This window comes from Artemia sp. Qi Xiang Cuo, chromosome 5 (assembly GCF_049724085.1).
Source record: "Artemia sp. Qi Xiang Cuo chromosome 5, ASM4972408v1, whole genome shotgun sequence".
NCBI classification, from domain to species: Eukaryota; Metazoa; Arthropoda; class Branchiopoda; order Anostraca; family Artemiidae; genus Artemia; species Artemia sp. Qi Xiang Cuo.
The window spans coordinates 49,714,368-49,858,546 of NC_142798.1; the positions used below are offsets into that span (position 1 = coordinate 49,714,368).

The 144,179-nt window shown below is 34.9% G+C and overlaps 2 protein-coding genes across 3 annotated transcripts; one reads left to right on the plus strand and one right to left on the minus strand.

Moving 5' to 3' along the window:
• Positions 1 to 6,546: 6,546 nt before the first annotated feature.
• LOC148952224 (heterogeneous nuclear ribonucleoprotein L-like) lies at positions 6,547 to 7,323 on the minus strand. The gene has a single exon (XM_089089156.1). It carries the CDS (start codon positions 7,321 to 7,323, stop codon positions 6,547 to 6,549), a length of 777 nt encoding a protein of 258 aa, XP_088945282.1.
• A 14,615-nt stretch (positions 7,324 to 21,938) lies between these two features.
• Positions 21,939 to 82,117, plus strand: LOC148952225 (uncharacterized). 2 transcript variants are annotated; one of them, XM_089088881.1, is made up of 5 exons: positions 21,939 to 22,018; positions 57,166 to 57,347; positions 61,686 to 61,767; positions 77,136 to 77,311; positions 81,949 to 82,117. In XM_089088881.1, the coding sequence occupies exons 1-5, from the start codon at positions 21,950 to 21,952 to the stop codon at positions 81,968 to 81,970; spliced, it is 531 nt and encodes a 176-aa protein (XP_088945007.1). In that variant the 5' UTR covers positions 21,939 to 21,949; the 3' UTR covers positions 81,971 to 82,117. The 2 variants fall into 2 exon arrangements, with proteins under 2 accessions (XP_088945007.1, XP_088945006.1); XM_089088880.1 differs by lacking the exon at positions 81,949 to 82,117 and adding an exon at positions 80,550 to 80,899.
• Positions 82,118 to 144,179: the final 62,062 nt, after the last annotated feature.

Genomic DNA, 144,179 nt, shown 5'->3' on the forward strand with positions numbered 1-144,179 from the left:
AGAAAAAAGTAAAGAACTCCATTAAACAAAAAATTAACAAAAATAGAATAAAATGATCTACCAAGCATACAACTACCACAAATCATCAATAAATAAATGAAACCCAAAACAAACAGAAATTAGAATAAATAACAGAGTCAAATTCAAAACAAGCAGAAATGAATATGAGTAGGGTTGTAAAACCCTATGCCTTCTAAAAGCCAGAATATAATTTATACTTTACTAAAAAAAATACTTTTAAATGTTTTCATTTTTATAACTTTAAGAAATCAAGAATTAGTTAAGATTTTAAGGAATAAATGTCAATATATGTATATAAAACTGACATTGCACATGTATTTGTCGGTAAATTCATTTGAATTTTTTTCAGTAAAGTACAAATTATATTCTGGCTTCTTTAAAAGCATAGGGTTCTAGAGCCCTACTTATATTAATTTCTGCTCGTTTTGAGTTTCACTCTGTTATTTATTTTAATTTTTGTTTGTTTTGGCTAGTTTAACATCCCTCACAATAAGCCCTGTTAGTTTCAACTTCACACCCCAAACTGTTCCTAAGATATTGTTATTACACCCTTTTGACAACCTGCATACAGAGGGCATGTTCTGATTCAGTTCATCTTCCCCCACAAAATTTCTTGAAAATTTTGCCTTCATACCCTTAGGCATGGTTGTAACAGGAGTCACATTAGTAGTATTGATATTACTATTAATTATTAAAAAAAAACTTTTTCCACAAAATAAGTTTTTCAAAGAAAAGTAAAGATGTCCATTAAACCAAAAATGAACCAAAATAAAATCAAATAATCTACCAAGCATGAAACTACCACAAATCAGCATCGATAAATAAATGAAACCCAAAACGAACAGAAATTACAATAAAAAACCAAGTCTTTTAATTCAAGAATTTAACATGAGTAGGTAACAAAACCCGTATGCCTTCCAAAGGCCAGAACATAATTTGCACTTTACTAAAAAAATATGAATGTGTTTACTTTTATAACCTTAACAAATCAAATAATATTAACATTTTGATTACTAAATATCAGTTTATATATATATATATATATATATATATATATATATATATATATATATATATATATATATATATATATATATATATATATAACTGACAATGCACATTCATTTGCATTTTTTTTTTCTGTAAAGTACAAATTATGTTCTGGCCTTGGGAAGGCATAGGGGTTTTGAGACCTACTTATGTTAATTTATTAAAACAATATAAATGTTTTTATTTTTATAACTTTAATTAATCAAATAATATTAACATTTTGATATATATATATATATATATATATATATATATATATATATATATATATATATATATATATATATATATATATATATATATATATATATATATATATATATATATATATATATATATATATATATATATATATATATATATATATATATATATATATATATATATATATATATATATATATATATATATATATATATATATATATATATATATATATATATATATATATATATATATATATATATATATATATATATATATGAATATTCAATGAATATTGACATGAATATGAATATTCATATATAGAACTGACAATGAATATTCATTTGCATTTTTTTTCAGTAAAGTTTAAATTATGTTCTGGACTTGGGAAGACATAGGGGTTTTGAGACCTACTCATGTTAATTTCTGCTCGTTTTGAGTTTGACTCGGTTATTTATTGTAATTTCTTTTCGTTTTTGGTTTCATTTATTTATTGATGCTGATTTGTGGTAGTTCCACGCTTGGTAGATTATTTTATTTTATTTTTGCTCATTTTTGGTTTAATGGAGTTCTTTACTTTTCTTCTAAAAACTTATTTTGTGGAAAATTTTTTTTAAAAATTAATTTTTGTTCGTTTTATATTTACATAGTCTTTTCATGGAAAAAGAAAATAATATTTTAAATCTTTTCGTTTTTCTTAAGACTTTATAGTTTGGCCTGCTATTTGTATGCTGGAGAAAAATTTTCAGGAATTTTTAACAACATACACCCTTTTATAAATCTGGACACAAATAGTAGTGTTTAATTTAGTTTCATACCTCCTCTAGTTGACCTGAAATAGAAAACGATACGATTCCCCAAAAAATCTGTTTACTTTCTTTGATAGCTTGGATACACTTACGCTATTTTGATTTGGTTAAATTTTAAGAGCAGAAGTAGCCCCGAAAGTTTGAACATAATGCCCTCAGTCGTCCCTGGGATACTGCTGAGATGCCTTATTGAGAATTACCATTCACACAGTGCATTTTGATTTAATCTTAAGGCAACATTTGGTTTTCAAACACAATGGGCAAATGGGAGGGTCGGCGTGGGAGGGGGACTAGTTGCCCTCCAATCACTTTCGAAAATTAAAAAGGGTATTAGCCTTTCTTGTTTCAATCGAATTAGCCCTTTTCGAAGTTCCTACGACAACTCCTTCGATACAAAGTACCCTGGTCTAAAAAAAAAAAAATAATACATTTAACCCACATCGATCTTTACTATAAAAATGTTAAGCCTTCCCATCACTTTCGACTATTAAAAAGGGTACTAGCCATTTCAATTTCGAATCAAATGAGCCCGTTTTGAAGTTTCTACGACAACGCTTTCTATAAAAACCTTTTATACCCCCAGGGCATAACTTACGACCCTTGCCTTGAGGGCTATGTGGGGTGGTCATCCCCAAAGACCTAATTTCCAGAACTTTCAACTACGTTGAACAAAATAGCAATATCAAAATTTTGATTGGATGTGTTTGGGGAAAAGGTGGGCGTGGAAGGGGTGTTAGTTGCCTTCCAATCACTTCCAACTATTAAAAAGGGCACAAGCCACTCCAGTTTTCAATCGAATGAGCCCTTTTTGAAGTTTCTACGACAACTCCTTCGATACGAAGTGTCCTGATCCAATGGAAAAATAAAAATAAATAAAAAATACATTGTGCCAACATCGTTCTTTACTTAGACAGCGCGATTGCGCTGCCTATGATAGTATTGAATAGCGATAGCAACACTAGCAGCAGTAGTACTAACCTATTGCCTTTTGGACAGTTGAACATCCATCTCAGTCAAGTCCGGGAAGTTTCAACTAAATACAATTAGCCATTGCTATGGCACTGTTGACATATACTTTTGATAACCTGTATATTTATATACTTCTTTTAATTTTGATCTCTATGATCTTAGCCCTACAAGTAGTTGCAATAGAAGTAGTAGAAGTAGTAGTAGTAGTAGTAAATGTAGCAGTAGTATTAGTAGTAGTGTCCACATGTATTACAGTCTTTGGGGATGTAGTACATGTTAGCACAATGTATTATTGTTTTTTTGGTTTTACTCCAGGGCACTTCGTATCGAAGGAGTTGTCGTACAAATTTTAAAAAGGGCTCATTGGATTGGAAATTTGAAGGGCTTGTGCCCTTTTTAAAAGCCGAAAGTGATTGCAAGGTAACTAATACCCCTTTCAAGCCCACCATTTCCCCAAACACATCCAATCAAAATTTTGATACAGCCATTTTGTTCAAAGTAGTTTAAAGATCTGGAAATTATGTCTTTGAGGAGGACACTCCCCCACAGCCCCAGGGCAAGGGTTGTAAGTTATGCCGTGGGGGCATATAAGGTTCTTAGAGAAAGCGTTGTCGTAAAAACTTCAGAAAGGGCTCATTCGCTTTGAAATTCAAAGGGCTAGTGCCCTTTTTAAGAGTCAAAAGTGATTAGAGGGCAACTAAGCTCCCTCTCACGCCCACCATTTCCCAAAACACAACCAATCAAAATTTTGAGATAGCCATTTTTTAAACGTAGTTGAAATTTCTCGAAATTAGGTCTTTGAAGTTGACAACCCCCCCCCCACTCACAACCCTCAGAGTGAGGGCTGTAAGTTATACGATGGGGACATACAATCTTTTTATAGAAAGTGTTGTCAAACAAAACTTCAAAAAGGGCTCATTTGATTGGAAATTGAAAAGGGCTAATGCCCTTTTTAATAGTCGAAAGTGATTGGAGCAACTAACCTCCCTCTCACGCCCACCATTTCCCCAAACATACCCAATCAAAATTAGAGATAGCCATTTTTTAAACGTAGGTGAAATTTTTGGAAATTAGGTCTTTGAAGTTGACAACCCCCCCCCCCGGGGATGGGGGGTGGTGGGGGGGGTTGTCAACTTCAAAGACCTAATTTCCAGAAATCCCTCACTCTGAGGGCTAGTGCCCTTTTTAACAGTCGAAAGTGATTGAAGCAAAAAACCCCCCTTTCACGCCCACCATTTCCCCAAACATACCCAATCAAAATTTGAGATTTTGTTCAACGTGGTTGAAAGTTCAGAAAATTAGGTCTTTGAGGATGACAACCCCTCCACAGCCCCCAGGGTAAGGGTTGTAAGTTATGCCCTGGGGGCATATGAGGTTCTTTTAGAAAGGGTTGTCGTAGAAACTTAAAAAAGGGCTCATTCGGTTAGAAATTGAAAGGGCTAGTGCACTTTTTAATAGTAGAAAATGATTGGAGGGCAATTAACCTCCCTTTCACGCCCACGATTTCGCCAAACACATCCAATCTAAATTTTGAGATTGCCATTTTGTTCAATGTAGTTTAAAGTTCTGGAAATTAGGTCTGTGAGGATGACACCCCCCTCTGTCACAACCCTCAGGGCAAGGGTTGTAAATTTTTTTCTGGGGGCATATAAGTGTTGTCGTAGAAACTTCAAAAAGGGCTCATTTGATTGGAAATTGAAAGGGCTAGTGCCCTTTTTAACAGTCAGAAGTAACTGGAGGGCAACTAACTTCCCTCTCACGCCCACCATTTCCCCAAACACATCCAATCAAAATTCTGAGATAGCCATTTTTTTCAACGTAGTTGAAAGTTCTGGAAATTATGGCTTTCAGGATGACAAACCCACCACACCCCTCAGGACAGGGGTTTTAAGTTACGCCCTGAGCCCCGTTTAAGCCCCCTCTCACGTCCAATTTTTCCCCAAACACATCCAATCAAAATTTCGAGATTGCAATTTTGTTCAACGTAGTTTAATGTTCTGGAAATTTAGTCTTTGAGAATAAGCCCCTCCCCCCCACAACCCATTAGCTTGGGGTTGCAAGTTATGCCATGGGGGCATATAAGGTTTTTATAGAAATTTTTGTCGTAAAAACTTCAAAAAGGGCTCATTCGATTGGAAATTCAAAGGGTTAGTGGCCTTTTTAATAGGCTAGTCGAAAGTGATTGGAGGGCAACTAACCCTCTCTCACGCCCACCATTTCCCCGAACACATTCAATCAAAATTTTGAGATAGCCATTTTGTTCAACGTAGTTGAAAGGACCGGACATTATGATTTTGAGGATGACGAACCCCCTACACCCCCCAGGGCAAAGGTTGTGAGTTATGCCCTGGGGGCATATTAGGTTTTTATAGAAAGCGTTGTCGTAGAAATTTCAAGAAGGGCTCTTTCAATTGGAAATTGAGAGGGCTAGTGCTCTTTAATATTCAAAGGTGATCGGTGGGCCAATGCCCCCCTCCACGCCCATCATTTCCCCAAACGCTTCCAATCAATATTTTAAAATGACCATTTTGTTGAATATAGTTGAAGGGTCTGGAAATTATGTATTTGAGTATAACACCCCCCCCCCCTACAATCCTCCGGGCTAAGGTTGCAAGTTATGCCCTTGGAGCATATAAGGTTTTTATAGAAAGTATTGTTGTAAAAACTTCATAAAGAAAATAAGTTATGCCCTTGGGGCAAACAAGGTTTTTATAAAAAGTTTTGTCGTAGAAGCTTCAAAAAGGTACATTCGATTGGAAATTGAGAGGACCAGTGCCTTTTTTATTAGTCGAAAGTAATCAGAGGGCAAATACCCCCCACCACGCCCATCTTTTCACCAAACACTTCCAATCAAAATTTTGAGATAGCCATTTTGTTCAACGTATTTGAAAGGTCTGGAAATTATGTCTTTGAGTATAACAAATCCCCGAGCCCTCAGGGCAAGGGTTGTAAGTTATGCCCTGGGGCGTAAAATGTTTTTTATAGAAATCATGGTCTTATAAACTTTGGAGGGGGCTCATTGAATTGGTAATCGGACGCTTTACTGCTCTTTTTAAGAGTCAAAGTGATCGGAGGGCAGCTACCCGCACCCCGCACACACACACACACGCGGTATTGTCCTGAAATGCATCTAATTCATTGTCCTGAAATGCGTCCTTAAACATATTTGCGTTCTCATTTTGATTTTCTTCGACAAAATTTTCGATTTACACTTCTCCTTTTACTAGTTCGTGTCTCCCTAGGGAGGTGGCACAATCCAGTCTGGAAAAGGCTGCATTAAGATGCAGTAATGTCACTTTTACTATGCAGCTCAGTATGATGACTCACCCTTCCCCGTTCAGACGAAGAAAGTCATAAGCGATTCGTCGTGCTTCATTTTCGTTCACCATTATATCAGACATTTTTTCCATACCCTTTGCTTTAACTCTTCAGATTCATTCATCACTTTTTACTATGCAGCTCGGAATGATCAGTAACTTTTCCCCGTCTTTTCTTAAGTGTAGTTTTCGACGGCCAGCAATTGTATAGAGGGAAGGCTCCACTTTCCAATATAAGGCTTTAATTCAATATTAGATTCGATAGCACTTGGTGGAGGTTTTTTTGCTTGCCAGTTAGGGGATTCTCGAAAGCTTCTAGATGCAAAGTCAAGTTTTAGGCGAAAAATGCCAAGTGTGGTGTCAAATAGAGGTATATTGTTCAAAATTGCAATACCTTCTAGAGCCTCCTTCTCCGATTTCATGCCAATATATCCAGCCATAACATTTGTCGTTGTTGAACTGGGAAAATGCACAAAATCTGGCCGAGGCAGATTTGTAAATTTGAACGTATTCCTTATCATCGGTGCCGTAACAAAACCAGGGACACTATGGATTAATATTGTGTCTGTAACTACGCTTTGCCTGGACCTTTTTCTGAAAATAGATGAAGTAAATGCTTTCTTCTTCCCTCTAAGATGATCAGAAAAAGAATCGCTAAACAGAAATTGGTCATTCATAATTGAAATTTCCAGGCTCTTACTAAAGAATCGCTCTGCATTCAGAGAAGTGGCAGCATTTATAGCACCTTGCTCATCAGCCATCTCCACAACCGCTTTGCCACAATCTTCAACAATCCAAACACGCTTAACATGGCCATAGAGGCTGAACACGTTAAATAAATGGTCGTTATTTATTCGTAAATCCAAACCTTGTATCCATAAACATGCTGATCTCGGCAAAGATTTTCTGATTGAAGCTAGAATTGATTCTGATTTTAGTAATTTTTTAAACATGCATGAACTTGTATTATACTAAACAGAAATTGGTCATTCATAATTGAAATTTCCAGGCTCTTACTAAAGAACCGCTCTGCATTCAGAGAAGTGGCAGCATTTATAGCACCTTGCTCATCAGCCATTTCCACAACCGCTTTGCCACAATCTTCAACAATCCAAACACGCTTAACATGGCCATAGAGGCTGAACACGTTAAATAAATGGTCGTTATTTATTCGTAAATCCAAACCTTGTATCCATAAACATGCTGATATCGGCAAAGATTTTCTGATTGAAGCTAGAATTGATTCTGATTTTAGAAGCCCTTTACGAATCTTCTTTTTCTTGTCCGTCTCATTATACAGTGATTTTTTGTATATCTGATTTTTTACTCAGGTTCCTTTCTGCTTTTCTTGTATTTACTTTCATTTTTTCTTTTTATATAACTTAACAACTATGACCACTTGCTTTGAAAATTTTTTAAACATGCATGAACTTGTATTATTTATGTTCAGCTTATATTAATCCAAAAACATCATAACTTTTAAATACTTCGGCTTTGGTGTCTAAGACTTCCGTTTGTCAAAAACAATGTATGGCAGAATATTTATGCAACTGGCGTTTTACTTCTATGGACAAAGAATATGTAAAATAAGATGAAAATACCATTCAAAGTGTGCAATGTATGTAGAGTTCAAGTGTCGTCATTAAAAGAAGAAAAAAAGAGTGCGTTTTGACCTGTGTTTTATTATAGCATAGAAAACATGTCCAAATACCAGTTGAACTTCCATCCACTAAAATCCAACATATGCTTATTTATTCATTTGTCTTTTCAGAGATTTTAAAATTAATGCAAAAAACATGAAATTGTAACCGAATATTTTCGAGACCAAGAAAACCATGATCTCACAACAAAGTTTGGATTTAAAAAAAGAACATAAAAACTGGAAATGTTACGTTAGGATGAGAATGGCATTTGAATGAATAATTCCCTGTTTCTAAACTATTTTCAAAAGATAGCACTATAGCCTATCGATGTTTCAAAGGAATAAGATTGTAAAGTTTTGTTTTATGAAAGCTAATATATTAGGATGTAGTAAAGTCAGTAGATGTGTTTGTGTGTCCGCAGGGGCCGAAAATATAGATAGACTAATCAGTTATATGTAAGCAATGGGGAACGAAAGAATTCATAACACATCCATCAAAATGACATAATCTATTTGCAATATATGACGTGATCATTTTAAAAAAGGATGGAAACCCGGTATTTGAACCCTACAGTGAAGAAAGGCTCATTTGTAAGGACTGAGGGCGTCACAATTGCATATACACTAGACTAAAGTTACCGCTTGAACAAAACGGAGACTATTATCAAGGGCCGGAGGCCCTACCTGCTTGTGATCTTGCCTAAATAGAGCAAGGACCCTTAGAAGCCCATAACGGATGCTCTTTACGCTAAAAAATGTAGGCTATATGGTATTCATATATTTAATCTCTTTAACTGAGGAAGTATGTGTTTTATCTGTGTATTTTTTTTCTCGACAACGGCTAGATAACTTTCTCTGAAAACTAGCACACTGACATTTTCTGACTTAAAAAAAACAACAACAAACAAACAAAACAATCTAGAAAAGTGAAAACTTTGGGATAATTCCCTTAGAGTCTTAGGTTTAGAAACATATTTCTTGTGTGAATGACGTCACATTTATCATAGGCAGCGCAATCGCGCTGCCTAAGTAAAGAACGATGTTGGCACAATGTAATATTTTTTTTTTCACATACCAGGGTACTTCGTATCGAAGGAGTTATCGTAGAAACTTCGAACAGGGCTCATTCGATTGGAAATTGGAATGGTTAGTGCCCTTTTTAATAGTCAAAAGTAATTGTAGGGCAAATAGCCCCCCCATGCCCATCATTTCCCCAAACACATCCAATCAAAATTTTGAGATAGCGATTTTGTTCAGCGTAGTTGATTTCCAGATAGGAAATATATTTTTGCAGAGAACACTCCCCCACAACCCTCAGGGCAAAGGTTTTAAGTTATGCCCTGGAAGCATATAAGAACGATGTTGGCACAATGTATTATATATTATTTTTTTGTTTAGAGCAGGGCACTTTGTATCGAAGAAGTTGTCTTAAAACTTCAAAAAGGACTCATTCAATTGGAAATCGGAGTGGCTTGTGCCCTTTTTAATAGTCGAAAGTGATTGGAAGGCAAATAACACCCCTTCCACGCCCACCATTTCCCGAAACACATCCAATCAACAGTTTGAGATAGCCATTTTGTTCAGCGTAGATGATTTCCAAATAGAGATTATATTTTTGAGGAGGACACTCCCCCACAGTCTTCAGGGCAAGGGTTGTAAGTTATGCCGTGGGGGCATATAAGGTTTTTATAAAAGTCGTTGTCGTAGAAGCTTCAAAGAAGGCTCATTCGATTGGAAATTCAAAAGGCTAGTGCCATTTTTAATAGTCTAAAGTGATTGGAGGGCAACTAACCCCCCTTTCTCGCCCACTTTTTCCCCAAACACCTCCAATCAAAATTTTGAGATAGCCATTTTATTCAACGTAGTTTTAAGTTCTAGAAATTCGGTCTTTGAGGATGACGACCGCCCCCCCCCCACAGCCTTCAGGGTAAGGGTTGTAAGTTATGGCCTGGGGGCATATAAGGTTTTTATAGAACGCGTTGTCGTAGAAACTTTAGAATTTTTTTTTTTTAATTTGCACTTTACTGAAAAAAAATGCAAATGAATGTGTACTTTCAGTTTAATATACATATACTGATATTAAGTAATCAAAATGTTAATATTATTTGGTTTATTAAAGTTATAAAAGTAAAAACATTTATGTTTTTTCAGGAAAGTGCAAATTTTGTTCTGGCCTTGGGAAGGCATAAGAGTTTTGAGCCCAACTTATGTTAATTTCTGCTCGTTTTGAGTTTGACTCGGTTATTTATTGTAATTACTGTTCGTTTTGGGTTTCATTTCTTTATTGATGCTGATTTGTTGTAGTTTCACGCTTGGTAGATTATTTGATTTTATTTTTGCTCATTTTTTGTTTAATGGAGTTCTTTACTTTTCTTTGAAAAACTTGTTTTGTGGAAAAAGTTTTTTTAAAATTAATTTGTATTTGAAGAGCAAATAATGCATGATAGTATTGCAGTGACTTCATATTCTAATATTAGTTAAGAAAAACTTTCCGAAACAGAAGTTTTCTAAAGAAAAATAAAGACCATATTAAATTTAAGATCAAAAGAAATAGTAACCTACAATAACTCAAGTCAAGAAGAAATCTTTGAGGAGGCCCAGTGTGACAAGGGCGCCAATGATCAAAATCTTGAGGGGGGGGGGGAGGCCAATGTAACAAAGGTGCCAATTATTGACCAAATCGACAAATTCATTCTTAAAAAAGAGTAATTAAAATAAAAGAAGCAAGGAATCAAGGTGTCAGAAATTTTTTTGGGGGGATCCCGGGGTACCCCCGGTCCCCCTGGATCTGCCACTGAGCTCCCATAATTTGTGGAATGGAATATCGTCAGTCAATTTTTACGGGGGGGGGGGGCTGGTCATGCAGGAAGGGCCAGGGGTCAGCTCCCATGATTCATCATTGATCTTTTTTCGGGGGGGGGGGAGGGTTTTAAGGCCATGGAGGACCAGGGATCAGATCCCAGAAGTTCTGGAATAAAATATCGTTGATAAGTTGTTTTCTTTTTACGGGGGGGAGGGGTCGAGCCACGGAGGGCCGGGGGTTAGCTCCTAAAGTTTTGGAATAAAATATCGTTAATAAGGTTTCTTAGGAGGGGGAGGGGGTATGGCCATGCAGGGAGGGCCAGGGGTCATATCCCTCAAATCTTAAGAATAAAATATCGTCGATAAGTATTTTGAGGGTGGGGGGTGGGGGTGGGGTTCGAGATTATCTGATCTTTGAACTATTTTAAAAACTCTCGCATAAATACCCTATATGCCCCCAGGGCATAACATACAACACTTGTCCGCTGGTTCTGGGGGGTTATATTGACCCTCGAGTTCTTGTTGTATGATCTTTTGACTTATTTTAAGAAAATGGATATCTCAACAATTTAATCGGATGGATTTGAAGTAAAGAGGGTAGGGGAGATAGTTGCCCTGCGATCCCATTTGACTCTTAAAAAGGGAACTAGAACTTTCAATTTACAATAGAATGAGCCCCCTCCGAATTTCATATGACTATTTCTCCAATAAAAACCTTATAAGCCCCTGGAGCATAATTTACAACACTTGCCCCCTGCTTCTGGGGGGCTGTGTTATCCCTGGAGTTTTTGTTTAGGATGTTTGGTCTATTTTGGACAAAATAAATATCTTAAAGTTAGATCGGACGTAATTAGCGAAACGAGGTTTGGTGGGGGGGGGGGGCTAGTTGCCAACATATAACTTTTGACTCTTAAAAAGGTAATTAAAAGTTTGTATTTCTAGTCATTTGAGTCTTCTCCAAAGTTTACCTCTTTCATAAAACCCTTATATGCACCCCGGGTGTAAGCCACAACCCTTCCCCTGGGCTCTAGGGGGGGGAGGGTGTTGACCCGAAAATGTTGCTATGTGATCGTTGGACTATTTCAAAGAAAATGGTTATCTCAAATTGATTGGATGCAATTAAGGAAAAGAGGGCGTGGGGGGATAGATACCCTCCCGTCACTTTTGACTCTCAAAAGGTAACTAGAACTTTTAATTTCAAATCGAATAAGCTACCTCTGAAGTTTATACGACCATCCTTTACATAAAAACCTTATTTACCCCAGGAGGTTAACTTATAACACTTGCCTCTGGACTCTAAGGGGGGGGGGATGTATCTCCTCTGAATTTTTTGTTATCTGATGTTTGATCTATTTTTAGCAAAATGGCTATCTCAAAATTTTTATCGAATAGGTTTTAGGAAAACAGGGCGTCGGGGGAGGGGGGGGCTAGTGGCCTTCCGGTCTATTTTGACTCTTAAGAAATGAACTAGAACTTTGAATTTCCAATCAAATGAGCCCTCTCTGAAGTTTATACGAGCACCTCTTCCAAAAGAACCAAAAATGCTCCAGGGCATAATTTACAACGCCTACCCCTGGGCCCTGGGGGGCTGTCTCAACCCCAGAATTTTCGTTATCTAATCTTTGAATTGGCTAAATCTTTGAGGAGGCCCAATGTGATAAGGGTGCCAATGATCAAAATCTTGAGGGGGAGGGGCAGTGTAAAAAAGGTGCCAATTATTGACCGAATTGACAAATTCATTCTAAAAAAAAGAGTAATTAAAAAAAAAAACAAGAAATGAAGGTGCCAGAAAAAATCTTTTGGGGGATCCCGGGATCCCCCCGTTCCCCCTGGATCTGCCACTGAGCTCCCAGAATTTTTATGGGATCATCCCTTACATAAAAACCTTATTTACCGCAGGAGCTTAACATATAACACTTGCCGCAGGACTCTAAGGGGGGTGTCTCCCCTGGGGTTTTTGTTATATGATGTTTGAACGATTTTTAACAAAATTGCCATCTCAAAATTTTATCGGATAGATTTTAGGAGAACAGGGCGTCGGGAGGGGAGGGATAGTGGCCATTTGATCTATTTTGACTGCTAAGAAAGGAACTAGAACTTTAATTTCCAATCAAATGAACCCTCTCTGAAATTTATACGAGCACCTCTTCCAAAAGAACCATAAACGCCCTAGGGCATAACTTACAACGCCTGTGCCTGGGCCCTGGTTGGGGGGCTGTGTCAAACCCAGAATTTTTGTTATCTGATCTTTGAATTGTTAAAAAAAAATTATTGGATGCATTTTGGAAAAAAGGGTATGGGGGGCTAGTTGCCCTCCGATCCCTTTTGACTCTTAATAGGGCACTATAACTTCGGATTTCAAATCAAATGAGCCCACTCCAAAGTTTATACGACCATCTTTTCCATATGAAATACCTCTGGGGAAAAATAATAATAAAAAATTTGGAACCTTATGGCCTTAGGGTTGGTAGGGGGAGGGTAGTTGCCATCAGATCACTTTTGACTCTTAAAAAAGAAACTAGAACTTCCTATTTTTAATCATTTGAGTCCCCTCAAATTTTACACGACCACCTCTTTCATAAGAACCTTAGTTACCCCCGGGACATAAGTGACAACCCTTCCCTCAGGCTCTGGGGAGGTGGCTATGTTGACCCCCAAGTTTTTGTCATCTGATACGTGATACGTGGACTATTTCCAACCAAATGGCTATCTCAAAATTTTGATCGGATGCATTTGTGTCAAAGGGGGTTGTGGGGGGGGGGGGTTAGATGCCCTCCGGTTACTTTTGATGACTATTGAAAAGGTAACTAGAACTTTCAATTATCAATCAAATGAGCAACCCCTGAATTTTATATGACCACCTCTTACATTAAACCTTATATTCCCCCCGGGGCATAAATTATAACACTTGCCCCCTGTCTCTGGGGGGTTATATCGACCCCAAAGTTTTTTTTATTTGATCTTTAAACCATTTTTAACAAAATGACTATCTTAAATTTTGACCAGATGTATTTGTGGAAAAAGAGCCCTGGGGCGGGGGGGGGGGTGGTTTCTCTCCGATCACTTTTGACTCACTTGGACTATCTGTCTTGGCTTTTCTCTGTCTACAATTAGCCATGTCTTGATGCAACCTATGCAACCTATGCAACCTACCGCAAAATACTTGATAACTTCAAGTCAAAATTGAAAGTTCTCGTTACCTTTTCAACAGTCATCAAAAGTAATGGGCACGAGAAATTCTGATTTACAATTGAATGAACCCCCTTCAAAGTTTATGCGACCATCCCTTCCATAAAAACCTTAAATGCCCCTGGGGTATAATTTACAACATTTGACCCCGGGCTCTGGAGGGGGGGGGCCGTGTTATCCCTGAAGTTTTTATATGATCTTTATCTATTTTGAATAAAATGGCTATATAAAAATTTCGATCGGACGAATCTGGGGAAAATTGGGTTGGGAGGGGGGTGTAGTTGGGGGGGGGGGGTGTAGTTGCCATCGGATCTTTTTTTAATCCTAAAAAGAGAATTAGAACTTTCAGTTTCTAATTATTTGAGTCCCCTGTGAAGTTTACACAACCACCTCTTGCATAAAAACCTTATATGTCCACAGGGCACAAGTTAAAAACCTTTCCCTGGGCTTGGAAGAGGGGGGGGTAATGTTGACCCCGAAGTTTTCCAAACAAACTGGCTATCTCAAAATTTTTATTGGAAGCATTAGGGGAAAAGAGGGTGGGGGGGGGTAGATGCCCTCCGAACATTTTTGAATCATAAAACGGTAAGTAGAAATTTCAATTTTCAATCAAGTGAGCCATATCTGAAGGTGGCTCTAACCTTCTCTGAAGATGACACCCCTTGCATGAAAACCCTTAAGAGTTAAAAGTAAACGGAGGGCAACTAAATTCCCCACCCCACGCCATTATTCCCCAAATGCATCCGATAAACATTTTGAGATAGCCGTTTTGTTGAAAATAGTCAAGAGGTCAAATAAATTTGCCTCCGGGTTGACAAAACCCTCCACAACCTCCGGGGTTGTAAGTTATGCAAGTAACCCATTGTTAACATATAAAGTTTTTATAGAAGGGGTGGTCGTAAAAATTTCGGAGGAGGCTGATTCAATTTGAAAGTTTTACTTCCCTTTTAAGAGTCAAAAGGGACCAGATGGCAACCAGCCCTCTCATGCCTTTTTCCCCAAATCTTTCCAATGAAAACTTTTAGATAGCCATTTTGTCCGAAAGAGCCTGAAATGCCTAATAAGAAAATTAAATTATCATAGAAATTTATTTCTGCTCATCTTAATTTTAATGTAGCCTTTACTTTTCTTTGAAAAACTTCTTTTTCGGATTTTTTTTTGATTAATTGCTTGAAATACGGTCAGTCGAACGGGTAGCCTCGGTAACGGGTAACTTTAAATCAGAGGCAACACTACAGCGTTGACTATAGTAAAGACCATACGGCGCCAATGCTTTATTGTTTATTTATTTATTTTTTTCCCAAAGGCACTTCGTATGGAAGGGGTCGTCGTGTAAACTTCAAAGGGGGCTCATTTGAATGGAAATCGAGAGTTCTAGTGCCCTTTTTAAGGGTCAGGAGTGATTGAAAGGCAACTAGCACCCCTTCCACGCCTCCCATTTCCCCAAACTCATCCAATCAAAATTTTGAGATAGCCATTTTGTTCAACGTAGTTGAAAATTCTGGAAATTAGATCTTAGGGGATGACAACCTCCCCACAGCCCTCAGAGTAAGGGGTGTAAGTTATGCCCTGGGGGCATATAAGGTATTTATAGAAAGTGTTGTCGTAGAAACTTCAAAAAGGGCTTAATCGACTGGAAATTGGAATGACTAGTGTCCTTTTTAGAAGTCAAAACTTATCCGGGGGCAACTAATACCCCTTCCAAGCCCACTATTTACCCAAACATATGCAATCGGATCTTAAAGATGGCTGTTCTGTTCATCATAGTTGAAAGTTCCGAAAAATATGTCTTTGAGAATGACACTCCCCTATAGTCTTCAGCGCAAGGGTTATAAGTTATGCCCTGGGGGCATATATGGTTCTTATGGAAGGAATGCTTGTATAAACTTTAGAGAGGGCTTATTTGATTGGAAATCAAAAGTTCTAGTTCACTTTTTAAGCGTCAAAAGATATCGGAGGGTAACCACCCCTCCAAGCCCTTTTCTCCCAAACGCATCCGAAAAAAAAACTTGGGACAGCTTTTCTGTTAAAAATAGTTCAAAGATCATATAACAAAAACTCCGGTGTCAGAACAACCCCCCAGGGCCCGAGGGCAGGCGTTGAAAGTTATGCCCTGGGGGTATATATGGTTCTTATGGAAAGAATGCTCGTATAAACTTCAAAGAGGGCTGATTGGAAATTGAAAGCATTAGTTCACTTTTTATGAGTCAAAAGAGATTAGAAGGCACCTAACCCCCCCTCCCCTCCATGCCCTTTTTTCTCAAACCCATTTGATAAGAACTTTGATATAGCCATTTTTTAAAAAAATAGTTCAAAGACAATATAACAAAAACTCCAGGGCCAACACAGGCCCCCAGGGCCCGAGGGCAGGCGTTGTAAGTTATACCCTGGGGGAATATATAGTTCTTATTGAAGAGATGCTGGAAAAACTTCAGAGACGGCTCATTTGATTGGAAATTGAAAATTCTAGTTCAGTTTTTGAGAGTCATTATAAATTGGAGGGCAACTAGCGGCCCCCCCCCCCTCCCACGGCCCTTTTTCCCAAATGCATCCGATAAAAATTTGAGATAGAAATTAAGTTAAAAATTGTTCAAAAGTCAGATAACAAAAACTCAGGTGTCGCCAAGATCCCCCAGGGCCCAGGGGCAGACGTTGTAAGTTGTGCCCTGGGGCATATATGGTTCTTATAAAAGGGATGCTCGTATAAAATTCAGAGAGGGCTTATATGATTGGAAATTGAAAGTTCAAGTTCACTTTTTAATAGTAAAAAAAGATTCGAGGACAACTAGCCCCCCCCCACGCCTTCTTTTTCCAAACCCATCTGATTAAAATTTTGAGAGAGACATTTTGTAAAAAAAATAGTTCAAAGCTCAGAAAAGAAAAAACTCCGGTGTCAATACAACCACCCAGGGCCCGGGGGGAGGCGTTCTAAGTTATTACCTAAAGGCATGTATGGTTCTTATGAAAGGGAAGCTCGTATAAACTTCATTGAGGGCTCATTTGATTGAAAATTGAAAGTTCTAGTTCACTTTTTAAGAGTCAAAAGATATCCGAGGGCTTTTTTGCTTATCTTATTAAACCTTTGCCCCTTCGACAAAGGATTCCCAACCCAGAGTGTCAACCACTTCGCCAGGACCACCAATGTGACAAGAGAACAACAATTATTTGAAAAAAGAAAATATTGAAAACAACTCAAGTCACAGTTGCTGCTATTTTCTTTACTGTTCCATAAACAATATATTTTATTTAGACAAATTAATTTCAAGACAGGTATCAACAAAACTCCATCAGGGATTGTATTTACTTAAGATACAATCAAACACTGTGAATGCTTACCTTTGTGATATTCTAGTCTTGAAGTAACAAAAAAAAAGGAAATTTGTAGTTTTTATTTGTTTTCCACCAGCTTATTTAAGCAAAATCATTTTTCGCAGCAATATTTCCATGGTTTGCTTAGAACCTCACTAAAATTCCTTTAAACAGAAGAAATTTTAAAAACAATTATATTGATCATCAAGAGGAATATTAACATAACTGGTACGTGTTTAGAATCCAGAAAACATGAGCGATCTGATCTTTGCAATTGTATTGCAAAGATCAGATAGGTATTACCTGGTACTTATATGAGATGCTGCATAAACAAAGGGTTTCTCACTCTGGGAACCATGGGTGCCCATAGGCTTTATTTTAGGGGGGCCTTACTCGGTCTAATCGGCACTTTTTTTTGAGTTTATAGGTATATCAAACTGACAATCCACAATCATTTGTTTTTTTTGTGTTTTTTTTCAGTAAACCCCAAGTTATGTTCTGGTCTTGAGAAGGCATGGTGGTTGTCAGCCCTAGTAATATTAATTTTTGCTCGTTTTGGGTTTGACTTGACTATTTATTATAATTTCTGTTCGTTTTGAGTTTATTTAATTGTTGATAGGGATTTTTGGTAGTTTTACGCTTGGAAGATTATTTGACTTTATTTCGGCCCATTTTGACTTAAAAGAGCTCTACTTTTCTTTGAAAACTTATTCTGTGGATAAAGTTTTTTTAATTAATACAAATATATTACACCGTCATTCAACCAGGGGGGGGGGCTGGCACCCCTCTTGGCCCCCCCCCCCTTATGGGTGCCTATGCTGCGAACTATATTTAAACTTTAGTTTTTTTTTTGGGTTAAGGGGAATAAAATTTACCTAAGGTTGTTTTCGCTGTCCTTAGTACTTTGATAGTAACAGTACGTCTCAGTAACAGTGATATTTTGTTCTCACTGTCCTTGTTACTTTAACAGTAACAGTACACTACCAGTAACAGTAAGATTTTGTTTCAGCTGTCCTTGGTACTTTAATAGTGACAGTAAATTTTAGTAACAGTACAGTAACAGTGATATTTCGTTCTCACTGTCCTTCTTACTTTAACAGTACACTAACAGTAACAGTAAGATTTCGTTTCTGCTGTCCTTGGTACTTTAATAGTAACAGTACATTTCAGTAACAGCACAGTAACAATGATATTTTGTTTTCACTGTCCTTGTTACTTTAACAGTAACAGTGCTCTAACAGTAACAGTAAGATTTAATTTTTGCTGTCCTTGGTACTTTAATTGTAACAGTACATTTCAGTAACAGTGCAGTAACAGTGATATTTCGTTCTCACTGTCCTTGTTACTTTAACAGTAACAGTACACCAACAGTAAGATTTTGTTTTCGGTGTCCTTAGTGTTTTTAAAGTAACAGTACATTTCAGTAACAGTACAGTAACAGTGAGATTTCGTTCTCACTGTCCTTGTTACTTTAAGAGTAACAGTACATTAACAGTAACAGTAAGATTTCGTTTTTTCTGTCCTTGATATATAATAAAAAAAAAAATAAAACTCAAATTTTTTAGCTGCGAAGTTTCAACCCCATGTTTTCCTCGAGAACCCGCTTTGTGAAAATGCTTGATGCACTACACGAGAACAACCCGTGTTCGAACCCGCTGAGCCTGAAAACGAGGCTTACATTGTAAGCCTCGTTTTTATTTGGGAATAATTTAAGTAACGGTCATTATGTGTGGGTTTTCTATAGACACCAAACTCGAAATATGTATCATTTTGGTGGACCAGAACATCTAAGAAAGGAAGACGCCTCTCTACCTCTGATTCCTGAGTAAATTTAAGTTTTGGATCCAAGAAGTTGAGCAAGTGAAGAAAAGAACCCAGAGACTCGTCACCATGCTCCCACAAATAAAAAATATCATCTTTAAAACGAACCCAAAATTAAGGTTTACAAAAACTTTGCAAAATAGCCCTTTCTTCAAGGTCATCCATGAAGATATCAGCCTATATTGGAGAAAGGGGGCATCCATTGAAAGCCCATATTCCTATCTATAAAAAATGCCTCTATAATGAAAGTAAAAAGAAGTTCTGTTACAAAGGGCTGTAAGTGAAAGAAGTGTCTGATTCGAAAGAGTAGATTTTTCTGATATAGATGGGTTAGAATTAAGTTTATGCTCCAAAATCAGTTTGGCCTTTTTAGGATCACAATTGGTATACATTGAATCTGCATCAAAACTGCCAATTCTGGTATTTGGTTTAACCGAAACTGGCTTTACCTTGGAAACGAAATCAGCGGAATTTTTTATATATAGGATTTTTGAGCTTGAATTAGTGGGCGAAATACACCTGATAAGAATTTCCCTATTTTTGCTGTAGGAGAAAAAAAGAAGAAACAATGGGTAGAAGTGGATTACCGGGCTTATTAACTTTAGGAAGACCATAAAAGCGAGGGGACGTGCACCCACGTGGGTAAAACTTTTTGTACAATTGATCTGTGATTTCACCTTTTCCTTTTAGATATGAAAGCTCTTTTTGGACTTCCTGGACAAATTTTTCTGTGGGATCGGTAGCTAATTGTTCATATGTGGTAGAATCATTTAAAATTTCTCTGACTTTTTTGTCGTAATCATCTGAATTTAATACACCAACAGTATTGCCTTTATCGGCTTTCGTAATAATCCTGGAATGATCTTTATGTAGTGCGTGTATGACCAAGTGTCCATTTTTACAATTTTTTTTTAAAATTTGGATTATTAACAGAAGGCGAATCCAACAAGGTTTCAACAAATTGTGCTCTAACCTCAGCAATCTCTCCAATCTCCGCACGAGAGTCATGAAATGCCCCATCTGTGTTCTCGATAATTGCACTGTAAGGTATTTTTGAAGGGGCTATCGAAAATTTCAATCCTTTCGACAGAATCTGATTTTGTTCTGTTGTAAGGGGCGTGGAGCTGAAATTTATCACAGCAGGACCAGGATACACTTTTGGGACAAAAGGTGGTTTATTAGAGATTTTTTCTAATATTAAACGGTATAATTTCTCAGAAAGTCTTTGTCTAGAAATCCTAAAATCATGCTGAAAAGAATTTTCAGCAATAGCCTTACTTTGATGAAAATCAGCATAAGAAAGTGTACATAATATTTCTCACTCTAGCATGAAAATATCCTGATTTAACCGGTAGCGCCTGCTTTTGCAATCGCTAATAACATGATTTAAAATACCAAACCCTATACGTTCTGTAAATTGCCGTTCGTTACGTTTCTTTAAGTGAAGTGAAGGTCGCATTGACTTGGGTAAAATACGGTTCATTTTACAATTATGAAGAAAATACTGTTGATTAATCAAATTAGCTTTTTTTCTCACAAGAGATATGAACGTAGTAACAACATTGGTAGAATGCTCTCCATAAACATGACGAAGATAATTTCTTAAGCCACATTGGCTGGACAAAACATAAAGAAAGAAAACGAGCAAAAATGCTGTTTTTAAAGGCCAAATGAAAATACTGAAAAATCACAACAAAGCGAATATTTCGAGAGGACAAACGCCTCTCTTTTTCAACGCGAAACGAAATAATTTATCCAAGGAAAGTGCCTAAGAAAAAAACAACAAAAAACAAACGCTGAAAATCAATGTGAAAAGAACCAAAAAAAAAACAAAGAAAAAAACCAAAAACTTAAAAAGATGAATAAAATTCAATAAAAGCCAAAAATTATAAGAATTAAAAACAAATACCTAACAACCATAAAAGTGAGTTATTCGCCAATATCTGCGATTTGCACGAAATCCAGAAATTATGAACTGCCTTCGACAGTTACTAGCGAACAACTGAGAAATAAAAGAAAAGAAAACAATTCATTCACTCGAAAACAAAACGAACCAGCAACTAAATAAGTTGGAGAAGTATCTCATCTGAAATTCTGAATTTGGATTTTTTAGTAATCCCTGAAATAAACCTTGAACCCCTTTCCCAGTCATATAATCAAACACGTGAACAACACCTTAGGTCTCAAAGGGTGTCTGCAAGAAATGTAATAATTAAAATGTTGTTTTTCAGTATTTTCATTTGGCCGTTAAAAACCTCATTTTTGCTCATTTTTCTTTCTTTATGTTATGTCAGGCCAATGTGGTTTAAGAAAATATCATGGTACTAAACTTGACTATAATGCAGTCAGATATCGTTCACGATTATTTTTTGGATCTCCTATATTCCTTTTAAAATATTCGGATTAAATGGACACAAAACTTTAACTAAACATTGAAGGCAGTCAACAATAATTCAGTGAAAGATCCAATAAATCAAAATAAACAGCTGCAAATTTCAAGTAGAGTATTTTAACCTAAAAATTAATTTTTAAGCTAAAAAAATGATAATCAATATCTAACTTATTACTTAGAGCTTGATCTCTTAACTTTATTTTAAATATATTGGAAAAATTGAAAGATAATATGTTTATTGTTCGAAAGACAACTTGAAATTATGTGTAAATAGCGTAAAAGTGGTCAGAACAGTGAAAGGGGCTGCGTACGCGGCGGTAGCCGCGCGCGCGCAAATTGTTTGACTTGCACACGCTTTTTGGCCTTCATTTGCACTCTTTTTTGACGTCAGCAGTTGGCAGCCCTGGTTTACAACGCAGTCAAAATGAATGTTGATAAGGAATATGAGAGAAAATATAAAACTCTCAAGAAAAAGCTAAAATATCTCATATACGTAAGGTTAAAAATTTGAAAAATTAGCCTAAGATAAAATTCCAGATGGGGCTTTTTGCAAGGATATCTTGGAATGTTAGGCCAGTATAGGTGAATGAAAGCTCTCAGGAATGCAGAGCCTAAACTATGCCCTAGGCCTATGAAGGGTTTTGAAATGTCTAACTGGTATCAATTCAGGGTAAATTTCTACGAAATCATATTATTGAGTTAGGACTAAAGTGAATACACCATTCGATGCCTTTTTTTATGCTGATTACGAATATAATAGGGCCTAAGCATTTATTTTGGAAATGAATTTCAGCCCCTCCCCTATATAGGCCAATTCAGGGTTAGGTTGGGTTAGGCTAGATATAGCCTATATAGGGGGGGGGGCTGAAATTTATTTCCGATAGAAATGCTTATTATATTCATAATCAGCATAAAAAAGGCAGTAAAGTTCTACAAAATCATATTAGGGTAAGACACCCAGTAGTCGGACACTTTAATCACTTTGAAAACTTTTTGACGTTTAAACTACTCTAATTACTGTATTATACCACCTAGAAACTTAATTTTTGTATAAAAAAATTTCTGAAGAATTTCTGAACAAGTAGGTTACTAATTCAAATAGTTTCACTTGTACAGCGCCTCCTATTTTTGAATTTACTAACAAGTGACAATTCTGCCTAAACTTGGACATACAAACAGCTCATTGTAAATAGTGATTAAAATAGTATAGGCCTAAAAGATGATGTCCGAGAATAGGCAGGTGGCTGACTACTGGGTGTCTTACCCTATTGAGTTAGGACTAAAGTGAATACACCATTCGATGCCTTTTTTATGCTGATTATGAATATAATAAGCATTTCTATCGGAAATGAATTTCAGCCCCCCTATATAGGCCAATTCAGGGTTAGGTATAGCCTATATAGGGGGGGCTGAAATTCATTTCCGATAGAAATGCTTATTATATTCGTAATCAGCATAAAAAAAGGCATCAAATGTTGCATTCACTTTTGTCCTAACTCAATAATATGATTTTGTAGAACTTTACCAAAAAGGCATCAAATGGTGTATTCACTTTAGTCCTAACTCAATAATATGATTTTGTAGAACTTTACCCTATACCTAACCCTGAATTGGCCTATATAGGGGGGGGGGCTGAAATACATTTCCGATAGAAATGCTTATTATATTTGTTATCAGCATAAAAAAGGCATCAAATGGTGTATTCACTTTAGTCCTAACTCAATAGGCTAATATGATTTCATATAAATTCTACCAAATCATATTATTGAGTTATGACTAAAGTGAATACACCATTCAATGCCTTTTTTTATGCTGATTATAAATATAAAAATCATTTCTATTAGAAATGAATTTCAGCCCCCCCCCCCTATATATGCCAATACAGGGTTAGGTTAGGTTAGGTATATATAGGGGGGGGGCTTAAATTTATTTCTGATAGAAATGCTTATTATGTTTGTTATCAGCATTAAAAAAGGCATCGAATGGTGTATTCACTTTATTCCTAACTCAATAATATGATTTGGTAGAACTTTACCCAATTTAGTAGGTCCTCTCCACATAAGAAAACTTGAAAAAAAAATTTTACTTCATAATATACCTATAAACAAGTAATTAATCATTTTCATACAACTCTGGGAAAGTTAGGCCTATTGCCAGCTTTGCCTCTCACATAGACTATATGGTAAATTTTTACCAAATCATATTATTGACTTATGAATAAAGTGAATATAGGCCTACCACTGAATGCCTTCTTTTATGATCTTTATAAATATAATAATCACTTCTATTGGAAATTTTTGAGCTCTTGAGACCTTTTTGAGCTGTTGAAAATGGCAAAAATACATAGATATATAGGGTGTAAAAAGGCTTAAAACATCTGTTTTAAACTTACGGTTTCATAATAAATCCTTTTTTTAATCCACAAGCACTGACTCTCCACAATTAAATTGGATAAAAGAAAGTTATAAAATAAATTTTGCAATATTATACTATTTTCTTCTTCCTTAACACCAAATATTCAAGAATGTGTTTTTGACAAAACATCAAAAATAATAAAGCAAGTTCATGTTGTCAAGGTTACAAAATCAAGTTGTTTGAGGCTGCAATTAAATTTCTGCATAAGGCTGATGACTACTGATTTTTTCAGGTACATTTTTTTTTATTTCTTTGTTCACTAAGTTAGAATGATTCAATTGATTATTATAATTGTAAACATTAATTATGCTAATTATTATAATATATATATATATATATATATATATATATATATATATATATATATATATATATATATATGTATGTATACATAATGAAGGACATCAAATTCAAATTCATTTAATTCAAAAACAAGTCATAGCTCTCGTGGGCAAAGCCCAAATATGATGTCTCTTAGTCATAATTAGCAAAATAAAGTTGTCTGATAAAACTTCATCAATAAATAAACTAAAGGATAAAAACACTTGAGATTGAGAATAAAATTATCTGATAAAACTTCGTCAGGATAAAATAAACTAAACAATAAAAACACTAGAGATCATTATAATATTTGACAAAGCTTGGCACAAAGCTTTTACTGTAGCGCATGGTGTTACAGTGGACTGGGGTTAGTTTTGGAACTTTCTCAGCCACTTCCCTGGGGGGACAAGATCTTATAGGGACAAAAGGTGGGGGAAGGACTGCTCGGTAGATGGGATGTTGAAGGAGGGAGGAGCCAAATCTTTGGCATAATTTTCCTCGGCAGGAAGAAAGGGATTCAAGATTAAATTCCTTGAGGTAAAAGGAGTAAGGTAGAGGGGATCCGCCATAATTGGTTTGCAGTGATATCTTCTGAACTTGTTCTATTTTATCAATTTCATCCTGGGTAAGGGCAAAGTGCCGAACCGGACAAGCATATTCAACTAAGGGGTGGATGAAAGTGTGAAAGATTAGTTTCAGCTTGTCCTTAGGAATTCAAAAATTTTTCAGTGTTTTTAGCATTTGGATTGCGCTGTTAGCTTTTTTTTACAATTGTCTTTGTATTCTCACACCATGAGAGGTCAGAAGAAATCACCACACCAAGTAAAGTTATTTTATGGCTTATTAGCTCGGAAGCGATAGGAGGTTCGAAAGACGGTTGAGTATTCTGAAGAAAAGAAAATGTCGTGACCAAGCATTTGTCTTTATTCATGACCATGTTTAGTTCAGCCACCTCTGAGGTAACTTGGTCGATGAAACCAGCAGCATTGCTCTTCAAATCCTTAGATACAATTTCCGTTAAGGACAAGTTGTCAACATATTTCCATCTGCCCTCCAGCTCAGCAGCAATTTCATTTATCATGAAGAGGAAGCCCAGTGGCCTGATCACAGTTCCTTGTGGAATTCCACAAAAAACTGGCAGAGAAGTGGAAAATTGGTCTTTATACTTCACAGTTTGCTCTCTATTTGTTAAGAAGCTCTTGATGATTTTAATAATAATGCTGGGTATATTTTTTTCCGCCATTTTTTCTAAAAGGATTTTGTGATCAACAAGGTCAAATGCTTTTTTGAAATCAATTGCAATTAAATTTATCCATTTTCCAGGTTCATCCAGGTGTTTTAAAATAAAATCAATTAAATTAATGAGGTAATGAACTGTCGAACACTTAGGGATGTTACCACTTAGGGATGCACATCTTGGTGTATATATATGTATATATATATATATATATATATATATATATATATTCTAAGAGGTTAGAATGGCCCTGGCATCACCCTATTTCAAGAAGGACAAAGAAATACTAGAAATAATACAATAAAGAGCAACCAAAATGGTCAAAGGCCTCAAACAAATGCCATATGAAGAGTTTTTACATCACTTGAAGCTTCCTACTCTCACATACTGGAGGAAACATGGGTGCATGATTATGGCCCACAAAATTATTTCCAAAAATATTCTCTGTGGTGTCCTTGCCCCCCCCCCCCCCTCATAACGTTCTGTGACAAGAGGGCATTCCAAGAAAATCTTCAAGAGACACCTCAATCCATGAAAGAAGCCATTTCTTCAGCCAGCAAGTTACAAACTTGTGGAATCAATTCTTTGAAGATACAGTGGCTGCTGATTCAATACATGCATTCAAGCAAAATTTTGACAAATAATGGCTACAGCAAGAGTTCCTGCACAACTGGGAAGCTGTTGAGTCCTAAATCCAAATGTAGCAAGCAACTGCATCAAATAACCTACAGAAGTCATAACAGAGCATTACATAGATGGAAAATCTGTAGATTTACTCCAAGCTGTGATTTAAGATATTTAAGGTATGTATGTGCCTTGCCAGGCAATTACATACTGCAGAAGTGTTTACAATTCAGGAACAGAAACTAATACCATTACTAACAACTTACTGCAGCATCAAACCACTTGAGGCCAACACAGCTGTATATTCTCCTCCTCTATCCTGTCTGTTCAAAGCTTCCCTTGCTACACATTAAAAAACTTTCCAATTTCCTACAACCTCTTCCCATCCCATTTTGACTAACCTGCTATTTTTTGGCACTAGATGCATGGCCAAAAAGGATAATCTTTGGCAATCTGCAGAACATGTCCTGACCATCTCAACCTTTCTCTCTGTATAGCCTTTAGAAAGTAGGATGGAACTACTTTTTTGTATAGATTACCGTTTGAAATATTTTCAGTCAAATGAATGCCCAAAACCAACTTTGGGCATTGGTTTAACTTTCTGGAGAGAGTAAAATGGAATGAAAGGTGTTTTACATAGAAAAAACAACTGTCATTAATTTTACTGAGCTAAGCTTGGTCCCCTAGGGCTTGTTAATAAAACTAAACTGTATACTTTTTGCCTGCCAAGAAAAGCAAAGTAGCTTGAAAGGACTAGTAAGGTTACTGAAATGCAGTTACTCAACACACTCATACCAAACTGATCAAATACTAGAAATTAGCCCAAAAAGACAAGATTAAAACAAGAAATAAAATAAAAGTGAAAAAAAAGGAGTCTGCACTCTTTTCAAACATGCTGCAAAATTATTTGCCCTGGTTCAGCATTACAGTAATTACTAATTACACCTGATTATGGATTTATTTTATTGCAGGCTGGACATGTTTACAACTATATTAGAAACATGAGTTCCACTCCCCCTGAATCTGTCCAACAGATGCTAAACCTATGATAGATAGCCAACTATCTATTTGTAAATCTGGTGATGCCTATGGAAAAAAAGGTCTGCTGGTGCATATACTGTAAAGCAGTGTAGAAAAGCATTGGAATAACCTACTGCCACAAACAGTGTCAAGACCACTATAGAGTTACAGTTTCTGGGAGAACACACTAACAAAAAAAAACTGTCTCCACAAAAAAGCAAGAATGTGAACTTAATAATTATCTTCAGAAGTACCAAGTGCTCAAGCATGGCTTAGCACCTAAAGATATAAGAAAATTAGCATACGAGGGGGCTAAGTTACTATATTTAGACTTGTGCCAAAGTTGGCTATAAGATGAGCTTCTTAAGCAAAATAGTGAATTATCAATCCATAACCCTGATTATTCTTGCAATGTTTGAGCAGCTGGCTTCAATCCAAGTAAAGTAGACCAGTTCTTCTCCAACCTAAAGTCACTATATGGACAGTTTTGTTCCCATCTTCATCATATCTTTAACTCTGATGCAAATGGTATTTTAACTGTCATACAGGCTCCCAAGGTAGTTGCAAAGAAAGACTAAAAGCAGGTTTCTCAGGTGATGCTTGCTGAGAATCAAGAAAATACAAGAATGTTGGGATTTGGATCAGCTATAGGTCATGCAATGCCACCAGTCTACATCTTTCCAAGGATAATGGTCAGTGATAAGATGTTTTTTGGAAATCTGCCTGTTTGTATAGGATTTTCACACCAAAGTGGTTGGACAACCTCTCCCAACTTTGTATTTTCCATCCAGCAGGTGAAACCTTCAAAGGATGGTCCCATATTGATACCCTTTTACAATCATGAGAGTCACATGTTACTTCAGCCTTTGAAACTCTATAGAAACAAAGTTATCAATATTTAGACCTTCTCTCCACACCACCTCTAGCCACTCAATGTTTCAGTGTACTAGCCATCTAAAAGTGCAGTTAGAGAAAGGATAGATTTGTGACTTCAGCTTTACTATAGTGTGCAAAATTCTATTTATGAGAGAGCTCTGCTTTGCAAAGAGTCATTTTTCAACAAGCTGAATCCAGGAAATATAAGAGTTGGGTTCAGAAAATCAAGGATTTGGCTATTCAACAGAAATAGTTTTACAGAGTCTTATTTTTTAACAGCCCATGTGAATGACACACAATATCAAAGTGAACCCTTTTCTGAAATTAGCCTAACAGAGTACCCTCTCACTCTTCTTTGCCCTAATCTAGTGCAAAAACAGCAGAGAGGATTGGCTGGATTTCTGGAGCAGTAAAGGGATATCCCAAGGCAGATTTCACCCATTTGCAAGGAATCTCCAAGAAGCAGGGAAATACTAGATTACTCACTGATATGCCAGAAAAAGAAGCTCTGGAGCTACTGCACAAGCTAAGAAAGGAAAGTAAAACATAAAGAAAAAGGCAAGTAAACCACCACCAAAAAAAAAACAAAAAAAAAAACATTGAATAGTGGCAGCATTTCATCCCAAATAAAAATGAAATTGAAGACACATCTGAGCTTCAGTCTGAAGATTTGTGTTGGTACAGTTTGAGTACATGAAAAAACAAGCCCACTTACACTATATTGGAGAAATCATGAAAATTTCCTGCAAGCAAGTTTCAAATGTCAGTTTTTCATTGAACTACTCAGGGATGTTTCTATTCTTTTATTTTCCAGATATTGTAGGAATAGATTTGGAGGTTGTTGACATTGAACTGACATTTCTGCCAATTACTTGGGGTACAGACTAATTATTTTAAGGACTAACTTTTAGTTGTAATTAATTAACAAAAAAACCGCAAGATACGTTTTCAAAGGAAAGTAAATAGCTACAGTAAACCAAAAATGAGCAGAAATAAAGTCAAATAATTTCCCGAGTATAAAACTACCAGAAATCACTGTCAATACGTAAATGAAACCCAAAACAAACAGAAATTACAATAATCCACCAAGTCAAACTCAAAACGAGCAGAAACTAACATGAGTAGGTCTCATGCACTCCATGCCTTCTGAAGACTAGAACATAATTTTCACTTTATTGAAAAAAAAAGATACAAAAAAGAAATGAATGTGGATTGATAGTTTAATATACATATACTGATAATTATTTCTTAAGGTCTGAATAATTTTGGATTTATTGAAGTTAAAAAACTGAAAACATTTAAAATGTATTTGATTTTCAGGATTGTGGAAATTATGTTCTGGTCTTTTGAAGGCATTGGGGGGGGGGGGGGCATTAGCTACACAGTTTTAATAACATTTGCCCTTTTTAAAACCTGGACACATATAGTAGTGAACTTGGGTAAGTCCGACCTAGGGGTAACTCCAACACTCCTGTCTTATCTGGCTTAGTGATTAAAAATGTCTGTGGTTCCATATGCAATCTTCTTCCTTTGGCTTGGGTACTTGACAACAGCCTTCAATATTTCCGCCATTTTCAATCGCTTTGTCATAAAGGAATTTCAAAATCTTGTGGAAGGCATTTTTGTTGGCAGCAAGGTATGTAGCAATTTTTAATTGATACTGAAGAAGAATAAAGAGATGATGACATGATTCTAAATAGCTGATAAGTTAATAGGATAGTTTAAGTAATTACTGCAATTTATTAGTATTAGAGATGACACTGACAAAGTTGAAGAAGAATACATATTTGCAGGACTATTAAAGCTCCTGAAGCTGGACCCTTCACTCTACCATCATTTCAAATTCGGCATGTCATCACTCAGTACAAGAAAGTACAAGAAGTGATCAAAAGTTTGCTTTGTCGACTCCTCTGATTCTGATTGAAATTGTTTTTTCAATAAAAATTACTTCCTTTCAACTAAAAAAAAATCTCTTATACTAACTGAAATTACAAATTTTCGCCATTGTTTGAAGTACAGTGTTCCCTTTTTCATATTATACAGTAAAAATTTGAAAAGTACCATTCTCAGAGACTTCTTCTATGTATGAGGTAAGACCAACACTATCGGAATTACCACATAGTAAGCAGAAAACCGGTGTTCCTCTGTGGTACATACAAACTATTAACAGAAGTTTTTGTTTTGTATAGTTTCCCTGTACATAGAGGTATTCTCTATCATGTCTTAAGGTGACAGAATTTTTATCTTTGCATACATAGGATGTGCCCAGGGGTGTCAGATTTACTCCAGACTAGGGGCCAAGTCCAACCCCTCTGAGATGAGTGGAGTAAGTCACGGAACCAACAAAACTTGTGGACTTTCTAGATTGTGAAGAATATTACTACTATGACCAAGAACAACATCAAATAGTTTTTATTGTGGCACCAACTCCAGAAAAATTTTGGGACCAAATTAAGCTGAAATAAACTCGATAAGGGGTCGGAATTACCCAATTTCACCCCTGCCTAATTTAATTTGAAACCTCAAGTTCTCCTAAAAAATCAGACTTAATACCATTCCCAAAATATTGTATCTATGCTCCTTTGATGACCTGGATACACTTACACTCTTTTAATTTAGTTCAAATGTAAGAGTAGAAGTAGTAATAGTAGAAGCTCTGAAAGTTTAAACCTAATATCCTTAGTCATTCTTGAGATATTGCTGACTTATCTTATTACTACTACTACTACTAACAACTCACCGCAGCACCAAGCCGCCTGAGGCCAACACAGCTACACTTGCTCCTCCTCCACCCCAATCTATTCAAAGCCTCCCTTTTTACACCCTCCCAAGAAGTTTTAATTTCCTTTAAATCTTTCCTTATGAAGTCTTCCCACCCCAGACGGGGACAACCTGCTGTCCGTGTAGCCCTAGACGGTTGGTCGAAAATATCAATCTTCGGCAATCTGTCATCTTTAATCCGAACAGTGTGTCCTTACAACCTCAACATTTCTTTTGTTATAGCCCTAAAGAGCAGTATTGAACCAGATTGATCGTATAGCCGATTGTTTGAAATAAGGTCAGTCAGCCGGGTACCCAGAACAATCCTTAAGCAGTTTTTTGGAATACATCTAGCAAATCTTCATCCGCTTTTCGGAGCGTCGATGCTTCAGAGCCATATTTGACAACTGTCATCACTGTAGCTTCTAATATTCTAATTTTGGTTTGCAGACTTATCTTCCTATTCTTCCAAACATTTTTCAACTGTGAAAAAACACCCTGAGCCTTGGCTATTCTATATTTAACATCTTCACTGCTCCTACCATCTTCACTAATAATACTACCAAGGTAAGTGAAACTGCCCACCTGATCAATCTTTTCATTACCCAACGTCACCTTTTCATCTTCACTTATTCCTAGCCTTAGTGACTTAGTGTTCCTAACATTAATTTTCAAACCAATTCTAGCACCCTGAACTCGCAAAACCTCTAAAACTTCATTCATTTTGCTCACACTTTCATCTAGGATGCTTAAATCATCAGCATAATCCAAGTCCAGGAGACTTTTTCCTCCCCATTTGATTCCGTGGTCTCCCATTGCCTTTCCTGTGCTCCTTAAAACAAAGTCCATCAAAATAACCCATATAAATGGGGATAGAACACAATCCTGCCTAACTCTTGATTTAATGCAAAACCAGCTACTAACCTCATTTCCTATCTTAACTGCAGCAACGTTATTCTTGTACATAGCGCTAATTACTTTAATGTGTTTATCTGGTATACCATACAAGGATACAATCTTTGCTATAGCTATTCTATCAATAGAATTGAACGCTTGCTCATAATGTATAAAACTGAGGGCCAAAGGTGTTTGAAAACTCAGGCCCTTCTAAATTATTAGCCTAGGAGTGAAAACATGGTCAACACATTCTCTACCTTTTCTAAAACCGCCCTGCTCTTCTCTTAAAACTTTGTCTATAGCATCTCTCAGTCTAAAAAGTATCATATTAATAAGTAAGTTACTATCTACGGAGACCAGACTAATGCCTCGATAATTACAACATTCGCTTTTATCACCTTTCTTATAAAGTAACTTAATTACGACTTTCCAATAATCGTTATATACTTCCCCTTTTTCAAAAATTATGCTCTCAATTTTAATTAGCTTATTTAGATCCTTCGAGTTCCTAGATTCAATGAGAAAATTAACCACCTCATCAGCACATGGAATCTTATTATTTTTTAATTCTTTTATTGCTGCTATTAATTCCTCCTCATAAAACAAAACTTCCTTCACATCCAAGGTATCACAAATTTTTTCATTTTCCTATATATATTTTTTCCTGCAACTCTATCTTGGTTAAACAAATTCTCAAAATGTTCGGCCCATCTCTCTTTAGTTTTTTCCTTATCACTAATTGCGACCCCATTCCTATCTTTAACTGGGCCAAGTCCGGATTGACTTCTCCCTCTCAATTTGTTAAAGTGCCAGTACAATATTTTACTATTATGCCGTCTAGCTGAATCTTCCAGATCCTCAACAATTTTATCTATGGCCTCCACTTCACACCTCCTTAGTTCATATTTTAATGCTCTCTCCACTTTCTTTACACTACTTTTGTTTTCATACAATCTATCACTCAGATAATTCTTGTACAAGTCCTTTCTCCTTTCTATTAAACATAAAACTTTTTCACTAATATTCTTAACTGCAGTTCTAGATTTCTTCCCTAATACACCTTCAGCAGCTTCACAAATTATTTTTCTATAATTATTCCAACCATCTTCCACATTATCAAATTTTAAACTCTCAAAGTTTAGTATTCAACTGTTCCTGGAAAGTTTCTCTCAAATTCTCATCCTGGAGTCTACCAGCATCATAACTTCCCGGGAGGTAGTTACCCTTCCGATATTTCAGCTTTAAATTAACCCTTGACACTACTAGATGGTGATCTTTACGTTTAACATGAATAGCGTCACCCATGCATACCCCACCATCCCTTACTGATCCTGCCTGTCCTTGGATCATATTCACATAATCGGCAAGGTTTGCTGTTATACTGTCATATGAATGACGTGCTGACTTACTACAAAACACTACGTTGGTTAGAAATTGTTTAGAATACTTACAAAATTGTAAAAGCCTTCATTTATTACTGTTTTATTTTCGTACACCAAATTTACCTAGGTTAGGATACGATCAATCCCTTTTACTACCGACATGGGTGTTAAAATCTACTAGTAATAACATAGTATTTCAACCTTGGACCCTGTCTATTTGCTCCTGTAACTGTAAGTAAAATTCATCTAAATCACTAGTATCTCCGTCAGTCAGTTCTAAAAGGGCATATACTACAATAATTGATACCCTGCACTTTTTAGTCATAAAATCACCGATTAGTATTCTATTATTAATACCCTTCCTGCGTTAACAAGACTTAGCGGCTTCCTTATTTATCATGGGCCCAACTCTCTGTCAGTATAACCGCATCCTTCCTGCCTGAGTAAACAAATTTTATATCACCTAATTTCATGCTTCCTACCCCTGGGATATGAGTTTCTGAAATTCCCAATAAATCCAGTTCGAATCGTCTGAATTTGTCAGTCAAAATGTCGATATGATAGTCATTGTTTAATGTCGTAACATTCCAAGTTCCAATTTTTATGTTCTTTTAATGATTGAAATTATTTTCTCTTCGGGAAAAGCAACGATCTCATATACCCTATCAGGACCAGGATCACACATTATCTCAAGTGTAAACCAAAGTGTTTAAGTAGTCTTAGAACTGGACAGCAAGAAGTCACTGGGACCTCCATCAATGGGGACTTTGTGCAATCCTGGGCCCATCTTGGTCACAACATGGTTGTCAGCACTTGGCGATGCTTTTCTATCAACAACAGTCGAATTCCTGCACAGACAGTCTCAAGCCTATTACCTCCGACTCATTATATATTCATGCCTACAAATATTATGCTACTACGGGGAGGCAACCCATAATAGATAAATTAGCTAGGAAGAGGTTTTTCAGCCCTAAGGCACCCATCAAAACATACCAAGCCCAGAAAAATTATCCATTAGTCAGAATCCCGTGCGAATGCTGTGTAGTTTACTAGGCCATAATTTCCTCGAGGGGCGCCAATCCTCAAGTGGGAATAGAGTTGACCGCAAGGTCCCCAGTCTTGTGGATACCCCGAAAAGGTCGAGGCAGCCCTTTGCAGAGGCCGTTGCCCATAGATGTGGATCTTACGCCCTGCCGCAGTTGTCCTCCAATAGAGGATCCTCCCGTAATGGTTTTCTGCATTACCATGTAGTTTAACCTATTAGTGGGAGAACGTTTGCAACTCCTGGGACTTGTGGAAAAGTCACCGGGCCCTTTTGAGTGACCGGTCGACGGACCTTCTTTCTTCTCCAGTTGTATATATGACCCCTGACAAGGGTTCCCCATATTATGAGGTGCCCCATATTATGGACCCCCAGGGACAAGGTCCCCCCTTGGTCCGTGCCTCCTATGGAGGTACCCTACATATCTGTAGAGCGTTCCCCTATCGCCACCTGGGGACACGCTGATTTGCCTGGGGGAGGCCAGGAACATAAAACATGATAGCAATAGTGCCAGCTTTGCCAACTTTTAGGCTTTTGATCCCTTAATATAAGTACATTCAGCTCCTGAATTTCTCCAAATTCTTTCCTTGTTCTTCTAAGAGTCAACATAAAATGGTTGACTAATAACTTATTCAAAAACTGATAAATAGCCAAATTACATATTAGCAGAAGCATACTGCTCTTCAAAGAGGAACTCTTGAACTGATTGATTACAGCTAAATTATACAATACTGAGAGCCAGTTCTATGCGCACAAATTAATTTCAGGGGGAGAGTCCAAAGCCATCCTTGAAAAATTCAAAGTATTTGAAACATACTGATGCTTAAAAAAGGCTTGTTTTTTTTGTCGGAAAAGCATCTAATTTGTTCCCGAATGTTTCAATTTCGTACTCTGTATACCTTTGTTTTCGTAGTGGAAGTCAGGCTTCCCTCTATATCCACTGTGGACAAACTTGGCAAACTCTATAATCAAAAGTCTACATACCACATCAAGTGCTTTCAATAAGTAATAATTTCCGGGGTACAGCTGACAGTTTTCTATTTTCAATATTTACTAATCCTAGTTGCTTCTAAGAGGCGCTCAGTTCAATTTTAATTTTAGCATTCCAACAAAAGATATCTCCAATATTTTCATTATTTAGACCATATATTATTAAATAAATTAAATTTTACCATAAATATAGTTTAGGCTACAAGACAAAATATTCCCTTTATATGTATTTTATTGTACCACATTTGGTATTGTATTTTACAAACGTTTAGGTAAAAAAAAAACAATATGCTGTGCTTATGTCCCGTTTCCAGTAAGAAGAAAAGAATAATTTTTCGGAAGAACTAGAGGATTACTTGTTAAACGAGCATAACCTAGCCTTTTATCTTCTAGCCTTTCATCAAACAGCAACCTTATAAGAAAATCGAAATATATTTTCTTGTGATTATTATCTCTTCTAATCAGCAGTTGTACTAAACCAATTCTGCTCAACTCATTCTCAGGGCTATACTGTGGTGTTTATACTCCCCATAGTATAGTGCAGACGGTTTGATATCATCTATTTTCCCTTCTTGTTTTAGTTTTATTTTTGTGTTTAAAGCTTTTTCCAATAGGCAATGATTAGAAGTCCTCCAAAAAAAAAGTCCCCCCGGATCCCAAATCAAATTCCAGTGAAAGTGTCATAGTTAAAGATACCCATCCTGGCTGGTCAAGCACCCTATCTCAAAGTTCTAATGATAGCTCCAATTCGGAGAATAGGACAATGATAAGTGTAGGGGCTAATGTAACCATAAATGATGATAATGGGTTTCAAGAGGTCCTCTTTAGAAGTTCTAAAAAAAGGAAAAAAATCTCCCCAATTAAATGCATTTCCCCTCTTCCTGCCCAGGATCCTCCCTACAAAAACTTAAGAATTTACCTTAAAATTACTCCCACTACCCCCTTTGAAATAAAAATGATCACTGCAATAAGAGTTGCAATTTTTAAACTGCTAAAATCAATGTTCTCTCTTAACATTAACCGTGATGGATCTCTGCTAATAGCTGTAGAAGATCAGAAATCAGCAGATACAATAATTAACCTTAAATCCCTTCTGAATACCCCAATTATTGCATCTAATTGGAACCCAAAACAATCACCAACACAAATAGTAGTTTATAATGTTCCCCCAGAGATATCTACTCAGGAGTTAAAAGAAGGCCTTTCAAATAGGGCTGGAAACACAATCCCAGTTGAGGATGTTACCCAACTTGGAAAACCTAACTCTAATGGCCTAAAAACTAGTAGATCCTTCTTATTCACACTGAAGGATAAAATTGATATCCCAGAAAAATCATTCCTATTTGGGAAAATCAAACCACACAAGGAATACAAACCTAAGCCTATTCAGTGTCAGAAGTATTTCAAACTGGGACACACGACAAACAAATGCAATGAAATTCTCCAAGAGTGTAGTAATTGTAAATCTTTCCATGCTAAAGAGCTGACAACTTGCAACAACACTCAGCCTACATGCATCAATTGCAAAGGCCCACATGAATCTACAAATAAATCATTATGCCCTGCATACAAGAACAGAGCTCTAACACTCCAAATATCAACAGAGAAGGCCATCCCATACCCCTTTGCAGCAATGGAAGCAAATGCTGCCCAACAATACCAAATAAAGCCTGTAATGAAACCAACCAAAACCCCCAAGTCAAATGCCCCCAATGCATCAAGCACCCCATATAAAACACCATCTTCTAAGCCTCCTAGCTCAAATCCCTATAAGAAGGAATCACCAAGCCAACAAGCCTCCTTGTCCGGTGAGATGAGGTCAGCCTGACCCCCCCTCCCAAGAGGAAACAAACCAGTAACACTACCAGGAATTAACCCGTTAACCGACAAACAGGATGCACAACCAAAAATGCAATCCCCAAATATATGCTTATTCATTCTGAACTGTAATGCAGTTCAGGCCATGAACATACATCAACTACAGAAAACGAAAATCATTACAGAATTGGCAAAAATCTACATCCCAGATGATATGCTCATTCAAGCAAAAAAAGATATTGCTTTAATTTTAACAAAGCTGAACATTAAGACAGAGCCATATGAAGAATAAATCAACAGCACAAAATATATCAATACTGCAGTGGAATATAAGATCCCTTACAGAAAATAAGCTAAATGAACTAATATCTTTTATGAATAATAATTCCAGTAATATTGCTTGCCTCCAGGAAACTCATTTAACCCAAAATCAACAAATTAAGTCTCTGGGATATACTATCCTCCGAAAGGATAGATCTTCAGAGAGAAAAGGAGGTGGGGTAGCTTTATTAGTGAAAAATAATATAAAATTTTGTGGCATCAATTTTCCAGATTTTGCAAATGATGTTGACGCAATTGGTATCAGTGTTTGGCTGAATAATTCAAAAACCTACATAATAAGCTTTTATAACCCTAATGGCCAAACTACAGATGCCAAGGATTTCTTTAATTATATAAATAATTCTAATATGTTAAAAAATATTATTATTTGTGGAGATTTCAATGCCCATAGCATTTTGTGGGGGAAGAAACCAGCAAATAAAGCTGGTAAATTCATTGAGCATATGACTTCAAATAATAATGAATTAGCTGTTGCTACCCCTCCAAACCTGAATACACATTTCAACCCCAAAAGTGGCAGATTCTCCACAATTGACCTACAAATTGTTTCATTAATTTTTTTGAATAAAATTTACATAAATAAAATTGATAGTCTATGCCTCCAGGAAACTCATTTAACCCAAAATCAACAAATTAAGTCTCTGGGATATACTATCCTCAGAAAGGATAAATCTTCAGAGAGAAAAGGAGGTGGGGTAGCTTTATTAGTGAAATAATATAAAATTTTGTGGCATCAATTTTCCAGATTTTGCAAATGATGTTGACGCAATTGGTATCAGTGTTTGGCTGAATAATTCAAAAACCTACATAATAAGCTTTTATAACCCTAATGGCCAAACTACAGATGCCAAGGATTTCTTTAATTATATAAATAATTCTAATATGTTAAAAAATATTATTATTTGTGGAGATTTCAATGCCCATAGCCTTTTGTGGGGGAACAAACCAGCAAATAAAGCTGGTAAATTCATTGAGCATATGACTTCAAATAATAATGAATTAGCTGTTGCTACTCCTCCAAACCTGAATACATATTTCAACCCCAAAAGTGACAGATTCTCCACAATTGACCTACAAATTGTTTCATTAAATTTTTTGAATAAAATTTACATAAATAAAATTGATAGTCTATGTACTGACCACTTTGCTATAGTTTGCTCCCTAAATGAACCTGCTGAAACTATATCTCATACCTCCAAATATATAAACACTAAAGCAAATTGGTCTATGTTCCAAAATAAGCTAAATGATGAAATTACAATTTTCACCCAAATTTCATGCATTTCTAACACAATAGTTGACACACATGCTGAACCCTTGACATCTTTACTAATAAATACAGCTAATCATGCTATCCCCAGGACAACACCTAAGAAAACTTTCCCTAAACAAATTCCTAAAGCATGGTGGACAAATGAGTGCCTAAATAAATGGAGGATAAACAAGGCAGCTAGGACAGAATTCTTAAGAAAACCATCACCTACTACATATCTAAAAAAATTACAATCGGAATCTAATCTCACAAGGACTTAAATAGATGCTAAAAATAAATACAGGAATAATTTTGCAAATAATCTCTCCAGAGAAACACATGAGCCAATTATACACAGAGTTATAAGCCACATCTGTGGGAAAAAGACTTCCCCCAACCCACTCCTGTATGAGCTTATACATAATAATACCCATTATGACAATGATAATGAAAAAGCTAACCTATTTGCAACTCTTTATGTTAATAAGCTAACATCAAATAACCAAAGAAAACTGTCCCCAATTCCTATGAACCCAAGTTACCAACCACACCCAGGATCCAAGTATAAAACTAATCCATTTTCAATCCAGGAATTGAATAATGCAATACATCATATTAGGACCAAAACTAGCGGCAGCTATGACAATATACACCCTACATGGATAAAGAATCTCACCCCTTCATACAAACAAGAACTGCTAAATTGTTATAATCACGCTTGTACATCTTCTATATTCCCCAGTGTATGGAAATATTTGTCCCTCCGACCAACCCTAGGGAAAAATAAACCCAATAAAAACAATGTGTCTTATAGGCCCATAATGATTACTCCTATGCTGGGGAAAATAATGGAGAAAATCATCTATCACAGACTCCTCTGGTTTTGTTGTGAAGTGTATATTTATGGTATTTGGGTGTTTTAGTCGTAGATGCCTTTATTCTCCCTTTATAGGGGAGATAAACTCTGGCCCTAAGGTAATTAAACTTTCGTAGCGTGCCTTAGGCTATGACCGAACTAATGAGGCGTACCGACTGGGTATGTTCGAGGGGCTAAAGGTAGATCGTAGAGAGGTTGTCTAACATACAATACTTTTATTCAATTTACACATAGTAATTACAGATATAGATATGCTACTGGGACTGGCTGCCCGAAGTAGACCACAAGTCTCAAAATACTACAATAATATATAATAAGATACAGACAATTACAATGATCCGACAAGATCCCAAGGTATTTCTAATGAGAAAACAAACGGGCAGAGGTTCACCCTGCAAGTCAAAAGGTCTGTCTTCAGTCTCAAAAATTGGGGTATATATATATGAAAAACTAACCACGTCCTTCCGGTACATTGACGCATTTAGCCAGGAAATTGGTTATTGAGCAAGTTCCCTTCAAGTCCACACATTCCACGATTTGTCTCTTTATCTTAAAAAGTGGTATTTTAAAACTTTTTTTTTTCGTCTTAATATATTTTCATTCAATTAATAATTAACTAAATTAGAAAGCTTTACCCCAATACTCCCCATTTAAAGAAGAATTGTCCCAATTCTCAATATTTTACTTTTAAAACAACTTAATTTTGTTTACAGCTAATATGCTGCCATCTTTGGGTCATTATGTGCATACACCCTCAATGGGTTTCCTTAGGGTTATGTTTCCTGTCCAATATAGGCCATGTTCTTTTTTGTCGAAGGATTTCAATTTGAAATTCATCCTTGTTTCTCTTTTTCTCTATCTCTAGGACTGAAAAATACTCTTTTTACCCTTCTTATATGCATCTTCTGTTTTAACTTGACCCCAAGCGGCTTAAACACAATATTAGTGGTTTTGCTTAAATTAGATTTATATTAGAAAAGTTTTATGAATTTTTTTGAGTTTAAATTTAATTCCCATTAATAATTTAATTTATCTGTGTGATGTGGTTAATATACCGTTTATTTTTCGTTTTAGAATTACCTTGGATAAATTATATATAATATTATTAATTTATAAATTTTCACATATTTTTTCAGTACAAAGCATTTTCACATATTTCAATAACATAAGCCATTTGGGCTATGTAGCACAATATCTAGGCCTAAATTAAGTTCTGATTTTATTTCACTTTTGATGAAGTTGTAGTAAAGTCTGTATTTCTGCTTTAGTTTCCAAATATCAGTTGATCAAGTATGGTTTGGTTTCCGATGGTATGTGATGATAGTATCAGGATATATTTGAACTGGCTTTTAAATTTGCTACTTTCCAAAAATGCGTCAAAGAGATGATTAAGAAATGGATCCAAAAGGATGTTATGAAAAATTTGATTTCCAAAAAAAAATAGCTAAGTCTGTATCTAGAATAAATATTCACATTAGTATACATATAAAGCATATATTTTTACATATATAGTAGAATGAAACACTCAATTTTCGTATATATCAATGCATTCGAAAGTTAATAACTTTTAATTACTTTCTCCTCTTTTTTAATTACTCCAAAAATAATATCCCGCTTAAATCGAAACATTATGGTTCTTGCTGGATTATTCTTTCAAACTTAAAACTAAACGGATTATTTCACAATAAAAATTATTAATACGTTGACTCGAGGTCAAACATTTACATATAAAATTAAATCACTAGTTAAAACTTAAAGTTAATAAAAATATAGTATATATATATACAGTCATTGTTTAACAACTTACACAAGTATTTAAGTCGCAAAATTAAATATATTATTATATTACAGGTTGAAACTTAAAGCATTTTTAAAAATGAAACATAGTATAGACTAGTATTGGAATTAATTCCAATTATTCTTTTGTTGATTGCTTATGAAGTATTAATGTAGGATACTTCTTGATTGATATAAACATAAAAAAACACAAATACTCAACATTTAATTCACTATATTCACATGGATAGTTTAGTATACATATATGTATATATATATATTAACAAAAGTTATGTTGATACATAACTTAATTGTTAAAAACAAATAATAATTATGCACTTCAATAATTTATTTAATCACTGCAATATTCATTCGCTGTACAACTTTTAAATAACTCCGTCAATACTTTTATTTTATAAGTCCTTACTTTAATTAAATTATTAAAAAAACAAACGCAACTCTAACAAATAGATTTATGCACTATAACTAATGATTGGGATTGGCCTCTATATAAGGGTTTGAAAATATTTCATACAGCATAACTTTTCTATTTACATTTCTATAGTAATTTTTTTTTTAAATATAATTCTCTGTTTATACAAGGTTTTTGAAATATATTTATAAAAGTGGATATTATATCAATTACATTTGTTACAACTGTACAAATTTTCCCATATAAGACTATATACATTTTGTTTTAAAACTTTGGTTGTATTTCGGACCCACTTGTGTCATTTACTGTCATTAGCTCATAATCCTGTTTGCTTATTCAGACTTTTATGCTTTTCAATTCTTTTCGAGTTTCTAGGCACTTGAACCAGTTTTATAACGTTTTTGTCTCTAATCTCTCTTTTTTTCAGCTTTAATGTCCTTTTGGGTTAAGTCTTTATTTACCGCTTAGATCTGATAAGCCAAAAAATTTTACTGTTCAACTTTATACCTGTTATGCCATTATCAAATGATTTTGCCTGTACTCTGAAGGTTTGCTTACCAGGACTGCCTTCTGGTAGCTCCTTATAACGTTTCCAGGTCCTCTTGTCATGGGCTACTGCTAAAAAGACTATGATGAACCTGCACACACAATAATTAATTATTTAATAATTTGTGGCTACAATTTTCCCTTGGGCTATTCTTTTTTTCAGAAAAAATGGCCCTTCTGCAGAAAATACCTGGCCTTCACGGCACACAGTAATTCAGTTCTTGACATACAAGTGACAATGACTATTTTCACTTTAACTTCCCCACTTTTAGTGGTCTTGTCTTAGGTTTCAACTTCAAGTTCTTAAGGCTATTATGTGCCTTACTTTCAATTTTCTATGTCATGCTAGTCATTTTTTTTTGAAGTCCTTTTCCGCTTTTTCAGTAAAATAGGTCTTTCCTAAGCCTATATTTTAATGTTTCACGTAATTTCCAAAAACCCTTAACAAGTTTTTATGCTGATTGCCATTCTATAGTCAAATTCATTATCTCCGCAGTTTTAAGAGGTGGGGGGTGTCTATTGTTGCACCCTGTATTTTTTGAAATTATTTAAATTTCTTCATCCGAAAGTGTTCGTACTAGAAAAGTACTGTCTTTTTTCAGCTAATTTTTAGAACACTTTTAAATAAGTTTTGTCCCGCATTTGCTAGTTCTCATTTCTTCCTTGAAATGCAATTTTTAAGATATACTGGTTGCCGATTTTATACCAGCTTTAATTACAATTTTATTTGCCAAAGAAAAAGAGACAGTAATTCCCTTGCAAGGCTAAATAGCTTTGAGTTTGTTGCTCCTTGTCTGGGGTTTATTGATAAGCTTGAATATGGGAGAATTACAAGAATGAACTTCTGTTTAGTGTTCATTACTGCGAGTTTCATTTTGTTGTGTAAAGCTATATTTTATTTTCAAAAAAAAGTGGATACTGTTTAGTTTGTGTTAGGGTTCAACGGATTGGGATTTGGGTGTTTGGGTTGGCACAGGTGAAAACCAATTGTTTAAACTAGGATTCTCCTGTGCCAGTTCGTTTTCTCAGATCCAAAACATCGCTAGAGTTAAAATTATTATCTTGAACTACTGTGGTTTGCTTTTGACGATGAGGTTTAATTTTTGGTTTATTTTTAATGGATTATGTCGTTGGCTTTTACCTCATGGTAAGTTTTTTTTTAGGTTATAATTTATTTTTATACTACTTTTTTTTTCCTTTACCTAGGACTCATTTTTCTTTCTAATCTTATTCTATGTTTTGCTTAAACCTTTATAGCATTTCTTTAAAATTTCTCTTTTTCTTTTTGACATTTTAAATTAATTAAAAAAATATTATCGTAGACTATAACTAATTATAATAAGATTACAGCTAGCTTGTACATGTAGTGCGCACTTAATGTAAACTCTTGCTGTTTTTCCTATTAATATTATTTTTAAATTTCTTCAAAATAATTTTTTTTCAAATTCGACTGAAAGTGTCACCTCAGAGAGTCAAAGGTCAGTAGATGCATTGCGTGTACTTAACAACGAGAGACCAGCAGTGATTGGGCTCACTCGAAATTTGCTAGCGTCCAATGACCCTATTTCAGCAAACTAAACTCCTTCGTTTTTTTTTTATTATCCCCCCAAAATATATTTTTCCAATATACATTTCAAAAGAATCGCCTTTGAATGCTGATTCTAAATATGTATAACTTAATTAGTTCCACTCCACCTGTTTTAAAAATTACGTGGCCTTATTAATTTTTTTTATGAAACGAAGCCTACTTCGTTTTGACAAGTCTTGACATTACACCGTTCGCGAAGTCTTATCTCGTATCGGAAACAAAATTTTTGCAGGAAGCTATGATGTCACTTCAGATCGGAGCTAATAATTTAGCGTTAGAACGTGACGCTAATATTTTTATTGGCGATCTATATTTGAAGGAAAACTTGATGTTATTTATATACCGATAAAAAAAAATATAGATATTTCTGTAGAGGCTATTTACTCGTTTTATTTTTATTTAATTTTTTTCGGTTATAATTGTTTTATTCAAATATTAATCTGCTGGGGGCTACGCTCGTTCTGCCTTTCTCCGTTTCGTGGTCCGAGTTTTAGACGCCAAATTTTTGCTTTTTTTCTTCATAATGTTAGCAAGTTTTTCCGTGGTCTCTATGGTGTGGTTTACAAGGCTCTGAGTCCGAGTGCTGTTTTGTTGCCCCGTCAAATATCTTTAATCTTTGTTTCTCGTGATGTTTGTCCTTTTTTATAAGTGTTTTAGCTACTTGTGCTGCCGACAAAGGAACTTGTTGCTGCCCCTTTGGTTTTTTTTACTGTTCTCCATAATTTTTCTCTTAAGGAGGGTTTTGTTGACGATGGCCCAGGTTTAGTTATATCGGTTTCTGTAGAAGAATTTTCAGTGTCACATTCTGTTAGCTCGCGTCTGGTAGATGGTATTTGTTCGAAAAGCCATTTATGTATTACGGCTGTAGGTGAGTCTAATGTATGAAAATCAAATAATTAATGGGTTCCTTCCAATTTTTCTTCCTTTGTGAATTTTACCCTTGGTTTATCATACTTTAAACCCTTATGTTGTGTTTGATTTTCTTCATCGCTAGTTTCCAATAAGTATCGAACATTTCCCCTTTTCTCTTGTTTGTTGTGTAGAGTTTGTAGCCAAGACTGGGCTAAATACTCCTTACACTCCTCCCAACTTTTGTGGTCATTAAAAAAGTCATAAAATTCATATGGTCTTCTGATATATACTGATGAGATCATATCTTCTATTTCTTCTTCTGAAAGTATAGGCTCTGTTTTCCACTGTTTTGAAAAATATCCCTTTTTCATTCTATTATGGTGTACTACTTCTTCTTTTTCCTTATACTGATGCTTTAGAACATATGTTAAGTTATTTGGTAGAATTTTTATAATCCTGTAGGGTCCATCCCATTTCGGTTTTAACTTTTTTGTTCCTTCCAGATTCGTTTTGTAAACATAAACCAAATCTCCTAAACAGTAACTTGTTTTATTTTTGCTTGTCCTGTCATATTTTTCTTTTTGTTCTGTTTTCGCATCTTCCAGATTTTCTTTAACTTGTTCCATAGCTTTTTTCATTCGTATCACCATTTCTTGCTTATATTGGTCTAAGTTGTAATATATTCTGTCATTTTGTATTTCATCTAAACAAATTCGCGGATCTCTTATGTGTTGCAAAAAAAATGACGTTTCTTTTAAGGTACGTGAAAAAGCTGCATTTATTGCAAAGACCAAAATTGGTAAATGTTCGTCCCAATTTTCATTTTCCTCTCTTGCATTATTCCCAGCATGTAAGCTAATTCCCTATGCTTACGTTCAACCTTTCCATTAGCTGCAGCAATGTAAGACAAGGTAAACCATCGTCTAACATCCAGATATTCTGTAATTTCGTCTAATAATTTGGCTCTAAAACATGGCCCATTGTCGCTAAGGAAAACTCTAGGAAGAATCCCGTTTTCCAGAACTAGCCGATTGACCAAAACTATCTTAAGGGTTTTTTTCTTCCCGACTTTGATTGGAAATGCGTATAAATTTCAGTTAAAATGGTTGACTATGGTTAGCAGGCACCTGTCTCATTTCCTAGAAACTGGTAAACTTCCTCCGGTTCCCCAAATGACTATTGGAATTAATCCTCCTACCCCTGAAGGGGTGGGGTATTGACCTAATTCCGCCCTAGGGGTCCTTGGTGGCGACTTTTGTTTGGCGCACTCTTGGCAGCTTTGTATAAAAGCTTTTACTTTTGAGTACATTTTTGGAAAATAAAAATTTCCTTTCAGTCTCCTCATAGTTTTTGCTTCTCCCATGTGACAGCCAATCGTCGCATGTGCCATCTGTAAAACTTCTCCTTCCAAAGATTTTGGAATTACTGGAATAATTTTAAAGTCATTTTTTCTATATTCTTGCGATGGTCTATGATATCTTACTAGAAGATTTTTACTTTCGTCCAAATCAAAATTATCTAAGCCCTTTAAAAAATGTTTAAAGTGCTCTGGCAGTTCCGTTCCTTTTGATAAAAAGGATTTCATTGCTAAACAAAAATCATCTTTATCTTGATGCTTCGGAATGTTTTCATTAGACAGTATTTCTACCCCTTTCAGTTCTTTCTGGACGGTTATTGACAAATTTCCTTCCGTATCTGGATTTCGTGACAAATAGTCTGGTAAAATGTTTGTACGGCCCTTTATATACAGTATATTGGGGTATATGAATATGCTTGCAGACGTAGTATCCACCGTGTCAGCCGGGCTGAAGTATTTTGCATCGTATGAAGCCAAATTAATGATTTTTGGTCTACGCGTAAAATGAATTTTTTTCCAAATAAAAATTGTCGAAAATATTCTGTAAGAACTACAACTGACAAACATTCCCTCTCAACTGTCGAGTATTTTTTTTCTATTTCCGACAGTGACCAAATGGCGTATTGAACTATTGATTCTACTCCTTCAGAATTTATGTTTAATAATATAGCCCCGATACCGTACCCCGAAGCATCTGTTTGCAAACAGAAGTCTTGTGACAAATCTGGTAGTTTTAGTATTGGCGCCAGTAATAGTTGCCTTATTATTTCATTTAGCGCTTGTTTTGCGTCCTCTGGACATTCGCATTTGCCTGATTTTTTCAAAAGGTTTGTCAAAGGTTGTGTTCTATTGTGGCATAATTTTTAATATATCGTCTGAAATAGCTTAACAAACCACAAACTGATCTGCAGCTTTTTTTATCTTTAGGAGGCTGTAAATTTTTTATGACTAAATTTTTCTGGATTTGGTGAAATAGTACCTTGGTTTATCAGGTGTCCAAGAAAAATTAATTTTGGTACTACTGTTTTTAACTTTTCTGGTGTTAATTTTTAGCCTGCTTTTTCAAACTTTTCTATTATTTTTTAAGTCCGACCAAGTGGTCTTTCAGGTTTTCATTAAACAATATTACATCATCTAAATAAGCCAAGGTATCTTTTCCTTCTTGGTTCGATATCTTTTAACACCAAATTTATTAGTCGACTAAAACAATTTGGACTAAATGATAAGCCAAAGAGCATACGTTCAAATGTGAAAGTTCTCTCGTCGTCTAAGATTACTGCAGCCTTATGCTTTTTTTCTGCATCTAAATCGATTTGATAGTATCCTACAATTAAATCGAAACTAGTGTAATATTTTGAACCCCCTAACGAATCTAAAATCGAACCAATTTTTGGTAACTTCATTACGTCTTTAACCGTGACGGCATTTAGTGATCTATAGTCTATACATAATCTCCAGGTGTTATCTTTTTTTCTGACTATTACTAGTGGAAAGCACCAATCGCTAACACCTTCTTTAATTATTCCCTGATCTTCCATTTCTTTTATTAGGCTTTCTAGCCATGGCTTTAAGTGATAAGGTGTTTTATACGGTGACTTTTTGATTGGAGGGCCCTCTGTTGATATCTTGTGCGTGATTAAGTGAGTTAATCCGTAATCCGTTTTGTGTCTTGCAAAAGTCCATTTAAAATCCCAAAGAATATTTTCCACCCTAGTTTTTACGTTTTCCGGTAAATGTTTTAAATCAAATTGTTGCAAAAAATCCGTTTTCGACATTCCATACTTTTCTTGTGGTTGCGGTTTGAATGAGGATAAATGTTCGTGGCTAGTGAAGTTTACGCTTAATTCTGGACTGCTTATAGATTTTATTTCCGAATTTGAAATCTTTTCTACTGATCCAAGTTCTACCTGGTTCAGTTTTATTTTATTGTTACTTAGATTTGATAGTTTTAGATATGTTATACCATTTTCAATTTTTATAACTTGATTTTCCACGAAAATCATTGGGTATTCTTTTATGGTGTACCCTCCTATCATGGCATCCATTGTTTTATCTTTTCCTTCTTTTGCATTTAATGTTGCTAGAACTTGAGCTGTCGTTCCCCTTTCTATGGTGATTTTTCCGCTTATTTTTAGGTTATAATTCGAATCTTCACTTTCGTTATCTGTTGTTACGCAAATTTGTCTATTATTTTCATTTGCCTGGTTTATGGTTATTGTATCAGATATGGGTTCCCATGCTATCCCATATTTTCTGATGGCATCTACTCCTAGAATACAAGGAAATGGTAGCTGCTTGCATATTATTACTGTTCCTGTTATTTATCTCCTGCACTAAATTTCAGTGGACATTCTCCCAAAATTGTCGGCTTGTGCCCTGTCACTGATGTCAGTGTATTCTGGCATCTGCTTACGCGACTTTTGACACTAGGAGGAAACCTCTTAAAAACTTCCTCTCGAATTAATGATTTAGATGCGCCTGTATCTAGTAAACATGGTAAATTTTGAAAACACTCAATTTTAAAACAACGCAGAATCGGTAGATTATTATTACTTGCATTTGTATCACAACATTCTAAACTATATAGGCGTCTTTGTCACGAAACAGCTCTATCGACCCTTACAGGCTGGTTTCTCCGTTTAAATGCCCACTGTTTGGCCAAAAGTTTCTGGGATTATCCCAGTTTTCTTCAGCGTTACTACTTTGACCCTGGGTATTGTTAACCGTTTGCCTCCTAGGCCTTATATTCAGGAATATTATTAGGTGTTTGCCAAGTATTATTTGTTCCCTGCCTTCCTAAATTTCTGTCCCCCTGCGTTCTGAACTGATGTCTTCTCTTGTACGTCTGGCCTTGTTTGCGTATTCTATGCCAACAATCTTCCGCATAGTGGTTTGGTTTGCTACAATAATAGCAATTAAATTTTCTCTTAAATTGTTTTTTTGTTTCCTGGTTACTTTTAAATATGTTTGATCTGTCCTTGTTGGTTCCCCAACTATCTTTTTTTAGTTGGGGTGGGTGCCCATATGTTCTATAATTATTAGCTGCTAATCTCTCAAGGTCGTGGAATCTGTCAGCTACTTCCCTAGACGGCGACCCTCGGCCTCCATCGCGCCTTCTTGGTTCACGATTTGGCTCCTCAAAGCTCACCCTTTTCTGTCCCCTTTCATATTTTATACTTTCTTGGGCTCCTGCGTTATTTATTGACATCTGGTCAAACTTTTTCATAGCCTCGTCAATTTTTACCTCTGTTTCGACTAGTATTATAGCCTGCTCTAAATTTTCAGGTTTTCGCGATAATATTAGTCTTAATAACTTTTTTGGTAACCCTTGGGTAAAAGTATGTAGTTGTACTTTCTGTACTGTCTCGTCATTTCCGCCTTTCTCTAATTGTAAACACACGGATCTAATAATTTTATCGGCATATTCCCTGATACTAGTTGAGGTATTAAATGTCACTACCTCTGTTCTTAGCCTCTCGGAGATGCTTGTCTCTATGAATCTTGTTTTAAAAGATTCAATTAGAGTACTGATGTCCTTCATAATTGAATCGACCGTCATGGTCGATAACTTCATAATTGAATCGACCGTCACGAACAGTAATCACTCTTAATTTTGCACGGCCAAAGTTTGTAATATTTAAACTGCGCAAATACGCGATCACCCGCTTGCATAACTGGAGAGAAAATTCACTCCGAAATCTGATCTTAAATACACGGGGAATTTTAGCCCGTCAGCTAATCTTGAAAGCTTATAATGAATATTCTATTATAAAGAAAAACTTGCCATACAGGTTTGTAAATACTCCAAAAAAGTCCAGGTAAGCTTGCAATGATATTCTGTTCATAAAATAAACTTGTCACTGGTTTGTTAATAGTCAAAATGTTTATCCAGTGTTCACTCAATGAAAGCTAAATTGATAAAGTTAGAAAGCACGTCACTAGAATATAAACACTGTGACAAACCAATTTGGTTTGTATTACACAACTATCTGTCATTCAATAACAGAACTAATCAGACCCAGAGTTGAAGTTAATTTTTTTTTTGAAGTGCAAATTAAGGTAGTTAAAGTAACATAGAAATCAAGTAGCAAAAAGAAAGAAAAGAACATGCCATTCAGTTGTTTATGCAGCATTTTTTTCAGATATAGTAATTGCTACTATTACAGTTGCATCCCAGCTCCCCTTCCCCTAATTCACAATTTCTGTACAAACAATGTTGGCACATAATTTTGAATTGCTTGAAAGTAAACACAAGAAGAAGAGCTATTTCAAAAAGAAAAATGCTCTCCTCCTCTTTAGTTTTTCGAAGGAGGACAATATTCTTTATTTTAAAATCAAAAGCAACTTTTTGGTCCCAAGGAAAAAGGAGCTTTCTTGGAATAAACAAGCTGGCCTATTCTACAGATTAAACAATCTACACCAGAATCCCTGCATCCCTTGATCTTGGGATGTCAATCCATCCACCAAGAATTGGTACTTATAAAGGAGGTCTTTTATAATACAGATCTCAAGCCCAACATAGATGATGTATTACTGTCAACGCCCTCAGTTCTCTCTGAAAAATTGTATATGCAAGGGTTATCTAAAAAGTTTTCAGGCTTAATTCGAATATGACAACTAAGATTTTCAACCATTTTTGACATGTAATTGCTGTATGGTAATATTGAGTGAGTTGTGTTGGGCTGTCATCAAATATTTGTCTTTGAAAGGCAATACGCCTATGCAAGTTAGTGTAAGTTAGGTCCTGTGTACAAGGAATTTGCAACATCATTTACCACCATTAAGTTTTGGGCAGTTGAATTCAAGCATGTCTGTACTAACAAAATGTTGACAATGAATGTTTGGGACATCTGAAAACTGAAAGCACGGATGACAACTTCCTTAAAGTGTACCAAATGGTGTTAAATGGTGTTTAATATTTCCAAAGGAAATGTTTACCACATCTTGATTCAAGATTTAGGTATGAGATACTTGTCTGCACATTGAGTGCTGCGTATTAGTACCAAAACATGTTCAGATGAACTTTTGTAATACTCTATTTAGTGGAGGAAAGATATGGAAAAAAATGATCAAACCTCGTGAAAGTTGCAACAGAATTTTTCTTTAAAATCTTTACAAAAATCAGCTGAATTGCAAAAAAAAAAATCCACCAAAATCCCCCTTGCACAAGTGTCCCAAATTTGCCCTTGAAGGGGGAAATGAGGGGAAAATAAATCTTTGTGTTTAAATTTTTGTCTTTTTAAATATTTTGGAGTTTAAATAGTCGTTTCCTATCAAATCAAGCATGCTGACTACTAATCTGAATTCAGGTTTCTATTTTTCTGTACCCTCATGCCCATGCCCATCCTAAAAAGGATGGGGAGTGGGTTAAAACTTGAAATTAAGAGGTTGTCATATTTCTTGATCATTTCCTATGAAATAAATGGTGGAGAATTCAAAAATAAAGTAATAAACTGATTTTACGTAGTCAAGTACCTCATCTTACCTAAAACAGTTGTGAAAATTTACCTATATGAACTAATTATTTTAATCATTTTTGATTTATTCACCATTCCTATCAACCTAGGAATTGCGCCTTAGAATATGAGTCTCAAACAGTTTAATTTCAAACCAGTGTTCTAGAATCCCCTCCACCTCCAGTTTGCGGTTTCCATTCCTTAGTGCCATTCTTTAGCTGATCTAATCACTGGAGCTATGTACCAAAGTGCTTGCCTCCACCAAAGAAACAGAAGGGAAGATAATGTGATAGTGCAAGGAAAGATGCTCTCAAAGAAGAACCTCAGCCTTATGCCAACAGTGAAGAGCCTGCACCCTCTGACGATCATTTCAAAAATATTCTCTTCTCTCCTTCATATTCTCTCTGAAACTGACTGATAGTTCGGCCTACAGCTATCGTCAAGGCAAGGATCTGCTAGTCAGTGAGCACGGCGAACAAGTAGTTGTGTCCGATTCAAACGGGAAAGAGACACTCGTAACATTTAGAGATACGGTTGAGGGGATATTACGAGAATTTCACCAAGAGGTGAAAGCACATAGTGAAAACGGAGACAGGGATCAGCTCATCAAAGTTGTCAGAAGGATGATAAGAAGTGAAATCAGCCACAATCTTTACACGAAGTCTACTTGGCTTTTCGTGTAGTTGATTTTTCAGTTGAGGAAAGACAACCCAGAGTAGTACAGAATGTTACAGGAATACCTGTTCATCTGGAGAACTGACAACTACTGGGCGGCCCTTTCTCCTGATTTGGTGATCAAGCAAACGTTGATGAGACGCATGCAAACGAGTCGTGGTCTGACGAGAGGTAGAGACATGACTGGATTGCAGCAGACAATTTGGTCATCTGCTATGCCTACTTTGGTTCTCGTTAGCGAACCGCATGCAGAATCTGATTGGTCTTGCAGAGATGACTTTTGAAAACCACGCAAGTGGTATCTTCGAGGAAAGCTAGAGATCTGTTGGACATAGAAAAGATAGTTCGATACATTGAGCACCTAGAACCCTCCAGTCACGATTCACAGCTGTTGAACGTGGTTACTGGTGCCCATGCTTCATCATCTGTAAACGTAGACAATGCCAAATCTATGGGAGAAAAGATTCTGAAGGACATGGAAGCAAAAGAAATTGACAAATAGGTTTTCAAGAGAAAGGAGAAAGCTGTAATTATGACTGAGAACGTCATCTATGGTGATAGATAGTGAGAGAGAAATTGACAAACCAGCTCGAATCTTCCAACGTCTAGCTGCAGTAGATAGCACCAATAGTTCTGACTTGAACGAAGTTCTATGGTTCGAGCTCTGTACTTCTCCACCATCGTTCTTTAGCTCGTTCGAGGTGATGAGGACAGTCGACAATGCATCTCTAACAAATGCACTGATAAAAATGGAGGAGATCAATGGTCCAGTGACATTGCCAACCTCCCAGAGAGTTTTGGACGGTGGCTGGCTAGTCCAGAAAATACCGTGACTGCCAAATCCACATACTCTAAGGTGGCAGAATCTTACTTAGATTATGTCAAAAGATACTTTGGTCAGTTGAAGAGCACCAAAGGTTTGTTGTGTCCAACGATAGAATTTTCTCCTAACATGAAGATTGTCAAAAGTAAGGAGGGATTTTTGAGAAGTCCCAAAAATAAATAACGCTTCATCGACCTACTAACTGAGAGACTGGCGAACTCAGGATATCAAGTTCTACATGCTCAAATGATCCTTTAGCTGTACAAACTGTAGTCAGTTGTGCTGAAATTTTGTCGACCACTTTAATTTGGAATGATGCCGACCTATTAGTCCTTCTGCTGTACCATTCCAAGCTTCATGCATGTAATATCTTCATGCAGACAGACACGCATGAAAATAACCGACGAGTGTATGACATAAAAAGGATCAAGAACAAACTTAGGAACCGAAGCAGTAGAAAATCTACTCGTTTGCCACGCAATTTCTGGCTGCAATACAACATCTAGACATCACGGCGTAAGGAAACCAGCAGTGGTTTCCTTGTCACTTAAAGATAGTATTTTCAAAAAATGCTTGGTAGATCTTCATGACACCAGGATATGACTAGCAGGAGATCACCGAAGCTGGAGAGATAGCTTTGCTCCACATATACAAAGGGAAAAGTAATGAGGAGACCCTGAAGCATGTCCGGGTGTGGTTGTTTACTATGCGGGTTGCAAGTTCAAATGCTTTCGTTGAGGCAGAGTGACTTCCGCCAACTTTGGCTGCCACAAAGTAACACTTTATTTACATGTACTACTTGCAAATAGTGAAGTGGCAAGACACGTCCAATTGGCTAAGGCCTGAAGAGTGGGGTTGGTGCCTCTCTTTTTCACGGAATATGTATCTTCCCATTATGACAGATGCTTCACCAGAACCAGAAAATCTGCTGAATATTGAGCAGTGCCAGTGCACCAGTGGGTGCAAGTCTCGAAGAAGCAGCTGCCGGGAACGGTTTACCTGGCAGCTTTGTCTGCGGAAAGTGTAAAGGGGCGTTATATGCTAATGCTGCAGCAAGACAGGATGAGAACGATAACAAAGACGAGCAGGAAAATGAACTAGCTTTAGGTTTTGCTTTAAAATCACAATTATTTTTGTGATTAATTTACCTGAGTTCAAAATGTTCCTTTTTATAACTGATTGATCTGAAGTTTTGATCTCGATTAAAGAATTGGTTTTCAAGAAGTTATACTTATCAACCCCTCATATTACAGGGCTTTCAGAGATGGAAATCAGGTAAATAGTAAACAAAACTGCAATACACTACTTTATTTGATATAAAATGAGCCTTTATTTGCGGGAATCCGTCAAATAATGATAGGCGCACTTTACCCCCCCCCCCCTTCTATGAAGTCGAAAATTGATACCCTGGTACGGAAAACTGGATTTCTGACGTCGTATTCGGATTCGTCATGCTTGATTTGATAGGAAACGACTACTGAAACTCCAAAATATTTATAAACACCAATCGATTTCTCCCCCCTCATCTTCCCCCTTCAAGGGCAAATTTGGGACACTTGTGCAAGAGGGATTATGGTGGATTTTTTTTGTGTAAATCAGCTGATTTTTCTGAACATTTTGGTGCAAAAAAAAATTTGTTGCAATTCCCCCAAGGTCAAAGCGTATTTTTACTCCACTAATTGGTATGGTTTTGGTACAATAAGCTAGAGTTTTGGTGCTGATTAATTCTTTTGGATGAAATTTGGATACAACACTATAACAAAAACAAAACAAGTCCAAAAGTGGACCTGAAAGGGGGAAATGGCTCCCAAAAAAGTAAAAAACCTGTTCTTTTCTTTTGCTGGGAAACTGATGATGACTGTTTTCTGGGATAACCACTGAGTTATATTATCCATTATCTTTAAACAGAAAAAAACATTATAGCAGTATACTCTTCATCATTGTTTGACAAGCTGAAGGCAGGACGCAGGAGTTGCTGAAAAGCAGCCACATTTGAAGAAAAAATAAGTCCTGTTTCACCAAGACAATGTGCTGTCTCCCAAGTCTTAGATTTCCGTGGTGAAAATCCATCAGTTATGGTTGAACTGCTTGGCCACCCTCCTTTCTCACCGGATCGAGCCCCAAGCAACTTCTGTTTGTTCCCTAGTCTAAAGACTGCGTTTGGAGGATACATATTTTTGTCAAAGGAGGAGGCCACCATGATTTATAATAGTCATTCTGTTGAGAAAGATACTGGGTACTATTTGGACAGGTTAAAGAGATGTAGCATTGCTGAGAGAATTGTGTAGACTGACAAGAAGACGGTGTAGAAAATAAAGATAAATTAAAAAAAAATGCCTTGCATCCTTGTTAGGCCAGGAACTTTGCAGACCAGGCTCAAACATTAGCATCATACATTGGCCCCCTCATCTCTAGTAAATAGAAAAAGCCAGGACTCCAGAAGGCAATCCCACTGAAGCAGAAGAATGAGTTGCTTTCCACTCCAGAAATGAATTTAAGAAGTGCAGTTTCGGGTGCTATCGGGCAGTTTACAATAGTGTTATCAAGACGATTTTATATAAAGCATGTATATATAAGCATTACCTTTCAAATGTATCTTTAAACAGTTCTTTATGGTGTTTCAGTGCCCTGTTAGTAAGAAAAGAAGGAACACTTCAGTGATACATAGGCTACAATACGACTTTTTGGTGTTTTTGCGAAATTAGGAAATATTGCAAAGAACAAGCTTTTCGCTATCCAGGAATATAGTTGAGTTAGGTGAATGAAATTTAGATAATACGACTTAATGTCCTGCTCTAATCATTAGCATTTTTTTTAAATCCTAGAGTCAAAGAAGAGATGACAGGACAGCTCTACGCGTATTTACCTTTGGTTTAGCAAACTAATCGGTTTACTCGTCATCACATTTACCAATGTTTTGCTATCTTAAAAAGTAGTTAGGTAAGATTATTGAAGCTTTCAGGAATGGATCTTGAGCCTACTTCTATGAAGCTGCTTCTCTTTTTGTAAGGTTAAATAGCATTGTGACCTTTTATCTATTTTTCTTCTTTCTTGTTAATGTTATAATAGATAAAAAAAGAAAATGCTGTCTAAAATACATATCCTTTTGAGTAGTTTAAATGGCACTTTAGCTTTGCAGGAGTTTTAGGGAATGCTAGCCTTGCTATTATCTGTGGTAATGTTGGTTTGTTCAAACCATATAATTTTAAGGAATTTTCGTTTGACCCAATTCCAAGAAGCTTTGTTCACATGGCTCTTAAGTGATTGAACCTCATGTTTCATAAAAACCATAATATAATTAAAGCACAATATATGATAAATAATGTAATTTTCTCTCTGCACATTCTCAAAGTGAATGGTGATAGTATTCCCCTCAGGATTCTTTTATAACCTCAAAGTTGTACAGTTTTATTGAGCAAGATTCAGAGACGTAGGACGTAAAACCTATGTTAGTGCCCTATTTTAACAAAAATTGATGGTGACCTTTTTTTTTTTTTTTTACAACCTAAGTTCAATCAATATTTTTTTTTCTGTTTGTTTAAAAAAAAGAAAACTAAATACAAGCAAAATTGATTTAGAAAAGATCAAGTCATTCTAATGGAAGTAAAGAGCAAAGTTGAAACTTAAAACGAACAAAAATTATTGCTTTGCAGTCTATGCAACGTATATTTATAAAACAAGCTCAAATTAAAGAAAAAGAAAATAAAAACAAACAACACTGATTTAGAAAGGATGAAATGTTTCTGATGGAAGTAAAGACCAGAGCTGAACTTTGTAGGGAGAACAAGAGAGAGAGAGAGAGAGGGGGGGGGGCTTTCACGCTGACCACTATGTTATGAATCTGTTAAATGACTAGAGGGTTTTAGTTGTGCTCTTGGATGTCTTATTTTTTATTTGTCTGGGAACACTTTGGTGACGAATTTTAAAATAAAGCTAATCTTTTTAAATATTATAAGGAAAAAATTATGTGGATACATCAAGTCCAAAATATAATCGTGTCCTGAATATCTATTAGAGTCAAAAACAAAGATTTTATTTTGATTCAATGATATTGCAGATCTTTAATTAATGCAGAAGGAATTTATTGTAACTTGTACTGGTTTTAGTGATTTGCACTTTGATTTTTTTCTTTGCCTATCAAGAATTTGTGCTTATAATATATTTGTCGCTTCAGGAGAATGAAGCCTTTTAATGTAACTTGTACTGGTTTTAGTGATTTGCTCTTAGATGTTTTTCTTTGCCTTTGAAGAATTTGCGCTTATAATATATTTGTCGCTTCAGGAGAATGAAGCCTTTACCCATGAAATTCACTCACTAGAAAAGAAAGTTGTTCAAGTTCAGCGGGACAAAAACTTCCTATTGGAAAGGCTTCTTCAATATGAATCAGGACACGGTGACGGACATACAACAGATCCTGAAGAAACAGAATCTTCTGATGGTGAAACTAAACCTGAAACAAAAAAGTAAGCTTATTAATTCTTAAAACTATTGTAAAAATGCTTTAAAACACACAAGAAGCTTTAGGTACTAATTGGTTAGGTGTGATAATTGGAAAGTTGCTGGTAACCTTTTCTACTGAGTTTGAGTGTGGTAGGTAAAACAGGTTACCTCCTGCACTTCGGACTCTTTTAATGGTCATCACTGTCTTTAGCCAAGATAAATTTAGAGATACTGACTGTTTCCTGTCTTATGATGGATGTTAGCAGGTATGATAGTGAAGCTGGTACATATCTAGAACTACAATTATTTTTAAAACAATTTCAGAAACCAACAATACAAGAATATTGGACATATATATCCAAAAAATGGATACTAGTATATTCAAAAAATACTTTTTGTTAAATGAAAATAAGGAAGAAGTTAGATAAGATAAGATATTTATTTCAAAAAATGACTATCACAAGCCCCGAAGGGCCGAATTCGCATTTCGGGGTCATATAATAAAAAAAAACATAGAAATAGCACAACAACTAAAAAACGGGCTAAACAATGCCAAAAACAACAATATCAGAAATGCAAAACCATTATTAAGTCAAAAAAAAAAAAATTTTCAAATGTAAGAAATTTAAGAAAGCACAAACTAAAACAAAACCAAAAAAAAATTGAAATTAAAATAGTTTTAAAAAGGTTTAAAATAGAGTATATAAAAAGGGGAGAAAACAAAAGAACCAAACAGACATAAGCATTGGTATCATCAGTACAAAAAAAAAATAACTAGTGGTTTATTTGATCAGTAATGAAGGGGACAACGGTTTTTTCATATTTGGGGGTTAAATAAAGGATGGGGGACAAGATAGGGCCGGGCTCAAAAGCAGTACGTGGCAGGCGGTGTCTGGATGGGGAGTGTCTTTTGGGGAAAATGTTTTCCGTGCGAGGGTTTATTCTTGCATTTTTTAAAAAACGCAGGCACACCGTTCCTCTCCTGTGCTCAAGAGTTTCCAGCTTGGCCTTTTTTATAAGGAGTGAATATGGTACCAAAGTTTCTTAGGGCTAAATTCTTAGGGCTTAGGGTTTCTTAGGAATAATTAAAAATTATTCTTAGGGCTCTTTTTTGAATAGATTCAATTTTATCTGATTCATCACGGGAGATGCCAGGATGCCAAACTGGACAAGCCTATTCAAGATGCGGGCAGACGAAGGAAGTATAAATCCTTAAAGAATGGGATGAGGGGACGTTAAATTTATTCAAGAGCTTAAGGAGAGACATGGACGCATTAGCTCTACGGACAATATCTTTCACGTGGATATCCCACTTTAAATTAGAGGAAATTGTAACCCCAAGTAAATTAAAGGAAGACACAGAAATATCTGGGGGAATAGGGTCAAGGAAGGCGGGAGTAGATTTCCAGAAATTTATCGTCATTATATTTGATTTTGTGGAATTTACTTTCATATTTAGGTTCTTAGCTTCATCCGAAATATGGGTTAGGATTTCGAGGGGGTCACTTTTAATATTCCTGTGACATACTTCAAGGATCGACAAGTCATCCACGTATTTTGGGGGAAGTCCTTACCAATATCGTTAATCATGACTAGAAATAAGGGGTCCCAATACGGTTCCTTGAAGAATTCCACAATATAGAGGGAGGGGGTTAGAGAAAATATTTTTGTATTTAACAACTTAAGATCTATTCGAAAGAAACGATATAACAATATTTACTGACAGAGGATCAAGTTTAAAGTTAACCAGTAGTGAACGAATTAGGGTGGTGTGGTCAACCAGGTCAAAAGCTTTTTGGAAATCAACTAAGACAAGGTTCAGCCAGTCATTTGGTTACTTACGATGGTATGCATTAAGTGCACAAGGTAATGGGTGGTGGAAGTTTTCTTTAAGTTACCAAACTGCCGGGTGTCAATACGCGGACAAATTTTATCCTTAAGCCAGTCACAGAGGAAACCTTCATAAAGTTTGGAAAAAACAGAAGTGAGTGTAATGGGGCGAATGTTGGCGAAAGTCAGACTGGTGCATTTTTTAGGGACAGGTGTTATAAAACCTTGTTTCCAGCAACTTGGGAATTTGCCAAATTGTGCTATATGTCTTAAAAAATTTGACAGATGTTTAACAATGCTATCCGAAAAGTATTTAGGCTAAATAAGTCAAGTGGAATGTTTACGTGTCATACAATTGATTTTATAACATTAAGAACTTTATTCAATGACTTAGAGTGCAAAATAAAGGGGACAGAATTACTGGGAGGAATAGTTGGACTAATATTAGAGAAAATATTTTTGTATTTAACAACTTGAGATCTATTTGAAAGAAACGATATAACAATATTTACTAATAGAGGATCAAGTTTAAAGTTAATCAGTAGTGAACGAATTAGAGTGGTGTTGTCAACCAGGTTAAAAGCTTTTTGGAAATCAACTAAGACAAGGTTCAGCCAGTCATTTGGTTTATCAAGGTTACTTACGATGGTATGCATTAAGTGCACAAGGTAATGGGTGGTGGAAGTTTTCTTTAAGTTACCAAACTGCCGGATGTCAATACGCGGACAAATTTTATCCTTAAGGCAGTCACAGAGGAAACCTTCATAAAGTTTGGAAAAAACAGAAGTGAGCGTAATGGGTCGAATGTTGGCGAAAGTCAGACTGGTGCATTTTTTAGGGACAGGGGTTATAAAACCTTGTTTCCAGCAACTTGGGAATTTACCAAATTTTGTGATGTGGTTGAAAATATTTGATAAAGGCTCAGCAATTTTGTCCGAAAAGGCTTTAATTAAGTCAACTGGGATTTACAAGGGAGAAATACCGATTTTTCTTAGCTTTAGAATTTCATTTATTGGTCAGAAGGCAAAAATAAAGGAAGAGGGCGTTTTAAAGAGACTGGTTGGACCTCAGTCAGTGGAAGCGAGGAAACCTGCACTGATAGGAACAAGATACTAATTTAAATTGTTGGCCGTCTTATTAGGGAGTTCAGGGGAATGAAAATTAACTTCGGAAGGACTTTTCCCGCATATTTGTTTAATTTTTCTGTACCATTGCTTGGGCTTGTAAGAACATAGATCTGACTTTATTATTATAATAATCAAAAGCTGCTTTTCTTAATTTTTTTTCTTTAGGAACTTCCTTAGACTATTAGCCTCAGTAATACAACCTGCTTTGAAAAAATTGATTTTTTTCTTATACGTTTTTTAAAAGACTCAGTAACATAAGGCTTATCTGTAGAACACGTTTTAAATTTTTTCTCAGGGAAGTGGGACTCATAATTACTCCTCAATAAATTTTGGAGGGACAAAGCCATGTAGTCAGCGTCATTTGTTTGATACACAGTGGACCAATTTTCAGTAGTAATCCAGGAGCCAAAATTGAAAAGTAAAGTTAATTTTGAACTATTCCAGAGATGGATTAATTTCGAAATTTTATCAAAATACTACATGAGAATTGGTTCCCAAGTGATCATTTTTGGAGTTTTAACTTATGTTAGATTTATTAACGTCTGAGACTATAGGAGTCCTAATCCCTGCTGGAAACTCATTTGGAATCCACTAAACAAATATATGCTTGATATTATAAAAAAAATAAAAATTACGAGGGGGGACCGAACAAAAACTGTACAAGTGAATTCTATTGTGAAGCATATTTAGTTGAGATCAGAATAAATTTTTAGTATTTGATTTGAGTGTTTGAAAAATTTTGTATTAAATCAATTTGTAGTTCTAGCATATTAGGATTGTGACTTGATTCTGTATTTGTCCTCGTGTTTAATAAATCTGTGAATCTTTGTTTGAATGTAATAGAAAAGACATCAATAAGTTTTCAAAAAAGTTCAATTTCAACGTATATTATTATTAAAGATGTTCCATTGTTGTCAAATTTTACAATCAAAAGTGTGGGAAAATATGATCTATTTTGTTGAACGCTTACTACTAATACAGAGGTTACACAAAATTTGAGACTCTACACCTGAAGAGAGCCATCTGTGCATCAAAGCTAATAAGTGAACACGTGTTTTAGTATACACTTTACATTTAAGTACATATGCTTCTCATGTAGAACTCTTAAACCTGACAGAAATTATAAATTTGTAAAAAAGGAAATTGCTTAGTATTAAAGGGAATAAAGTCTATTTTTGTCCCAAAAGACTGATTGTAACACAATCCACATTGAGACATCTATCTGTTGTCTACCTCTGTTAGTTCATATTGCAACACTTCTTTCCCTATACTTGGTTGAATCTAATGCTGAACCTTCTGTCCCTATAGATGAATGGTGGAAATTATTTCTAACTAACTTAATTATTCTTTTGGTATTATTGTTATATAGTGTGCCGTCATTTCTAAATTTACTATCTTTTTCAGGAAGAAATTAAAAGCACCATCACAGCATCCTGTTCAAGCTCAAGTAAAGAAAAGAAAACTCGAAAAGAAGCAATCAGGCATTGTAATATTATTTTTCTTAAAGAATATGCAACACTCAAGGAGATTGAACCTATGGTTCTTTAATGTTCTCCTAATAGGAATTCGAAATTATCGTTGCCACTAAAAATATATTAGTAGCCTACTCAGTTGAAATCAAAAGTACAAACATCCGCAAACACTAAAACCGTAAGCAGTGTAGCAACTAATAGTTGTTAGATGCTAATTTTTTCCCTTTCCCAGGAAATTGGACTATTTTGAGAATTATGAGTTTCATATTAACCTTGAGTTTTTTTCTTCTTTTTATCATTTTATCATGATCATTTAGTTACTTTTATTTTGGTTAAGAAATCTAATAACTGGGCGTGACAAATGTTAAGCTATTACAAACCCCATTTGTTTCCTTGATAATGCTTAATGAGGATGTATTACATAACTCAGTGAAGAAATTATAAGGATTCAAATAGTTAAAACAAGATAAAGAGAAGAGTATGCCCAAAGGGTCACTACCGACAATGAAGTAAAATGAGAATTGGTTGATAGATAATTGAAGGAATACTTAAGGAAACAAACAATTTTCTTTCACCAGTTTCTCAAGGCTACAGTTATTAGGCCACAGTGTGTATCTTTGATATGTTCAAAATCATGAAATTACTGGATTTGTTATTTATAGTGACACTTTTCATCTTGTTTGCTTTGAATTGCATAATTGCATACAGCGTTTTAAAGTGTCGTATTTCATCTTAATTAGCCTAAATGACACAGCAAGTTTTTGAAATATTAGCTGACGAATTGATATAAGCTGCAACTTTTATTTGTGGAAACTTTGTTTAAAAAAAGATTACTTCTTGATTAAATTTTAAAAAAGTAAACATTTTTTGGGCTACATCCATCTGCTTTCGAACTTAAGCTTCACGGCAGTGATGATAAAAATGATGTTGACATATACAGAGCTTACCCCCATGTTTCAGCATCTACAAAACTCAAACTTGCTTTTTTAAGTTTTTTTCATTCTTTCCTTTATTGTGCTGTATTAGGGATAAAAATTGTCCAGGATTTCCAAAATTATACTATAAGGAATGCAAAAGATATTTTCTTATTTGATTTGATCTTCAAATCTTGACTTCCTCTCGTCTTCAAGGATCTTGTTACCAGATTTCCAGTGAGTTTAATTGTTCTTCTTGGAATTTGGAGTAAATTCTGGATTGTAGTAAACTAAAAGGCCAATAAGTATAGGGCATTACGCGACACCTAGACAATCTAATAGAAATGGGACTTCATATTTCCAGATTTATCAATGTTGCACAAAAATTCTAATATAATTTTGATGATTGATTGTAAGTGTTCACTGCTCACAATACTTACAGTGATATATTTTATCTACATTGGTAAACTTTTCGAAGCGAAGAAGGCCTGGATCTTTCTTCTGTAATTTTCATATGATGGACAGTCAAATAAAATGTGTTGTAATTGTTCGTTTGCTCCACAATTTTCAAAACTGTGTTTTTACCATAAAAACGCTCCGTGTAACTTCTTGCTCCACAATGCCCTGATCCTTTTCGAAAAAGAACTCTTCCTTGTTACCGGTTAAAGCGAATGATTAAGTCCAAGATTTGACTTGGTAGGGCAAATTATAATCGCCTCTTACGAAGATGGCCATTCTTAAGAACTTTCTAATATGTTGGCAATTTGGTATACTTCATTGGATGTGTCTGGTATCAGTACTTCACCAGCCAATATGGCTTTTTTTGCAAGTTCATCTACAGCCTTATTACCAGGAATCTCAGTGTGACCAGGGAACCACAGAAATGATGTAAACCACTATTCAATGATTCCAGCAATATAAAATAATATTTATAAATTTCTAAGACTTATTCTTTTTTAGATAAAATCATAATTGATGTTAAAATACTTTTAGAGTAACTAAATGTTACATAAGGCTCATGCTTTTGGGAGTAACTGTTAGTCTTATTAATGACAATTTGAGTTGCAATGCATTATGCTTGAAATACTGAAGAAATATGGGGGGGGGGGTACAACATTTTTTGCTTATCAAAAAATAACGTATAAAAAAAACGGCCTAAGCAACCTCCTGACGGTCCTATGAACCATCAGTAAACACATGAATATGGTATTTGCCTAGGGTTCTATAAGTCTCGTAAAATTAGTAGGTGTATGCATACTTTTGACAGCTGGGAATTCGGTATTTCCTGGAACTGATTTCAAGGTCCATATGGGAATTTTCCTAACTGTTGGAACCTGCAATGCCATTGTTAAGTTCAGTGTAACATCCTCTTCGTGCGACATCTAAAGAGCCAATTCAGTGCAATACTGTTAATCAATTTATCTAGCTAGATTACTTATAAGTATTCAGCCAGTCTTGTTAATTCTTGTTTTAATAAGGTTATCATTACTGATCCAAATTTTGGGTTATTTCTTGTTTTCATTCTTTTTAGGCATGATCTACTTGCATCATTGCTATGATTAATCCATGATAGCTTAGAGTCAATTTTGCAGCCATGAAGTTGGGTATCTTCTACAATTCCAATATGTTGTTCATCTAGAAATAATATGATTTGATCACAATTTTTATTTGTAATTGACATGGCTAAAGTTTATTCTAAGGAAAAGTCAATGGTAGCATCATGGGCATAAGTTTTTTGAAGTCGAAGAATTTTGTAACCCAGAAACATATGTCATCAGAACTGTAATTAAAAAAGTCAGGACCCAATGCGGAACCTTGAGGAACTGATTTTTTTCTTTTTATTTGATCAACTGTAATGTGTCCTCCAACCTTGACCGTTGCAAGATGTTTGCTTAATACATTGTAGATTGCTGCAAGTATCCTTCCTTTAAGTTTGGCCCGTATGAGGATATTCACCAGCTTTCAATGGACTATACTATCAATAGATTCTTTCAAATCAAAGAATACATCTATCATAAATAATTTATTAATGTGGTAATGTAGTATTAACATCTGTTTTATGAAGCATTACCACGTTTTTAGTTGCGTTACAAAATTCGATAAATCCACGTTGGAAATTTGTCAATGCCTTTCTTTCTGCTCTGATTTAATTAATTCTGCTGAGTGTATTAAGGTGCTTTTTGTTTCTGATTTGATGGTCTTTTTGTTTCTGAGAATTCATTGTGATTTTCATGCCTCAATCTTGTGATTGTTAGGTGTTTTGACCATTGTGTGGCTTTTTCTGACCATTGTGTGGCTTTTTAAATAGCGCCTTTTATTTTGAGATCGTCTTATTCTACATTGGTCAAAATTTGGATTACTGTACATATTTTATCTATTGTGCTGTCTATACTGACAGCGTGTACCGTATTCGAAAGAATTCAGGTGTAAGAACCAAAGCTTAAACAATGGGCATTAGGATATCTGTTGCTAATGCATTATACAATAGTTACTTTCTGACTTAATGGACTGTGTCGAGGGATTCGCTGCTCACTGCTTGTGCATGAGTTGAAGCAGTTTGCTTATTTCCCCTCTGTAGTCATTCTGCTATATTCACATGTTTAACCGTTTTGCTGCTTAACCGAGGATGTTTACGAACTTGTGGCGTGGTTTTCTGAGTTCTTCACTTCTTTTTAGTGAGTCATCACCCTTCTGGGGGTAATCTTTATACATATGGCTTTTGCCACATCTCATAGAAATAGAATTATATGTTGTACGGTCATTTTTCATATGCCCAAACTTTGGACACTTGAAACATACTTCCCTGCTTCTTCCAGCTGACAATACAGTTTCTGGCAACTTAGCTGCTAAGAATAAAATGTAGATTGAGAGGTATGTTTTTTTTTAAAGTTTATCAAGCAAAAGTAATATTTTCGATTGGGCAGTTTTAATTGGGCTTCGTAGGTTTTTCAGAATATCCTCATCAGTATAATCTTTTTGATTACTCGTCCTTTGATTACTCATCATGTATGTTTAACCAAAGGTTAGGTTTGATTAGGACCTTTGATTACTCATCTTGTAGTTGTTTTCCTTGGGTCAACTTCAACTGGTATGTTACATATTTCTTTCAAGTTGAGTGTTTTGTCATGGCATTTTTTTTTTGGAGTATATTGTGATTTGCGTTCTGTCTTTTTAAACTCTTGAATTGAAATTTTCATTTTTTAGTGTCCTTAAAATGTCTTTGGCAATAGTATTGGTATTAGCTTTGAGACTTTCATTAGCATGACAACTACTACTAACAACTCACCGCAGCACCAAGCCGCCTCAGGCAAACACAGCTATGTACGATCCTCCTCCATCCCACTCTATTCAAAGCATCCCTTTTTACACAATACCAGGAAGTTCCCATTTCCTTTAAATTTTTCTTTATGACGTCCTCCCACCCCAGACGAGGACGACCTGCTTTTCGTTTAGCCCAAGACGGTTGGCCGAAAGGGACAATCTTCGGCAATCTTTCATCCGCACAACATGACCTAGCCATCTCAACCTTTCTTTCATTATATCCCTAGAAGGCGGGATTGAACCACTTTTTTCGTATAGCCTACTGTTTAAAGTACAGTCAGTCAGCCCGGTACCCAGAACAATCCGTAGGCAATTTCTCCAGAAAACATCTAGCAAATCTTCATCCGTTTTTCGGAGCGCCCATGCTTCAGAGCCACATTTGACCACTGTCATCACTGTAGATTCTACAATTCTAATCTTGGTTTGCAGACTTATCTTCCTATTCTATTAAACTTTTTTTTAACTGTGAAAAAGTACCCTGAGCCTTGGCTATTCTACTTTTGATATCTTCACTGCTCCCACCGTCTTGACTAATAATACTACCAAGGTATGTGTAGCTGTCCACCTGATCAATCTTTTCGTTACGCAACGTCACCTTTTCATCTTCACTTATTCCTAGCTTTAGTGACTTAGTCTTCTTAACATTGATTTTCAAACATATTCTAGCATCCTGAACTCGCAAAACCTCTAAAAGTTCATTCATTTTGCTCAAACTTTCATCGAGGATACTTAAATCCTCAGCATAATCTAAGCCCAGGAGAGTTTTTCCTCTCCATTTGATTCCGTGGCCTTCCATTGTCTTTCCTGTGCTCCTTAAGACAAAGTCCATCAAACTGATCCATGTAAAGGGGGATAGTACACAACCCTGCTTAACTCCTGATTTAATACAAAACCAGCTGCTAACCTCATTTTTCACTTAACCGCAGCAGTGTTATTCCCGTACATAGAACCAATCACTGTAATGTATTTGTCTGGTATACCATACAAGGATAGGACCTTTCCTAAAGCCCTTTTGTCAACAAAATTGAACACTCTGTTTGATGAAAAACTAGTGAAAACGGAAACATATCTTTATCAGGGATTACCGAGAAGTTCTTTTGAACCTGTATAAGGATATTATGATTGATGTTGCTTCTTGAGCTAAAAGATAGTCCCATTGCTGAAGATGGGGTACGGATGTAGACATGTTGACAATTCTGTAAACGACTTTACACCTTTGCTTGTGCCCATGGCATAAACCTCCCATCAGGGGGATTATGCTCCATTTCCAAAGTTTACAGCACAACTATTAAGTTTACACCTGACTGAACTGTATAAAACTTAATTCAAATCTATACTGAAAAGAGAAGATTTTGTCTATGCGTTATTCTTCTTCTTCCAGCTTTTCCTTTTTTATTTTAACATATGTGTTTGTTTAAATATTTTATGTGGAAGGAATAATACGACGAAAAATAGTCAATAAAAATCGTTAATTTCACCCTTTTAAATAAACTTTTATTGTATAAAAACATTCTCATCATTCTTGTCTTTTTACTTGATACAGGAATTCTTAATCTTAATAAAAATTATCCCTATTCCCAATGCTACTTAATTTGTCATTTATCTATAAAGTTACCCTTTAATATATTTGCTTACCTGGCTCCAAGTGTATTTTTCTAATCATTTATGTAATAATTTAACCTTCATCCTACTGTCTTCCTTGCTTGCAATGTATTTAGTTTATCATTTCTCCAATAATCTATCCTTAGTTATTTTGGCTTTCCTGGCTTGCAGTGTGTTTATATTATCGTGTATTTAATTATTTTCTGTTTGTTATAATAGCTTTCGTGGCTCCCTACGCATTAAATTTTTTTTTATCTAGTAATTTGTCTTTAATTATAATTTGCTTTCCAGGCTTCCAGTATATCTGATTCGTCGTTGAGGTAGTAATTTACCCTTCATTATAATGGCTTTGGGATAGGTTTCAGACTTTTATTCCGTCATACAAGGCCTTGTACTCAAATATTCAGTTTCAGAAATGTCCGAACTTATCTTTGGAAGTTGAGAAAGGAGGGAGAGCTCCAGTATTTTCTTTTTTCAAACTTATAAAAAAATATACATAAAAGTACTACAGATTGAGGGTAAAATTGATTGATGTAGTTGGTTTTATTCTCGTGAAATAATTATATTCGTAGTATCAGAGGCAACTCTATAGCGTTGCATGTAGTAAAGGCCATACGGCTCCATTGTTTTATTATTTTTTTTTCCCAGAGGCATTTCATATGGAAGGGGTCGTCGAAGAAACTTCAAAGGGGGTTCATTTGATTGAAAATCGAGAGTTCTAGTGCCCTTTTTACGGGTGAAAAGTGATTAAAAGACAACTAATACCCCTTCCACGCCCACCATTTCCCCAAACACATACAATCAAAATTTTTTGAGGTAGCCATTTTGTTCAGTGTAGTTGATTTCCTGATAAAAATTATGTTTTTGAAGAGGAGACTCCCCCACAGCCCTCAGGGCAAGGGTTGTGTTATGCCCTGGGGGCATATAAGGTTTTTCTAGAAAGCTTTGTCGTAGGGACTTCAACAAGGACGTATTTGATTGGAAATTCAAAGGGTTAGTGCCCTTTTTATAAGACAAAAGTGATTGGAAGGTAACTAACCTCCCTCTCTCGCCCACCTTTTCCCCAAACATATCTAATAAAAATTTAGAAATAGCCATTTTGTTCAACGTAGTTGAAAATTCAGGAAATTAGGTCTGTGAGGATAACAACCCCCCCCCCCCATCCCTTAGGGCAACGGTTGTAAGTTATGCCCTGGGAGCAAATACGGTTTTTATAGAAAGTGTTGTCGTAGAAACTTCAGAAAGGGCTCAATCGATTGGAAATTTAAATGGCTAGTTCCCTTTTCGTCGAAAGTGATTGGAAGGCAACTAACACCCCTTCCGCCCACTGTTTCCCCAAACACATCCAATCAAAATTTTGATATAGCCATTTTGTTCAACGTAGTTGAAAGTTCTGGAAATTATATGTTTGAGCAGGACACTCCCCACACAGTCTTCAGGGCAAGGATTATAAGTTATGCCCTGGGGGCATATATGGTTCTTATGGAAGAATGCTCGTATAAACTTCAGAGAGGGCTCATTTCATTGGAAATTGAAAGTTCTTGTTCACTTTTTAAGCGTCAAAAGATATCGGTGGGTAACCAGCTTCCCCCCCCCCCCAACCCTTTATTCCCAAGTGCATCCGATAAAACCCATCCGATAAGAACTTTGAGATTACTTTCTTTTTTTTAAATAGTTCAAAGACCATATAACGAAACTCCGGGGTCGACACAGCCCCCCCAGGGCCTGAAGGCAGGCGTTGTAAGTTATACCCTGGGCGAATATATGGTTCTTATTGAAGGGATACTCGTAAAAACTTCAGAGAGGGCTCATTTGATTGAAAATTGAAAGTTCTAGTTCATTTTTTTAGAGTCAAAAGAGATTGGAGGGGAACTAGTCCCCCACGCCACTTTTTCCCCAAATACATCCGATAAAAATTTTGAGATAGCCATTAAGTTAAAAATTGCTCAAAAGTCAGACCACAAAAACTCAGATGTCGTCACTATCCCCCTGCGCCCGGTGGCCCAGGGGGCCTCCGTTGTAAGTTTTGCCCTGGGGCATATATAGTTCTTATGAAAGGGATGCTTGTATAAACTTCAGAGAGAGCTCATTTGATTGGAAATTGAAAGTTCGAGCTCACTTTTAATAGTCTAAAGATTTTAAAGACTTTTAATAGTCTAAAGATTTCCCCCCCCCCACGACTTCTTTATCCAAACCCATCTGATGAAAATTTGAGATAGACATTTTGTTAAAAATAGTTCAAAGGCCGGATAAGAAAAACTCCGGTGTCAATACAATCCCCCAGGGCCCAGGGGAAGGCGTTCTTGCCCTAAGGGCATGTATGGTTCTTATGAAAGGGATGCTCGTACAAACTTCGTAGAGGGCTCATTTGATTGGAAACTGAAAGTTTTAGTTCACTTTTTAAAAGTCAAGAGAGTTAAGGGAAACCACCCCCCCCCCCCCCGCCCTTTTTTCCCCAAGCCCATCCGCTACAAATTTTTAAATATCCAATTTTTTTGGAAATTGTTCAAAAATTAGATAACAAAAACTCCCCCCAGTGCCCGGGGGATAGGCGTTGTGTTTTCCTGGGGGTGTATATGGTTCTTATGAAAGGGATACTCGTATATACTTCAGAGAGGGCTCTTTTTATTGGAAATTGAAAGTTCTAGTTCAATTTTTAAGAGTCCAAAGACATCCGAGGGCAACTAGCCCCCACCCCCACACGCCCTTTTTTCCCCAAGCCCATCCGATAAAATTTTTATAATGAACAGTTCATTAAAAATAGTTCAAAGGTCAAATAAGAAAAATTCCTGTGTCGACGCAACCCCCCAGGGCCCGGAGGCAGGCGTTATGAGTAATGCTCTAGGGGCATATATAGTTCTTATGGAAGGGATGCTCGTATAAACTTCAGAGAGGGCTCATTTGATTGGAAATTCTAAGTTCTGGTTCACTTTTTAAGAGTCAATAGAGATCGTAGGGCAACTAGCCCCCCCCCCTCCCCGCCTAAATGCATCAGATAAAAATTTTGAGATATATATTTTGTTAAAAATAGTTTAATGTTCAGATAAAAAAAAACTCCGGTTTCGACACAGCCCCCCAGGGCCTGGGGTTAGGCGTTGTAACTTATGCCCTGAGGGCATATATGGTTGTTATGGAAGGGATGCTCGTATAAACTTTAGAGAGGGCTCATTTGATTGGAAATTGAAAGTTTTAATTCACTTTTTAAAAGTCAAAAGTGATCGGGGGGCAGCTAGCCTCCTCTCACACTCAATTTATTATTTTCCCAGAGGCACTTCATTTAGAAGGGCTTGTCGTATAAACTTCAAAGGGGGCTCATTCGATTAGAAATCGAAAGTTCTAGTGCCCTTTTCAAGAGTTAAAAGTGATCGGAGGGCAACTAGCCCCCCTCCCCCCCCCCCCGAAGCCCTTTTTCCCCAAGTACGTCTGATAAAAAATTTGAGGTAGCCATTTTGTTAAAAATAGTTCAAAGATCATATAACAAAAACTCCTTTACGTATGACCATTTCGTTAAAAATAGTTCAAAGATCCGATAAGAAAAACTCCCGTGTCGACAACCCCCCCCCAGGGCCCGGGACAGGCGTTCTAAGTATTGCTCGGGGGGCATATATAGTTCTTATGGAAGGTATGCTCGTATAAACTTCGGAGAGGGCTCCTATGATTGGAAATTGAAAGTTCTCGTTCACTTTTTAAGAGTCAAAAGAGATCGGAGGGCAACTTGCCCCCTCTCTCCACGCCCTATTTTCCTCAAATCCATCCGATAAGAATTTTGAGAGAGCCATTTTTCTCAAAATGGTTCAAAGGTCAGATAACAAAAGCTCCGGTGTCGACACAGCCCCCCAGGGCCCGGGGGGCAAGCATTGTAAGCTATGTCCTGGGGCCGTTTGTGGTTTTTATGAAAGAGATGCTCGTATACACTTCAGAGAGGGCTCATTTGAGTGCATATTAAAATTTGTAGTTCATTTTCTCACAGTAACAAAAGATCGGAGGGCAACTAGCCCCTCCCGCCCTCCACGCCTTCGGGTTTATTGGATGGATAAACCCATCCGATAAAAATTTAAAGTGACCATTTTGTTACAAATAGTTCAACCATGAGATATTAAAACTCCGGGATCGACACAACCCCCCAGGGTTTGTAAGTTATACTCTGGGAATATATATGGTTATAAATATGGGGATATATATTATGGTAGTAAAGGCCATACGGCTTTAATTATTTATTATTTATTTATTTATTTTTTCCCAGAGGCAAGGGTTGTGAGCTATGCCCTGGGGGCATATAAGCTTTTTATAGAAAGTTTTGTCGTAGAAACTTCAAAAAGAGCTCATTCGATTGGAAATTCAAAGGGCTAGTGCCCTTTCTAATCGTCGAAAGTGATTGGAGGGCAGCTAACCCCCCTCTCACGCCCACATTTTCTCCAAACACATCCAATCAAAATTCTGAGATAGCCAATTTGTTCAACACAGTTGAAAATTCTGGAAATTAGGGCTTTGAGGATGACGACCCCCCACCACAGGCCTCAGAACAAGGGTTTTAAGTTATGCCCTGGGGGCATATAAGGTTTTTATAGAAAGCGTTGCCGTGGAAGGCAACTAACACCCCTTCCACACCCACATTTCCCCAAACACATCCAATCAAAATTTTGAGATAGCCATTTTGTTCAACTTCAGTTGAAAGTTCTGGAAATTATATCTTTGAGCATCACTCTCCCGTCCAAGGTTTTCGGGGCAAGGGTTATAAGTTATGCCCTTGGGGCATATATGGTTCTTATGGAAGGAATGCTCGTATAAACTTCAGAGAGGGCTCATTTGATTGGAAATTGAAAGTCTTAGTCACAGTTTATAGAATTATTCAGTAAGTTTATCGCAGATCATTTCTGGTCTTCGTTCTCGGTGCGAACAAAAAGCTCCTCCTACTTATTTCTTCACTTATGGATCAGTGTGTTTGCGTCTATCAATTAGAAATGGTTACAAAGTGTATTATTCGTAATAGCGGGGTTCCGCTTCTTTCTGATTGTTTCACGTCCGACTTGTCTACCCGTGAAAAGATTTGATGCCGCTTATGTTTATATCTGCAAAAACGTTCTCCAGAGCACTCGCACCCCGGTTCGGGTTTTCATAATGGGTGAGATAGGGAATGATCATACAGGATAATTATATAAACTGTGGTTTTAGTTCACTTCTTAAGCGTCAAAAGATTTTGGAGGGTAACCCGCGCCCCCCCCCCCATGCCCTTTTTTCCCAAAATGTATCTGATAAAAATTTTGAGATAGCTATTTTGTTAAAAATAGCTAAAAGATCAAAATAACAAAAATGCCGATGTCGACACAACCCCCAGGGCCCGGGGGCAGGTGTTGTAATTTGTGCCATCGGCGTAAATATGGTCCTTATTGAAGGGATGATCGTATAAACTTCAAAGAGGGCTCATTTGATTGGAAATTGAAAGTTCTGTTTCATGTTTTAAGAGTCAAAAGAGATGGGAGGCACTTAGTCCCCCTCTCCACGCCCTTTTTTCTCAAACCCATCTGATAAGAACTTTGAGATAGCCATTTTTTAAAATATAGTTTAAAGACCATATAACGAAAACTCCGGGGTCGACTCCCCCCCCCCCCAGGGCCTGAAGGCAGGCGTTGTAAGTTATGCCCTGGGGGAATATAAGGTTCTTATGGAAGGAATGCTCGTAAAAACTTTATAGAGGGCTAATTTTACTGGTAATTGAAGGTTCTAGTTCAGTTTTTAAGAGTCAAAAGAGATTTGAGGGCAACTACCCCCCCCCCCCCATGCCCCTTTTTTTCCCGAATGCATCCAAAGAATTTTGAGATAGCCATTAAGTTAAAAACTGTTCAAAATTCAGATAAAAAAAAACAGATGTTGACAAAACCCCCTAGGGCCATGGGGCAGGCGTTGTAAGTTATGCCCTGGGGTATATATGATTCTTATGAAAGGGATGCTTGTATAAACTTCAGAGAGGGCTTACTTGATTGGAAATTGAAAGTTCGAGCTCACTTTTTGATAGTCATAAGAGATCCGAGGGCAACTATGTGATCAAAATTTGAAATAGACATTTTGTTAAAAAAAAAATAGTTCAAAGGTTGGATAAGAAAAACTCTGGTGTCAATACAGCCCACCAGGGCCCGGGAGAAGGCGTTCTAAGTTATGCCCCAAGAGTATGTATTGTTATGATGAAAGGGATGCTCGTATAAACTTTATAGAGGGCTCATTTGATTGGAAATTGAAAGTTGTAGTTCACTTTTTCAGAGTCAAGAGATTTAAGGTCAACTAGCCCCCCCCATGCCCTGATTCCCCAATTCCATCCGCTACAAATTTTGAGATATCCAGTTTTTTTTTAAATTGTTCAAAAATTAGATAACAAAACTCCGGTGTGAACGCGTTGTAAGGGTTGTCCTGGGGGCGTGTAGGGTTCTTATGAAAGGGATGCTCGTCTAAACTTCAGAAAGGGCTCATTTTATTAGAAATTGAAAGTTCTAGTTCACTTTTTAAGAGTCAAAAGATATCCGAGGGCAACTAGCCACGCACCCCCCCCCCCACATACACCCTTTTTCCCCAAGCCTATCCGATAAAATTTTTAAAATAGTCATTTCATTAAAAATAATTCAGAAGTTAGATAAGAAAAACTCCTGTGTCAACGCAACCCCCCATGGCCCGGAGGCAGGCGTTGTAAGTAACGCTCTAGGGGCATATATAATTCTTATGGAAGGGATACTCGTATAAACTTCGGAGAGGGCTCATTTGATTGGAAATTGAAAGTTCTTCTTCACTTTTTAAGAGTCAAAAGAGATCGAAGGGCAACTATCCCCCCCCCCTCCACGCCCAAAATGCAACATTTATCGTTTTCATAGAAGGGATGCTTGTATAAACTTCGGAGAGGGTTCATTTGATTGGAAATTAAAATTTCTGGTTTACTTTTTAAGAGTCAAAAGAGATTGGAGGGCAACGCCCCCCCCCCCTCAACGCCCTTAATGCATCATATAGAAATTTTGAGATAGGCATTTTGTTAAAAATAGTTCAAAGTTCAAATAACAAAATTATTAAAGAATATTCCTATTAAAGAATAAATGAAACCCAAAACGAACAGAAATTAAATAATCAATCATAGGAAAAACATACAACAATTAATAATATAAATGAATAAATAGACCTTAAAGCGAGTAATGCTTCGATGGAGTATGAAAATTAAGCTTAAAACGAAAAAAAAAATTTGTTGCTATTGAAGTATAAATGAAACTTAAAACGAACAGAAATTAAATAAACAATCAACGCAAACAAACATACAATAGATATCAATGTAAATGAATTAACGAATCTTAAAACGAGTGAAACTTAAATTGAATATGCACATCAAGTTTGAAACAAACAAAAATCCCTACAAACAAGAGTTTGGGTAGCGCCTCCTTCTCTCACTGTAAAACTCTAAACCCTACTGCGTCATTGGCTGCGTCATTTACTGAAACCTTTATGCGTCTTGAACAGTCTTGGAAAGTATAAACAACATCAAATTGAATATTTGATATATAATGATATTAGTTGTTGAAAGATCTATCAGTTCAAGAATTTATTTAACTCTAATTTTTTTTTTTTCAATACTGTAAGAACTGGAAAAAAAATATTTTAAAGTAAAGCGCCAATGACATAGTAGGCTTTTGGTTTTTATTTACAGTTAAGGAAAGGGGCAGTATCCAGACTCTTGTTTGTAGTGAAACTATATTCGTCTGGAACAACTTTAGAAAGAACTAATAAATTAAACTGAACATTTGATGTATAATGATATTAATTGCTGAAAGCTCATCAGTTCAAAATTTTATTATAATTAATGTTCATTTTCAATATCAAGTACAAAAGAAAATATTTTTAATAAAATCGGTTTTCAGCAAAGCGCCAATGACGCAGTAGGATTAAGATTTATACAGTGAGAGAAGGAGGCGATACTCAAACTCTTGTTTGACGTGAGTTTTGTTCGTTTCAAGCTTGTTTGCTTATTCAATCTAAGTTTCATTCGTTTCAAGATTTATTTATTCCTTTACATTAATATTAATATATTGTATGTTTGTTTGCGTTGATTGTTTATTTAATTTCTGTTGGATTTGAGTTTTATTTACACTTCAATAGCAAAATATTTTTTTTTCGTTTTAAGCTTGATTTTCATATTCAATCTAAGCATTACTCGCTTTAAGATCTATTTATTCATTTATATTATTACTTGTTGTATGTTATTTCCTATGATTGTTTATTTAATTTCTGTTCGTTTTGGGTTTCATTTATTCTTTAATAGTAGTTAATTCTTTTATTTTTTATATTCTTTTATATTCTTTAATTCTTTAATAGTCGTTTTGAGTTTGAATTTTAGCAGGTATTTGTATCTGCTGAGCTTAAGCTTAAAATAGCTTTTACTTTTCTTTGAAAAACTTATTTTTCGGAAAGTTTTTTTTAATTGATTTATTGAAAAGCCGCTATAAAGTGAATACTGCATTCAGCGGAAAACAAAGAACAGAAAAGATAAAGAGGAAAAAATGGCTTTGTAACAAATATATAGAAGCTAAACTTAAATAAATAACAAATAATAGCAAGTTTATATTTGCACTGAATACAAACTCTCAACTACACAAAACGAATGTATCAACTACACAAAACACAAAAAAAAACAACTACACAAAAATGTATCATTCAAACTTACAATTGTAGGTATAAGTGTCCCAGAAACGGGACGAGGCCATCCTTCTCCACCCTTCTATATCTCTGTTTGGGTATAAACAGTTTATAATTGATCTACCTTGGTCTTTGCTTGGGGTATTATGAGAACCAAATGTTTCAAATATTATGCAATTGACTAGACAAATGCACTACCTAGTGATACGAAACATGCTTGGTATTTATCCATTCGTTGGTTTGATGCCTACGTCGCCACGATTCCTTGGATCTTGATCTGGCCACAGTTCAATGACATCCATTTTGGATGATATGGCCTAGCGCTTCAGCCATTTCATAAAGTACAAGGTTCACGTAATCCCCAAGGTTTTCTCCGAGGACATACGGGGGCAGAGGAGCAAGCCTGCAAATATCTTTTTGGGGGTATAGTAGTAAAAGTGTGTTTTGGGTAGAAAAGTATCCTAATTACTGTCGATATCGCAATATTTTGCGCTTCATTTCGGCTTTTCATATATCGGGGAGTTAAGAGGGAGGTGATAGTCTCCTTTCTGCTTTCCCTGGCGGAAAAGAGGTTAGATACCCCTTCTTACAAAAAAAAAAGAATTGCCCTGGGCTGTTAGGGAAGTTAAAAATTGAATAGTTTCTGACAAAAGAGATCAAATAAATTAAACTGCATGTCAACGTTAAATACATGTATGAACGTCAACAGTGAATGATTCGTATTTTCCTTTCACTTGTGTTTGCCATTTTTAGCTTTGTCAGATACGTCTTCAGTGGTATTTTATTGAAGTTAGTAGAGGTTTTTCTCTTAAGAAGGAGTCTTTCGAATTACCTGCTATTGGTGAATGAAATTGCCAGTTTTTTCTTCTCCTTTTTATGTTTAGGATCGTCTTGGTATGAATGCAGCACATCAGAGAAGCTTGAACGTTGATGGAACGACGGGTGGTCATATGTATCAAAGGCTTTCCGATCATCATAGGATGTTGAGCTTTAACCCAAATCACGCCCCCACTACAGTTCCAGCCGAAATGTTTAATACAGACTCTTCTCATAATGAAAGGTACAAAGTTTTGTAAATTTGCACTCCTGCATCTCGTGACAAGAATTCACTTTTTTTTTGGGGGGGGGGGGGGCTATCCTTTATAATGCTATGCATGACTGTGTCCCATTCTCCCACACATTTAAAATAGTTTCAAGTGTCGGAGTGTTACTCTTTAAACTGTATTTTATAGATACGTAGAAGTGCTGAAGCTAATTAAAATAATATCATAGTCAAATTTTGGAATTTATAGAATTACCTTGTATTTATGTTTCTTCCCTAGTTTTATGATGGACTACTACTACTACTACTAACAACTCACTGCAGTACCAAGCTGGCTGAGGCCAACACATCTGAGCACGTTCCTCCTCCATCCCAATCTATTCAAAACTGCCCTATTCATCCCATACCTACATGCTGAAATTCCTTTAAACTCTTCCTGACGACCTCTTCCTACCCCATTCGGAGACCTCCTGATGGACAAAAAGGAACATCTTTGGTAATATGTATCTTTCATCCGCAAAATGCGTCCTAGATATCTCAATCTTTCTTTCATTATAGCCTTAGAAAGTGGGATAGAACCATATTATTCGTACAGCCTACTGTTAGAAATAGGGTCAGTCAAACTGGTACCCAAAACTATCCTTATGCAATTCCTCTGGAAGACACCTAACCAATCCTCCTCCGTCTTCCAAAGCGCCCACGTTTCAGAATGATACTTGACTACTGCCATCCCCTTAGCTATCAATATTCTTATCTTGGCTCACAGGCTTATTTCCCTATTCTTCCAAACATTTTTCAGCTATGAAAAAACACTCTGGGCCTTGGCTGGTCTACTCTGGTCTGGTCTTATCTTTACTGCGTCGACTATGTTTACTAATAATGCTACCAAGGTAAGTGATTCTATTAACTTGATCAATTTTCTCGTTGCCCAACATCTAACATCATCTCTTTACCTTCATTTGTTTCTAGTCCAAGCGACTTATTCTTCTTAAAATTAATTTTCAAATCTATTCTTGCGAACTGAACTCTCAAAACCCTCAAAAATTCATTCATTTTGCCAACATTTTTATCTAGGACCCTCAAGTTATCTGTATAATACTATTTTTAACTTATTGTCGCAAAATAATCTTCTCTCACTACTGTCATCCCCTTAGCTATCAATATTCTTATCTTATTCATGTGATTAATTTTCCTTACTTTTGCCTGCTGCCAATAGTTTTTTTTTTCATTTAATTGTTTTTTTTTGTTGTTTTTTTTTTAGATGTTGTGATTCACTGTAGTTTGATAAAGCTTATTTAGTGAACTATAAAGCTTATTTAGTGAACTCTCCTTTTTTTTTTATTTTTTTTTTTTTTTTTATATTTTAAATTTTTTATTTTTTCCTTTTTTTTTTTATTAAGCAAATGCTTTACATGTTAAAAGTTCAAATGCTTATGTTTATATGTTTAAATATTAATGTTATGTTTATATTGTTTAAATCTTAAGCGTTTAAATGTTTAATGTTTATTTGATCTTTTCATAATCCTCCTCCTACAGGCCATGGAGCCTTTGTGGGGATTTGTAGATTGTTATGTAATTATTTTACTGGTATATGGAAAATAAATCTATCTATCTATCTCACTTCCGAAGTGTCATAAAAAGAAGTGTCATTCCTTAGCTTTATCATTGTTTAACATATTCTCAAAATGTTCTATTCATCCCTCCATAATATTTCCCTTAAGAGTAATTTAGGCCCCGTTTGTATTTTCCAGATGGGGAAGATGGGATAGACTCTTCTGCCAAGTGCATATTGCTGATTTGCTTTCAAAGCTAACAAGAGTTTGTTTCCGCAATCCAATTGTTCTTATTATTAATTAAATCAGAATTAAAGTATAAGCTGTATGTTTGGGTCAAAGTAATACAACATTAGCTGGTACTGGTGCATTATGCGGGTACACTGCTATAGACTGTATCAAGGAAACCAGTCACGAAACCCGTCAAACGGACTATTTGCAAGAGACCGCTATAGATAGATGATTGCAAAGTCGTGGTTTCTCAATGAGTTACAATATTGAAATGATTGTTTTTTGGGGGTTTGGGGGGGGGGTTACCTAGGTTAGGTTAGGCGACATATATAATATATGATATGCTTTATCCCCCCCCCCCCCAATGTGCAAATATATAGCCCAAATTTATTTCTAAACTATTATATATTCATCCTGTTTTATTTTATTTCATTAGCATTAACCAAACTTGACTTCTTCGCGGTGCCTGCATAATTCACCAGTACCCATTAGCCTATATATAGTATGCACTTTAAAAATTACAACATTGATTGGGTGTTAGGAGATGAAGAATAAAGTTGGCTTCCAACAGAAACGGCACCTTTGGAATTATCTTTGAGGATTGTTGTCTTTTTTTATGTTCATTCTCTATCTAATTTTATATCTTTTTAATTGAATTCTAATGTATTTTTGTCAATGCTTCTTGTTAGTGGTGACCGTAAAATTTCGTCCACCTTACGAACTGGTATTTGTGAAAAGATATAGTTCAATGGACATTCAATTTTTAGCCTACTCAGAAAGTTTGAATAATTTTCTTGTTTTCCTCAAAATTTTAGAGCATACAAACAACATGAATGAAATTGCAAAAATGCTTCATCAAATGAAACAAATCAATGACTTACAATGGGCTTATAAGCATAACTGAATAATTGGCTGCTAAAAAAAAGTATATATCAAACCTTATTTAAATTCTGGAAAAAATGGAAAAGGTAATGCATTGAGGGAATATTTTCAAACCTACGATAAAAACTATCTATATTAATCATAACTAATTCCAACGGCTCTTTAGTTCTAAACCTTGGAACTAATTTGCTAAAAAAAAAAAAAAAAAATGAAAAACCAAGATTACTTTTTGTAGAATTTATTTAATTCTGTTTGGCGCGTTTTTGAAAGAAGATAGTAAGGAATCTAATACTCCAGTGATACTTGACAAAACTGAGTGGACTATTTTTTTTATTGATACTATTACTCTCTTTCTTGAACTATCGTTAGGAAGGTTTTTTGTTACACAAATATTCCCTCTTTTTAAAGTATATTCGTAAACCTCTGATATTCTCCTGTTTTTGAAGATTCTGAATTTCACCATTAGTTGTCATTTTATTCCTGTTATAATGCATAAGCTAATCTGAAAAGTGATTATTTTGAAAATGCTTTCTACTCTTTATGATAGGATTTTAAATTCTACCTGATATTTTCATCTTTTCGTATTTCAGTGAGTTCAGCATTTTAGATGACATATGAGACAAAAACGCAGAGAAGCTCGTATTATGAAAGTCAGTAGAATATTTCTAAGGACTACAAAGTTATGAGGCTGGCGGATAAGAAATGCAAATTTATTATAGTTGTGGCTTGTTGCCTCCTTTTTAAAGCGTTGGTTTATCAGCACGTCAATTGTTTTTATAAAATAAAAAATATTTATAAAAATTTTAGGATATTACTGTAGTTACATGACATTCACTAACATCAAAATTAAATATTGTGATAGTAACATGTTTAACAGAAGGTGTGCTGGCGTTGTTATTACCATATCATGCGTTTCATATTTTAATAAATAAGGTTTGTATATATAGTCACTTGTTCTACCCAATGATTACTAGCTAAATTAGTACTAAGGCTTATGGTTAAGTCTAAAAAACTACCAACAGAAAAAACGGGCAAATAAGATCCATTGCTGGCTCTTATTGTTTTGCATAATATTGGCAATGGGCCGTGAAAACCCCGTATCTCATGTAGGAAACTGTTCAGGCTAGTAGAAAAAGTTCTTGAAACCGAGTGTTAACATACTTGGGTTATCAGGGGCTAAAAATTTTAGATCCATGAAGGTCATTTCGATAGTTTCTGATCTAATACATTTATCGTAAAGCCCGCTGTTCAGAACAGTGTTAAAGGGATTTTTGGAAGAATTACTGGATTTTCTTGAAATTTTTGGAGTTTAATGTCCCAGGGTTACAGGGAGTGGGAGGGGGGGGGGGGGCGTCGGTGTCAGGAGATCTTTGTGGTAGCTCATTTTTCTTTTTGTATAGAAAGGAATGTAACTGCTTAAGGGTAAGGAGGTAGAGAAATTATCTTCGAAAAAAGTTGTCGTTTTTCAATTACCCTTTTTTGGTGGAGGTGGAGGGGGATTGAGTTTAACTCTGTTATTTATTTTAATTTCTGTTTGTTTTGGGTTTCATTTATTTACTGATACTGATTTGGACGAGTATTCGTTATTTTGCGGTAACTTCCATACACACCTACAGAATCGGAAACCAGTCAAATGTTTTGAATCTAAAATTTCACTGTTTGAAGACTTGTGTCCATTTGCTTTGGCGCTAAATTCTCTGTCCAAGATTTTGGGGTATCTTGGTCTGAGTATTTTGACAAGAGTATATTTTTATTCGTTTTTTTTTTTTTTTTTGTTTACTTATAAAGAACGAAACATAGTTCCGCTCCAATTTTACAAGCAACATGACGTCATCTGTCAATAGCCAGCCAGTTGACTTATCAATGAAATGGGCGAAGCAACATTTAATCTGTGCTCCGTATTTTTTTTTTCTTCTTTTTTTCTTTACTTGAATGCAGTCTTATATTTTTAATGTCAGCGTCTATTCTCGATCATTATTTATTTTCCAGGAACTTGGAAATAGGATATTGAATCATAAGATTATCGAACTTAGGTCGAAGATTAGATAACTGCTTGGAAAAAAGGTAAGGAAAAATGGCTTCAGTGACAATGTCATCATGTGTGGACTTTAGTCTTCTTTGTAGATTTTTAAAATCAATGTTTGAAAAACTTAGGGATATTACTTGCAAATACCTTTGTCGCCTCTTTTGAATAAAGTTTTTGAAAGAGCAATGCTTTGCCATCTTATTGATTTTTAAAGTTTTATTTGAGATTTCTAACGGCGTTTTCGTGCCAGGCATTCAACAGAAAATGTCTTTTAACCTTTCTGAATTTTCTGCGTTAAGCACTAGACTAGATTGACTCTTGCTGCTTCATTTCTGAATCATAGGTAGCGCAATAGCGCTGCCTAAGTAAAGAACGATGTTGGCACAATGTGTTATTCATATATTTGTTTTTTTTAGACCAGGGCACTTCGCAACGAAGGAGTTGTCATAGGAACTTCGAAAAGAGCTCATTTGATTGGCAATTGGAAGGGCTTGTGCCCTTTTTAATAGTCGAAAGAGATTGGAAGGCAACTAAACCACCCCTTTGGCGCCCACCATTTCCCCAAACACATCCAATCAAAATTTTTAGATAGCCATTTTGCTCAGCGTAGTTGAAAGATCCGGAAATTATGTCTGAGGACACTCTCCCCACTGCCCTCAGGGAAAGGGTTGTAAGTTATGCCCTGGGGGCATATAAGGTTTTTATAGAAAGTATTGTCGTAGGAACTTCAAAAAGGACTCATTCGATTGTAAATTGAAAGGGCTAGTGCCCTTTTTAAAAGTCAAAAGTGGTTGGAAGGCAACTAACCCCCCTCTCATGCCCACCATTTCCCCAAACACATTCAATCAAAATTGTGAGATAGCCATGTTGTTCAACGTAGTTGAAAGTTCTGGATATTAGGTCTTTGAGGATGACACCTCAAAGGTCTAGTGCCCTTTTCAATAGTAGAAACTGATTGGAGGGCAACTAACCCCCCTCTCAAGCACACCATTTCCCCAAACACATCTAATCAAAGTTCTGAGATAGCCATGTAGTTGAAAGATCCAGAAATTATGTCTGAGGAGGACATTGCCCTCAGGGCAAGGATTGTAAGTTATGCCCCGGGGGCATATAGGATTTTTATAGAAAGGGTTGTCGTAGAAACTTCAAAAAGGGCTTATTGGATTGGAAATTGAAAGGACTAGTGCCCTTTTCAATAGTAGAAAGTGATTGGACGGCAACTAACCCCCCTCTCACGCCCATCATGTCCCCAAACACTTCCGATCAACATTTTGATATAGCCGTTTTGTTGAAATTAGTTAAAGGGTCTGGAAATTATGTCTTTGAATATGACATCCCCCCCTCACAGCTCTCAGGGCTAAGGTTGTAAGTTATGCCCTGGGGGCATATAAGGTTATATAGAAAGTGTTATCGTAAATACTTCAAAAAGGGTTCAATCGATTGGAAATTGAGAGGGCTATTGCCCCTTTTAATAGCGAAGTAATCGGAGGGAGAATGACAACCCCCCCCCCTCTATAGCCCTCAGGACAAGGGTCGTAAGTTATGCCCTTTGGGCATATAGGGCTTTTATAGAAAATTTTGTCGTAGAAGTTTCAAAAAAGGTTCATTCAATTGAGAGGACTAGTGCCTTTTTTATTATTCAAAAGTGATCAGAGGGAAAATGCCCCCACCCACGCCCATCATTTCCCCAAACACTTCTAATCAATATTTTGAGAAGGCCATTTCGTTCAACGTATTTGAAAGGTCTGAAAATTATGATTTTGATGACAAGAAATACCCCAGTCCTCAGGGCAAGGGTTGCAAGTTATGCGGTGGGCGCATATAAGGTTTTTATAGATATTATGGTCATATATACTTTGAAGGGGGCTCATTGGATTTGTAATCAGACGCTGTAGTGCTCTTTTTAAGTGACAAAGTGATCTGAGGGTAGCTACCCCCCCCCTACACACACGTCGTATTGTCCCGGAATGCATCTAATAGAAGTATTGAGATAGCCATTCTATTCAAAATAGTCTAAATATCATATAACAAGGCTTTTGGGGCTGAAACAAACCCCAGAGATTAGGGGGGGGAAGGATTGTTAGTTATGCCCAGGGGGGTTTAAGGTTTTTGTGGAAGGGATGGTTGTTTAACTTTAGAAGAGGCTCAGTCTTTTCCCATGAAAAAGACTATATCAATATAAAACGAACGGAAATTAATTTAAAAAAACTTTTTCCACAAATTAAGTTTTTCAAAAAAATAAAGATCTCTAATAAACCAAAAATGAACAAATATAGAATCAAATAAACTACCAAGCATACATCTACCACAAATCAGTATCAGTAAATAAATGAAACCCAAAACAAACAGAAATTAAAATAAATAACAGAGTCAAACTGAAAATGAGTAGAAATTAATATGAGTAGGATTCTAAACCCCTATGATTTCTAAAAGCAAGAATATAATTTGTACTCTATTGAAAAAATTCTTTTAACTGTTTTCATTTTTATAACTTTAAGAAATCAAAAATTAATTAAAAAAAAGAGATTAAGGAATAAATGTCAGCATATGCATATTAAACTGGCAATGCACATTTTTTCAGTAAACTCATTTGAATTTTTTTCGGTAAAGTTCAAATTATATTTTGGCTTTTAGAAAGCATAGGGGTATAGAACCTGTTGGGGTTCTACCCTTTGTTTCTTTTCTTTTCAGATAAATGGCATATTTTCTTTTCTGTAATTAAATTTGCCTATCAGATGATTTTCAATCGTAAGTTAAACTCTCGTCGTCGAGGCAACCATTTTCGAAGAGAAAATAAATTGAATGGATTATAATTCACAATGAGTCATCACATGGGCTTGCTAAAATTCAAGTCATTGATTCTGAAAAGATATGTTGGGCAAATTCAATTGAGGGACTTGATACATTTGGTTGTCCCGCGTCACACTGAGCCATACCCCAAGTGCCAAGATTCCTTTATGTGGTAAAATATTATAACTTAGTCGAATTTTAGACCCTATGTGGGGATTTATATATGTGTTTTTCTGCACTTTTTTGGAAGATTACAAGTAAGCTATTTTCTATAGCTGTGTAGACCATTTATCCAGGAACCTAGACAGGGTAGGATAAGAGTTGCGAGAAATACCATCATTATCATATTGACAGGGGGCCCGTTTATCCTCCAAAGAGATAGCTAGAGATATTAGAAGGGACCAGGCTGGGCATCCTTGGCCTTGAGTTTTGCCGTTTGACCGTTCGATCACGTTATCATACCCTGGAGCAAGGTATACCGTAACAGGTTATTAACCTACTCTATATTTACGGAACAATAGCCCCTGCATCAATTGCAGGAACAATCCCTGCAGCGTTTCCTGGTTATAAACCGTGGGCATTCCCTTACAATATTTGGCGCCAGCGAGGCTTCCCCTCCAGTAAGTGGTGTAGCACCATTTTTGCGCTAATATCTGGTGGCAGTCGTGGCTTACCACACAAACAGTGGTGCCAGCGTTGGTACCACTACAAACAGAACCCTACTCATATTAATTTCTGCTCGTTTTGAGTTTGACTCTGTTATTCATTTTAATTTCTGTTTGTTTTTCTGTTTGTAATTTCTGTATATGCTAAATTATAAACCCATCACTTAGGTATTCAATAATATTTATGAATCCAGATAATTTGTAATAATAAGAACTGTAATACCAATTATTTTTGAGTGCACAAACATTAATGAAGGACAAATGAAACTGATTTTTTTTAAACCTGTTTTCAAAATGGACGAAGCATAAATATCAAATTGATCTAAGTTACAAATGCACAAGTGAAAGAGTCGGTGAACTGAGAAAATGAGCTAAAAAAAAATCAAGTTATGTATAGTCCTATCCGTGTTGCGTCCCTTGTTTTCACTTATATTCATAGATTCTCAAGAAAAAATTTATTTTCTGCTTTTTAGTTTTCTCCAAGACTAAAAAAATCTTTAGTCTTCTCTAAGACTAAAATGTGCCTTTTCTATGATTCGAACCTAATTTGCCACGGCCATAGACAAGTATTCTTACTGGCGTGCTATCAAGTCTTGTATAGTAGTGTTTGCTCTATATTTTTTGTTGCGCCCAATCATCTGTTTATCTTGGAGGGGCTGGAAGGGGAAGTATACAATAAGGGGGAGTTTGATATTGTATTATTGCACTACCATTGGAAGTGCATGTACTAATAAAATTTGAAAGTAATTAAACATTCGGAAAGCAGGCGATTTATGAGAAATATTAAGGGGACTGGGAGGAAGTGTCAGCAATATGGGTAATTTTTATGTTGTAAAATTAAATAAAAAAAACAAGTTTTTTTAACTGAAAGTAAGGAACGACGTTAAAACTTAAAACGAACAGAATTTATTCCGTATATGAAGGGAGCTGTCACCTACACAACCCATCGCTCTTTAATATAAAGTTTTTTTATTGTTTAAAAAAATATATGTTTTTTAAATTAAAAATATTTCTGAAGTATAAATTCGGTTTTGCTGGTCCATCACCTTTACTTAAAAGACACATTTATTGTATGTGTAATTTTTATAATTGTTCCTTACTTTCAGTTTAAAAAAAACTTCTTTTTTTTATTTAATTTTTGAACGTTTTTGAATTAATGCAGGTTTTGATATTGGCTCACCGTACATGAATAATTACAACAAAATTTCATATTATTTGGTTAAATGGCTTTCTCGAAACTTGTTTAATTTTATTTACGAACGTTTTTATTAGTAATAAATATACGTAACTTAGAATTAACTTACGTAACGAACTTCTATATTCATAAATTTTTAACACGTATATTAGGGGGTTCGCCCCCTAGTCAATACCCTGCTCTTTAAACTATAGTTCGAATTTTTTTTCCAGTTCTTTAAAAATGACCTCTTAATCACAGTCAGTTGATCAGTTGAAAAACTTGTTTTTTTTTATTTAATTCCTGATCTTTTTCTTTAATAATGCTGGGAAATCCGGCGCCCCCTTCATAGCAATGTCCCTTCCCCCATGAAAACTTCCTTCATGGAAAGATCCTTCCATATAGCCCCCGACCCTCTCCTTCCCCCACCTACCAGAAAAAATCTCCTCTGAAAAAGTCTGTATACTTCCCAATAACCAATACTATATGTTAACATTGAGTAAAGTTCATAACTTTCAGCCCTCCCCCTGGGGACTTTGGGGGATCAAGTCATCCTAAAAGACATTTTTATCATATTTTTGACCATGCTGAACAAAATGGCTATCTCAAAATTTTGATCGGGTGACTTTGGTAAAAAAATGAGCGTGGGAGGGAGCCTAGTTGCCCTCCATTTTTTTTGGTCACTTAAAAAGGGCACTAGAACTTTTAATTTCCATTCCAATGAGCCCTCCCATGATATGCTAGGACCACTGGGTCGATACTATCACCCCTGGGGAAAAAAAAAAAAAAAAACAAACAAACAAACAAATAAACACGCATCCGTGATCTTTCTTCTGGCAAAAAATGCAAAAATCCACATTTTTGTAGATAGGAGCTTGAAACCTCTACAGTAGGGTTCTCTGATACGCTGAATATGATGGTGTGATTTTCATTAAGGTTCTATAATTTTTAGGGGGTCTTTCCCCCTTTTTTTGAAAATCAGCCAAATTTTCTCAGGCGCGTAACTTTTGATGGGTAGCTCTAAACTTGATGAAAGTTATATATTTGAAATTAGCATTGAAATCTGATTCTTTTGATATATCTATTGGTATCAAAAACCCGTTTTCTAGAGTTTCGGTTACCATTGAGCCGGGTCGCTCCTTACTTACAGTTCGTTACCACGAACTGTTTGATTATTGTATTATCATCAGATCAGTGGCGGATCCAGGGGGAGGGCGAGGGGGGTCGCCCCTCCCCCTAACCTAGTCTAAAGTAGTGTAATTTACCTAATTAACGCAAATTTGAGTTAATTAAACTTGCTCCTAACGCAATTTTGTCGGATCAACCTATTTTGCCCACCACCCGCCCAACCCTAAAAAAAAAATTACGGATCCGCCCCTGCATCAGATTTGCATATAAATATAAATTTAGAAGTAATTGAACATTTGGATGTGGCCGAAAAACAGACGATTTATGAAAAATTTTAAGGGGGCTGGAATGGGGGAGCATACAAGAGAGTACTGTTTTGTTTTTTTTTACGTTGATGGTGTGGTATTGTATTGTCATCGAAAGTGCATGTACTGATAAAGTTTGGAAGTAATTGAACATTCGGAAGTGGTGTAAAAATGACTCACAAATAAAAAAAAATATGTGACAAAAAAAGGTACAAAAAAGTTAATGAGTTGAGAAAACGAGTACAGAAGAGGTTAACAACTCATCTAATTACGTTATCAGAATAGAGTACTTGAGGGCATTGCTACGGTTGTGTGCCAATTTACCTTGCTTTATTGTCAGCCGTCTGCCAAAAGGTTCAGTAACAGTAAGTAGAGTTAAAGATCTAATTTGATTTTTAGGGATTCTTCTTGACGAAAACTTATGTTCTAGAGAAGATCACATATATTTTTCTCCGGTTGATTTTGAAGATATATTCAGTTTTAACTCCATCGTACATGTCTTATTGTCTCATTATAAGGATATCAATTGTTCTCGATCGGAAATCTCCGATTTCTGATCGAACAGTTCGTTGTAACGAATTTTAAGTAAGAAGCGACCCGGCTAAATATTAACCGAAGCTCTAAAAAACGGAATTTTGATACATTTTTAGTCTTACCCATCAAAACGTACGACCCTGAGAAAATTTGCCTTATTTTCGATAAAAGGAGGAGAAATCCTCTAAAAGTCATAGGATCTTAATGACACCATCAGATTCAGCGTATCAGAGAGCCCTACTATAGAGGTTTCAAGCACCTATCTACAAAAATATGGAATTTTGTAATTTTTGCCAGAAGAAAGATCACGGATGCGTGTTTACTTTTATTTATTATATTTTTTCCAGGGGTTATCGTATCGACCCACTGGTCCTAGAATATCGCGAGACGGCTCATTCGAATGGAAATTAAAAGTTCTACTTCAATTTTAAGTGACAAAAAAACTGGAGGGCAACTAGGCCTCCTCCCATGCTCATTTTTTTCCCAAAGTCACCCGATCAAAATTTTGAGATAGCCATTTTGTTCAGTATAGTCAAAAAATTTAATAACTATGTCTTTGAGGATGACTTAACCCCCCACACTCCCCAAGGGAAGAGCTGCAAGTTATGAACTTTGCCCATTGTTACAGGTTATTGCGAAGTATACAAACGCTTTCCGGGGGGGGGACTTTTTCTGGTAGAGAGGGGGTTACGTGGGAGGATCTTTACATGGAGGAATTTTTCATGCGGGGAAGGAATTTTCCATGAAGGGGGTGCTGGATTTTCCAGTATATCAGAAATTAAACATAAAAAAACAAGTTTTTTCAACCGAAAGTAAGGAGCAACATTAAAACTTAAAACGAACAGAAACTATTATGTATATGAGGGGGTCGCCCCCTTGTCAGTATCCCGCTCTTTACGCTAGAGGTTTTTTAGTACTTTCAAAAGAGCTATTTATTCTAATTAAACGGTCTTTGTGATTCAGGGATCATTCTTAAGAATTGGAACAAAATTCGAACTTAAGCGTTAAGAGCGAGGTATTGACGAGGGTGCTAACCTCCTCATATACGTAATAGTTTCTGTTCGTTTTAAATTTTAATGTAGCTCCTTATTTTCAATTAAAAAAAACTTTTTTTTATATTTAATTTCACTAACAAAGACTTGTAATAAAGCAAGACGTCTTATTATGGAAACAAGTACTTCAGCGACTTCACAGCTACTTGATATTCAATCACCATAAAATTTCGTAAGCATCCTTCCCTTTCCTTCAGATCCACGGAAACCTTCTTAAGGCACTTTGATGTATCAGATTATACCTCTGAATAAATATATTAATAGTTTTTTTTATTTCATTTGAAAAAACGTGTTTTTTTATTTAATTTCACTAACAAAGACTTGTAATAAAGCAACACATATTATTTTTGAAACAAATGCTTCAGGAACTTCACCGCTTTTTGACATTCAATCACTATACAATTTCATAAGCATCCTTCCCTTTCGTTCAGGTCCACGAAACCTTCAAAAGGCAATTTGATGTATCAGATTATACCTCTGAATAAATATATTAATACATTTTTTTATTTCATTTGAAAAAACAGGTTTTTTTATTTAATTTCACTAACAAAGACTTGTAATAAAGCAAGACATTTTATTTTTGAAACAGATGCTTCAGCAACTTCACCGCTACTTGACATTCAATCACTATAAAATTTCATAATCATCCTTCCCTTTCCTTCAGCTCCACGAAACCTTCTTAAGGCACTTTGATGTATCCGACTATACCACTGAATAAATATATTAATACGTTTTTTGTAAGCATTGTTTGTCTCTTGTTTTGGCTCGACTGCTTGTGTTCTTTGTGAGTGTGCCTTTTTTATGTATTTTTGTTTCCCTTTAGTAATTCTGTCTTTGTGCTATTAATTAGTGTTGTTTTTCTTTTTTTTATGTTTTTATAGCTGGATTTTCTGGGGCTAAACGGAAAGCAGGTCGTCCTCGGGTGGGGTTGGAGGATGTCATAAGAAAAGACTTAAGGGAAATGACAACTTCCGGGGAGGGTTTGAAGAGGGAGGCTTTGAATAGACCGGGATAGAGGAGGTATGTGCGTAGCTGTGTTGGCCTCAGGCGCATTGGTGCTGTGGTGAGTTGTTAATAGTAGTAATAGTACTGCTAGATTTCCTGACCAAGCAGACTTGCGAAATACTATGCTGCAGTCTATTTTTCTACGTATTATTTGTGATTTTTCCATTTAGTTTTAATAAATAGATATATTTACTAAGATTGTGAAGAAACTCAATTGATTCAAAAGGCACTATATGCATACTACTACTGCTACTACTAGTAAGGCTTAAGATATTAATGTGAAACTTTCAGGGAATGCTGAACTGAATTAAACACACTGTGTGCATGCATATTATCAAAATGGCGTATTACCAATGTCTCAGGAACGGCTTAGAATATTAAGTTGAAACTTTCAGGGCATGTTGAAGGCGATGCTGAACTAATGAAAATGTACTATACTATTTAGTACTGCTAAGGCTAAGGGTACTAAGGTGAAACTTTCAAGGGATGTTGAACTAAAACAAAACACACTATATGCATGCAGGTTGTCAAAAGGGTGTATCAACAAAATATCAGGAACAGCTTAGTGTATTAAGTTGAAACTTTCAGGGTACCTTAATGGAGATGTTGAACTAGCCAATTAGCAGTGTGTGTATACTACTAATACTGCTACTATGACTACTGCTACTACTGAGGCTAAGGACATTAAGGTGGAACTCTCACAGAGTGCTGAGGGGGATATTAAACTAAATTAAAACTCGTTACCTGCATGCAGGTTATCAATAGATCGTATCAGCAATGTCTCAGAAATGGCTTAGAGTATTCAGTCAAAACTTTCAGAATATTTTGAGGGGGATTCTGAACTAACTAAAAGGCACTATGTGCGTAATACTACTAAGACTAAGGTTATACGGGTGAATATTTCATGAAATGAATTTTTCAAAACACACTAAGTGCATGCAGATTGTCAAAAAAGTCTATCTCAAGAACGAATTGGGGCATTAAGTAAAACTTTCTGGGGATGATGAAGGGGATGCTCTATTAGCCAAACGGCGCTATGCACATACTACTGTCACTACTACTATCACTATTGGTTATCCTGCTGCTACTACTTCAACTATTATGCTGCTACTACTTCCAAGGCTAAGGGTACTAATGTGAAGCTTTCGGGGGATGTTGAACTAGATCAAACACACGTTTTGCATGCAGGTTGTCCAAAGGCGTATCAGCATTGTCTCAGAAACGGCTTAGAGTTTTGAGTTGACATTTTCAGGGTATTTTGAGGGGAATGCTGACAAAACCAAAAAGCACTGGACGTATACCACATCTACCATTATTACTAAGGCTAAGACTATAAGGGTGACACTTTTGGAGAATGTTGAACTAAGTCAAAACACGTTATGTTCATGCAGGTTGTCAAAAGGGCGTATAAGCAATATCTCATTAACAGTTTATTAGGTTGAAATTTTCAGGGCATGTTAAGCGGGATATTGAACTAAATAATAGGCAGCATGTGCATACTGCTACTACAACTACCGGGGCTAAGGTTATGACGGTGAAAGGTCCAGGGAAGGTTGAGGGGGATGTTGAACTAAATCTAAACACACTATTTGAATACAGGTTGTCAAAGGAATGTATCAGCAATATATCAGGAGAGGCTTAGGGTATAAAGTTGAAACTTTCTGGGTATGTCGACAGGTATCTTGAATTAACCAAAATACACATTGTGTTAACTACTAATTAGACTATTATTATTACTACTCCCGCAACCGTGACTACTTTCGACTACGACTATTTAAGACAGTGACTGCGATTACTTACGCTTGTAAGTCGGTGCGACTTAGGCTTAGGTGCGACTGTGGCCACTTGGTACGGCTGTGACTACTTGCAATTGCAACTGCAACTACTTGCGACTGTGAATATTAGCAACTGCAAGTACTTTTAACGGTGACTGTCACTACTTGCGACTGTGATTGCTACTTCTATGACTACGGGCACTGCTACTAATACAACTATAGAACCAAATCAAAAGAATGTAAGTTGATTCCGGTTGCCAAAATCACACGTAGATACAATATCTCAGTAACAGAATAGAATAATAAGTTGAACCTTTCAGGGAAAGTTAAGGGAGATGTAAAATTAAACCAAAAGACTATTTGTATCCTGATTGTGAAAAGGGCGTGTGTGCAATATCCCAGGAACAGCAAAGTATATTACTTTGGAACTTTCAGGGAATGTTGTTGGGGATCTTTAACTACATCAAAACACAATATGTGCATCCGAGGTTTTCAAAGGGCGTCTATGCGATATCTAAGTAACGGCCAAGTTAATTAAGTTGAAACTTGCAGGGCATGTTGCGGGGGATATTAAACTATGTCGAAAGGTACTATATGCATCCAGGATGTTAAAGGGGCACCTTTTCTACAATATCTAAGGAATGTCTAAGAGTATTGAGTCGAAAATTTCAGAGGATGTTGAGCTGAATTAAAAAGCACTCTGTGTATCCAGATGGTCAAAGGAGCGTATCTGCAATATCTAAGGAACGGCTAAGAGTATTAATTTAGGAATTTTATTGTATATTGAGGGGCGTGTTGAATTAAATCAAAAGATGCTATGTGCATGCAAGGATGTCAAAATTTTTTGTCCGTGAAATCTTAGGAATGCTTAAGGGAATTAATTTGAAACTTTTAAGGCGTATTAATGGAGTCAGAAAGGCTTGAATCCTGTAGAAGCCCAAAGATTACTTAGATTTTCAATCCATTTATTCGAATAATATTCCAAATACCCATCATTCCAAAGTTTTATAGTACAACTATTATCAAAATTTCTTGCAAAATTTGTCCAATATAGAAATAGAAAGCAAAAATCTTGATTCTTAAAAAGAAAAACCGCAAAAAGTTTTACTAATTTGTGAAAAAACAGATGTCAAAAAAGGAGCAAAAATTAATAATAATAAAAAAAATTCCTCAAAAGATGTCTGTCAAAGAAAAGTAAAGACCTACATTTAACCTAAGACGAGCGGAAATAAAGTCAAATCTGTCAATAAATAAGTGAAACCCAAACCAAACAGAAATTACAATAGATATACAAGTTAAATTAAAAATGAATCGAAAATACAGCAAACAGGAGTAGGAACTAACGACCTCAATGCCTTGTACCAGAACGTCATTAACGGCCCCTAGACCAGACCGTCATTTGTGCTTTACGAAAAACAAAATACATTTTAATTGCTTTGGCTTTTATAACACTAATAAATTAAAAATTGCTCACACTTTCTGGAATGCGTATCAATATATATTAAACTGTCAACTGTGCATTTCATTAAACCTTTTCAATGATCTTGTTTAATATGTTGATTTTTTTTATTTGTTGATGCTATGACAAATAAAAACTCTCTGCTCGATATAAGGGTAGTTTTTCAAAGGAGTTGAGTATTTAACAGAATTTGAACCTTGTTAGAACTAGTCGCCGAAGCCGCGTCGAAAACTGGTGGTGCGACGCTGAAAACTTGTTGATTTGACTCTGTCTTACAACTTTATTTTTTAAAACATTAAAAAACTTTAGCGTAAAGAGTCAGGTATTGGGAAGGCGTCAGCCTCTTTCATATATAGAATAATTTCTCTTCGTTTTTAGTTTTAATGTCGCTCCTTACTTTCAGTTAAAAAAACTTGTTTTTTTTAGTTAATTTCTGAACGTTTTTGAATTAATGCAGCTTTGATCTTGGCTCACCGTACATGAGTAATTAAAACGAAATTGGCTTATTAATTTTCCTTTTTTTTTTTGGTTAATTGGCTTTCTCGAAATTTTGTTCTGACGTAACTTACGAATTAACTTGCGTAACGAATTTCTATATTCATATGCTTTTATTACGTATATTAGGGAGTTCGCTCCCTAGTCAATACCTTGCTCTTTACGCTAAAGTTTGAATTTTGTTCGAATCACAAACCCCTGAATCACAAAGGTCGGTCAATTAGAATAGATAGCTCTTTTGAAAGTACTAAAAAAAACTTTAGCGTACAGAGCGAGGTATTGACTAGGGAGCGAACCCTCTCATATATGTAATAATTTCTGTTCGATTGTAATTTTAATGTTGCTCCTTACTTTCAGTTGAAAAAAACTTGTTTTTTTATTTAATTTCTGATCGTTTTTTAAATAATCCTGGGAAATCTGGCACACCCTTCATGGAAATGTCCCTTCCCCCTATGAGATATCTTCCAAGGAAAGATCCTCCCCCGTAACCCCAACTACAACCCCGAACCCCCGCTGTAAAAAATTCCTCCTGAAAACGCCTGTATACTTCCCAATAACCAATACTATATGTAAAAAATGTGCAGAGATTATAACTTGCAGCCATTTCCCCGGAAACAGTTGGGGATTAAGTCATCATCAAAGACACGTTAATTAGGTTGTCGACTATGGTGAATAGAATGGTTATCTCAAAATTTTGATTGGGTGACTTTGGGAAAAAATGAGCGTGGGAGGGGGCCAAGTTGCCCTCCATTTTTTTGGTCACTTAAAAAGGGCACTAGAACTTTTAATTTTCGTTCGAATAAACCCTCTCACGATATTCTAGGACTACTGGATCGATACGATCACCCCTTGGAAAAAAAAACAACAAACAAACAAATAAACGCGCATCCGTGATCTTTCTTCTGGCAAAAAATACAAAATTCCACGTTTTTGTAGATAGGACCTTGAAACCTCTATAGTTAGGTTCTCTGATGCGCTGAATCTGATGGTGTGATTTTCATTAAAGTTTTATGACATTTAGGGGTTGTTTCCCCTTTTTTTCGAAAATCAGGAAAATTTTCTCAGGCTCGTAACTTTTGATGGGTAAGACTAAACTTGATGAAACTTATATATTTGAAATCAGCATAAAAATCTGATTCTTCTGACATATCTATTGGTATCAAAATTCCGTTTTTTAGAGTTTCGGTTACTATTGAACCGGGTCGCTCCTTACTTACAGTTTTTTACCACCACTGTATAGATAATTAGCAGTTTAGCGCAGATGGTTTCTGGCTCTTCATTCTCGGTGCGAACAAACAGCTCTTCCCGCTTCTTCCTGCCCTAGCGGGTTAGTATGTATTCGTCAATCAATGAGAAATGGTTCGAAATTGTATTATTTGTAATTGCGAAAGCAGAGAAAAACTTAGTGAGCCGGCCAAGTGGTTTGCAACTGTCCCATCTCACAGGTATGACTTAATTTATTTACAATTTATGACTTAATGTATTATTTATATACATTGGACTAAACTGATTGGCCTATGTAGGATTCCTAAGCGCGGGGGCGGGGGGTTGATGACATTTGTGAAAATAAGAAAATTTCTAGTTTTAAATTCTTATCAATACTGCAACAGGGAAATGACCGAAATTTCATAGTGGAGAGAGATCCACGAAGTGGCCGGAGTATTTGAAATTTGCCACAAAATTGTTTAGCACAAGGGGGCAACCTAACAGTTTTAGCACAAATTATCTTTTAGGGTTCACCATAGTCTGTGGTTTTAAATGGTAATATTGTGCCATGGAGCATCAAAAAGTTTTCTTATTATTTTTTTTTTGATTGGTAAGGAAAAATTTTCCCTTTAATTTCCATTTATTTTATTTTTCTTTTAATTTTCTTTAATTTACATTTAATTTTTCCTCGTTTGTGCTCTTTTTCTGGGCCATAGAAATGTCATTTGAAATTTGATGGAGGATCTTTGTTTTTCTTCTAATAACTGGTGGAATAGATGTGATGGTTTCAGGGGCGGATCTAGGATTTTTTTAGGGGGGGGGGGAATAGGTTGATCCGATAAACTTGTGTTAGGAGCAAGTTTACTTAATGCAAACTTGCGTTAATTAGGTAAATTACACTACTTTAGACTGCTTTAGGGGGGCCTTCACCCCCCCCCCTCTTGATCCGCTCCTGGATGGTTTGTCATTATTTTTTTTTTCACGTCGTGATATTTATTTTCTCAGATTGTAGTTCGTGTGTGACTTGAAAAAGGCTAATGTGACTTAAAAAGGCTACCTGTTTTGGCGGAGAGCCGAGATAAGAGCTAGTTTCGTTTTCAACCAATGTTTTCATATGAACTGGGCAGATCTTTCCTGAACTTTAAAGAATAGACACCTCTGTTTGAAAGTCTTTGCACTTTGTGAATTTAGATAGCGATAAGGGTTCCTGGTCGAGACCAATTTTGGGACTTGGGTTCTAATTATTGGTTGTTGTGGTAAAAGTTGCCACAATAGCCCTATCCAAGAAAATACCAAACAGTAGTATAAGAAATACAGGAGCTGCCTCACCTATCTCACCCCTTCAATTTACCCGCTTTTTCAATTGAATTCTCCCCATTTTAAATGAAAATCTGCAACATTTTAACAATTTCCCACCATGCCCTTTAAGATCAAAAAAGGTCTTCTGAAATAAGAATTTTTGATGTAATTTGAAAAAATATTCCATTCTTCTTATACTACTGATAAAATGTAACAATTTAATATTTATTAAATACTTCTATATGCTACTAATTAGGTTTAACGTCAATATCTAGATAGTTACTATTTTCTTTCCATTTTCTTTCAATAGTCTTTAGATTCATACCTTTATCTTTTTCTATTTTTTTTAAATTTCTTTTCAAAATCGACTGTTTTAGAGTCAAATCGTTTGCAAAGATATCAACCATTTCACCCTCAAAATTAATAATAATAACAAGTTTATTACCATATTTAGTTACTAAGTTTTTCATTGCTTTAATTGTGTATTCTATTCCAATGTCTAAGTCTTCTTTCGTAATGGTTCGATTGTATATATTTTCTACTTTCATTTCTCTTAAAAGTTTCTCCATTTATTTGTAAATTATTTTATTAAACAAATTTTCTGAATCTAAAATAATTCATAGATTAACACTTAATTTATAGATTAACATGTAATCTATGATCAATAACCTTGGCATTATTCCCAAGAATCTTTCACTTGGTGAAAGATTTCTGGGAATAATGCCAGACACACGACAAAAACAAATTTCAGATTACGCAACCTAGTAGGTGTATTTCGAACTATATGACCGTTGTAATGAGAGAATGAAGAGAATAGGAAATGAGAGCAAATAGAGTGGTTAATGAAACAAGCACTATTACAGGTGGAAATTAAGAAGGGTTTTATTTATGTCTTGGACTTTACAGACATGGAGCAGTATTTATAACCGTTTCATTTCACTCGTTTCATATACTTTTCACGAGGAAAAAACTGGAATATTTTCTGTAATTCATTTTCTCTTTGAATCATTTCATTATTGGCGAGTTCACCAGATTTGTACATAGCAAGCAATTCTTAATAAAAAGATTAAGTAGTTTTATGCTCAGCCTTTCTTTATTTTATTCTTATATGTTTTTCAAGTATTTCAATCAGAACTGTGTCAAGACTTTAAGAAGCAAGGGGTAACATAGCAAAAGCAGATAAAGATAAAGCACTGAAAGTAAATTTAGATACTAAGAAAGCATTACTAACATTTTCATAATATTTACAACTTCTGCGATAAACAAATAATCGTTTCTCTAATTCTTCTTCCATTTATATTAAGAAATAAAACCTAAATAAATTTTGTGGATCCACTCTTTTTTGAATGTACTCTATACATCAATGTCTACTATTTACATTAGTTAAATTTTTTATTGGAGTGGAATGATAAGCAATTTGTTTTATTTTTTTCTTCTATTATAGACACATTATTTATTTCCACTATCTATGTTTTGGATTTTTATTAATAAAACTAATTCATAAATTAGTTTGCTGTGCTTTTGCTGTTCTTAATTTCTCCGAATTGAAAACATTCATTTATATTAAGAAATAAAATCTAAATAAAATTTTCTGGATCCACTCCCTTAAATCTTTTTTTTAATATACTCTGCACATAAATGACCACAATTGACATCACCTAAATTTTGTATTGGAATAGAATGATAAGCAATTGGTTTATTTGAAGTCCTTAAATATTTTACTATTTCATTTCCTGGCGGAATACCAAACGAGTCAAAGAACTCTACAAATAGATGCTTAGGGTCATTGAAATATCAAGTCCAATGAGTTCCAGATGAACCACTTAAATCATAATAAATAACATCACATTCTTTTTTATTGATTTTATTTGGTAAATCATTTCTAGAAAATACGCCTCTGAAGTAAGGAATGTGGTGTAATTCAGCAGTTATATCAATATTTGTTAAGGGATTTTTCTTTTTTTACTCGCTTCACGTTTTTTGGATAAGAAGATGAAACTGCAGTATCAGCAAGTTTTTTGGGTCTTCCAAAACGATTTTCTGTGTACCTGGAAGTCTTAAAGCTCCTCTGCCGATTTTCTTAGGTAATTTTAAAGCTCCACTAGAGTTGCCAGTAATTTTATCAGCAACTTTTTTACCAGCATAAGTTCCTAAGGCTGCAGTAACACTTGTTAAAGCCGCTTTTCCAAGTGCAACAGCTAAAGGTATTAAAACCGGTAAAAATCCTCCATTTTGGACTAGCTGTTTGTACGAAATATCAATACCACGTCCTTTATTTTCTTTTTTGAATTTTTCTATTGTTTTCACTTGGCTTTGGTTTAAAAGAAATTGGATAGGTTGTCTATTATTTTTTCTGCCTTGATTTACATGAATTTGAAATTTTTGTTTTGCCTTAAGGAATGTTTTTATTTTTATTTTTTCAAAAGTGGATAGATAAATTGTATACTCAATAAAATTTGAAATTTACTAGTGAATTATATTATGTAATAAAAAACCTAACATTATTTATTTCGTTTCAGCCTTCCTTTCATTCTCTTTTTAAATGCTTCATCGGGATCTTTTTCAAGTATATTTGTTATAACATTTTCGAAATTGTCTAAGCAATCAGATAACTGCATAAAGCCCTTCGAGTGTACCAATAATGTTGAAAGATTAACTGCATCTGCACCATTTTTGGGGTTTGCGACGTTTCTAATTCTTCTGTTTTCTGCATTAATATCTTCTTTTGTTATTTTTAAGGTAATTTTTACGAATAATCCTTTGTTATCAATTCTAGTCAATGTATTGTCAGATGATTCATAAATTTTAGTTAATCTATTAATATCTTCACTTAAACACTTATTTGTAAGAATTTTATGATTAAAAAATTCGCCCTTGAAATTGTTAAAAATAATTTTCATACTTTGTAATGTAATAGCATCATTATCTGATTTTGCATCACCTAAATTAATTAAGCGCTTACCCTGTAAATCAAGATTACCATTATCATCGAGTAATCTGCTTTCACTATTATCTTTACTGGATTTACCTCCTAAACTTCCAAACTTATTCGTTTATTATACAAATAAACTTATCAACAAATTTTATTCGATGAGTAGTATAGAGGCATATAAAACAAACCAGTGATTATTTTTCATAATGTTATGTCAAAGTTCTTTCTATATTTAAGAGATTCTTTATTTGTTTTCAGATCAATAAGTAAAAATCCATGATCCTTTGTAGCACGATTAAAGTAACTGAGAAATTTATATTCTTTTAATTCAGGTGCATGATTTTGCCCAATTCTACCGATTTTGCTTCGATTACAGCATTTGAAAAATGCAAAATAATTACAATTTAATCGTATAATTTTAGGGGTATTAAAATAGCTTTGAAAAATATATACTATTGAGGCATTTCGTTTTCTACCTCTCACGAATAAATCTTCAATTTTTTCTGATCCTTTTCTGTTACAAAATCGTCAAAGATATCTAAATTCATATAATTAGGGTCTAAATGTAAGTTACAATAAATCTATTGCTCTTCTATTTGTGTTTATTTTGTTTTATATGTCTGTATCTAATCGCACGACGGGTAATTAGTTCGTATGTCTCCAAGGTACATTCCCAGGGGATCTGATTTCTACATAACATTAGAGGTAATTGATTTCGAGATAGCCCGAGGAAAAGAGGTTACATTTATATAATTACATATTTTATTTTCTCGCGTTCCGCGAGTGGCGTGGTCACCCATTTATCTACCCCCCCTTTTTTTGCAGCCGGTGCAGCCCTCGACGGCACGAGATAAACTATAACGGCTCGGACGATGCGATCGTAAAATTACCCGGCGGAACCTTTGATTTTCTTATCATTTTTATAGTTTGCTTAGCCTATCACTCGACATAAGAAAAATTCACCCGGCAGAAACGGCGCGACCTTTAACGCCTTAAATGGCACAGTCCCTAGCGCTATAAGTGGCGCTATCGAAGAACTTATAAGGTGTAAGTTCACGGCTTTAAAGCCTAACATTACATTTGACGCGGTCAATCTTCATTACCACAATTAAGCCCAGAACCATAAAATTGCTTATCGCTACAAATGGCGCGTCGGAAATTGGAGAAAATCATGTGAACTAATTACGATATAAACTTTGTAATTTAAATTGAATTATTGGAACGATACAAACACATGAATAAAGTGATCAAGCCTATTACCGCTAAGCTTTTACAAGAAAACCTTTAAAATATTTCATTGGAGATAATGGCCTCCCCCAACATAGATTAAGTGAAAAAAAATAAATTTATTTTGAGTTATTCAAACGCAAACAAAAATATCAGAAGATTTAGACGGACAATTAAAGGAGAAAAAGTTGTTTGCAAAAAATGTAGAAATAGCAAAGTCTATTTCACAGCACAATGGACAATTGGATGTTGGCGAATTTAATATCAAATTGGCCCAATTTGTAGAACTAACAGAGACAGAGCTAGAAACGTTAGTTGGCATGCTTCTATTAAGATTAAAAGGCCAGGCCTTAACCTTTCTAAAACAGATTGAACATACTATAGGCGATGACGCCAACTTGCAAATAAATACGGTGGACAAATTGTTAACGGCATTTAAAGACAGATTTATCGAAACCAGTTCTACAAATAAATTAAAACACGGAATGGTATGCTTTGACCATTCACAAAATATAAGAGACTGTCTTGATAATATACGTATTTCAGTAGAAGCAAAATACGGAGAAGGTTCGGGAGAGCTATATGAAAAAGTCATATTACGTACCTTTTTGCAAGGGCTACCCCCAAAACTATATAGAATGGTAATATCCAAAATATTCAGAAGTTGGATCTTGTAGTTCAGGAGGTAGAGCGATTGATCGAAGTCGATACGATCGTAGCTAATCAGAGCAAAGCAAAAATATATAGCCTATGTAAACAAAACACAAGCCTGACCTTCAAGGGCAATCATGAATCTCCCAAATTCTTTTTAGGGGATAGCCCTCCAGTAGCACAAAGAAATAAACGCAAGAACCTACTATGTAGAAAACAGTACGTTTTCAGCCTTTCAAACAATCTAATTATGAAAATAACCATACAATAATAAGATGCTATATTTGTTATCGACCTGGGCACATTGCGAGGGAGTGCCATTATGTCCCCAACAGCACACCAAGAATTGCTGTCGGCAGTATGCAAAATTATGGCAACCATTTGTTCGGAAGAACAAATTTTAGCGCCGGTGGTGCACTAGGCTATAGCCAGGGAAGATTGCGCCAATCAGTACCTTACAACACGTACCAGCCAAATTTGTATAACCCTCCCCCCAATAGACGAAACAATTATCAGCCGACAAGAAATAAAAATTTTTCAAGCCAACGGAATTTGCGGTCAACGCCTGTACCCGGCACTGACGCAAGACATCTAAACTATCGCAATAATACATGGCGAAGGCAGACAAATGTAAATCAATTAGATATGCCTACGGAATCTCACATGTCTGAATCTCTATTGCAGACACCGACGTAAGAAACAAATCCACGGGGAAACTCGTCAGCCCCCTCAGAAATATAAATTGGACCCAGAGGGCGCCTAGAATGTTTTATAGGTCCAAACCGATAGTAGTACCGTCTTGTAGTGATAGTAATAACAAGTTACCTATATTTAATGATTTTTGTGTGGCAAATGTTTACTTTAAAGCTTTGATTGACTCTGGTGCAACGATTAGTATCTTAAACTCATGCGTATTTAATATGTTGCCTCTGCATATTAGGCGACAGAGGAACCCTAATAATCCCAATCTAACTAGCGTGACAGGGCATAAATTGGATGCAAAAGGTTCAATTCAACTAAACGTAAAGAGGGATAATAGAATCTTTCCGACAAATTTTAGAGTATGCGATAGCTTTCCGTACGAAGCCATTATTTGCGCAAATTTTTAAGGTCTAATAGAGTACTATTAGACGTGGCTAACCAAAGGCTTGTCTACCCGGCTAAGGTAGAGGAAGAAATTTCTACCTTAAGAAATTGTAACGGAGGTTACGAAGACAACGTAACAGTAAATAAAATTTCTGGTGGTATAATGTCGCAATCTTTTGAGCCTCATGTCTCGCAAAAAGGACATGGCATAGTCAGAAATTTGTTCAATTATTCTGAGAGACATTGCAGGGATGAAGTAAATTTAAATAATAAGTGTATTGAATCTGCGAAAATAAAAATAGGAGATATGCGACTGTATAGATCAAACGAAATTAAGAAAATAGTGGAATTATGGAAAAACATAGTAAAACCCAACGTGACGCCGCAAGATGCCGCAATGGCGCAACATAGCGCCAGTATGAATCTAATAGACAATGAAAATAAAGAGAAATATTACGGATTCGCGGTAAGGAAAACAAAAGTTCCTCCCAAAACGATGCAAAGAATTCAAATATCACAGATGATGGAACCAGTGGATAGCAAATCTGAAATATGGTTTGCGACCCCATCTGAAATTCCCGAAAATCTGCTATACGAGGAACAGCTTTTATCTTACGACAAAGGAGAAGGTTTTATTTGGGTAACTAATAACCACGAAAATGACACAATTACAATAAAAAAGGGGACGTGTTTAGTTCAGATCCAAGTTTTTTCGGAGAATGATTTAAACAGATGGGAGAATTCCAAAAGAAACCTTGTTAACGGCATTAAAACCTCAATTAACAAATATCCTCTAACTAAATCGCAATTTCTAAACAAATTTAATATGGATCATATTACGGACGTGTATCTTAATTAAAAATTATGCGAATTAAAATGGAATTTTAAAGATTTATTTTCCGCATCTGAAGATGATATCGTACTGATACCTTTTTATGAACACTCAATTTTAACGACTGGTAATCCCGTAGCAAAACAGCCATATCGTGTCTCGTATAAGCACAGAGGGTAGTTAAAAAATAAAATTAACGAAGTAGAAAAAAAATGATAGTATACACCCTATTATAAACAAGTATACGCCACGAGTGGTATTGGTACCAGAGTATACTAGTGACCTGTAAAGTTTTGTGTATAAGACAGCACTTAATAAGACAGTGGTTAGTAGTCCAGTTTTTCTAGCTGGATTATTTAAACTCAATTGCTTCATTTCAAGAGAAAACAAAATCTTCAATCTGTTGAACCTCAACCAAAGCTACAAATAAACGAAAAAAGCCAAAAAAGATGTCCAAAGAACTGCGTTTTCTACGGCTGAATGTGGTTCATATGAATACTTAAGAGTACCTTTTGGACTTAAGACAAGTTCAAGCGCACTTTGTAGACCCTTATTGCATCTATTAAGAGAATTAAAAAATACCATTCATTTTGTTGATGATATCATATGCGTGGGAGAAAACACTGAACAACACTTAGCAACATTTGCTAAGGGGTTTGAGAAATTCAGATAGGGCAATTTAAAACGCCAGCCTGAAAAAGTAAATTTATTTCAACCTAAAATTATATTTTTAGGAGTAGTAGTAACGAGATGAAAGATATTCCCAAACCCCGATAATATAAAATGTGCTGAAAACAACAAACCCACTAGAACTCTGAAAGAAGTAAGAGGAATTTTAGGTCTCACTGGTTATTTCAGAAAATTTTTGCCCAATTACGTCCAAATTGCAAAACCCCTCACTTAATTAACTAAAGGGAACTCCAAAAAGGTGACCTGGTCCCAAGAAGCTCAAACTTCCCTAGACCATCTCAAAAAGGCACTCACTTCTGAACCAATATTATCACTTCCTGAATTTAAAAACGGACACTTTTTGGTCACAATCGATGCTAGCTCAAATAGCATTAGCACTATTCTTTTACAAATAATCCCAGTAGAAAACCCTAATCCTCTAAAGGGAGCGCCCAAACAAAAACAATTATAAAAAGTTACATGCTATTCGAGTGGAACTTTATCAAAAGGTGAAAGTAGTTATTCCACCATAAACTTAGAATTATTGTCTATAATCCACCACTTGGACAAATTTAGACACTATTTAATTGGTAGAAAATTTATACTACGATCAGACCATAAAAGCTTGCAGTACCTGCGCACTTTCGAAAACCCCACGGGAGTTCTAGCTTGATGTATAATGAACATCTAAGACCTAGATTACGCATTTTAATATTTAAAAGTTACAAAAAATATAGCTTATGACTTTTTGAGTAGATTCCAAGAAAATATTCCGTCGGAGGATAAGAAAAAGGAATTTAACGTTATCAATGCTAATAGCCAACGTAAATGTAAGAAAAATAATGACAAAGACACAGAAAAATAAAATAAGGTTAACTATTGTCCCTTGTCTTTAAGAAAATATAAAAAGAAAGCAAAAAAAGGACGAAATGTGTGTAGCACTTATTAATTATTGTGTGAATGACGATGTGTTACCAGATAAATTCAAAACTCTTAGAAAAGAGATAGATAATTTTTACTATGATCTTGATGAAGAAATGCTATGTAGAATCGGGACTGCTCAGGCAAATAGAAACCAAACCTCAATAATACCTGTGTTACCCCAAAACTTAATAATACATGCCTTCAAATATTTTCATTCAGATATAGGTGGACACTTAGGGGTAACGAAAACTTTCCATAAATTAAAACAATATTTTTAAGTGCCTTCGGTAAAAACAAAACTTAAAGAATTTGTTTGTACTTGTGAAACATATAACTTAAGAAAAAAACTCTAATCGTATCCTGATCCTCAAATGGGAAGGGTTTCGGTAGCAAAATGCCCCTGTGATATAATCTAATTGGACTTGTATGAACAATTGGAGGTTTTACTATTTCCAACAAAGGTCACACTTGCATTCCTTCAGTTATAGGCCAATTTTCTGGATTTACTTTTGCAAAATCATTTAAAAATCACAGCGCTTACGCCACAAGTAAGGCGTTAGCGAAATTATGTTAAAAATTTTGTATTACAAATAAGGTTTTAAGTGACAGCGGAAGCAATTTTGTTTCAAATGTAACAAAATACTTAATGAGTTTTCTTAACATAAAGACAACGGTGGCATCTCCATATCAACGAAAAGCTAATGGTAAAATGGAAAATAGGCATAAAATATTTTGGAACGTATTAAGCATTTATACAAGAGATAACAGGAACGATTGGGATCAATTCTTACCTTATTTAACTAACGTGATCAATACTGCTTATTCAGAAACGACTAAAGACAATCCATTTTATTTACTTTTTGGTTGTGATTTTAGAATCCCGTATGATGAGATTATTGAATCTCGACAGTATTATAATAACTCGGAGGATTACAAACAAGAATTCATAAATAGGACGAGGAAAACTTTCAAAATAGTTAGCAAAGAGTTGGAAAAATTTTAAATGAACCAAGAGCCAAGAAACCAACCCAAAGTCAAGGGGAGTATAGATTTCAAAATAGGAGACTGCGTCTACCTAAAGAACGAGGCAAAAACGGAAGGCAAAAAACTTTCCAACAAATATTCTGGACCATTCAGAATAGTCAAAAAGTAAGATAACGATTATACCTTTAAAATAATGAACCCCGATAGTTGAAGAACATACAAAGCACATGATAGCCGAATAAAAAGAGCAAAATTTCCGGAAAGATGGGTACCGAGTCCCTCGTCTACTAATTCGTCAGATGCAGAAAATGAGACCCCTAAATCAAGATTGGCAGAGCTAAAACCCTTTAATTTCAAGCAAGACTATTTGACGACAAGAATAACGAGAAAAACTTTGAAGAATTTTTAGCTATGAAAAATCTAGTTATTCCCAAGAAAATCACTAATACAAAAGAGATTAAAAATGCCAAAATACCCAAAAGGTACATCATCGGAGAGTGCATAAGAATTTGATTTTACGGTATCTCCAAAACTTAATTTTCCCTGATAGAATTTTGACGCCATGTCCCCCCACGAGATTTCCAGACGATATGGTTACCCCTACAACACCAATAGAAAGGCCCTTGTCATTGCAGGAAGAATTGAACAGAGCTGTAGAAACTCTGGGTATAGCTGTCAAGAAAACTCCTCCCAAATATTCAACTATAACCAATCTGCGAGCTATGGATTTCATAAATGTCCCAATAAAAACGAGTCAAAGTACATTGTCTAAGAATAAAACTCCCAAGGATGACCAGCAAGGACAATATCATGATATAACTGTGTCCAAGGTCAGACCTAAACAATGGACTTCATGGAGGGAAACACTAGTGCAAAAAATGCCCCACCCCCCTGAAGACATGGCATTTAAACAATTAGTGGAGGAAACCCGCGAAAACTCTTAATTCCTCTCAAAGCTCTCAAGAATCTTTCAAATTTCACGAGTTGAAAACTCAATGCCAGGACTTAGATAATAAGCCTTCTACTTCCAGAGGAGTAGAAATTTATGAAGAAAGGGGAGGTGATACCTCAAAAATGCGAGGTGCAACTTCTAAAACTTATAATACAGAATCATCGGAAATCAGCTCCGAAGAGTCTGACGGCGAATCAGACCATATAGTAGTGAAAGAAATAGGGAAATCAAAACCGACTTCAGAAGCCGCACACGCGAAGGAAGCAAAATTAAAAGGGCAAGAATTTTCGAAAAAACAATACAAGAAGTTTGATCTTATTTCGCTAGAAAAACCGAAAAAGAACAAACCGCAAGAAGTCGAGGAGAAAATAGCAATACACTCGGGTATGACTGTTAAAAAACCAGATTGATAAAATTGTACTCCATCAGTATAGGATTAAAAAGTTTTGATGACAGGCGTCATAAAGAAATAATAATCGAAGTAATTTTGATTTACTAGTAAAAATTATACAATTATAAAAGTTCTATACAGACAGTTTTCTCAACATATATCAGTTCCCGAAAACAGATTCTAATTAAAAAGTAACACTGCATATGATTAATTCGGATAATTTCCTTTGATATAAAAAGTCTACCCGTGCAATTCCAGTACGACGCATCCAGTCTAGCTGAAAGAAGCTTTGATAGGAAGTAATAAGCGAGAAATATTCATACACCTTAGAAATGATCTTTGGGTATTTTCTGTTCCAAGAGAAACTGTTGGATTTTTGTCTTGTTACAATAATACAGAAAGAATAAACCCAAGTTACAAAACAGAATTACTGTTGCAAGATGTGGGTACGATAACCATAAAACAAGGGTGTCGACTTGTAACTAAAGAGTCAACTATTCGAACGCCGTTAATTACCGCAAGCGCAAAGGTATTAAGTATTAAAGTTATCAATTTCAATGCACTGACAATGTCATACACTATTCATAATATAGAACATGAGGGAAAATGAAAACCTCAATATGGTCCCATATAGAAAAAAATAAAGGGAAATTAAAGCTTAAAAAAATAAGAGAAGCATTAGACTCCCAAATTCCCCTATTTGCAAATGAAGACCAGAGATTAACGTACGTGGATAATAGATACGGATTGTTCTCAACCAATTTCTGGTGGTACATACTACTGACCGTATGTTTCGTATTCGCGACTTCCCTGACCATAAGAGCCTTATTGATTTTTAATTACGGAAAAATCCTGAGACCAAGAAGGCGAAAACCAAGATAAGAACACGGGGAAACGGCCGAAATGCAGAAGTTAAACCCGGAACCCCATGATAACATCTAAGCCAAGAAAAAGGGAAGACATTAGAAAACGATTGGGTATAGAGGTCTCCACTCGTCCTTGCTATGTCTTGTTCCCTCATTGTAAGGTTGTTTACGTAAAACCGTGTGGCTATGATGCTACAACATACGTTTCTTAAACAGCACGGACGTGCGTGAACAATGCAGGCATGAAATATGTTGTAACATTAGACCTCAAACTTAATAATGCTGACTTACTTATGTTTAAAGGATTATTTTAAATCTAATAGAGAACATGATATGTGTTGAAGAATTAAATAGGATTTTCATTGTTTTTTCCTTTCTCAACTGTATATGAAACTAACGTGATAAAAATGTTGTTTTATGAAAGCAAATATTCATGTAGTAGGGTTAGTGTATCTATTTAAGGTTGTCTCGTAAGTTTTTATTCAACCCAAAAATGCACCTAATCTCACATTTTATTATGTATTATGACTCCTTGACTTTATAGAACGTGTGATTCAGCCTCGTTATTTTTATTACAGAACGTGGATTGACATATTGGATATCGATCATTACAATGAGTTGTCCAGTGCAGATACAACCTAGTAGCATCTATTTTCATCATACCTCAACCAACGAAGAGTACTCACCATAGACTCCTGCCAATTTCCATCCCAGCTACGTCTACGAAAATTACAGTTACCTTTTGATCGTTGTTTCCTCGACCATGAACCATATTACGTATCAGGTAACATTATATTTGAATCTCGGTATCCAGTGCGTTATCAAACTACATAATCACATAAATCCTAAGAACCCCATCGATCAGTACAAGATATAAGTACCTAAATATCACCCATGATAATCCTTATGGACACATGAGCCATTTGACTGTATAGTATGATATTTGACTGTATGATATTTGATGATCCCAAAAATTATTTATATGACACAGATTCACGCTTCGAATCCCTTTCGACCATCTCTCGGAATCCATCGTATCCCCTTTGTGTTGAAAGCTCATATCTCTGTTATCCCATAATATTACGAGATGATTTCTGAAAAATGGACCTGGAAACCAACCATTGAATTACAGGAACCGAAATTAACCCCAGTGACTAGCCCCTTAGTGACAATTTACCCCTCCCACAAGTTAGAGACAATATGTTAAAGGAGTCACTATAGTTTGATGTCGACCTGTTCCAAATCCAAACTTCAATTCCCCTGTGATTAACCTAGGAATCACCGCAAAAGTTAATAGACGCAAGCCAGACACGAACAATTTTGTAAGAGAACTATAATCTCTAAGTGCACGAATGAACAATTTTATACGAGAAATATATTCTCTATGTGCCTTAAAATATCCCAAAAATGATGTGCTGAGAAGAAAATGAACGCATTCCCAGTGTTCGACCCCTTAATGATGAGGCACCCTGTGAACTATCAAAAAGCAAGTGAGAATGAACTCTGATAGCACATTCCCACACCTGTGGTTGGGATCATCATCTCCTAATTGACAATTAGTGAAAGCTTGGCGTGTGAAGACAATCATGCTTGAACTGTTCCATGAAAAATCTATATTTTGAGTGCTTTAAAAAATTTTGCCAAGACGAAAGGAGTGAAGGACCATAATTTACAACAGGAGGATTGAGTACGCTAAAGAGACTCGAAGGTGATGAAATAGGTGTGAATTTACATATGTTACTTCTTAATAACTCAAAAATCCCAATTTCCTATCATTAACGTTGCGTAGCAAACATCCCCGGTGAAAGTGTTTTAATGTTACCAGTGAACATGGTAAACCCAATATTGTGTGTTTTAAATCGTGCTTATATGTAGTGTTAGATCTTCAGATAGTGTTATGTGTAGTTTTCTCGCGCTATTAACTTAATGTCGCGTAGATAGAAAGAAGTGTGCCCTATAGACAGCAAAATCAAAAAAAACTTGTAAAAGGTGAAGTCTCAAAAAAATCTTATGTAAAGGTAGAATAGCTCCAACTTTGTTGGAAATATAAAAGTAATCAGTGTTAGATATAGAAAGAAAAAAAAATCTTTAGTATAGTAGCTAGGCTAGAACCATGAATAATCTTAGTCCGGTAGATAAATTTTAGAAATGGATGTAGAATAAAATAAGAAAAGTAATAGAGAAAATTTTAGCACTCCTGATTAAGCCAAAATAAAAATATGAAATAATACAATGTCAATCAAAATTATGTAGAATAAATAGTTAATAAATTGAGAAACTTTCAAAAGCCCAAAGGCAAGCAAGTCCTAATGACGGGACGTCATTAAATAATGGGAAGGGTAATATGTACCGTGAGTAAAATATGATATATTTAAAACACAAAAAAATAAAGTTCCTTCTTTCTAAGGATAATTCCGACTTCCTCTAATTAAGTTTAAATCTAGTTTCAAAAAAAGAAAAATCCTTAATCAGCAAATTGAAAAATTGCATCTTAGCCTCAGACAAAGAACGGCGCTATCCAGTTTGAATTTCGCCGAGAAGAGTGGTAATAAAAAAACTACAAAATACAATGTTTTCGCATTAAGTCTAAGTTGTAAGAGTGTGTGAACGTTTAAATCATCAAAAATATTTAAGACAGATTATTGGACGGAGGGTTTGGGCCGCCTCAGGACTTAGGCCAATTGTGAGCCAGTTCTTAGAGCGCAGGGCAAAAAAACTACGTTTGATAGTGTGGTAAAAAAGTGCTTTTTGGATTATTATTAAGAGCAGAATTATATTGGCATTCAAGCATTGCGATTCAAATTATTATGCAGTCATTGTAGAGACTTGGTTATTATTTGTCGCCAATTGAAGTGAGCCCTGTTGTACACCTAAAATGTAAGTTACAATAAATCTATTGCTCTTCTATTTGTGTTTATTTTGTTTTATATGTCTGTATCTAATCGCACGACAGCTAATTAGTTCGTATGTCTCCAAGGTATGTTCCCAGGCGATCTGATTTCTACATAACATTAGAGGTAATTGATTTCGAGATAACCCGAGGAAAAGAGGTTACATTTATATAATTACACACTTTATTTTCTCACGTTCAGCGAGTGGCGTGGTCACCCATTTATCTATCCCCCCCCTTTTTTGCAGCCGGTGCAGCCCTCGACGGCACGAGATAAGCTATAACGGCTCGGACGATGCGATCGTAAAATTCCCTGGCGAAACCTTTGATTTTCTTAGCATTTTTATAGTTTGCTTAGCCTATCACTCGACCTAAGAAAAACTCAACTGGCGGAAACAGCGCGACCTTTAACGCCTTAAACGGCACAGTCCCTAGCGCTATAAGTGGCGCTATCGAAGAACTTATAAGGTGTAAGTTCACGGCTTTCAAGCATAATATTACATTTGACGCGGTCAATCTTTATGACCACAATTAAGCCCTGTACCATAAAAATTGCTTATCGCTACACTCGGTCGACTTTAAATTATTTTCGCGGCAATTCTTTATTGCGTCAAACACAAAGTTGGAGCTTTTCCTTCTCGTTTGGTTTAGTATTTCAATTTTCCTGATTAGAAATCAAGCAGGGCTTGCACTATCCCCGAATTTTCGGGTATTTCCCCGAAAATCTATGCGTCACCCCGAAAAAAAATTTGGTTCCCCGAATCCCCGAAAATCACACAATCACGGTGCCATCTTTAGTGATTTATCACCAGTGACTTTCCCTGCCAAATATTACTTTGAATACCATAATTCTTCACTACTCTCTTCTTCATTAATTTTCGTCTCTTTTGTTACTTTGCATAAAAACCAGACAGATGCAATATGCTATTGCAAATATTGCAATATACATAGTTCTTTATATGTTGACAAAAAAAAGTATCGTCTTTATGAAATGAGTTTCAATCATTTCGAATGCAGTTTCTCCATTGCTATTTCTTACATCATTCATAGTCAATAATTTTATTTTCAAGTTGAATAGGATTATAGAACGCATTCACTACTATACAGCTTCAGTCTTTTGTTGGATTTTGAAATTGACAGCCGACAGATTGTTTCTACAGCTGAATTGTAAGTTTGCAGGTTTTTTTTTTGCTTTTTTTAGATAAGATTTTCTTAATTTTTAATACTCAATTATTGAACGCCTGATGGAAAATACAATCTTCTTTCTGGAACATTTTTACACCCCCCCCCCTAAAAAAAAACAACCTTCGATTAAGACAAAATTTAGCTATAGACTAAGCTATGTACAAGGTTGGGGAATTAAAGATTGTTTGGCTTTTGTGTGTGCTCCCTTTTAATTAGATTCTTTGGATCTTATCGAATGCCATTGCGAATCCATCACTCAGTTTTCCAATAATTTGAGGTATATCTGAATAATTTCGACATTTTTGTTGTTGTCTTTGTACCCCTTTGCTCATACCCTCAATTTTTTTCAAGGAACACTAAGCTGTTTAACGTTATTTTGCGTTTTTGTTTGAACCATATAGTGACATAGTTAATTATTAAGTAAATTATTTTTCTAATGAAAGCTGAGACGGTATCCTATGAAGGTGGTATCCAGAGGGGGGGGGGGGTAGGGAGGTATTACATTTAAATGATAATAGCTCGAAATGTTATTTATTGAAAGCATGGATCCAAAAAAGTTGATTTTTTTATTTAAAGTAGAGACATCATCCTATCTAGGTGGTATCCAGAGGGGGGAAGGGGGTATTGAGCTATCATATTTATATGATAATACCTCAATTTTTTTAAAGCAGGGGTGTCAATAAGCTAATTTTTTTTATTTAAAGCAGAGATGGTATCCTATCATGATGGTATACAGAAGGGGGGGGGGGGGCATAGGGAGTTATTATATTTAAGTGATAGTACCTTGATTTTTTTTATTGAAAGTAGGGATGCCAAAAAGTTAAAAAGTTGACATTATTAACAAGATTTTCGTGACTTATACTTGATACAGCACTTGCATGGTTTTATCGTCCAAAGGGAAAGGGACATATGCGTCCATTTTTCTCTTATTGATCCGTTTTTTTCTTATTGATGAAACGGGTTTACTTTGAGAACATTCATTCATAAGTACCAGGCAGATGCACACTAAAACGAATTGGTGTGACGAAAGCGATATCGACTTTCCCACCTAACGTTGCACCCGAGTAACAATGGCGCCCTTGATCCAATGCCCAAGTTACATTAAAAGGCCAGGTCATAATAAAAGCTTTCAATTTGGGAGGTTTAAGGAGGAGTCTTTGACAGTCTTATGACCTCAGGGTACTAGATGTTGCAACGTTCTTACGTATTTACAGTGGTTTAGAAAATTCGATCACCCCACAAATGATTACCACAAATATGCACAAATGTAACATTTGGAATATTATAATACTGTTTTCAAAGCTTTGAAGAAAAGCAAAAAAGTCTAAACACCCCTAACTACGCTCGAAAGCTATTTTAAAGAGAAACTCTTTGGAGATTTCCATGGAAATGACCATAGTAGAAGCTTTGATCCTGGGTGGGGATCAAAGAGGAGTCTGAGAATTTTGACCACAGGTGACTTATTGTTGCAACTTTCTTAAATTTGGTAATTCTTGTGAGCATTTGGAAATCAAAGCTTAAACTCAATAACTGATACTAAGTGTCCTAACATTTTGCTTGGATAAAAAGTGACGAACCAGGATGAAAATTTCAACATCTTCCTGGAGCTACTACAGTCTGCATATTAATTCATTAAATTACACTTAAAACGAATGAGCTTTTCATTTTTTACCTAAGAAAGTAGCTGGCATTTAATTTTTCTTTCGTAGCGAATAAACTATTAAGTGTTTTTTGTTTCATTGTAATTGAAGTGTTCTCATGTGAAGTGTTCATCATGTATTTTTTAATTTGATAAATTTACTCCTTTTAGATGCAGTTTATAATTTGACTGATATTAGGTATTTATCAGTTTATAATTTGGAATGAATCCCCAAAAGAAAATATGAATAATATCCAAAAGAGCAGCCAAAAGCAATAAAAAAGCAGCAGCTCAGCCTTAGCCTACATGACATATATTTTATAAAAAAGCCAAAAAACTTTAAAATGCATTTTTTTTTAATTTTTCTTAAAAACCAGTTTTTAATACAAGAAGGCTTCTTAGGAATCCAAAAGAGCAAAAAAACAATCAATATCAAAGTCGCCCATTTCAACTGTTTTAAAGGTGACAAAACAGATATAGACAAAGGGCATTATGAAAAAATTTAGCTTCTAACTTCAAATTTATATTCAAAGTTTTTACCCAGATAACTGACGAATTTTGTGATACGGTACTTGAAGTTTTATATGCAGTAATGCTCGATGAAAAAAACTACTAATTTTTATAATTATTTATATTAAGAATATATAGCTAATAGATACTTCAACTACTCGTATTATGTAAGGGTTCTGAAACGCCACAGCCATTTCGTTTCTACCAGATATCTACTTCTCTTGATGAATAGCGAAGAAGACCAGTTTCCAGCCAGCGACTTGTGAATTTTTGAACTCATGAATAAGCTCGAATCTGTTGTAAATTTAAGCTGTGATTTGAGAAAGACTGATGACAACATTAATGTTTGCGGTCAACATTTATCGCGCCGAAGGCGCGCCGCCGACATCTTAACGGCGGCGCGCCGCCGACATCTTACCGGCGTCTTGGCGCGGCGTGCTGTTTTTTGTCCCGCTGCCACCGGTCTTCCCTCATCGGCGCGGTGCCGGGGTCTATTTAAAATCATATACTTTAATAGGTGCTTTTTGATCCATTTACATATTATAAGATTTTAGTAGATAAAGTACTAGCAGTATATAATGTAGATACCTACCTACTTAATTTAGCTACCTACCTACCTAACTTAGCTACCTACCTACCTAACTTAGCTACCTACCTACCTAACTTAGCTACCTACCTAACTAACTTAACTACCTACCTACCTAACTTAACTACCTAACTAACTAACTTAACAACCTAACTATCCAACTAACTTAACTACCTAACTATGGGTTAAATCCCCACGATAATATGTTAACTTTATTTTTCAATACTTTTCTTTTAGTATCATTGGGGTTCAGAGCTTTTTTATTTTTTTTTTTCTAAGAAAATTCTGTATTTATTAGCTCTTAAAGTATACTGTGTTTTTGATAGACTTTTTACTTTCCCGAATAATACATCTTTATAATTCTGTGATGTTATTTTATCTTTGATGATATTAGTTTTGATTCCTTTTAATTTTTTCTTTGCTTTAGTTTCATTGTCACCCTCTTTTAAATAAGCGTATACTTTTGACCTCAAACCTACAAACTCAGACATTATTGTTCCAGATAATTAATCCTTCATCATACCTATCACTTTTTTATTGACCGAAGGGAAGTTATAAGGATTATCTTTTTTATAATCTGAAGTACCGAATTTTTCTTGGAGGTCAGCTTTAATGTCTTAATAGAAATCCTCAGTTCGAATATCATAAACAAAACTATCCATATCCATGTAGCATAAGTCAATATTTTTATCATGTTTGGGTATCATGTATTCATAATGAAATTCATACATTCACAGCTTGGATTACTCTAATACAGTGAATCCGACATAAATAGGTTTATCTAGATTTATTTTTGACTTGGTCTTTCTAGCTTCTGCGAAACTCTTGATCAAAATTTTATCCAATCTAATGTTATATTTTTTAATTATTTTTTGTCTTTATTCATCACTAGTGAGAATTTCAATGATACCTGTTTTTCTAATATTTTCCATAGTTATCCCAAAAGCAACACTATTCAATAATTAAATGAAATCTTTATCGAAATCATTCTTTCCCTTTTGTCGTAATTTAGTATTATGATTCATATATTCTTTTAAATAGGGTGCTTCAGTAAATGCTAGTATTCTATGTAATTTGTTCAATACTAAGCCATGTTTTAAATAGACTTTATAATGCACAACATAGTTTATTTTATTATTTAAAGTTGTACTTAATTTATATTGAAAATGTTCAGGAGCTAGTGGTAAATCTTTGTGTAAATTGTGTAGCTCTCTTGCATATTCTAAATCAACTTCATACATGCCTCCTACATTATCCTTGTTCATTTCTGATTGGATATGTTGTTTTAGTTGTTGGTAGTAATCTAAAGAATTGTTTTCTTTTAAATTACCTGGTATATTAATAAAATTAAAATCTTTTTTTGGTAATTTTTGGGACATTGCCCAATCATATGAATTATTAGCGTCTTAATACATTAAATAATTCGAAGGTTTTGTTTTATCAAAGGTTTTCATATATTTACTATTCGCTTTAGTATATCTTTTCATACACTGAGATACGCCACCTCTTATACCTTTTTCAATAAATTTATACCTATCTTCGTCAGAAATTAATGGAATTTTAGCTTCAGACTGTTTGAGAAAAGTTCCCATGTTAATCCTGGTGCTGAGAATAAGTGTAAGGGATCTAGTTCATAATTATTTAAACATACATTTCTAAAATTTTCAACGACATCTGATAAAATTAAAACATCACTTTTTAGGTATAATTTACTATAATCTAATAGCATTTTACATTTAAATAATTTCCAAATAGATTTCGCTCTTTCATAATCTTCTTCAGATATATTTTTTCCTGTTAATCTAGAATAAAACTTGTCTATTGAAGGTAATTTTGGATCATTTATTTTTTCATAGCTATCAATGTATTCATAGGGATAAACCCCTTTCTTTATTATTTCTTTAAATTCTTCAGTATTTTCAAATACAGCAGAAGTATATTTGAAATTATTTCTGAAACAGTTGCAATTTAATTTATATTCAAATTTTGCTAGATTTTCAGATAATTTATCCAATGATGAATCCATAAATAGAAATGAATCTATAAAAGGCATTTTATAATTAATTTCTTTATCTTGATCATTTTTAACAGTTATTGATTTATAAAACGATATAAAACTCTCCGCTGAATCAAAAATACCATTATCAGGTACTAACTCTCTAAGAAATAAATGAGAGTCATATTTTGAGAGATTATGCATTACAATAGGGATGTGTTTGCGAATTCTGAAGTTTTTATTACATTCAGCATGTGTAAATCCCCGTATATTACCAGTCATGTGGTCGTGATCTAATTGGAAATTATTATCAACTATTCCTTTTTCACAAATATGGCAGCTTTTATTAGTTGTATTATTCCATTTTTTCTCTTTGTTTTTCTTGTGTATATCTATGCTCATGTTGTCTATTATCATACTCATTGGCTATTTCTGTACCCATTTCTGATAATGTAGTTACAAAATGCTTCCTAGCATCCTCACAAAAGTATTTTTAATATTTATCTCGCATAGTATGAAACGAAGAACTGACTTGGAATCCATAAGAAAATAGTATTTTCTCTGCTACTATGGTTGGCTTATTACCTTTCTTCTCATTAAATTTTTCATTATATGATTCAGAATCAGCTATTATACAGTAAGCTACTTTCACTTGTTTAGCTATATTCTTAAATTCAATTTTAGATCCTGGTTTAGGCATAATGATGTCAGGATCTTCACAATTTTCTTTTTTACCATGTTTTTCAAATTTTTCTTGTTCATTAAAGTGTCTTCCACAGAATGGAAAGATTTGGGATGCAAGTAGTTTGTTTAAATCTTTAATTAAAACATAATGATTATCACAATAGAGTAAATTAATCACATGTGTAGCATTTTTTCCATTGATCTTAGTTTTAGGAAAGTGAGTTCTAGTCACTTTACTTTCACTTATTTCAAATAAACAAATTTTTAAATTATATTTATTTTCAAATTTATGAATATCATGAATGTCCATAGGAGAATTAGTAATCCCTGTAAAAATGAATTTATTGTCATAAGGCTTATATTTTGCAAGTGGGTCAGAATTTTTATTATTCGCTGGACGAAGATAAATTAGGTTTGACCAAAGAAATCATTTATTATCATTATTTTTTATTTTAATACACGCTTTTTTATTTTTTACAAATTCAGTTAACTCTTTATAAGTACCTCCCACATAATTTGATAATCTTGTCATTCAATAATCAATTCCATCGACTCTTTCAAATTGTAAGCCTGATCTTGGGATATTTTCAATGACTAATGTATGTATTTTCCTGTGATTACTATTTAGATGGCTTTCATTGATACCACTATTATTATCAAAAATTCCAGGAATAACTGTGATAATGAATAGGTTCGAGTTCTTCATTATCCTTCTGAGAATAAAATATTACCCGAGATGTGAATTGAACTCTGTAACTATTTCTTTCATTCATTCTATTTTTTACATCCTCAACAACAAAGTCAAACAGTGTTCCAAAATCAACTCCATTTGAATTCATTGAAATATTAACTGTAAGGGAATTTTCTCTAATCCATTGAATGCTTGGGTTATTATTCTAATGGGGGGGGGTTTATTAAAAAAGTTGTTTGTTCTTATATTTTCTGATGTTTCCTAATACGGAAATTCCAATTAATTAATTCAATGGGGAAATTTAGTCAAGCTCTTAGCGGACGGTTCGCGAGTGGCTTGCCTGAGTGGAGGCGGAACTATAGAGTGGGGAGCTTAAACTAGGAGTATAAATAAGGTGCTTATGTCAACTTTCAGACCGAGTCAAAATGAGACTGAAAAATTTCAGTTCCCCTTTGGAGCGAGAAGAGTCACAAGGACCAACAAACTTGAGAGATATTAACATGGATAGGAATAAAATAAGAAAGTAATTTATTTATTGTTCCTCACATAATTGTTGCAGAGCTTCGGTTATATTGACACACTTGCAATACGAGACACTAATACAAAATTGTCATCTGTAGCGATGCAACTCAAAAGTTAATGCACTGACAAAAAGTTTTCTCGAAAGTTTATTTTGCATAGACAGCAAATAATCTCACATAACATAAATCATAAGAAATTCCTAGGTTAGACTGGTGTAAGACTGAAAAAAGACTCGCAAAGACTGAGAAAAGACTAGTACAAAATCGCTAAGTCCCGACTATCTACTCTCCCTAATTTCGCCAGAGGTTACATTCGGGCGTTACTCACAAGCATATTTTACAGTTCCTATTGGTTGCACTATTTGTCCTACATCACTATTGGACTGGCATGCATCAATGGGCTACTTTGGTTTAATTAAAGTTTATGACTTTTAAGACATCACTTTGGAATTTTTCGAACAACTCAAAGTTTGACGTTGCAACATTTTGCTAGCAGGGTGTCGCTTAATTTATGACTTTTAAGATATCACTCTGGAATTTTTCTAACAAAGCAAAGTTTTACATAGTAACTTTAATTACAATTTATAACTTTTAAGATATCACTTTGGAATTTTTTCGAACGAACAAAGTTTTACACTGTAACATTTTGCTAGCAGGGTGTCGCTTGATTTTAAGAAGACTTATAATTTATTTATGTGAAAGTTTGCAAAGGATAATACGTTTTAATTAAATTGAGATACAGAACAATGCAATTAGATTATAAAAAGATATTTTGCATCTCGAGTGACTACTTTTTTTGTATGATAAATCTTACTCTCTTGATAGTTTGGTATTTCGAGCTCTTAATATTCAAATTACTTTGTTAGTCGCCTGTCATATAAGATTTGGTCAAGCTGATATTTATTGCATACTTTGGCGACGCGGAGTCGGATTTATTTATTACATTTTCTGTGGGAAAGATTTTTACAATGTATTCTTTAATTAACTACATTTGTTTCACTATTTTAAACTGAAACGCTTGAGACTTGCTAAAAAATTCTTACGATGTATTGTTTAATAAAAAACATTTGTTTCACTATTTTAAATTGAACGCTTGAGACTTGTTTGATCTGTAGGTTACTTGAATTTTCGGATTCATATTTTTGGGTTCATATTTCGGTTGGTTTTAATTTCATTTGGGTAATTTTAATTGGAAAATTCTGAGGCTTTTGAAAATTGATCCCATTACATATCATCCTTCCCATTCTTAACGATGTCCTCATCGTTGTGTTATGCTCTCTCTCTACACTTTCAATTTTTTTTTTTCTTTAAAAGAATTTATTTTAGTACTCATTACTTGAATTGGCTCTGTTTTGATTCTACTTTTTTTTTACAAATCCCCGATTGCTCTATTAGATTATATATATAACAACATTACTTTAAAGTCCATAACCTACTCACTCTATTTGGCGAAATGGCCAAAGAGTTTCTGTTGACTAACACATTAGGTTATACGATTACATAATCATTAATATTTCCTCCACCTAACACTAAGATTACCTTCACCTGACATGCTAATATCTACATGGTTTTATCATTTGAGTTCTGCTTTTGCAATTATTTTACTACTTGACATGGTACATGTTCGCTAGTTTTAATGCTAGTTTATGCTTTCACCTGACACTATGTTTGTACAATAAGTACTTGACTTCCAAAGTACGTAACTACATATAAATTTATAACTCACTGAAATTAAAATAATTTGCAAGAAAAAGTTTGACGCATTAATAGGTTTTAAGTTTAATGTCTGATTGCAACACTGAGTTTACGTAATTTACACTTATTTTTCACTTATTTTATGAAAATTTTCTCTATTTTCACTAAAGTTATAAGTTAGATACATAAGGTTTCACACTTACTTCATCATTCTACGTGTCTATAATACTCACATAAGTTATCACTCTTACTTTAGGCTTCCATTCAGTTAATTACTAGGTTGGCTAATTGTTTATGGTTTGTCTTCTTGGTGTTTCGCTTTTTGGCACTTGTTCCTTGGGATGAGCGTTTACATTGTTCATAATTATGACTATTGCACAAAATCGTCCGTGCATGGTTTGTCATGTGAAACACGCGGGGTTGATGTCACAGGGATGTTGAAATGTCTATTAGGTACATAACCCTTGGGGAATAGATTACATGAAATGGGTATCTTGATCGCTGGCTGGGTAATTCTTCTTGGACACTTTTATCCTCGGAAAATCTAATACTCGTACAGTCTGTGTTTTCCGTAGATTGATCACGTTTAGTTCTTCTTTTATTGTTTACTAGGTATATAACTCTTGGGGAATTGATTACATGAAATGGGTACCTTGATCGCTGGGCTGGGTATCTCTTCTTGGACACTTTTATTTTTGGGAAAATCTAATACTCGTACAGTCTGTGTTTCCCGTAAATTGTTCACGTTCAGTTCTTCTTTTATTTGGATTATGGGCTGTGTTACGACATTTAACGTTAACTATGGCAGGATCAAAACTTGATCTTAGGGCCTTGGCTCGACGCATTGTCTTTGATTCCCCGTCACATGATACACAGTCATTGAGGGCTTGATTATGGAGATTAAAACAATAACAGCTGGTTGGTTTTCTTCTCTGAACACTTCATTTTGGGAAAAGAATTTTAGCACGTACAGTTTATATTTCCCATTAAATTGTTCATGTAGGATGGTTTGGTTTTGCGACATCTAATAAAGATTAGATAGAGTCAAAACTTAAACTTTTGGTCTTGTTTCAACATATTGTCTCTGATTTGGGGTTGAAGATATGTAATCTTCGAGGGATTGACTCTAGGGTTATTCTTGGTTTGTCGATATTGTTTGGAATCGTGTTACCTGGTACTAGGTTTGGGTGACTTGGATTGTCGTCAGGATATTGTCTTCAGGGGTTTCCTTGGTGAGTACTTATCGGTGGTTGACGAATGATGAAAGTAGATGCTACTGGGTTTTATCCGTGTTGCCTGCTGGTACACCAATAATTAATTTGCACTGGTTACTCTGCTTCCTAGAATATAAATATCTGGGCAGAATCATGTGCTCTTTATAATTACACAAGTTAAGACACATACAGCAATAATATACAATTTATATGATACCATGTGGGGACTATTGTTTGAAATAATAGTCGTGATTAATCATATGAATAATATCACTTTTAATACAGTTACGGTTAAATTCAAAGATAAAACAAATAATAGCAATTTTCATGCTTTTACGTGCATATTGCAGCAATCACTAAATTACTACGAGATAAACTAGGTAAAACTGGGAAAATAATTGTGTCTGCAAAAAAAATAACACTATACGATATTTCCAAAATTTGGTGATTATATATATATATATACATGTATATTTGTGTATTTGGCACATATTAATATTCAAAGAGCTTTTAAATGTTATTCGACACTCATTTAATTTTCTATTATAGGACTACATGCGAGGTAGGTTATGTGGTTTTTATGAGAGGTCTCGATTTACTATAAATTTCCAAATCTTTACTGTTTATGCGCGTCCATGCCGCTTAAGAAATATATCCTTGCAGCTGCATGGGTTTGCACAAAAAATAAGTGGAAATTTGGGACTGGACATGGCACGAATGAGGACCTCCCCTCCCATTCGTTCGATCATGTCCTCCCTTACTTTTTTCTTAAGGGTTATCAGGGAGTTATGGGTTTAGGCTTTGCATCTCGCTTGGCTCAATACAGTCCTCCTTCGGGTTTTGTCTCCGTGGTCTCGTAATTTTTCCATAACTTGAATCAACAAAATCTTCATGGTTAGGGGAATCAATGAGCTTCAGTCTCGTGAACGACTAAATATTCCTTTAGAAGGAGCTGAAGACGCTCCAGATCGGTTCCACGCATGTGATAATCTTCGGTCTCCTTGTGAATAGGCGAATTCATATTTCTCATGCAATATGACAATTTTGGGGGTAGTTCCCATGCTTAGGTATGATTCCCTTCCTTATGTCGTCTTGGGCCACTGCGTGAACAATGAAAATTATGATGGCCTTCGTTAATTGCACCTTCCTGTCTAATGCTAAAATAATATGTGTTAATTTATCTTGCAATGTAATCTATTCCTTGTTTTTTGTTTTATTCTTTAGGGTTTTGAATATAGATTGCATTATTATGCGAGCAGCTAACATCGTTAGCCACATGGCTTCTACTTATATTGAAGGTACTAATCCTTTCTTGCATTGTATTTTATTCCCAATTTTCCCTTTACGGATCGATATTTGGGTTTATTTGCCAATCGTAGTCCGAAACTATACGATTTCTTGTCATATTTTCTTAAATTGTATTTGACGTTCCATTCTTTCGCGAAGACTTTTTCCCCTGATTTACTCACAATGAGAATTGTCGCTGAGTATATGACATTTTCTTTTGCGTGCCTTATATATATGTTCTCTGTATCGATAATTGCTTTGGCCTTTTCTTTATTTGGTCCTTTCAGAACATTTCAGAACAATGGCCAAAAGGAGGTAGTTTTTATTGACTTTTGTCTAGTTAAATTTTTCAAGATTGGTTATAGTCATAGTACACTCTAGGTCGAGGTCAAACTACCTTTTCACCGGTATTTCCTCAATACATCGGGTACTTATTCGTTCGAAATAATTCGATCATCTAAAGCTCCATATTAACCAATAATGAATGTATACTCTGAATGGAAAACAAGGTAACTTCAGGTCGTCGAGGTTGAACTACTTTTTCACCGGTGCCACCTTGCACCTGGCTATTTGTGTGTTCGAACGTAATTCGATTTCCTAAAGCTCCTTACTCTAGTTTAACGACTTTGCGGTCGTTTTATAGGCTTAAAAGTATAGGGACTTTCGAGAAACTACTTTTTTGTCATTATATTGATAATGTACTTAGATCTTGTGACATTTACTCTGATTCATAGTTTTATAACTATTAATACGACCCTGGTCTATAATGCACTTTCTTTTTAAAATTGTGATAATAATCGATTTTCATAGTTATAACGCTTCAGGTAATATCATAAGGTTTTTTTATCATTCATTTTAACGAGATTATTTGTATATACAGTTTCTTTCACTAATGTTGGGTTTTAATTTCAATATGGGTGCATCATCCGGCAGTGCCGCCTTTGAACTTGGAAATGTAAGCATATCAAGAAGTCGATAATTTTCCCATGGCGAAACATTTGAGCTGAGAAATTGGAGTTCAAATACTATATCATTTTTACCACTTTCAGGTATATCTAAGCACATTAAATATACTAATAATTGGTTTGGGAGGTGCAGGCTTGGGTTGTGCCACACTGAAGGGCCATTATGTCATTTCTTTGCAAATATTTGGTCGATTGACTTTCCGGCACAGCTGAGATGTGGACAGTTGGTCATTTATTATTTTTACTACGGAAAAACTTGATTCATTGTTATTTTCTTTATGTCTTTATACTCTCTTGGGGTAACTTGAAAGATGGCGGATCTCGTTAAAGTTTCGAACCAAATAAACCCTTCAAGTTGTACTTAGTAAGAAGAAACATTGCTAAGTGCCCTTCCTCGAAAATGATCAACAGTGAAAAAGATCACTGGGCTTCAATACTTTCCACGTATCGGACTTTTTTTTGTCCATTCTAATGTTGGGGGTGAGGTTAGGGTAATTCCTTCGAGTCACTTTTTATAGGGAGATTTGTTTGTATTCTCATGAGAGCTCACCGGTCAAACAATAATGACTAAAGGGATATAATGCACCACTTGTCACGCTATTCGACCAGCGGGTCCCCATGTTTTAGGGTATTTTTGTCCAACTTCAAAACCGTAGTTTTTCATTATGTGGTGATAACTATTCGTAACTGCATGGTCGTTTCTCATAAGAGAGCTAGGGCCAAATGGCAATGGGATGTTATATAGACACCATCCAACATTGCCCCTTTGCCTCAGCCTCCCACGACTGAGGGGCCATTTGTTTAAGAAGTTTGACGAATAAGCAGTTGTAGTAGTCGCCAAGAAACGTCTTGTTGTGCAATCAAGTCTCGTATCCACGTACTTTTTCTCATCAGAGAATGGAAATCGAGTGATTGCATGGTGGGACAATATACACCATGCCCATCCTTGGCTCTAACCTCCTATGCTTTGGGGTTCGCCCGTTTTTACTATTGTATGTCATGTGGACATTTCAGTCATTCCTTCTATACCATTATCAAAGTATGTCATGGGGTTGTTCGCTGACTATTACTTTATTTTTCTTCTGTGAATTAGAATAGCCATGTATACTGAGCTTTCATTAATTGTCGAGAGAAAAAAAATTTTTATTGTCACCTTGGAAGCGTATAAGGTACTACTACTGATTTTTAATAAATAATAAAAAAAAATTTTATTGTCACCTTGGAAGCGTATAAGGTACTACTACTGACTTTTAGCTGAAAGTATCTTTTATATGGACTCGAATGGTTTTTTTTTTCTTTATTAGTTAAGTAAAGGGTTATGTTATATTGTTTTTTAGTATTTTTAGTTAATGCAATAGTTGTCGATCAGCTTGAGGGAAACTCTGAAGTTTTTCTATTATAATTTAATATGGCATTCAATTTCTATACTTGTTGAACCCTTATTTACAACAAAAAAAAATTTATTAAGTAATCTATAATTAACGAGGCAAACTTTTCTTTTTAAACAATCTTTTTGAAATATCCATAGTTTCAATTAATTTCGTTAAGGCCCTTTTTTTTGAAAACATAGACTTATTTTTTAATGCTTTCAAAAATTCAGCTATTAGGCTGTAATGCTTTTTCATTTATCTTTATATTTCATTTAGCTGTGACGTGACTAAAGTATTACTTTCATCAGCTTTGTATATCCTTAGTTAATGGGAGTTAAGTGAGTTGAAGTGTAACTCATTTACTTTTATTATTTACAAATCATCCTTCTCTTGTGGCGGAGTTAACGCCACGTGACAGAGATACTTATTATCCAGCGCGGTGTTACTTAATAGTTTCGTAGCTTGTCATAAGCCATATGAATTTAATTCCTTTATATTTCCCAAATGAAAATTAAAATACATTTGTTGATGCCATACTTTGGTGCCACGAAGATGCCGCACCACTGAGGGGGGGGGCTCATAAATTTGATTAGAATACTACTTATAATATTCGTAACTCTTTTTCTTTGGTATTTTATCGCAATAATCTTTAGTGGGTTATCCTTCTGCAAGAGCTTGATTCAGGGAGAAAGTTCGATAATTTATCCTTATTGATTTAGGGTCTTCGAAACGTATGTCTGAACAAAGGGTAAAATTACCTAACAGGTGTTGGAATCTCTTTTATGGCTTCTACTTTCACTTAATTGTATTAAAAATTATCCTTCAGTTATTCATACTTCGTATAAATGTTCGTTTTCTTCTATTAATTTTAGTTAAGTACATGCTCACTAGTGAGTGCATATTCTCCGAACTCTTAAATGCCGTGCTTTCACAAAGCTTAATTTTTGTGAATAACATGTGGTTTACCATGTCATATTACTTATTAGGGGAATCAAGGATTAGCAGGGACCTGAGGTCGTGACTGGCTTATAAGGTTAGCAAAAATTATTAAATACTGTCTTGTGATATGAGTATTTATGACTAACGCCAATTTGGTAGAATTTTCTTCCCTTTGCATTAATCGGTTATTTCTTGCATTACTGGACTTCTGAATTATTTTGGTTATTAGTCCGTATTTTGACAGGCCTATATTGGTTTAATTTAGTCCTACTCGTCTTTAGCGATACGTTGCGTGGTTTGTGTCTTTTATTAGAACCCATAGAAATTGAATTACATTTCTGAAGCAGAATATATCTGCTATTGTCAAAAAGCCATTAGCCTAATTGCACGTTGCCATTTTTTTTAGCGTCACTGTGAATTTATGGGTCACTTTTACGATACACGCTATGTGATTGTAGTTTAAATATTTTGGGAATTACAATATTTTAGGAATTAACTGACTGTTTTTTTGTTTTACCCTTCTGGTAGGTCATTTTAATAAATTATTTATCTTATATATATATATATTTATACGACTGATTGCTGGATCGTAAGCGAATAATTTTATTCAATATTAGCTTCGCGTTTGGTTTTAATGGTCGTGATTATCTTTCAATCACAGTTCAAAACCTCTCCAAAGTTCAGAAACTGCCAAGTTTAGGAAAAAGTTTTTTTCTTTGTTAATCTTTTGTTACAGGTTATTTATTATACTTTGATTGCGCGGTTCTTTTGTAGAGTTTGGCTCGCCTTAAGGTGACTATTGATTGAATTTATTGCTGCAATTTTTAGGGTTTTTAATGATTATATTGCCCTTTGTCTATCGGCTGTAAGCGTTCTACTCTTTTTGCTGATTATTGCAACACTAATGTGTTATTTAGCTAATTATTAGTCATGATTCTAATTTATGGTCTGACAATTTTCTATTAGGGAAAATATATTCTATATAGTTGGTCAGAGCTTGAAAAATCAATCAATACGCGTCCTTTTTTTGAAATTTTATCTTACTTTTGACTCCTCGGTACGGTATATAGGAACTTTGATAGCTATTTTCACGTATTTTCTTTGCTTGGAAGGTTTTTCTTTAATACTTGTCACTATTGACTTAGAAGATATGTACATTAATATTTGCTTATGTCATTCAAGAAATTCATTTAACCGAATAGGCTAGACCACAAAATAGACTGGGCCACAAAAAATGCTTTTTCTTTTAGGTTTTTTTTTGTTCCACGTATTTATTGGGCTTGTTTTTATGACTTAAGAATCACACTGCCTTCGTGGTTTTATTCGTATTTGTGGATATATTTCCTATTAAGGATTATATCGCATTTCTGTAAGTTGAAATTTACGTGTAAAAATTAAAATTTTAAGTTCTGCAATTTTGATTTATTTTTACGTTTTTTAAGGTTACTAAAATTTTCGTTTTGCGTCAATTTTCTAGCAATTAATTTCCTTTGTTTCATTTAGGTTTCGGAACGGAATTGTATAATATTTTATTCATTTTGGCTTATATCACACCAATCTGTAATTAATATATGATCAAACATATGGTTAAGGATATATCAAAAGTACTAATTTTTGAGATCAAACTATATTTTTGCGCCAAAAGGACCATTAATCACAGGTATGCAATTAGCTCAGAGTACACGACGGTATACGGGTCAACTATATATTTTTTTTTATTAACAAGAGAATGAACAGGGAGAGTATTTTGATTCGAGGATATTATGCTTAAGTTTGGAATCATAGGTATTAATTTATTATCGTATTGGCGTTTTACGTGGGGTCACTTGAATTGTGTACGCGATTAATTAGGTTAGTAGTATGTTTTTTTTTTAAGAATCGCGACGTTAAGCTTCCATTTGATTTATGAAAGGTGCTTGGTGTTATTTGTAGGTCCTTTTTTTTATTTTTATTCGAAAAAATAATTTTAGTTACCATTTGTACTAAGGCCCTTTTTTTTAGTTTTTATCGTGAAGACTGGTTGCTAAGATTTGGCATTTACTTAGGGTTATTTGAACTGCGTAGGTGATTTACAGCGTTGAGAGGGGTGGTCTGAATTCAGTAATAAAATTGCGAAGGGAGTTTTTTTTTGTGTTTTTTTTCCTTGTTGAATGGCATGGGTCTTTAAATAATTAAGTTTGATTTGAACGTCCGAAAAATGCCTTGGGCTCCCATTGGTTGTTTTAATTTTTCTTTTTTTTTACTAATAAGGACGATTTTTCTTGATAATTTAATGTTGTTTTCTTTTTCATCACATATCTTGTATATGGATTATTAATTCACGTAAGTTATAGAGGAAAAGATATATGTAGCCTTATTTAAAATTAATTTCACTGGAAGAATTTTTTGTGAAATTTTTGAACTTATTACATGCACACGGGCAACTTACAAGTAATATCCATCCTTCCAAAGTTGTGTTTTTTTTTTATAATTAGTGAATTACTATATTCTAATCAAGAGATATATAGTTAATCTAGTTTAACGAGTTTTTGCTCGACTATTAGGTTATTTACAGCATTTTGTCGCTAAACATCACGTTTTATAAAATGTAGTCACTTTAATGTATTAGAAGGGGATTTTGACGAAAAAGAATTTTTACCCTTTTTCTTAGTTCAATTTATTCTCTTGTCTGGTATTCCTTAGTTTTCTGTACCTTCTGGCAATGGTTGGGTTTTGGGTGTTCTCTGGTGCAGAGATATCTGAGGAATCTTGGCCCGTAATAAAATTCTATCGGGCGTCAGGGTATCGGGTCCTCGTAATTATGTTATTATTCGTTGGAGGATTCCCTTGATTAGTTTCCACTTGGGGTTTTGATGTGATGATGACGAGCTTGATTTGGAATTACAAAGTATACAGGTTGGGATGGTCCTTCGTTCTAACTGTTAGTAAGAAGATTTTACAAATGGGGACTGAGGGTTAGGTCAATTTCAACAGTAAAACATGTTGCAACCATTTTTTCTAAGTTTGAGCAAAAATCTCTTTGTTTTTGTATTTCTTTGGTAATTTCGGCATGGTTCTCCTTTAGCTGTTTCTCTAAGCTATCTTGTAAAAGCTTAATTATTTCCTTCCGTGCTTTCAAATGGTCGTACTTATGCTGCATGTCCAGGATCCTTGCTCTTTGGGGTGCCAGGAGCTCTTGTATTGTCGTTGTCGCGGATAGGATAGTGATATTTTAGTAATCTTGTACTTTTTTAGCAATCTCTTGCATTTTATTACATAATATTTGCAACTTAGAGATCTGGTCAGGATAATTTTGTCCCTCGACAAGCATTGCATCACTAATCTTTTACATTTCGCTATGAATTTTGGTAATCTGTCCTTCAGGTTACATAGAGTTGGCTTCTAATAATTTTTCTATTTTCTTAATAACTAGACTATAATTTATTTTATTGGTAACTTTCTCGTGGGATGTCTTAACCTCACTAAGGGATTTAAGCATGGTTTCTATCATATTTTCAGTTTTTGATTTTTTTGTTATCAATTGGGCCGATGCTTTTAGGAGTTTTGCTCGTATTTGAAATGGCTGATCCATATTTTTTCTTTCTGTAACAGGTTCGACTTAGTTATCCCTCTTTCTGTATGAGAGGTTGAACAATTCTTGTTTTTCTTCTATCTTCAGGATTTTTTTTTCAATCCTGCGTCAAATTTATATGGAAAAATTTAACTATTTACTGTTTGGAATTTTTAAGTGTCGCTTTAAATTTAATTTCTTTTTTATGTTGCCCATTTTCTTTCAAACAGTTAATTTCAATTTAATATTTACTTATAAATTTTTTGGCTATTAGATTACTATACATATTTCCATTTATCTGGTTTGTTACTAATTCTGCCAGATTTCATGGTAATTTCCTGTTCCGTTTCTGGCGTTTTACTCTTTTTTGACTTTCCCATAGAGATTAGGTCAAATTTCTTGTACTGTTTTAAAATGAATTTCTGGCCTTTTGCCTTAGCCTGCTTTGCATGGGCGGTAGCGGAAGTAGGTTTTTGTTTTTGTGCGTCTTGGGGCTCATTGTCGGATTCAGTAGAACTAGTTTCTGAGGACTCATCATTAGGGCTTTTTGGGACCGTCCTTTGAGATTTTGGAGTATCACTCGCTCTTGCTTCATATATCTCCTCTCCTCTGGAGGTGGAGGGTTTATTTTCCATTTCCTCACGCTGACGTCCTGTTTCGGGGGAGTTGAAAGATACTTGGGAACTCTGGGAGGAGTCAAATACCTTTGGAGAATGTCTCCACTGCTTGAATGCCATATCTTCCGGGGGGTGAGGTGTATTTCGTAGCATGGTCTGTTTTCAGGAATGAGATTCTTTGGGTTATACTTGAGATCCCGTTATGTGATGGTATTGTCCCAAGTTTTCATCTGCCGGGCGCTCTTGTGTCCAAGGCAACGTACTTTGCCTTGTTTTTCTCTGATAATTTATAATGTCCATTGCTTCTCTCAAACTTTGTGTATTTCCTATAATTGTATCCCTGAGTGGGTTCGTTCTTATTTTTTCCAAGGTTGTGTACATGGTTCTTTTTAGTTAATACGTTAAATCGAAGGGGCCTTCTAGTATGGGTGCGGGGGATCCAATTGCGCCGTTAAAGCTTTTGGGGGGGGCCGGGGGGGGATATTCGGTCGGGGAACAATTGGGTTTTTGGGGATAGCGTGTAATCCAGTTCGTGCTCCGAGCTTTCTGACGATGAACTTTCTGGACCTGGTTGGGCTCTTGCGGGCATGGGTGTTAAGGGTTTTCCTTTTGGGATGACTAAATTTTGAATGGCTAAAAATTTTTCAAAATCTTCCTCCTCGCAATGGTTTTAAAAGTAGTCTTGTTTGAAATTAACGGGTTTTAATTCGGATAGCCTTGACCTAGGAACTTCGTTTTCTGTATTTGATGAATCTGAGGATGAGGGTTTGGGCACCCACCTAATTGGGTACTTGGCTCCTTTTATACGGCTAACATGTGCTTTGTATGTTCTCGCGCTGTCAGGGTTTATCATTTTAAAGGTAAAATCGTTGTCATATTGTTTGATTATTCTGTATGGTCCCGAATACTTATTGGAAAGTTTTTTGCCTTATGGCTTACCTTCATTTTTCAAATAGACACAGTCGCCTACTTTAAAATTTATATTCCCCTTGATTTTGGACTCATTTCTCAACTCTTGGTTCATCTTACATTTTTCTAACTCTTGTCTAACTATTTTAAAGGTTTTTCTCGTTCTATTTATAAAATCTTGCTTATAGTCCATTGTGTTATTGTAATACTGTCTTGATTCTATAATTTCTTTGTAAGGTATTTTAAAATCACGCCCGAACAAAAGAAAAAATGGGCTTTCTTTAGTCGTTTCTGAGTACGCGGTATTAATTACGTTAGTTAGGTAAGGTAGATATAAATCCCAATCGTTTCGGTTGTCATTTGAATAAATACTCAAGACATTAGAAAATACTTTGTGCCTATTTTCAATTTTTCCATTAGCTTGGGGATGGTAGGGAGAGGTTAACAATTTTTTGATTTTAAGGAAACTCATTAAATCCTTTGTTACTTTGGAAACGAAGTTAGTTCCATTGTCGCTAATAACCTGGCGAGGAACACCAAATTTTCAAAATATTTTTGCCAACGCTTCGCTCGTGGCGTATGCGCCTTGATTTTTCAATGCTTTGGCAAAAGTGAAGCCGGTGAAATGGTCTATTATTGAGAGAACGCAAGTATGAGCTCTATTAGAAACAGGTAATCCTCCACTCGTACCAAATAGATCGAATTATACGATATCGAAGGGAAACCTTGCTGCTGGCACCCTTCCCATCGGGGGATTAGGGTACGTTTGGGGATTTTTCCTTAAATTACACGCTTCACATGTATTTATATAATGCTTAGGTTTTGTTAATGCCGACGGAACATAGAAATATTGTTTTAACTTGTGAAAAGTTTTAGCTACGCCCAAGTGTCCACCTATTTCTGAATGAAAGTATTCGAAGGCAGGTGTTACTAAGCTTTGGGGGAATACTGGGATTATTAAGGTTTGATCTCTATTCCTTTCACCTGTTGCTTTCTTCCAAAGAATTTTCTTGTCCGAATTGTAATAAAAATTGTCTATTTCCTGCCTCAGGTCTTTGAAACTATCAGGGAGAATATCGGAATTTACAAAATAATTTATAAGAGTCATACACATTTCGTCCTTAGCTTGGTTTCTTTTAATATTGGCTAGGGATAAGGGGCTACGAATAATCTCGTTTTCTTCTGTTAGGGTGTTAGGTATATTATTCTTGTTTTTTGGTTTGCCGGGATTGATGGCATTTATTTGTTTAGATTCATTGTCTGAAGAGTTATTCTTGGGGTATCTACTCAGGTAATCGCAAGGGGCATTCTGTTTACCGGTCACATGTTCGAATTCGTAATCCAGGTCTTGGATTTTCATTATCCATCTCGCTAAAATTCCGGTTGGATTTTTGAATGTGCTTAGGTACTGTAAGCTTTTATGGTCCGAACGTAACTTAAATTTTCGACCTACTAAATAATGTTTAAATTTATCTAAATGATAAATTATAGATAGTAACTCCAAATTCGTGGCTGAATAACTTCTTTCACCTTTGGTTAGAGTTCTGCTTGAATAGCATATGAATTTCTCTATGTATTGAGGGGGGTCCTGTTGGGATTCGGGGTTGTTTTCCACGGGGATTAATTGGGAAAGAATGGCACCAATACCTAGAGCTGAAGCATCGGTGATGACCACGAATTGTCCCCTTTCAAAGTCTGGCAACGACAAAATTGGTTCAGAAGTAAGGGCTTTCTTGAGAGTATCTAATGAAGTTTGAGCTTCATTCGACCAGGTGATAGTCTTGCCGTCCCCTTTAGTCAAGTCTGTTAAGGGTTTGGCAATTTGGGCGTAGTTGCGTATGAACTTTCTAAAATAACTGGTTAAACCAATAATGCCTCTTAATTGTTTCATAGTTTTTGGCGGCTTAAGATTCTCTACACATTTTATCTTCTCAGGGTCCGGTGATATTTGACCTTGGATCACTATTATTCCTAGGAATTTTATTTCGGATTGAAACAAATTTACTTTTTCAGGTCTACATTTCAGATTACCCTCTCTGAATTTTTCGGAAACTTTGGTTAATGTGTTTAAATGGTCCTCTGGTGTTTCTCCCACACAAATTACATAATCCACAAAATGGATAATATTTTCTATACCTCGTAATAAGTTTAATAGAGGTCTACATAATGCACTTGAACTAGTTTTGAGTCCAAAAGGTACTCTCAAATATTCATAAGAACCACATTCCGTCGTTGAAAAAGCCGTTTTATAAACGTCATTATCTGCTATCTTAACCTGATGATAACCTTGCGTGAGGTCAAGAGATGTAAAAATTTTATTCTTGGTTTAAATGGAGTCTAGGATTTCATCAATTCGGGGCAGGGGAAATTTGTCGCTAACTACCTGCTTATTTAAGGCTCTATAATCTACTACAAGCCTAAGGTCCTTGTTCTTTTTCGGTACTAGTATAACGGGGGCTGAATACGGGCTTATACTTGGCCGTATTATATTGTTTCTTTCTAACTGTTGGATTTTATTTTTAACCATCCCTTGTAGGGATGAGGAATGCGATAGGGCTGATTAGCTACGGGCAACCCTGTGGTTTGGATACAATGTTCGTAGAAAGGTATCAACCCGATATCTTCCTCGCATGTAGAAAAAATATCTCTAAAATTCCAGAGCAATTCACACAATTTTTCTTTCAATTGTGTATCATGGATATGGTCTAATTTAAATTTTTCCAAAAATTGGGATCTTGTTAGTGGGTATCTATCCTTTGGGCTACTGACATCAATTCCATTAACCTATGTTTTCTTGGAGTTTTTCCATTTGTTTAGCTCGTGTTCAGAAATCACTTGTATTTCAACAAGACATATACCTCTTTTTAATGTGATCATGTCATTTTTATGTGTGTTAGTCAACTAGATAAAACCTTCTCCTTTCTCATATGTAATAATTTTTTCTTAACAGAACAGGTTCTAAGGGATTTCTTTGAACGGGGTTGCAAAAACAATTTTGAAATTGTCATTTACAGGGGTGACCAGTTGTAAGATTTGTACCTTTTGCATTTTTTTTGGGGGGATTTTTGTTTTACGCACCGCGAATCCATAATATTTCTCTTCCGAGTCATTCTCTATTAAGTTAAGATTGGCGCTTGGTTGCTTCAAGTCTTCCGCTTTTGGGGTTGATTGTAAGGGTAAATCCAAGTCCTGGCCCCTTACAATAGTATTTAGATCTATTATTTCATTCCATAATTCAGCTATTTTCTTTATTTCTGTTTGTCTGTATTCCTGCATTTTTCCTATTTTTGCTTTTACTGACTCGATCCATTTGCTGCTTGATTTTCTTTCTCGTCCTGTGGGAGAAAATGACGAGGGGTGAGGTACAAAAGACTTTTTTCTATTCACTGTTGCTTCCCTTCTCTCCACGCGTTGGAGAATAGGATTGTATGGATACACGAGTCTGTTATTTGCTATATCTAATAATACTTTATTAAATTTTAGAAAATTAGCACCAATTATAGCCTCATATGGGAAATTCTTGCATATTATGAAGTCTGTAGGGAAGATTCTGTTATCTTTTGTCACATCTAAACGTATGGAGCCTATAGCTTCCAGCCTACGACCTGTGACACTAGTTAGACTGGGAATATTAAAATGTTTCCGTCGCTTAATATATATTGGTAGTCTATTAAATACATTCGAATTTATTATGTTAACTGATGCACCTGAATCTATTAACGCTTTGAAATAAATATTTGCAACATTAAAGTCGCTCAATATAGGCAATATGTCATTATTATCACTCAAAGAAGGTACAATTACTGGAAGAGACCTATAAGAAATACTGGCCTCCAGGGTCCCGGTTAATTTTCTTGGGGGCCTAATTCGTTTCCCTGAGCGCTTATTTGATAAGTTGACGTTTGAGGTTGGGGTTCGGTGGGAAATTCCCTTGTTAGGGAAGTTCGAAGTTGATTGACATTTGATTGTTGTGGTTGCCACGTACTAATGCGTGGGTTAAGTTTCTTGTACTGACGGCTCGTGGCATTTGTTCATTTTGTAGTGACGAAAAATTTCTTTCGTTTCCCAAAAAATTTCTTTCACTTCCCTGCTGGGATAAATATCATATATTATTGGTTGTATTCCTGTTGAACCTAGTTGGATACACCGTCCATGAATTAAATTGGTACATGTTTTGTCGCGTGTTGGCGTCGGGAAACCGATAATCATTTTTTCGGTTGGGGGAAGGATTGGAATAGGGCTGGGGAGGCGTATATTGGGACGGATTCGAATAGGCAAATCCTTGTTGGTACGGGTTGCGGAACGATGGGAGACGTGGGGGGTTATTTCTATAGTTTCCTGACCCATTGGCATTTGAGTTTGTTCTCCCGAACAAATGATTACTAACATTTGGGGTTGCTGGTGTATATTTGTTTTTAGCACGGCATTCCCTGGCGATATGTCCTTGTTTATTACAAGCATAGCATGTAATTGGGGGGTTCTGTACGTAGTTTGTTGTATTCGTGGGTACAAAACGTACTATTCTTTGCCTCGTAGGGGTTGTAGACCTATTTTGGTTTGGTTTGGGTGAATTATCTCCCGAAAAAAATCCTGGGAAAATCCCTCGCAATCGTCCCGGAGTTGAACTGTCTACATTATTTATTCTTGACTTGATATGGTTTACCACAATCAAGTCAATTTCGATCAGTCTCTCCATCTCTTGAACTGCTAGCTATATTGTTTGAATATTTCTTGAAATTAACATTCTATACAATTTGGAGCTTAGCCCTTGCATGAAAGCATTTAGATAAATTTTATAGTTTAAAGGGCACGATTCTTTTACATACATAGCCTCAATGGATACCATTACCCTATGTAGGTATTTCCTAACATTTTGTGTTTCATCGAAACATACCGTGCCATTCTTTAATTTATGTGTTGAACTTGTTTCAACAAATCTTTCTCGGAACGTTTTTAGCAATTTTTCAATTGAGTTTACTGGGAGGTTTTTATCTTCCCCTATTGTTTGTTCTATTTGTTTCAGGAATGTTAATGCCTGTCCCTTAAGTCTCATTAACAACATGCCTACTAATGATTTTAAGTCCGTTTGAGTTACTTCTACGAATTGGTTTAATTGAATAATAAATTCGTCTACATCTGAATCACCGTTATATGAAGGAAGCGATTTTGAAATTTCCAATGTTTTGTCAATGCGTTTTTGCTTTATCAATTGCTCTTTTTTATCCAACTACATTTTGTTTTTTTTTCGAAATAAACTAAAATTAGGAACTGGTTTTTTTTATACAGCTTAAATTCGTCACGTCTAAATTATATATTTTTTAACACTTTAAGGGGATTTAAGCTTAATAAAATAATTCAATTCAAAGTATGAACATAATATGGCACTTTAAGCATGTATACACTTTCCCTATATTTAATATTTCTCAATAATCTTTTTTGTAGAAAATTTTGTCCTTGTGTTTTGCTCCTTTAAACAGGCTGCGCCAATTCTAATGGGGGGGGGTTATTAAAAAAGTTGTTTGTTCTTATATTTTCTGATGTTTCCTAATACGGAAATTCCAATTAATTAATTCAATGGGGAAATTTAGTCAAGCTCTTAGCGGACGGTTCGCGAGTGGCTTACCTGAGTGGAGGCGGAACTATAGAGTGGGGAGCTTAAACTAGCAGTACATATAGGGAGCTTATATTAACGGCCATACTGAGTCGAAATCAGACTGAAAAGTTTCAGCTTCCCTTAGGAGCGAGTGGAGCCACAAGGACTAACAAACTTGAGAAATATTAACATAGATAGAATAAAATAAGAAAGTAATGCATTTATTGTTACTCACATAATTGTCGCAGAGCTTCGGTTATATTGACACACTTGTAATACGAGACACTAATACAAAATTGTCATCTGGAGCGATGCAAAGCAAAAGTTAATGCACTGACAAAAAGTTTTCTCGAAAGTTTATTTTGAATAGACTGCAAATAATCTCACATAACATAAATCATAAGAAATTCCTAGGTTAGACTAGTGTAAGACTGAAAAAAGACTCGCAAAGACTGAGAAAAGACTAGTACAAAATCGCTAAGTCCCGACTATCTACTCTCCCTAATTTCGCCAGAGGTTACATTCGGGCGTTACTCACAAGCATATTTTACAGTTCCTATTGGTTGCACTATTTGCCCTACATCACTATTGGACTAGCATGCACCAATGGACTACTTGGGTTTATTAAAGTTTATGACTTTTAAGACATTACTTTGAAATTTTTCTAACAACTCAAAATTTGACGCTGTAACAGTTTGCTAGCAGGGTGTCACTTAATTTATGACTTAATATATCAATATGGAATTTTTATAACAAATCAAATTTTTACATATTAACTTTAATTGCAATTTATGACTTTTAAGATATCACTTTGGAAATTTTTTGGTACGAACAAAGTTTTACACTGTAACATTTTGCTAGCAGGGTGTCGCTTAATTTTCAGAAGACTTATAATTTATTTATGTGAAAGTTTGCAAAGGATAATAAGTTTTAATTAAATTGAGATAAAGAACAATGCAATTAGATTATACAAAGATATTTTGCATATCGAGTGACAACTTTTTTTTTATGATAAATCTTACTCTCTTGATAGTTTGATATTTCGAGCTCTTAATATTCAAATTACTTTGTTAGTCGCCTGTCATATAAGATTTGGTCAAGCTGATATTTATCGCATACTTTGGCGACGTGGAGTCGGATTTATTTATTACATTTTCTTTGGGAAAGTTTTTGACAATGTATTCTTTAATTTACTACAATTGTATCGCTATTTTAAACTGATACGCTTGAGACTTGCTACAAGACTATTACAATGTATTGTTTAATTAAATACATTTGTTTCACTACTTTAAATTGAACGCTTGAAGACATATTTAAGCTGTAGGTTACTTGAATTTTCGGATTCATATTTTTGGGTTCATATTTCGGTTGGTTTTATTTTTATTTGGGTAACTTTAATTGGAAAATTCTGAGGCTTTTGAAAATTGATCGCATTACATTATCGTATTCTTCTTCTATTTTAAAAACATACTCTGGGATATCTGGAACTTCCCTTGTTTTTTTCTTATTTATAAATAAGTTATAAATGTCAATATTCTGATTTTTTTACCCTATTTCTACCACTTAAGTCTCTAATGAGTTTTTGAGTTTCGTCATTCAATTTTTGATTAATCTTGACGTGTTTATTGAAATAGTTTTTTACTTTATTCTTCAATTCGTTATAATTTCAAGCAGTTGAAATCTGTTTTGATTTTAAGAATTTTTTAAGTTCAATAATATCTTTATTTCTCATAGTGTTACATTGATTTTGTAAATCTGAAACAATATCATTATTTTCTTTTATTTCATTTTCTAACCCTTTTTTTAACTCTGGAATAATATTAAATCTGTAGGGTTTTTTATTATCTCGACGCTTAACATTACGCTCTAACTCAATCAGATTATCTTCAAGTAATATTTTATGATTAAGATGATTATTTGTTTTATTGAATAGTTTATCTTTTCTACCAGCAATTTTTATATCGAATATTTAGCTGCTGCGCGTAATTATTAAATGTATAAGACGATAATTTATTTTTTATTTTGATGAATTTGGATTCTCGTTTTGAAAAACTTTCAATCGCTTCTACAATGCCTGCCATTTATTTAGAAATTATTTTATTAAAAAAATTACCAAATCTTAGAAATTTTCAAACGTGAGGAATTTCAGTGTTTTTGTTTTTGGATAATCAAATTTTAAGATAATTTTGATAAATTGTATTATATTCATTTTTCTTTAATATTTTATTTTTTAGGTAGGAATTTAACAAAGTTACAGCTTCCTTTCTAACTTCATCTGATGTATTTCCAGGAGCTCTGCTACCTATTAGACTGTAAAATCGATCAATCCTTGTATACTGGGGAATGGGCTTATCGCTATGAGTCGATTTCCCCAAACTTGAATTAGTAGAGAACGGACTTTGAATCCAGAAAATACTGCAAGAGCTGTAATTGGATTCTTTACCCCCTACCTCGGTTAGTGTGGAAATGGGGCATCAAATAATGAATCTTTTCGATTTTGGTGCCATTTTTAGTTGGACTTGGATTGATTAGAAACGAATTGTCAATCCAGAAGATAGTGCAGAAACTCAAATTATAGAATGTTTCCCTAGAAAAGGACATCGGCTCAGAAGATTTCGAAAGTTTTTCAATCATTTCATTTGCATTTAGAAACAATCCAGTTCCTACTTGTGGTATTTTTATGTCCATTTTAAGGAGTTCAGCAATTTTTAACAATCTGGACCTATAAATTTTTACAAAATCAACTAGTTTAACATATTCAGGTATTCCATGTACTTTTTTCCCACCATATTTTTGATTCAATTCACCCTATTTCTTTATAGCGTCTTGAAGGAATTCAGAATGATTTATGTAAAAATTAGGCAATTCAAAAGAAGTTGGTTCTTGAGGATAATACTTTTTATCGTCTTCATTTAACTGTTTCAGCAGTTTAGTATCAATATTCAAGTTAAGATCATATGCTTTTGGTGATTTATTAGGAGTTTTTATTTTTGGTATTTCTAATGGTTCAATACCATGAAGTTGTAATGGTGCTGGTAATGGTTCAATACTTTGAAGTTGCGATGGTGCCGGTAAAGGGTTTCTTAAATTTTGATCTAATCTTAGAAATCGCCGTTTCAAATTATCATCATTTTCTTTTAATTTTTCAACAACTGGAGCATTTAGCTCTTCAGTATATTCATGAAATTCTTCTTGTATTTACGCATTCTGTCTAACCTTTTGTCTTAGTATTTCCCTGTTGTTAACTATATTTGTTAACAACTTTTTTAATTCTTTAACATCCATTTATATAGATTAAATTATATATAAAAAAATTATTATTATAAATCAATAACTTTTGATAACTCTTTTTCATAAAAAGCACCAATAATTAACACACCCCCATCGGATAATTCATAAGTAATAGGAGTTGTCTGTTTAACTGTAGCAATTTCAAATATTTCCGTTGTATAATTTGGAAGATAGCCTTTATCAAAAACACTCTTTTTCTTGTTAATTCTAACCAAATCACCTACATTAAATTTATGTTTCGTTGTTTGAAAAAGTATGTCTGGAAACAGATTTTTATACACCCTGTTTTCATTTTCTTTTCTACTAGCTTCTATTGGTTTCATTTTGATTGATCTATGATATGACTTATTATAATTGTCAACTAATGACGGTAATACATCTATCCAACGTTTAGTATTGTTGTAAGTAAAATATTTCCGTAATTTCTCTTTAATAGTTCTATTAAATCGTTCTACTATTTGAGCTTTCAATTCAGTTTCTGATGAAAACAATTAAATTTCATTACTTTTAAAAATGCTTGAACGTTTTTTTTTACAAATTCTCTACCTTTATCCGTTTGTATCTTGTTAGGTTTTATACTTCTAAATAAATCCTTAAAAACATTAATAATTTCCTTACCCATTTTATTTTTTAAAGGGATACACCAAGCATATTCACTAAAACAATCAATCGCTGTAAGAATATATTTAAAATTATTATTTTCCTTTTTATAGTGTTGCATATCAACTAAATCAGCTTGCCACTGTTCATCAATACTATGTATATAAACTCGCATTCTTTCAAATGTGTGATAAGAGGGATGGTGTAAAGAATAAATATTTTGTTTTTGCAATATTTCTTTTATTTTAGCTTTTGAAACAGTATAACCATTTTCTCTTAATTTTCAAAGTAAATAATTTAACCCTGAAAAATTAGTGTAGTATAATTCTAAAACCCTGTCTTCGAAGCGCTTATACCTAGCATTTTGGTCTACCCAGGGTTTTTGTTCATTGCTTCCTTTTTTAATAAACCATATTTGTTGCAATCACATAGTGCACATATACCTTTAATCATTGACAAGCCATTTCTTTTTTAAACTGCCTGATTAAATGAAGTAGTAGCAGTAACCTTTTTACATCTCATACAATAAATCCTACTTTGTATATTCATTTCCATTTATAAGAGACTGAAATTATTAGATAAATTTTCTAAATAATAAAAAAAATTGTTCTTAAAAAAAAGTATTCTATTAAATGGGTCTGATTATTATTGAAGGTAATAAAAGTGAGATTGAACAATCTTATACAATTAATCCAATTAGATTAGATCGTAATTATGATTATGAAATCACCTTAACGCAGTATAATTTATGGTATTCATGGTATAATATTAGTGATAAATTTAAAAACAATTATTTGAGTTTAGAAAAAATAAAGATGAACCTTGGCTAAATGTTGTGATACCCAATGGCATGTGTAATGACGAGTGTTTCAATTATTTTCTAAGTCATTACTTTAATGTTTCTAGAGAAAATTGTCCAAGAACTCTTTCATCTAATCCTGCAGCAATGAGATTTGTTATACTATTGAAAATAAATTATGAATTTAAATTTAACAGTGATTTAAGTATTATTTTAGGTTTTGAAAATGATGTTAAATTATCAGATAAAATTAATGAAGGTACAAAAGTTACAAATATTACAAGAAATATGGATAAAATCCAAGTCCATTGTTCATTACTCGATAGATCAATCGTTAATGGTCCTAGATCTGATTTAATATGGACATTTCCACCTAATACCGAGCCATGTTGCTTGATCGTAGACACTCCTAAGGAAAGACAATTACTCTTAATAAACCAAAATAAGATTATTTGTAATTCGAAAAGGTTAGTTACAGATTAATTAGTTAGAATTAACGATTTTAATGGTGAGAATTTCGGTTATGTTATGGATTTGAAAAAATTATAATGAAATTAAAAAAGTTTCAGATAATCATTTTCTCTTATAAAATTTTTATTATAATAAACATTGATTAATAAAAAAACAACTACTATACACAAGACAATACAGTAGTTGTACTAGTAGTTTCTTTAAGAATGTAGCTAAATCGGAATTATTCAAGACTTCCCAAAAATATAAAATATGGCGCTTTAGCAGTGTATAATAACATGATAAAACATCGATTATAGTTGGTAAAAAATAGAGGTATTGAATATGGAAAAGAATTCATCAATTTAAATAAAAAAAAATTAGATGAAATACTTACATATTAAAAATCGATGAAAGAGACTATTGGAAATAATAAAAGGTATATAGATAGAAGAGATCAAGATCTCTAAAATCCGTTGATCACAATAAAGGAGTTAAAAAGTTTAAAAGGAAAAATTATTTAATAAATTTCTTCTCTATATAAATGGAGGCTGTTAATGAAGTTGTTGCTCCTTATTGGCAAATATTTGAAAAGCCTATTGTTGATGATTCGACAACGAAATATGAATTTAAAGAAATTAGAGAAACAAATGTTAATGTTTCAAAATTAGATAATTTTGAATTTACAATAAGAGATTTAGAATCTTGGATCCTTCCTAGTGATAGCTATCTTCATGCAAAAATAAAAATATCGCGAGAGGATGGAAAGAATATGGATTCTGTAGATAAGGCTGCTTTAACAAATAATGGGTTTAATCTGTTTAAAAGTGCTGAATATATCATTAATGGTTAAACAATTGAATCTATTGATTATATTGGTATATCGACAACCGTTAAAAATCTATTAGAAATTTCTGATGATTATTCGAGAAGCGCAGCAACAAATATGTTTTGGTATAAAGATAAAGAGCAAACAAATGATTCATTTACAGAAGAATGTGAGTTTGTAAGTACTTCTACAACTGCAAAAGCAGGTGAAAGTCCAACAATTAAAACAAAGAAAAATGATAAATTTAATAGCGGTTTATTAAAAAGATATAATGAAACAAAAGAAAGTCATGTAGTTAGTATGTATTTACCATTATCAAGATTATTTGGATTTTGTCAAGACGTAAATCGTGTATTTAGATATGTTACACATAAAATTGCGTTGAAAAGGAATAGTAACAATAATATGATTATAAAAAAGGGTCCTCAAAATTCTAAAGTACATATAATGTATTTATCTTGGATTCTACCAGTATTAAATCCTAGTTTATTCATTAAAAATGAGATAGAAGGTAAATTAGTTAAAAAGAGTTCATTTGAATTAAGATGGGAAGCGTGTATTACTTATAAAAATGATAATAGAAATGACAAAGAATTGACATGGAGAGTCGTCAGTTAAAGATGCAATACAAATAAAATTGTTTTAGTATTACAGAAAACAGAAAAAAAATAGTAATGCTTTACAAAATAATATGGTATTTGATCATATGAATATTGAAAAAATTGAAGTGAGAGTGAAGGGCTATAAATATCCACAAGAAGAATTAAAATGTAATGATAATGAGATTTTAGTAATGATAATGAGGATTATTCTAATGCTTGTCAAAGATTTTTACATTTAGGATACAAACATCGAAACGTTGATAGTGGAACTATTGTTAGCTATAATGACTTTAAAACAGTATGTCTATTATTTGGTTTTGACATTTCAAAACATGAACCTAATATTTATACATCTGGATCAAATGTTGATATAGCAATTAA

What these genes read in the sequence shown, in the direction of transcription:
- LOC148952224 (XM_089089156.1), bottom strand. Translation starts at nt 7,323, where the DNA reads ATGTTTAAAAAATTACTAAAATCAGAATCAATTCTAGCTTCAATCAGA.
- LOC148952225 (XM_089088880.1), top strand. Translation starts at nt 21,950, where the DNA reads ATGAATGTTGATAAGGAATATGAGAGAAAATATAAAACTCTCAAGAAA. An exon ending in AAAAGAAGCAATCAGGCATT is followed by an intron (nt 61,768 to 77,135) that starts GTAATATTATTT and finishes TTTTATGTTTAG; the next exon opens with GATCGTCTTGGTATGAATGC. An exon ending in GACTCTTCTCATAATGAAAG is followed by an intron (nt 77,312 to 80,549) that starts GTACAAAGTTTT and finishes TTCGTATTTCAG; the next exon opens with TGAGTTCAGCATTTTAGATG.